The sequence below is a fragment of the Diabrotica virgifera genome, chromosome 9 (genome assembly GCF_917563875.1).
Source record: "Diabrotica virgifera virgifera chromosome 9, PGI_DIABVI_V3a".
Taxonomy (NCBI): Eukaryota; Metazoa; Arthropoda; class Insecta; order Coleoptera; family Chrysomelidae; genus Diabrotica; species Diabrotica virgifera.
In genome coordinates this window covers 176,904,730-177,048,908 of record NC_065451.1, presented here as the reverse complement: position 1 = coordinate 177,048,908, position 144,179 = coordinate 176,904,730, and the positions used below count along the sequence as shown (strand labels likewise).

Here is a 144,179-nt window from a genome sequence, read left to right as displayed (position 1 = left end):
GTTACTGAACATGACATAATACCAGACAGTGAGAGAGTAACGCCTGTGACACCCACTAAACCCTCAGACCTAAAAGTTGCTGATCATGACAAGAAACCCGACAGTGAGAAAGTCACACCTTTCGCAGATAAAAAAGGGCCAGCTTCTCCTGTTAAACATACCCCTATGAGGATTACTGATAAAGATCGCGAACTAGTTAGCCCAAAGGCAACTCCTATGAAAGATGAAGATACGCCAAAATCACCTATTGCTGATACAACTGTAGAACACAACCTTACAACTGACAAAATAGATCACAAGGAAATACCAAAAAAACCAACAAAACCCTCTGACTTAAAAGTTACTGAACATGACATAAAACCAGACAGTGAGAAAGTAACGCCTGTGACACCCACTAAACCCTCAGATCTAAAAGTTGATTATCATGACAAGAAACCCGACAGTGAGAAAGTAACACCTGTCGCAGATAAAGAAGAGCCAGCTTCTCCTGTTAAATATACCGCTATAAAGATTACTGATAAAGATCACGAACTAGTTAGCCCAAAGGCATCTCCTGTGAAAGACGAAGATACGCTAAAATCACCTATTGTTGATACAACTGTAGAACACAAACTTACAACTGACAAAATAGATCACAAGGAAATACCAAAAACACCAACAAAGCCCTCTGACGTAAAAGTTACTGAACATGACATAATACCAGACAGTGAGAAAGTAACGCCTGTGAGACCCACTAAACCCTCAGACCTAAAGGTTGCTGATCATGACAAGACACCCGACAGTGAGAAAGTAGCACCTGTCGCAGATAAAAGAGAGCCAGCTTCTCCTGCTAAACGTACCGCAATGAAGATTACTGATAAAGATCACGAACTAGTTAGCCCAAAGTCTTCTCCTGTGAAAGACGAAGATACGCCAAAATCACCTATTGTTGATACAACTGTAGAACGCAAACCTACAATGGACAAAATAGATCACAAGGACATGCCAAAAACACCAACAAAGCCCTCTGACGTAAAAGTTACTGAACATGACATAATACCAGACAGTGAGAGAGTAACGCCTGTGACACCCACTAAACCCTCAGACCTAAAAGTTGCTGATCATGACAAGAAACCCGACAGTGAGAAAGTCAAAACTGTCGCAGATAAAAAAGTGCCAGCTTCTCCTGTTAAACATACCGCTATGAAGATTACTGATAAAGATCACGAACTAGTTTGCCCAAAGACATCTCCTGTGAAAGACGAAGATACGCCAAAATCACCTATTGTTGATACAACTGTAGAACACAAACCTACAACTGACAAAATAGATCACAAGGAAATACCAAAAACACCAACAAAGCCCTCTGACGTAAAAGTTACTGAACATGACATAAGACCAGACAGTGAGAAAGTAACGCCTGTGACACCCGCTAAACCCTCAGACCTAAAAATTGCTGATCATGACAAGAAACCCGACAGTGAGAAAGCAACACCTGTCGCAGATAAAAAAGAGCCAGCTTCTCCTGTTAAACATACCGTTATGAAGATTACTGATAAAGATCACGAACTAGTTAGCCCAAAGGCTTCTCCTGTGAAAGACGAAGATACGACAAAATCACCTATTGTTGATACAACTGTAGAACACAAACCTACAATGGACAAAATAGATCACAAGGACATGCCAAGAACACCAACAAAACCCTCTGACTTAAAAGTTACTGGACATGACATAAAACCAGACAGTGAGAAAGTAACGTCTGTGACACCCACTAAACCCTCAGACCTAAAAGTTGATGATCATGACAAGAAACCCGACAGTGAGAAAGTAACACCTGTCGCAGATAAAGAAGAGCCAGCTTCTCGTGTTAAACATACCGCTATGAAGATTACTGATAAAGCTCACGATCTAGTTAGCCCAAAGGCATCTCCTGTGAAAGACGAAGTTACGCCAAAATCACCTATTGTTGATAAAACTGTAGAACACAAACCTACAATGGAAAAAATAGATCACAAGGACATGCCAAAAACACCAACAAAACCCTCTGACTTAAAAATTACTGAACATGACATAAAACCAGACAGTGAGAAAGTAACGTCTGTGACACCCACTAAACCCTCAGACCTAAAAGTTGATGATCATGACAAGAAACCCGACAGTGAGAAAGTAACACCTGTCGCAGATAAAGAAGAGCCAGCTTCTCGTGTTAAACATACCGCTATGAAGATTACTGTTAAAGATCACGAACTAGTTAGCCCAAAGGCATCTCCTGTGAAAGACGAAGATAAGCCAAAATCACCTAGTGTTGATACAACTGTAGAACACAAACTTACAACTGACAAAATAGATCACAAGAAAATACCAAAAACACCAACAAAGCCCTCTGACTTAAAAGTTACTGAACATGACATAACAACACACAGTGAGAAAGTAACGCCTGTGACACCCACTAAACCCTCAGACCTAAAAGTTGATGATCATGACAAGAAACCCGACAGTGAGAAAGTAACACCTGTCGCAGATAAAGAAGAGCCAGTTTCTCCTGTTAAATATACCGCTATAAAGATTACTGATAAAGATCACGAACTAGTTAGCCCAAAGGCATCTCCTGTGAAAGACGAAGATACGCTAAAATCACCTATTGTTGATACAACTGTAGAACACAAACTTACAACTGACAAAATAGATCACAAGGAAATAACAAAAACACCAACAAAGCCCTCTGACGTAAAAGTTACTGAACATGACATAATACCAGACAGTGAGAAAGTAACGCCTGTGACACCCACTAAACCCTCAGACCTAAAAGTTGCTGATCATGACAAGAAACCCGACAGTGAGAAAGTCACACCTGTCGCAGATAAAAAAGGGCCAGCTTCTCCTGTTAAACATACCTCTATGAGGATTACTGATAAAGATCACGAACTAGTTAGACCAAAGACATCTCCCGTGAAAGACGAAGTTACGCCAAAATCACCTATTGTTGATAAAACTGTGGAACACAAACCTGCAATGGAAAAAATAGATCACAAGGACATAACAAAAATACCAACAAAACACTCTGACTTAAAAGTAACTGAACAAGACATAAAGCCAGACAGTGACAAAATAACGCCTGTGACACCCACTAAACCCTCTGACCTAAAAGTTGCTGATCATGACAAGAAATCCGACATTGAGAAAGTAACACCTGTCGCAGATAAAGAAGAGCCAGCTTCTCCTGTTAAACATACCGCTATGAAGATTACTGATAAAGATCACGAACTAGTTAGCCCAAAGACATCTCCTGTGAAAGACGAAGATACGCCAAAATCACCTATTGTTGATACAACTGTAGAACACAAACCTACAATGGACAAAATAGATCACAAGGACATGCCAAAAACACCAACAAAACCCTCTGACGTAAAAGTTACTGAACATGACGTAATACCAGACAGTGAGAAAGTAACGCCTGTGACACCCACTAAACCTTCAGACCTAAAAGTTACTGATCATGACAAGAAACCCGACAGTGAGAAAGTCACACCTGTCGCAGATAAAAAAGAGCTAGCTTCTCCTGTTAAACATACCGCTATGAAGATTACTGATAAAGATCACGAACTAGTTAGCCCAAAGACATCTCCTGTGAAAGACGAAGATACGCCAAAATCACCTATTGGTGATACAACTGTAGAACACAACCTTACAACTGACAAAATAGATCACAAGGAAATACCAAAAACACCAACAAAGCCCTCTGACGTAAAAGTTACTGAACATGACATAATACCAGACAGTGAGAAAGTAACGCCTATGACACCCACTAAACCCTCAGATCTAAAAGTTGATTATCATGACAAGAAACCCGACAGTGAGAAAGTAACACCTGTCGCAGATAAAGAAGAGCCAGCTTCTCCTGTTAAACATACCGCTATAAAGATTACTGATAAAGATCACGAACTAGTTAGCCCAAAGGCATCTCCTGTGAAAGACGAAGATACGCTAAAATCACCTATTGTTGATACAACTGTAGAACACAAACTTACAACTGACAAAATAGATCACAAGGAAATACCAAAAACACCAACAAAGCCCTCTGACGTAAAAGTTACTGAACATGACATAATACCAGACAGTGAGAAAGTAACGCCTGTGACACCCACTAAACCCTCAGACCTAAAAGTTGCTGATCATGACAAGAAACCCGACAGTGAGAAAGTCACACCTTTCGCAGATAAAAAAGGGCCAGCTTCTCCTGTTAAACATACCTCTATGAGGATTACTGATAAAGATCACGAACTAGTTAGCCCAAAGACATCTCCTGTGAAAGACGAAGATACGCCAAAATCACCTATTGTTGATACAACTGTAGAACACAAACCTACAATGGACAAAATAGATCACAAGGACATGCCAAAGACACCAACAAAACCCTCTGACGTAAAAGTTACTGAACATGACATAATACCAGACAGTGAGAAAGTATCGCCTGTGACACCCACTAAACCCTCAGACCTAAAAGTTGCTGATCCTGACAAGAAACCCGACAGTAAGAAAGCAACACCTGTCGCAGATAAAAGAGAGCCAGCTTCTCCTGTTAAAGGTACCGCTATGAAGATTACTGATAAAGATCACGAACTAGTTAGCCCAAAGTCTTCTCCTGTGAAAGACGAAGATACGCCAAAATCACCTATTGTTGATACAACTGTAGAACACAAACCTACAATGGACAAAATAGATCACCAGGACATGCCAAAAACACCAACAAAGCCCTCTGACGTAAAAGTTACTGAACATGACATAATACCAGACAGTGAGAAAGTAACGCCTATGACACCCACTAAACCCTCAGACCTAAAAGTTGCTGATCATGACAAGAAACCCGACAGTGAGAAAGTCACACCTGTCGCAGATAAAAAAGAGCTAGCTTCTCCTGTTAAACATACCGCTATGAAGATTACTGATAAAGATCACGAACTAGTTAGCCCAAAGACATCTCCTGTGAAAGACGAAGATACGCCAAAATCACCTATTGGTGATACAACTGTAGAACACAAACTTACAACTGACAAAATAGATCACAAGGAAATACCAAAAACACCAACAAAGCCCTCTGACGTAAAAGTTACTGAACATGACATAATACCAGACAGTGAGAAAGTAACGCCTATGACACCCACTAAACCCTCAGATCTAAAAGTTGATTATCATGACAAGAAACCCGACAGTGAGAAAGTAACACCTGTCGCAGATAAAGAAGAGCCAGCTTCTCCTGTTAAACATACCGCTATAAAGATTACTGATAAAGATCACGAACTAGTTAGCCCAAAGGCATCTCCTGTGAAAGACGAAGATACGCTAAAATCACCTATTGTTGATACAACTGTAGAACACAAACTTACAACTGACAAAATAGATCACAAGGAAATACCAAAAACACCAACAAAACCCTCTGACTTAAAAGTTACTGAACATGACATAAAACCAGACAGTGAGAAAGTAACGTCTGTGACACCCACTAAACCCTCAGACCTAAAGGTTGCTGATCATGACAAGAAACCCGACAGTGAGAAAGTAACACCTGTCGCAGATAAAGAAGAGCCAGCTTCTCCTGTTAAACATACCGCTATGAAGATTACTGATAAAGATCGCGAACTAGTTAGCCCAAAGGCAACTCCTGTGAAAGACGAAGATACGCCAAAATCACCTATTGCTGATACAACTGTAGAACACAACCTTACAACTGACAAAATAGATCACAAGGAAATACCAAAAACACCAACAAAACCCTCTGACTTAAAAGTTACTGAACATGACATAAAACCAGACAGTGAGAAAGTAACGCCTGTGACACCCACTAAACCCTCAGATCTAAAAGTTGATTATCATGACAAGAAACCCGACAGTGAGAAAGTAACACCTGTCGCAGATAAAGAAGAGCCAGCTTCTCCTGTTAAATATACCGCTATAAAGATTACTGATAAAGATTACGAACTAGTTAGCCCAAAGGCATCTCCTGTGAAAGACGAAGATACGCTAAAATCACCTATTGTTGATACAACTGTAGAACACAAACTTACAACTGACAAAATAGATCACAAGGAAATACCAAAAACACCAACAAAGCCCTCTGACGTAAAAGTTACTGAACATGACATAATACCAGACAGTGAGAAAGTATCGCCTGTGACACCCACTAAACCCTCAGATGTAAAAGTTGATTATCACGACAAGAAACCCGACAGTGAGAAAGTAACACCTGTCGCAGATAAAGAAGAGCCAGCTTCTCATGTTAAATATACCGCTATAAAGATTACTGATAAAGATTACGAACTAGTTAGCCCAAAGACATCTCCTGTGAAAGACGAAGATACGCCAAAATCACCTATTGTTGATACAACTCTAGAACACAAACCTACAATTAACAAAATAGATCACAAGGACATGCCAAAGACACCAACAAAACCCTCTGACGTAAAAGTTACTGAACATGACATAATACCAGACAGTGAGAAAGTATCGCCTGTGACACCCACTAAACCCTCAGACCTAAAAGTTGCTGATCCTGACAAGAAACCCGACAGTAAGAAAGCAACACCTGTCGCAGATAAAAGAGAGCCAGCTTCTCCTGTTAAAGGTACCGCTATGAAGATTACTGATAAAGATCACGAACTAGTTAGCCCAAAGTCTTCTCCTGTGAAAGACGAAGATACGCCAAAATCACCTATTGTTGATACAACTGTAGAACACAAACCTACAATGGACAAAATAGATCACAAGAAAATACCAAAAACACCAACAAAGCCCTCTGACGTAAAAGTTACTGAACATGACATAATACCAGACAGTGAGAAAGTAACGCCTGTGACACCCACTAAACCCTCAGACCTAAAAGTTGCTGATCATGACAAGAAATCCGACATTGAGAAAGTAAAACCTGTCGCAGATAAAGAAGAACCAGCTTCTCCTGTTAAACATACCGCTATGAAGATTACTGATAAAGATCACGAATTAGTTAGCCCAAAGACATCTCCTGTGAAAGACGAAGGTACGCCAAAATCACCTATTGTTGATACAACTGTAGAACACAAACCTACAATGGACAAAATAGATCACAAGGACATGCCAAAAACACCAACAAAACCCTCTGACGTAAAAGTTACTGAACATGACGTAATACCAGACAGTGAGAAAGTAACGCCTGTGACACCCACTAAACCCTCAGAGCTAAAAGTTGCTGATCAAGACAAGAAACCCGACAGTGAGAAAGTCACATCTGTCGCAGATAAAGAAGAGCCAGCTTCTCCTGTTAAACATACCGCTATAGAGATTACTGATAAAGATCACGAACTAGTTAGCCCAAAGGCATCTCCTGTGAAAGACGAAGATACGCCAAAATCACCTATTGTTGATACAACTGTAGAACACAAACTTACAACTGACAAAATAGATCACAAGGAAATACCAAAAACACCAACAAAGCCCTCTGACTTAAAATTTACTGAACATGACATAAAGCCAGACAGTGACAAAATATCGCCTGTGACACCCACTAAACCCTCTGACCTAAAAGTTGCTGATCATGACAAGAAATCCGACATTGAGAAAGTAAAACCTGTCGCAGATAAAGAAGAACCAGCTTCTCCTGTTAAACATACCGCTATGAAGATTACTGATAAAGATCACGAATTAGTTAGCCCAAAGACATCTCCTGTGAAAGACGAAGGTACGCCAAAATCACCTATTGTTGATACAACTGTAGAACACAAACCTACAATGGACAAAATAGATCACAAGGACATGCCAAAAACACCAACAAAACCCTCTGACGTAAAAGTTACTGAACATGACGTAATACCAGACAGTGAGAAAGTAACGCCTGTGACACCCACTAAACCCTCAGAGCTAAAAGTTGCTGATCATGACAAGAAACCCGACAGTGAGAAAGTCACATCTGTCGCAGATAAAAAAGAGCCAGCTCCTCCTGTTAAACATACCGCTATGAAGATTACTGTTAAAGATCACGAACTAGTTAGCCCAAAGGCATCTCCTGTGAAAGACGAAGATACGCCAAAATCACCTATTGTTGATACAACTGCAGAACACAAACCTACAACGGACAAAATAGATCACAAGGACATGCCAAAAACACTAACAAAACCCCCTGACTTAAAAGTTCCTGAACATGACATAAAACCAGACAGTGAGAAAGTAACGTCTGTGACACCCACTAAACCCTCAGACCTAAAGGTTGCTGATCATGACAAGAAACTCGACAGTGAGAAAATAACACCTGTCGCAGATAAAGAAGAGCCAGATTCTCCTGTTAAACATACCGCTATGAAGATTACTGATAAAGATCATGAACTAGTTAGCCCAAAGGCATCGCCTGTGAAAGACGAAGATACGCCAAAATCACCTATTGTTGATACAACTGTAGAACACAAACCTACAATGGACAAAATAGATCACAAGGACATACCAAAAACACCAACAGAACACTCTGACTTAAAAGTTACTGAACATGACATAAAACCAGCCAGTGAGAAAGTAGTGTCACCCACTAAACCCTCAGACCTAAAAGTTGCTGATCATGACAAGAAACCCGACACTGAGAAGGTAATACCTGTCGCAGATAAAAAAGAGCCAGCTTCTCCTGTTAAACATACCGCTATGAAGATTACTGATAAAGATCACCAACTAGGTAGCCCAAAGGCATCTCCTGTGAAAGACGAAGATACGCCAAAATCACCTATTGTTGATACAACTGTAGAACACAAACTCACAACTGACAAAATAGATCACAAGGACATACCAGAAATACCAACAAAGCCCTCTGACTTAAAAGTTACTGAACATGACATAATACCAGACAGTGAGAAACTAACGCCTGTGACACCCACTAAACCCTCAGACCTAAAGGTTGCTGATCATGACAGGAAACCCGACAGTGAGAAAGTAACACCTGTCGCAGATAAAGAAGAGCTAGCTTCTCCTGTTAAACATACCGCTATGAAGATTATTGATAAAGATCACGATCTAGTTAGCCCAAAGGCATCGCCTGTGAAAGACGAAGATACGCCAAAATCACCTATTGTTGATACAACTGTAGAACACACACCTACAATGGACAAAATAGATCACAAGGACATACCAAAAACACCAACAAAACACTCTGACTTAAAAGTTACTGAACATGACATAATACCAGACCGTGAGATAGTAACGCCTGTGACACCCACTAAACCCTCAGACCTAAAGGTTGCTGATCATGACAAGAAACCCGACAGTGAGAAAGTAACACCTGTCGCAGATAAAGAAGAGCTAGCTTCTCCTGTTAAACATACCGCTATGAAGATTATTGATAAAGATCACGATCTAGTTAGCCCAAAGGCATCGCCTGTGAAAGACGAAGATACGCCAAAATCACCTATTGTTGATACAACTGTAGAACACACACCTACAATGGACAAAATAGATCACAAGGACATACCAAAAACACCAACAAAACCCTCTGACTTAAAAGTTACTGAAGATGACATAAAACCAGACAGTGAGAAAGTAACGCCTGTGACACCCACTAAACCCTCAGACCTAAAAGTTGATGATCATGACAAGAAACCCGACCGTGAGAAAGTAACACCTGTCGCAGATAAAGAAGAGCCAGCTTCTCCTGTTAAACATACCGCTATGAAGATTACTGATAAAGATCACGATCTAGTTAGCCCAAAGGCATCTCCTGTGAAAGACGAAGTTACGCCAAAATCACCTATTGTTGATAAAACTGTAGAACACAAACCTACAATGGAAAAAATAGATCACAAGGACATAACAAAAATACCAACAAAACACTCTGACTTAAAAGTTACTGAACATGACATAAAGCCAGACAGTGACAAAGTAACGCCTGTGACACCCACTAAACCCTCTGACCTAAAAGTTCCTGATCATGACAAGAAACCCGACATTGAGAAAGTAACACCTGTCGCAGATAAAGAAGAGCCAGCTTCTCCTGTTAAACATACCGCTATGAAGATTACTGATAGAAATCACGAAGTAGTTAGCCCAAAGACATCTCCTGTAAAAGACGAAGATACGCCAAAATCACCTATTGTTAATACAACTGTAGAACACAAACCTACAATGGACAAAATAGATCACAAGGACATGCCAAAAACACCAACAAAACCATCTGACTTAAAAGTTACCGAACATGACATAAAACCAGACAGTGAGGAAGTAACGTCTGTGACACCCACTAAACCCTCAGACCTAAAGGTTGCTGATCATGACAAGAAACCCGATAGCGAGAAAGTTACACCTGTCGCAGATAAAGAAGAGCCAGCTTCTCGTGTTAAACATTCCGCTATGAAGATTACTGATAAAGATCGCGAACTAGGTAGCCCAAAGGCATCTCCTGTGAAAGACGAAGTTACACCAAAATCACCTATTGTTGATACAACTGTACAACACAAACTTACAACTGACAAAATAGATCACAAGGACATACCAAAAATAACAACAAAGCCCTCTGACTTAAAAATTACTGAACATGACATAATACCAGACAGTGAGAAAGTAACGCCTGTGACACCCACTAAACCCTCAGACCTAAAAGTTGCTGATCATGTCAAGAAACCCGACAGTGAGAAAGTAACACCTGTCGCAGATAAAAAAGGGCCAGCTTCTCCTGTTAAACATACCGCTATGAAGATTACTGTTAAAGATCACGATCTAGTTAGCCCAAAGGCATCTCCTGTGAAAGACGAAGTTACGCCAAAATCACCTATTGTTGATAAAACTGTACAACACAAACCTACAATGGAAAAAATAGGTCACAAGGACATAACAAAAACACCAACAAAACAGTCTGACTTAAAAGTTACTGAACATGACATAACGCCAGACAGTGACAAAGTAACGCCTGTCACACCCACTAAACCCTCAGACCTAAAGGTTGCTGATCATGACAAGAAACCCGACAGTGAGAAAGTAACACCTGTCGCAGATAAAGAAGAGCCAGCTTCTCCTGTTAAACATACCGCTATGAAGATTACTGATAAGGATCACGATCTAGTTAGCCCAAAGGCATCTCCTGTGAAAGACGAAGTTACGCCAAAATCACCTATTGTTGATAAAACTGTAGAACACAAACCTACAATGGAAAAAATAGGTCACAAGGACATAACAAAAACACCAACAAAACACTCTGACTTAAAAGTTACTGAACATGACATAAAGCCAGACAGTGACAAAGTAACGCCTGTGACACCCACTAAACCCTCTGACCTAAAAGTTGCTGATCATGACAAGAAACCCGACATTGAGAAAGTAACACCTGTCGCAGATAAAGAAGAGCCAGCTTCTCCTGTTAAACATACCGCTATGAAGATTACTGATAAAGATCACGAACTAGTTAGCCCAAAGACATCTCCTGTGAAAGACGAAGATACGCCAAAATCACCTATTGTTGATACAACTGTAGAACACAAACCTACAATGGACAAAATAGATCACAAGGACATGCCAAAAACACCAACAAAACCCTCTGACTTAAAAGTTACTGAACATGACATAAAACCAGACAGTGAGAAAGTAACGTCTGTGACACCCATTAAACCCTCAGACCTAAAGGTTGCTGATCATGACAAGAAACCCGACAGTGAGAAAGTAACACCTGTCGCAGATAAAGAAGAGCCAGCTTCTCCTGTTAAACATACCGATATGAAGATTACTGATAAAGATCACGATCTAGTTAGCCCAAAGGCATCTCCTGTGAAAGACGAAGTTACGCCAAAATCACCTATTGTTGATAAAACTGTAGAACACAAACCTACAATGGAAAAAATAGATCACAAGGACATAACAAAAATTCAAGCAAACCGCTCTGACTTAAAACTTTCTGAACATGACATAAAGCCAGACAGTGACAAAGTAACGCCTGTGACACCCACTAAACCCTCTGACCTAAAAGTTGCTGATCATGACAAGAAACCCGACATTGAGAAAGTAACACCTGTCGCAGATAAAGAAGAGCCAGCATCTCCTGTTAAACATACCGCTATGAAGATTACTGATAAAGATCACGAACTAGTTAGCCCAAAGACATCTCCTGTGAAAAACGAAGATACGCCAAAATCACCTATTGTTGATACAACTGTAGAATACAAACCTACAATGGAAAAAATAGGTCACAAGGACATAACAAAAATACCAACAAAACACTCTGTCTTAAAAGTTACTGAACATGACATAAAGCCAGACAGTGACAAAGTAACGCCTGTGACACCCACTAAACCCTCTGACCTAAAAGCTGCTGATCATGACAAGAAACCTGACATTGAGAAAGTAACACCTGTCGCAGATAAAGAAGAGCCAGCTTCTCCTGTTAAACATACCGCTATGAAGATTACTGATAAAGATCACGATCTAGTTAGCCCAAAGGCATCTCTTGTGAAAGACGAAGTTACGCCAAAATCACCTATTGTTGATACAACTGTAGAACACAAACCTACAATGGACAAAATAGATCACAAAGATATACCAAAAGCACCAACAAAACCCTCTGACTTAAAAGTTACTGAACATGACAGAAAACCAGACAGTGAGAAAGTAACGTCTGTGACACCCACTAAACCCTCAGACCTAAAAGTCGCTGATCATGACAACAAACGCGACAGTGAGAAAGTAACACCTGTCGCAGATAAAGAAGAGCCAACTTCTCCTGTTACACATGCCGCTATTAAGATTACTGATAAAGATCACGATATAGTTAGCCCAAAGGCATCTCCTATGAAAGACGGAGACACGCCAAAATCACCTATATGTGATACAACTGTAGAACACAAACCTACAATGGAAAAAACAGATCACGAGGACATAACAAAAACACCAACAAAACACTCTGACTTAAAAGTTACTGAACATGACATAAAGCCAGACAGTGACAAAGTAACGCCTGTGACACCCACTAAACCCTCAGACCTAAAGGTTGCTGATCATGACAAGAAACCCGATAGTGAGAAAGTAACACCTGTCGCAGATAAAGAAGAGCCAGCTTCTCGCGTTAAAAATACCGCTATGAAGATTACTGATAAATATCACGAACTAGGTAGCCCAAAGGCATCTCCTGTGAAATACGAAGATACGCCAAAATCACCTATTGTTGATACAACTGTAGAACACAAACTTACAACTCACAAAATAGATCACAAGGACATACCAAAAATACCAACAAAGCCCTCTGACTTAAAAGTTACCGAACATGACATAATACCAGACAGTGAGAAACTAACGCCTGTGACACCCACTAAACCCTCAGACCTAAAGGTTGCTGATCATGACAGGAAACCCGACAGTGAGAAAGTAAAACCTGTCGCAGATAAAGAAGAGCCAGCTTCTCCTGTTAAACATACCGCAATGAAGATTACTGATAAAGATCACGATCTAGTTAGCCCAAAGGCATCTCCTGTGAAAGACGAAGTTACGCCAAAATCACCTATTGTTGATAAAACTGTAGACCACAAACCTACAATGGAAAAAATAGATCACAAGGACATAACAAAAATACCAACAAAACACTCTGACTTAAAAGTTACTGAACATGACATAAAGCCAGACAGTGACAAAGTAACGCCTGTGGCACCCACTAAACCCTCTGACTTAAAAGTTACTGAACATGACATAATACCAGACAGTGAGAAAGTAACGCCTGTCACACCCACTAAACCCTCAGACCTAAAGGTTGCTGATCATGACAAGAAACCCGACAGTGAGAAAGTAACACCTGTCGCAGATAAAGAAGAGCCAGTTTCTCCTGTTAAACATACCGCTATGAAGATTACTGATAAAGATCACGATCTAGTTAGCCCAAAGACATCTCCTGTGAAAGACGAAGTTACGCCAAAATCACCTGTTGTTGATAAAACTGTAGAACACAAACCTACAATGGAAAAAATAGGTCACAAGGACATAACAAAAATACCAACAAAACACTCTGTCTTAAAAGTTACTGAACATGACATAAAGCCAGACAGTGACAAAGTAACGCCTGTGACACCCACTAAACCCTCTGACCTAAAAGCTGCTGATCATGACAAGAAACCTGACATTGAGAAAGTAACACCTGTCGCAGATAAAGAAGAGCCAGCTTCTCCTGTTAAACATACCGCTATGAAGATTACTGATAAAGATCACGATCTAGTTAGCCCAAAGACATCTCCTGTGAAAGATGAAGTTACGCCAAAATCACCTGTTGTTGATAAAACTGTAGAACACAAACCTACAATGGAAAAAATAGATCACAAGGACATAACAAAAATACCAACAAAACACTCTGACTTAAAAGTTACTGAACATGACATAAAGCCAGACAGTGACAAAGTAACGCCTGTGACACCCACTAAACCCTCTGACCTAAAAGTTGATGATCATGACAAGAAAGCCGACATTGAGAAAGTAACACCTGTCGCAGATAAAGAAGAGCCACTTTCTCCTGTTAAACATACCGCTATGAAGATTACTGATAAAGATCACGAACTAGTTAGCCCAAAGACATCTCCTGTGAAAGACGAAGATACGCCAAAATCACCTATTGTTGATACAACTGTAGAAGACAAACCTACAATGGACAAAATAGATCACAAGGACATACCAAAAACACCAACAAAACACTCTGACTTAAAAGTTACAGAACATGACATAAAACCAGACAGTGAGAAAGTAACCTCTGTGACACCCACTAAACCCTCAGACCTAAAGTTTGCTGATCATGACAAGAAACCCGACAGTCAGAAAGTAACACCTGTCGCAGATAAAGAAGAGCCAGCTTCTCCTGTTAAACATACCGCTATGAAGATTACTGATAAAGATCACGACCTAGTTAGCCCAAAGGCATCGCCTGAGAAAGACGAAGATACGCCAAAATCACCTATTGTTGATACAACTGTAGAACACAAACCTACAATGGACAAAATAGATCACAAGGACATACCAAAAACACCAACAAAACACTCTGACTTAAAAGTTACTGAACATGAAATAAAACCAGACAGTGAGAAAGTAACTCCTGTGACACCCACTAAACCATCAGACCTAAAAGTTGCTGATCATGACAAGAAACCCGACACTGAGAAAGTAACACCTGTCGCAGATAAAGAAGAGCTAGCTTCTCCTGTTAAACATACCGCTATGAAGATTACTGATAAAGATCACGATCTAGTTAGCCCAAAGGCATCTCTTGTGAAAGACGAAGTTACGCCAAAATCACCTATTGTTGATACAACTGTAGAACACAAACCTACAATGGACAAAATAGATCACAAAGACATACCAAAAGCACCAACAAAACCCTCTGACTTAAAAGTTACTGAACATGACAGAAAACCAGACAGTGAGAAAGTAACGTCTGTGACACCCACTAAACCCTCAGACCTAAAAGTCGCTGATCATGACAACAAACGCGACAGTGAGAAAGTAACACCTGTCGCAGATAAAGAAGAGCCAACTTCTCCTGTTACACATGCCGCTATTAAGATTACTGATAAAGATCACGATATAGTTAGCCCAAAGGCATCTCCTATGAAAGACGGAGACACGCCAAAATCACCTATATGTGATACAACTGTAGAACACAAACCTACAATGGAAAAAACAGATCACGAGGACATAACAAAAACACCAACAAAACACTCTGACTTAAAAGTTACTGAACATGACATAAAGCCAGACAGTGACAAAGTAACGCCTGTGACACCCACTAAAGCCTCTGACCTAAAAGTTGCTGATCATGACAAGAAACCCGACAGTGAGAAAGTGACGCTTGTCGCAGTTAAAGAAGAGCCAGCTTCTCCTGTTAAACGTACCGCTATGAAGATTACTGATAAAGATCACGATCTAGTTAGCCCAAAGGCATCTCCTGTGAAAGACGAAGATACGCCAAAATCACCTATTGTTGATACAACTGTAGAACACAAACTTACAACTGAAAAAATAGATCAAAAGAATATACCAAAAACACCAACAAAACACTCTGACTTAAAAGTTACTGAACATGACATAATACCAGACAGTGAGAAAGTAACGCCTGTCACACCCACTAAACCCTCAGACCTAAAGGTTGCTGATCATGACAAGAAACCCGACAGTGAGAAAGTAACGCCTGTCGCAGATAAAGAGCCAACGTCTCCTGCTAAACATACCGCTCTTAAGATTACTGATAAAGACCACGACCTAGTTAGTCCTAAGGCATCTCCTGCGAAAGAAGAAGATACGTCAAAGTCGCCTCTTGGTGACAAGACTGTAGAACGCAAACCTACACCTGACAAAATAGATCACATGGACATTGTGAAAACACCAACAAAACCCTCTGATTTAAAAGTTACTGATCATGACAAGAAGCCAGACAGTGAGAAAGTAATCCCTGTCACACCAACTAAACCCTCTGACCTAAAAGTTACTGATCATGACAAGACACCAGACAGTGAGCAACTGACGTCTGTCGCAGATAAAGAGCTAACGTCTCCTGCTAAACATACCGCTCTTAAGATTACTGATAAAGACCACGATCTAGTTAGTCCTAAGGCATCTCCTGCAAAAGAGGAAGATACGCCAAAGTCGTCTATTGGTGACAAAACTGTAGAACACCAACCTATAACTAACAAAATAGATCAAAAGGACATTCCTAAAAGACCAACAAAACCCTCTGACTTAAAAGTTACTGATCATGACAAGAAACCAGACAGTGAGAAAGTAACGCCTGTCGCAGATAAAGAGCCGACGTCTCCTGCTAAACATACCGCTCGTAAGATTACTGATAAAGACCACGATCTAGTTAGTCCAAAGGCATCTCCTAAAAAAGAGGAAGATACGCCAAAGTTGCCCCTTGGTGAGAAAACTGTAGATCACAAACCTACAACTGACAAAATAGATCACAAGGATATTCCGAAAACACCAACAAAACCCTCTGACTTAAAAATTACTGACCATGACAAGAAGCCAGGCAGTGAGAAAGTAACCCCTTTCACACCAACTAAACCCTCTTACTTAAAAGTTACTGATCATGACAAGAAACCAGATAGTGAGAGAGTAACGTCTGTCGCAGATAAAGAGCCAACGTCTCCTGCTAAACATACCGCTCTTAAGATTACTGATAAAGACCACGATCTAGTAAGTCCAAAAGCATCTCCTGCAAAAGAGGAAGATACGCCAAAGTCGCCTATTGGTGACAAAACTGAAGAACACAAACCTACAACTGACAAATTAGATCACAAAGACATTCCGAAAACACCAACAAAACGCTCTGACTTAAAAATTACTGACCATGACAAGAAGCCAGGCAGTGAGAAAGTAACCCCTATCACACCAACTAAACCCTCTGACTTAAAAGTTACTGATCATGACAAGAAACCAGATAGTGAGCAAGTGACGCCGGTCGCAGATAAAGGGCCAACGTCTCCTGCTAAACATACCGCTCTTAAGATTACTGATAAAGGTCACGATCTAGTAAGTCCAAAAGCATCTCCTGCAAAAGAGGAAGATACGCCAAAGTCGCCTATTGGTGACAAAACTGAAGAACACAAACCTACAACTGACAAATTAGATCACAAAGACATTCCTAAAACACCAACAAAACCCTCTGACTTAAAAATTACTGACCATGACAAGAAACCAGACAGTGAGAAAGTGACGCGGGTCACAGATAAAGAGCTAACGTCTCCTACTAAGCATACCGCTGTTAGGATTACTGATAAAGATCACGATCTAGTTAGTCCAAAGGCATCTCCTGCAAAAGAGGAAGATACGCCAAAGTCGCCTATTGGTGATAAAACTGTAAGACACAAACCTACAGCTGACAAATTAGATCACAAGGATATTCCGAAAACACCAACAATACCCTCTACCTTAACAATTACTGACCATGACAAGAAGCAAGACAATGAGAAAGTATCCCCTGTAACACCAACTAAACCCTCTGACTTAAAAGTTACTGATCATGACAAAAAACCAGACAGTGAGCAAGTGACGCCTGTCGCAGATAAAGAGCCGACGTCTCCTGCTAAACATACCGCTCGTAAGATGACTGATAAAAACCACGATCTAGTTAGTCCAAAGGCATCTCCTAAAAAAGAGGAAGATACGCCAAAATCGCCCCTTGGTGACAAAACTGTAGAACACAAATCTACAACTGACAAATTAGATCACAAGGATATTCCGAAAACACCAACAAAACCCTCTTACTTAAAGACTACTGACGATGATAAGAAGCAAGACAGTGAGAAAGTAACCCCTGTCACACCAACTAAACCCTCTGACCTAAAAGTTACTGATTATGACAAGAAACCAGACAGTGAGCAAGTGACGCCGGTCGCAGATAAAGGGCCAACGTCTCCTGCTAAACATACCGCTCTTAAGATTACTAACAAAGATCACGATCTAGTTAGTCCAAAGGCATCTCCTGTAAAAGAGGAAGATACACCAAAGTCGCCTATTAGTGACAAAACTGTAGAACATAAACCTACAACTGACAAAATAGATCATAAGGATATACTACAGACACCCACAAAACCCTCTAATCTAAAAGTTACTGACCGTGGCAAGAAACCAGACAGTGAGAAAATAACTCATGTTACACCAACCAAAGTCTCTGACGTGAAGGTTACTGACGATGACAAGAAACCAGACATCGGGAAAGTAACGCCTGTCAGAGGTAAAGAAGATCCAACATCTCCGGTTAAACCTACCGTTATTAAGATCACTCATAAAGATCACGAACTGTTAAGTGAAAAGGCATCTCCGTTTAAAAAAAGAGATAAGCTAAATTCGCCTATTAGTGCCGAGGCAATAGCATTGGAAGAGCCTGAGAAAATGGAATTATTACATGAAAAAGATGTACCAGAATCAGCATCACATATAAAACCAATTGATAAATACAAATCTGCCACTGACACAATAGATCCGAAAGACGCACCAAAGACACGAACAAAACGCTCAGACCTAGAAATGACTCATCATGATGAAAAATCAGTGAGCGAAATGGTGACGGCAATCTCACATAAAGAGGAGTCAAAGTCTCGGATTGAAACTGCGGTTGGTAATATAACTGATAAAGGTCACGAACTGGTTAGTTCGAAACAATCTCCTGTTAAAGAGGAAGACAAGCCAAAATGGTCTCTTATTGCTGATGCAACAGTATTGCTTGAACCGGCTGAAGAACTTAAGGAAATTATATTATATGAAAAAGAAAAACCAGGGTTAGTGTCACAAATACATTCGACTACAGAACGCAAAGCTTTAACGGACGTAATTGACCACAAGGACATACCAACGACACCAACAAAACCGTCTGACTTAAAGGTGGTATTGCACGAAGAAGGAATAACAGAATCACCATCACATGTAATAACAATTGACGAATACAAACCTACCACTGACACAATAGATCCCAAAGACACGTCAAGGACACGAACAAAACGCTCTGACCTAGAAATTACTCATCATGATGAGAAATCAGTAAGCGAAATAGTGACGACAATCTCACAAAAAGAGAAGTCAAAGTCTCGGATTGAAACTACGGTTGTTAATATAACTGATAAAGATCACGAACTGGTTAGTTCAAAACAATCTCCTGTTAAAAAGGAAGATAAGCCAAAATCGTCTCTTATTGCTGATGCAACAGTATTGTTTGAACCGGCGGAAGAACCTAAGGAAATTATATTACAGGAAATAGAAGAACCAGAGTTACTGTCACAAATACAATCGACTACACAACACAAAGCTTTAACGGACATAATTGACCACAAGGACATACCAACGACACCAACAAAACCCTCTGACTTAAAGGTAGTACTTCACGAAGAAGATATACCAGAATCACCATCACATGTAAAAACAATTGACGAATACAAACCTGCCACTGACACAATAGATCCCAAAGACACGTCAAGTACACGAACAAAACGCTCTGACCTAGAAATTACTCATCATGATGAGAAGTCAGTAAGCGAAATAGTGACGACAATCTCACAAAAAGAGAAGTCAAAGTCTCGGATTGAAACTACGGTTGTTAATATAACTGATAAAGATCACGAACTGGTTAAATCAAAACAATCTCCTGTTAAAAAGGAAGATAAGCCAAAATCGTCTCTTATTGCTGATGCAACAGTATTGCTTGAACCGACGGAAGAGCCTAAGGAAATTATATTACATGAAAAAGAAAAACCAAAGTTACTGTCACAAATACAATCGGCAACACAACACAAAGCTTTAACGGACATAATTGACCACAAGGACGTACCAACGACACCAAAAAAACCCTCTGACTTAAAGGTAGTATTGCACGAAGAAGATATACCAGAATCACCATCACATGTAAAATCAATTGATGAATATAAACCTGCCACTAACACAATAGATCCGAAAGACACACCAAAGACACGAACAAAACGATCTGACCTAGAAATTACCCATCATGATGAGAAATCAGTAAGCGAAGTGGTGACGACAATCTCAGAAAAAGAGGAGTCAAAGTCTCGGATTGAAACAACGGTTATTAATATAACTGATAAAGATCACGAACTGATTAGTTCAAAGCAATCTCCTATTAAAGAGGAAGATAAGCCAACATTGACTGTTAGTGCTGATGCAACACTATTGCTTGAACCGGTGGAAGAACCTAAGAAAATTCTCTTACATGAAAAAGAAAAACCAGAGTTACTGTCACAAAAACAAACTACAGAACACAAACCTTTAACGGACAAAATTGACCACAAGGACATACCAACGATACCATCAAAACCCTCTGACTTAAAAGTAGTAATACACGAAGAAGATATACCAGAATCGCCATCACATGTAAAACCAATTGATGCATACAAACCTGCCACTGACACAATAGATCTGAAAGACACACCTACACGAACAAAACGCTCTTACCTAGAAATTACTCATCATGATGAGAAATCAGTGAGCGAAATGGTGACGACAATCTTACAAAAAGAGAAGTCAAAGTCTCAGATTGAAACTACCGTTGTTAATATAACTGACAAAGATCACGAACTGGTTAGTTCAAAACAATCTCCTATTAAAGAGGAAGATAAGCCATCATTGACTGTTAGTGCTGATGCAACACTATTGCTTGAACCGGCGGAAGAATCTAAGGAAATTCTCTTACATGAAAAAGAAAAACAAGAATTACTGTCACAAAAACCAACTACAGAACACAAACCTTTAACGGACAAAACTGACCACAAGGACATACCAACGATACCAACAAAACCCTCTGACTTAAAAGTAGTATTACACGAAGAAGATATACCAGAATCGCCATCACATGTAAAACCAATTGATGCATACAAACCTGCCACTGACACAATAGATCTGAAAGACACACCTACACGAACAAAACGCTCTGACCTAGAAATTACTCATCATGATGAGAAATCAGTGAGCGAAATGGTGACGACAATCTCACAAAAAGATGAGTCAAAGGCTCGGATTGAAAGAACGGATATTGATATAAGTGATAAAGATCACGAACTGGTTGTTACACAGCCTTCTCCTGATACAGACCAACATCAAAGAAGAATAGTGCTCCCTATTCGTGCTGTTCCAACAGTGTTGAATAAACCTGCCGAAAAACCTAAGGAAATAATACTGCTTAAAAAAGATATACCAGAGTCATCATCACGTGTACAAACAATTGTAGAAGACAAACCTACAACTGACAAAATAGATCATAAAGACATACCAAAGAGACCAACAGAACCCTCTGACCTAAAACTTACTGACCATGACAAGAAGCCAGACAGCGGAAAAATATCGCTTGTCGCAGATGAAGAAGGTCTAACGTCTTCGATTAAATCTACCGTTATTAAGATCACTGATAAAAATCAGGAACTGGTTACTGAAAGTCATTTGTCTGATAAAGTCGAACTAATACAAAAGTCTCCAATTAGTGCTGACCCAACAGTGTTGAGTGAACCACGGGAAGAACCTTCTCCAACTGCGGAATTAAAAGACTTGCCACTTGAGACTACAGAAAAACATTTGACCAAGCATGGAATAAAAGATTATGCAGATTCTTCAACTATAAGTGATGTCGAGCATAAATTAGTTACTGAAGGGAGCCTAATGGTTGGTAGTAAATTGAGTGTTACTTCAGTTTCCCGGGGTATCTCAGAGTTGAGTTCTCTGACCTTGGCTCAAAATCGTGCAACATATACACAAAAAATCGAACTGACTGATTCGAAATCTGAATTATTAGAAAAAGAATACCAAGTAACTGAACAAAGTACTGAGGTTGTTAAGGAAGCAAAAGTAACTCGTCCAGAGGAAGTAATATTAGATGCCTCATCAAGCATGGTTGTGAGTATCGCTAGTGAAGTAGTGAACAAAGACACAAGAGATGAAGTACTAGAGGAGATGAGTATATCTAGACAAAGTGATACTAGAAAATTTTCAGAAACTGACATAGAACCTTTATCATCTGAAACCGATTCTTGCCAGAAAGCAGATCAACAAACGGTTTCTGAAACTGAATCACACATTTCAATAATTGAAATGTCACAAAAGGTTGGTGTCAAACGTTATGACATTTTAACTTCGGATATAGTTATGACTGATGACATACTGGAAGTTACTGTAACTGACTATGACGAAAAACATATAAAAAGGAAACAGTTAACCGAAAAATCATCTCAACAAATTCGAAAAGTTGAAGAAGAGCAAGGGAAGAAGAAGAGTTATTCTAGACAAATTCCAAAACCTAAAACAGGAAGATTTAGTGCTGATGCAGATTTAAGTTCTGATGATGAAAAAGTCCATCAAACGAAGCAAAGTATAAAATCAAAGAGCGTCAAGAAAAGTTCGAAACTAAGAAGCGAATCTGTAACGACCTCACCTGCTTCTAAAACTGAAAGATCAATAAGACACGTAGCAGAAACAACAGATCACGTTACAAAAACTTCAATTCAGAGACTTTCTAGTACTGAAAGTGTCACCCATAAGGATACAACAAGGATTCGAGCTGAAAGAGTGACTAAAAAAAGAACTGATTCATCTAGTAGTTCTAAGTCAGTTAAAACTTCTTCACAAAATGTAACTAATATTGAGCATGCTTCTAAAGAACTAACAAATGTAAAACCTGACAAAGTTATAAAACAGAGAATCGATTATAGTGGAAGCCGTTCCAGAAAAAGTGTCTCATCAGCAGTTTCTAGTAGCGAAGGCAGTTTGAAACGGACAAAGGTTAAATCTGAAAAAGTAGTAGCAAAACATACGATAGAATCTAAAGCTTCTATTACTAGCATGTCAAGCACAGAGAGTATTGCATCTGTAAAGAGAGCACAAAAGTCTGATTACAAGAAAAAAATGGTTCCATACGAGATTCCTCAGCCACAACACGTTGTTAGAAAATACGACAATACAGTTCATAGATATATGATGTCCACTGTATCTAGAGATATGAAAATTGAGCGAAAAGATAAAACGAAGACCAAAGATAAACGCGAAATTGATAACTCGAACGAAAAACTTAAAAATAAGTTAAAGATGGAAGAAAGTAATAAAATTAAAACAGAAAAGAAACGAGAGTCGGAATCCAGATATTCTTACTCTAAAACTACAGTTTCAGCAGTTCAAAAATCTACACCAACAAAAACTGTTAAATTGCATGAACCACGAAAAGGTACTAAAACTCCATCAGCTTCTTCTACGCCTAAAAAGAAAGCGCAAACTAAAGTAATTGACTCAAACAAGCTGACCCAAGCTGAGAAATTCCTTCCAAAGGAAGAGATTTCTGTAAAGTCCTACAAGGCAGAAGTATTTACGAGAATAGAAAGTCCCAAACCGAGTCCATCCCCTACAAAATTGCGTCGTACCATTGTAAGCGAGCATATCAAAAAATTCACCGATAAACCGTCCTATGACAAAACCGTCCAATTTTCGGACCGTACCAGAAGCCAAAGTGTTATTCCAACCACGTACCATGAACTCATTGAAGAAGGGCGCAAAAGCGCCAGCCCTACTTCTCTACCCGGCAGTCCAATACGAGTCAGATCGGCTAATGGAAATACCAAGCTGATGACTTCCGAAGTGTTTACAAGAACGCAAAACTACACCGGCTCTATCGAGGTTATTTACAGACAACCGTACGAGAATATAAGAAGGGTAGCTTCAGCGTTAAGAAACGAAACAGAGATGTCTCTGATCGATACTACTGACTCTAGCCTTTCTGAGTCAGTAGCGCTGCCTAGTTCTCCATCGGATCATGAAGTAAGCTCTGACGTAAATGGTCGTTTCAAATCTTTATCGCCTACCTCTCCCAAACAAAAAAAATCACTCGAATCTATCTACGAATCGTCTCACCGCGTATCAGATTTAGTAAATATACAAGAGAACATGATGATACAAGAAACTGAACTACCGAGAAAGCTGGTTATGTCACAATACCACGAACTAAGGCAAGCTGAGATTTCTGCACAGAAGCCAGAAAAGGTATCTCCGGTGGTCGTATCGCCTTCGAGAAGAAAGTATCAGTACGAACATGTAGAAGGAAGTTCTTCAAAAGGTAACACTTCCTCAGTGCTACCCGAATCTAATGCGATGTCATCCTACAGCATGGCTTCTCGAATAGACACAAGTAAAGAGGTATTACCCCTTAATCGAGTAGATGTCGCTTTTTATTCAAATGTTGATGAAACCGTATCCTAAATTCAAGTGCACTGCTATCTAGTTTAAAAATCATTCAAGACTAAATAAAAAAATACCAAATACCTGACACATCTGGTGACTTTCAAGTTCTTCTTCTTTTAGTGCCTATTCGTTTCGAATATTGGCGATCATTCTGGCTATAATTATTTTATTAACTGATGCTTTAAAGATTAGTTGTTGTTGTGGAGAACCATTTCATCAGGTTCTTTAACCATGATATTCTTCTTCTCCCAATTCCTCGCTTTCCGAATACTTTACCTTGAAGGATTACCTTTAGTAATCTGTATTTAGTGCCGTTTCTCATTATGTGTCCGAGATATTCTAACTTTCTCCTTTTAATGGTATACATCACCTCTCTTTCTTTGCCCATTCTTCGTAATACGGTCTCGTTGGTTATCTTCTCCGTCCATGATGTCCTTAGGATTCGCCTGTACAGCCACATCTCGAAGGCTTCAAGTTTTTTTCTCCATTGCTTCAGTGAGTGTCTAGGATTCAACTCCATAATACAATATTGAGAAGATATAACGTCGTAGGAGCCTTATTTTTATCTCCAGGTTAAGGTTGTGGCTTTAAAGAGTTTGGCCATGTTATTGAATGCACTCCTAGCCTTCTCTATTTTCTCTACTTTCAAGTTCAAAAAGTAAAATTAATATAAGCTTTAAACGTAAAACCAAATATCGTGTTTGTAGACCGTATAGGTCCACAGCCTCATAATTTTTGCAATGTTTCTCACGTTTTGTTTTTCCATTTTTTGGATATTCTCCATCAAGTTTTGGAAATTCCTTGTAGGCTTTCTTCCACATCCAGTTTGTTCTATACGATCTTATTATTTTGTACCCAATCTTCTTCTTGCAGTTCCTTCTCCTTTTGGAGGTTGGCTATCATCACAGCTATCCGTACTTTATTGGCGGCTGCTCTGAAAAGATCTACTGAGCTGCAACTAGACCACTGTTTTAGGTTTCTTAGCCAGGAAATTCTTCTACTCTTAATTTTATATATCCCAATATACACTAACCATCAAAATTAACGCACCACCTTAAATATGGAACATATTTGATGTCTCGTATTTCCTAAACCTGTTGTCCGATTTTAGTAAAGTTTTTAATATGATATAGCATTATTCTTTAAGAATATCGGTGTAATAATGTTCTTGCTAAACAGATAAGTGTCATTGTGTACCAGGTGTAACAATGATAGTGTGTTTTTCCTCAAAGTTTGGAAAATTCTGTGGAATATTCTAGCGTATATAAAATATTGAAATTAAAACTCAGCTGTAGCCTTAGGCTTTCTTAAGATTCTGCTTTTTGATTCATTCGCTTACGTTGGATAATAAAAAAGTTAGGTACTTTAACAACTAGCAACGTTCTTCATCAATAAAGGGTGTTTCTAAATAAATGCGACAAACTTTAAAGGGTAATTCTGCATGAAAAAATAATGACCGTTTGATTTATAAACATGTGCCCGCAAATGCTTCGTTTCCGAGATACAGAATGTTGAATTTTTTCGTACAAACTGACGATTTATTTACTGCTCTAAAACCGGTTGAGATATGCATATAAAATTTGGTAGATTTTAAAAGGTAATTATTGCGCATTTTTTTGGTGTACAATTAACCCGGCACCTGCCACGTGGCTTTGCAAGGCGCCAACTGCCACGTGGGGATCTCACAGCACCCCTTAACAATTTTCTGTGATCCACTTGTTTAAAAAAACAAAATAATGTGTTGAGTAACACAAGAATATAAATAAACATGTTTTATTAACTTATTAGCCACTAATATGTTATAAAAGTTGAAAAATAAAATGAAAAAGGTGTTATAAGCAAATTAGCAAGTACCAAACCATAATAAATGAAGTCAAGTAAAATATCTAAAAAAAATTAAGATATAGTGAGTATAGAGTCTATATTAATAATTTAAATCAGTTACTTCAATACAAAATGTAAATTTGACCTGTTTATATCAAAAATACAAAAAAAATTTAAAACATAAAGTGCCAGATGATGACACCCCAATTCGACTTTAGAGCTATAAGTTCAGAATGACACTAAATAACCACTTTAAACACTAACACATTATATACTATATAATATTATAGAAAGCTACTATGACGCACAGCTCGCTTACCAAACTTGAAATACCAAATATTTGATAAAAATATGTTATGGGGTGCTGGTAGATCCCCACGTGGCAGGTGCCGGGTTAAGACATTTATATTATCACTGACGTGCATACGGGTTATAGCACCGGGTAATATGACCCGTATGCACGCCAATGATGAATATAAAATTCTTAATTGTATGTCAGAAAATTCGTAATAACTACCACTTAAAACCTACTAAATTTCATTTGCATATCTCAACCGGTTTTAGAGCAATAAATATATCGTCAGTTTGTAAGAATAAATTCAACATCCCGTATCGCGGAAACGAAGCATTTGCGGACATATGTTTATAAAGCAAACGGTCATTATTTTTTTATACAGAATTACCCCTTAAAGCTTGTCGCACTTATTTAGAAACACCCTGTATTGGTGAAGAACTTTGCTAGTTGTTAAAGTACCTAACTTTTTTATTATCCAATATTAGCGAATGAATCAAAAAGCAAAATATTAAGAAAGCCTAAGGCTACAGTTAAGTTTTAATTTCAATATTTTATATACGCTAGAATATTCCACACGGTGTTCCAAACTTTGAGGAAAAAACACACCATCATTGTTACACCCGGTATACAATGACACATCTGTTTAGCAAGAATATTGTTACATCGATGTTGCTGAAGAACAAAGCTATATCATATTAAAAAAATTACTAACATCGGACAACAGTTTTATGAAATACGAGATATCAAAAATGTTCCATTTTTAAGGTGGTGCGTTAATTTTGATGCTTAGTGTATATTGTACCTAATGATATATATGTCAAACTAATTCCAGATTCTTTGATATGAAATTTCCTCATAATTGTTAAACAAGTATTCCACCAAGTCCGGTTTCTTTTCTTTTTGCTTAATTACTTTTTTTCCGTCTACGGAACACCAACAACTTTAACTTCTGTACTTCCAATAGTTGGCCATATAGATGACCCTATCAATTGCTAAAATTAGAACTTCTTCTATGCAGGTCTCCCTCATCTGTGAGCATGGTAGTAGATGGTGACTATTCTGAACTGCCTCACAGTCGCATTGCAGCTATCCCCATTCTTTAGGTTACTAGCACAACGTGAAATGTCGGTTCGTAGTCTATTTGCATTTTTCATGTAGGATTGTGTCCAGCAGTCTTTTCCTCTGAAGGGGCAAAATGTGTTGTGGTAGCTGACGCTTCATCATCATCACGTAGCGCTAGAACCCTGGGTGGGTCCTGGCTGACTGTACAACTTTCTTCCAATTTGTTCGGTCTTCCATCAATCTAGGGTCAAATGGAATGTTCATTTTTCGGAGATCTGCTTGGATGTTATCTCTCCATCGCATTCTGGGACGTCCGAGTGGTCTTTTGCCTGTAGGAATCTCATCCCATCCCAGTCTTACAAGTCTCTCGTTATGAAGTCTGTGCACGTGGCCTGCCCATCTTAGTCGCTGTGATTTAATTTCTTGGACAATATCGGTGTTATTGTAGAGTGCTTTTAATTCGAAGTTGGTTCTGATCCTATACTGGTTTGTGTTAATGTCGTTGTGAGGTCCGAAAATTTTTCTAAGTATTTTTCGTTCAAAACGTCTGAGCTTTTCTTCGTTTGATTTGGTCATGGTCCACATTTCGCAAGTACAGGTCTGACGACGGATTTATAGATTTTGATCTTGGAACTTCTTGTAAGATTTTTTGATTTTATAAGCTTATCCAATGCAAATAGACAGCGATTTGCTGATTGGATTCTGTCTTTTATTTCTTCAGTAACATCGTTGTCAGCTGTGATTACGGCCCCCAGATACTTAAAACGTTGTACTCTTTCGAAATTGAAGGTGTTGACCGTCACATTTTGTCCTATCCTGTCTCTTCGTGTCGTTCTATTTATACACATATATTTCGTCTTCTCTTCATTAATCCTTAGCCCTACTTCGCTTGTTGCTCCTTCCACCTTGTTGAAAATGGCTTTTGTGAATAGGATGGAGTCTCCAACGAGATCAATGTCATCTGCGTATGCTAGTAATAACTTGGGACCTTGAACCGATAGCAGTTCTGTTTTTATTTCGGCCGACCTCATTGCTTTCTCTAATACAAGGTTAAAAAGTAGTGGAGATAACGCATCACCCTGTTTGAGTCCACTGTTGATTTCGAAGCTGTCAGACAGTTTATTATTTACACGTACTTTTGATATTCCACCCTCCATACAGACTTTAGTCATCCGAATGAGTTTCTTTGGTATTGAGAACTCCGCCATGGTATTCCATACTTGGCTCTTTCTACGCTGTCATATGCCTGTCGAAAGTCTATGAAGAGATTGTGTATGGGTCTGTTATACTCTCATCCCTTTTCTAGAAGCTGTCTCAGCGTGAATAGTTGATCTATTGTGGATCTGTTTGCCATAAAACCGGCTTGATATTCTCCTAGGACATTTTTAGCATAAGGGGTTAGTCTACTAAGAATGATGTTTGAGAGGATTTTATATGCCGTGCTTAAGAGTGAAATTCCTCTGTAATTCGCGCATTTTGTTTTGTCCCCTTTTTTGTGGATGGGCACTATGATGTTTTCCTTCCATCTTGCTGGTATCCTTTCTTCTAACCATATCTTTGTTATTAATTGGTGGATTTGACGATGTAGTGTTTCTCCAGCATATTTCAGAAATTCTGCTGGTATCTCGTCCGTACCCGGCGCTTTGTGATTTTTCAGCTTATTTAAGGCCTTTCTGGTTTCTTCAAAAGAGGGATTTTCGACGGGCATGTCTGCTGTTATATAGATCTCTTTTTTGTACTGTTCTTCCTGTATGATGTTTAGAAGGTCCATGAAATACCCTTTCCATTCTTCTGTTAGTTCTTTATCGTCGATTATCAATATATTGTACCCAATGATATATATGTCAAACTAATTCTAGATTCTTTGATATGAAACTTCTTCATAAGTGTTAAACAAGTATTTCACCAAGTCCGGTTTCTTTTCTTTTTGCTTAGTTACTTTTTTTCCGTGTACGGAACACCAACAACTTTAACTTCTGTACTTCCAATAGTTGACCACATAGATGGCAATTGCTAAAATTAGATCTTCTTCTATGCAGGTCTCCCTCATCTGTGAGCATGATAGTAGATGGTGACTATGGTATCCCCATTTTTTAGGTTACTAGCACAACGTGAAACGCCGGTTCGTAGTCTATTATCATTTTTCATGTAGGATACGGCAAATTGTGTCCAGCAGTCTTTTTCTCTGAAGGGGCAAAATGTGTTGTGGTAGCTGACGCTTGCCATAGGTGTATTCGTCGCATCTCTAGTGCTTTGGACATGGATCATGATCTTCTTTAGAAAACTTTTCAAAAATCTTAGTCTACTTGGATGAGTTTGCTGGTCATACAAATGGAGTCTTCGATCCCTCTCCTGCTTCTTTCGTTCTACCTCTGACGTGACCTATCTTCTGATAGGTCGTGGAGCGACTCCAACTATGAGGTAGACCTCTTCAATAGGTGTCGTTTTCAGGTAACCCGATATTATACGAACCGGTTAATTTAGAGCCACGTCGACGTTTTTAGCATGAGCAGAGTTTGCCCACACTGGTGGATCTTCATCTAAGTCTTCTTTGAAAATATATTCGGAGTAGATATTAAAAAGTAGAGGCGATAAAATACATCCTTGCCTCACTCCATGGTCGCATTTCCACTGTTTTCGTTCTGTTCTCACCAATTGGTATGTTGTCACATTGATGCCAATACAAATTTTTGATAATACGGAGGTCTTGGTCATCAATTTCCACCTGGTGCAAGACACCTATCAGTTTGTCGTGGATGACTCGGTCAACCAAATCCTCGTTAACTAGCTACTTAAAGAAGGCGCCCTCACATCCAATTAATTCAAATAGACCCAAACGGTTGTATTTTATATAATAATATTACTTTAGAAAATAGGAAATGTGATTGGATATTTCGTACACGAAAATAACAAGATTAGTGCAATAATTGCTGTGATGGCACACCAGAGACACTTTGAATTTAGGGATTCGGAACTGAGCAAACACCTATAGATGTTAGTTGGTCCAGACTAGTTATATCGCTTGCTAGCATTTACATCTTAAAATATAGTAAAACTATCACGTTATACTTTTTATTTAAATTTAACCTAACAATTATTCAAAAAACAGTTTCGCTTTCATTTCTTTTTTTTGCTATTTTATTTTATTAATTGTGAAAAGAATATTCTCAATGGAAGCAGACATTTGAAAAAATGGATCACAAACGTTAAGTAATATTTCACTGGTAAATATATGACAAGAGTTTGAAATAATAGAGAAATGTATTAGATATTTCTAAAACATCTAGGGCCACATAGCGACTCCGCCTCATAAAATGAGTACCTCTATCGGCCCAGTCACCTGGTCGTAGATCTCTCAGTCTCATTGCTTTTTGGACTCCATTAAGCTGTATTGTTTTTGGTCTTCCTCATTTTTCTGGCTTATTTGGCTGCTAATCCAATATTAACGTCAGTAGGCAATGGTCTGTCATTCTCGGTAGGTATTCCTACCAAATGAGCTGCTTTTGCTTTATTACTTCTATGATGATAGTTGTTCTATCCATGATTTGTCTTATTCTTTCATTTGCTATATGCATTATTTTGGATATAGCTGCTGATCTCCGCCAAAAATTATTTTTTAGTAGGTACTATGAGTTCTCTTAACGAATTACCAGGTTTCACATCCAAAGTACAGAGCTTTCAAAGATTTTGTTGTATAGCTATGCCTTTATCCGTTTACAGATAGTTTTTGACAGAAATATTAAACTCAGGGCGCCTATTATTTTTTCCACCAAAGTGTTGAACCATAAGTAATTGTCGGTCGTATTACTGATGTGTATAACCAACAGATTACCTTAGGTTTCAACCCCCAGGTTTTACCTACAACTCGGCTGCAGTTCCAGAATAGTCGCGTAGCTCTATTTGATATATTGTTAATATATGCGCTCTTATTGAGTTTGGAATCTAGGTTTACTCCTAGATACTTGATGTCATTAGTTCTTTCTAGTTCTTCCCCAATAGTTTCAGCCCACTCAGTCCAGTAAGCTTATTCTTATTAGTGAAGGAATTTAGTTATTAATTTAGTTTTATAACAGTTCACAAAGAGGTTCTTTTTCAGACACTAATCCTCTTAGTAATGAAGGCATGTCTCATCTGATCCACAACAGTACCGAGAAATTTTCCCCGTCACTATTACAATCTCGTCTGCGAAACTCTGGATCCAGATTCCTTGCCTGCCAAGCCCATGAAGCAGATCGGCAATGATTATATTCCATAATTTTGGTGACAATACACCATTGAGGGCACTCTATAATTTTCCTAATGATTGGGTCCTGGGAAATAGTGATAAAACGTCCTAGGAAGTGAACACCTAAAAGATGCTGTACAGCCTCCTCTATATCGTGTACTTTGCATTGGCAATTTAAATGACGGGTTTATTAATAATATCTCTTTTGAGGATTATGTTAACTATGTCACTTTCAGGTACATTTTCAGTGATTTCAACGAATTTTCTCCAGGATCTTTCCTTAGCGGATAGGATTGTCTTATTTTTATTGACTAATTTTTACTTTACTTTTGTTTTCATAGTTCTTTCTCATTTTATTGCAATATTAACTCTTGTCATATTATATCCAAGACATTTTTTAAAGAAAATTCAATTTAATAAGTGTTAGGTAGATCATTTTTATATACTTCTTATGTTGTAGTAAAATGATGTAACTAATGCTACTTGACACTTTAACTTATCGAAAAATACACAAATATAAATCTGAAATTATTATTTCATCTATAACTCAGGTAAGTAGAGATCAAAAATAAGAACTAAAGTGGAATTAGTGTGATTTTGATTCAAAACAAATTATAGAAGATATTTATTTACAAGTAGGTACTAAAACACTGTACCGCAAAATTGCAATTTTGCCTCCATTGTGGCTATACGCTGTGAGCTCGTACGTAGAGGGGATATTTACAAATTTGCAAGCGCTAGTAGTGGCAAGTCTGTAAACGTTTACCGGAAATTTGACATAAATGTCAAAGTGATTAATTTAAAATTAAAAGTAAAAACATTAATTATAAAAAATATTAGTTGGTCAAAGCTGTGTATATATTTTTACTTTAAATATACTTACGTTTTAAATGCTGAATTTAAGTTCTTTTAATGTTCCGTAGTATGTAATTATAAATTAATCTGCGCCATCTACACGATAATTGTGAAAGTATCCGAAGTAAGATATTCATATTTTATCAATAGGGCTTTTCATCGATTGTCATTTGTTTCGAGCTTCTGTCATGTGTCACATAATATTAATATATCTACGTCATATGTCTTCGGTTTGTGTCATTGGTAATACCAATAACGTACGACGTAGATATATTAATATTATGTGACACATGACAGAAGCTCGAAACAAATGACTGTGAATGAAAAGCCCTATAGAACGTCAAAATGATTAGCAAAATCTTAAAAAAATCGATTACAATTTAATTACTTTTTTGCGTTGTAAATATTAAGCGATAACAATTAAATAATAAATTTAAAAATTACCGGTGAAAGTTGAATTAGTAATCCGCCAGGAGCGACACCAGCGAAGCTCAGAGCGTATACATAAAAATATTGGTTTCTTATGTGAAAAAGTCTCTTTTTTCCTTATTCCAAAAAGAGCCCCAGATGAAGAACTTTAAGTTTTGTCTCTGTTTCAAATTTTTGTCCAAATGACCACACATGTCTATTTCACAGTATATTGGCGCTACAACTCATCCTGAGTCTTTGCCGCGTTTATTACTGCCTTCCATGTTTGTCGGTCCTGTGCCACTAATTCCCATTGTCGCACTCCCCTTTTCTCTAGATCTTCTTTGACTGCATCTTTTCACCTTTTTCTAGGCCGCCCTACAGACCTTCTTCCATCTGGCCTTTCCCAGAACACATTGTTTTTAAGACGATTATCGTTACTGCATATCACATGCTCTGCCCATCTGAGTCTATTGGCCTTTATATATCTGACTAGATTTTCTTTTCCGAATAGAATCTCTAGCTCGTTATTGTATCTGCGCCTCCATTCGTTTGTCACGCTGTCACTGCAAGGGCCATATATCATTGGAAGGATTTTACGTTCCCACACCAGCAATTTATTTACTTCTCTTTTTGTTAGCGTCCATGTTTCGCTTCCATACGCGACTGCTGGTAGTATTATGGTCTTATACAGGGTGTCCCGAACAGATTTGTCATAAATTATACCACAGATTCTGGGGTCAAAAATAGGTTGATTGAACCTTACTTACCTATATACAATAGTGCACACAAAAAAAGTTACAGCCCTTTGAAGTTACAAAATGAAAATCGATTTTTTTTTTCATATATCGAAAACTCTTAGAGATTTTTTATTGAAAATGATCATGTGGCATTCTTATGGGAGCAACATCTTAAATAAAAATTAAAGTGAAATTTGTGCACCCCACAAAAATTTTATGGGGGTTTTGTTCCCTTAAACCCCCCCAAACTTTTGTGTACATTCCAATTAAATTATTATTGTGGCACCATTAGTGAAACACAATGTTTTTAAAACTTCTTTGCCTCCTAGTACTTTTTCGATAAGCCACTGTTTATCGAGATATTTTGAATATTTGTCGAATCCACCACATATTTGTATATGGTTAAGTACGATTATAGAGACCTGTTAATAATCTGAAAATTTATTTATAATTTACATTTTTAGCTATATTTTGAAAAAGAAGCCACATCTCGATAAAAGGTGACTTATTAAAAAAAGACTAAGAGGTAAAAAAGTTTTTAAAAACACTGGGTTTAACTAATGGTACCAAAATAATAGTTTAAATTGGAACGTACACAAACATTTGGGGGGTTTAAAGGAACAAAACCCCCATACATTTTTTATGTAGACATATTAAAAAAGAAGCCGCATCTCGATAAAAACTACCTTATCGAAAAAAATACTGAGAGGCAAAAAAGTTTTAAAAATGTTGTGGTTAACTAACGGTTCCACAATAATGAATTAATTGGAACGTGCACTAAAAGTTTGGGGGGGTTTAAGGGAACAAAACCCCCATAAAATTTTTATGGTGTGGAAAAATTTCACTATAATTTTTTTTAAGATGTTCCTGCCATAAGAATGACACATGTCCGTTTTCAATAAAAAATTTCAAATAGTTTTCGACATATTGAAAAAAATCGATTTTCATTTTGTAACTTCAAAGGGCTGTAACTTTTTTTATGAGCATATTTGTACTAAGGTAAGTTAGGTTCAATCGAACTATTTTTGATCCCAGAATGTGTGGTATAATTTATGACCAATCTTTTCGGGACACCCTGTATATCTGGATTTTTACACCTCGTGAAAGAAGTTTTGACTTCATTAGATGTTGCATTGCAAAGAAAGATCTGTTTCCTGCCATTATTCTCGTTTCAACTTCTCACTCTAATTTGTTGTCATTTGTGATTTTTGCTCCTAGATATTTAAATTATTTAATCACTTCGAAGTTGTGATCGTTTATAGTAATGTTTTGCCTTATTCGCCGTCGTTCTTGTTTGTCCATTCTTATAGGACACATAATTCTTAGGATTTTCCTTTCGAATATTCTTAATTTTTCTTCATCTATATTTCTTAGGTACATTGTTTCGGTTGCGTCTGTAACTGGTGGTCTGATTGCAACTCTGTATATTTTTAGTTTTGTACTTCAACTCATTTATAACGCTTAAACTATATAATTTAGTTCTAAACTATTTTAATTTGATTTTAATCAGAATCGCACTAATAAAAACAAACACCACACACTTAGAAACGTAATTGTTCAACTTTTTATGTTAATAAACACTCGTGGGGATACATAGTGACAAAAAAACAATATCTGATCTATTAAATTTTAATGTAGGATCTTATAAACAACCAAGATGTCTACCACAATACCAGAAATCGCAGTTACCCATGACGACGAAAACGAGATAGAAAACGATAACGAAAATAACTACCTCAATTTGCAAGAAGCATTGACAGACGTAGAAGATTTATACGAAGAAGGTGACGATTTATTTGTTGCCAAACCGAAACAAAGAAAATCTAAACTAAAAATTAAGTTGGTACAAGATGAGGCTTTAACTGATCTAGAAGATTTTGAGGCTTCAGATGAAGAAGACGATAGAAGCAAGAATATCATCATGCATTCTAAACCAATAACCATCGAAGATCTTGACTTGGAGGGAGGTATCTTTGAGGAATCTTATAAAACACATGTAAGAACCCCTAAGGGTGTTAAAAAATTAAAAACTCAGTGTTCCACTACGCAAAGGAAGATGGACGATACTGAAGTAGAATATAAGATTTATGACAATTATACAGACGAAGAGATATTTGACACAGAAAATGAAGTTGCAATAGACAGTGTTCCAGAAACCAGCATAGATTTAGATACATATAATTTAGAGAATATGAATGTAGCAGACAATACAAATAGAAAAGAAACAAAACGTCTGTCAGTCTCCCCAAATAATAATCCTTCTGACACCAACGACTCTGAACACTCTTATCACAGTGGTCAATTTTTGAATGCCCTGTCAGTTTCACCCAACTTGTCAGACTTGACCGATATAGAAGTATTGCATTCTGACTCAGATGACGAAAAATCGTTTAAGAAAACGAAACCACGAAGAAGAAGATATAAGGGATCTAGAAGACACTCCGTAACTGACGTAGAAGACTTAGATATCTCAGACACTGACGACAGATTTAAAAATTACATTTCACATCCTAAAAGAAAGGTCAATTCATTCAAAGTTATCACGAAAAGCCATTCTTTAGCGTATGACTCTGACAATGAAGATAATGCTCATCTACCTTTTCCAATATGTAAAAAAATAGCAGAGAAGAAACCGAGTATTTTGAATATTCCAGAGTTTGATACTAACTTTCCAACAGATATAGAAGATTTCGAAGATGTAATAGAAACACCAGCTACACCCAATTTTGAAGGTCACGAAAAAGCGTTTGAAAAGAAATTAGAAGAAATGGCTGAGTGTTATAGCAAAATCAACGAATCGCATAGCGCTCTCAAATGTAAAAATATCATCAGGGCTTTGTCTTCAAAAAGTAATGATAATGATGGAGATAATAATACTGATAGTGATGTGTATCAATCTGAACACGGCGACTCAGAAAAAGAGGATCATGACGAAAAGATTACTTATGATATTAGATTTGTAGGTGCACCATCTACAATAATAAAGAACAAGAAAACTAGTCTATTGGTACCGATCTTAAACGAAGAACCACTTACTGACTGTGAAAATGTCAATAGTTCTGACGAAGAAACATCTAAAATTATACCTATTGCTCTGGCTAAAGAACTGCAGATACATACCGATGAAGAAGAGTTTGAGGACGATTTGGATGAACTAAACAATATACCTGAAATAGTTCTCCCTCCTCCTATTAGAAACTTGGTTATTCTGAAAGAAAATGGAACACTACCAACGGTTCAGATTCTACCACTAGTAGACTATACTCCAATACAGTCGCCTCAAGAACAGTCTATGATTGCAGACACAGACGAAGAAAGTGTTTCTGAAGCAGAAGAAGCTATGGAAATACCAATGTCGCTGTCCGTGTCGGATTTTACTTGCTTACCAGACTGTGGTGTTATAAAAGAAACTGAGAATCAACAAAAGATAAAAGTGAAAAAAACGCTTTATGTTCCATGTAATGATGATATGGACGAATTGACGGATACAGAAGAGATAGTTCTGAATACGCAAAAGAGGCGTAGAGCGCCCAAATTTAAACACATGCACGAACGATTCTTAGCTGAGAAAAATAAACTGTCTGTCAAAACACCTGAGCCCAAAGCTTTGACTGATACAGAAGATGTATTTTTGAGTGACTATAATTCTGGAGACTTTCATAGTTTGTCTCCTTTATTAAATTTACCAGTCACAGAAGGTCTTACAGATATCGAAAATCTAGCTGACAGTTCAGATGAAGAACCTAACTTTAGAGCAATGTCATGTACTCCCCAACAACTAAGAGAGTTGGGAGGAGAAGTCATAATGTCTATGGAAGGTTCTGGTCCGTTTTCCATTGAAGACCGTCTACAAATAAACAAGCCAGTTAAAGTTATCTCACAGGTGGCAATGAGCCCTGTACCAACAGATACAGAAGATGTAGCTACGTCAGCAGACGAAGACGTATTAGCTTATTCTAGAGCAGACACTTGTACCCCTAACCAAATTCATTTAGACTTGAAGCAAGAAAGTTCCACGAAAGTTTTAGATGGAACTAACAAAAAGATGGCGTCTGAAGGATGCATGTATCTTAAAGGAGGTGGCTACATTGATCTGACAGATTCAGAGTATATGTCTGCTGAGGAGGGATACTTTAACGATCTGATGAGAGGTATTAAGAAAGACTCTGGTTGTATTTCGTTGAATTTGAGGGATGGGTCAGTGGCGTTCGGACATCAGCCAGGTAATAGCTTTTTGCTTACTTTTTTTACGAAATGAGCCTTCGCTGTTTTCTTATTCCCAGCAATTTGCAATCAAACCATTTGAATGCTTCATGTTATGCATGAAATTATCCTACCCATTTTTTTAATGATTAGATTTATTTAAGATGACTATCAGCTTGAGTTGATGCTTCTTCTTTACTTGAAATAAATATGCAGATAAGCAAAATATATATTATCATCCGTTATACACAAGTAATTTCTCTGCATAATTTGGCCAAATTTGATTTTAAAAGAAACCAAAAATTATTACCATGTAAATTGAAAAATATGAAAATAAAATAAAAATTCCATTTTTATTCAGTTGCAATGCGAAGGCAAAACAATGTTATTTTTCACTTAGAATACGGAGCGCAGTCCAGCACTCTGAATCGAAGATTTTCGACTTTTATTGGAGTCTCATCGGAGAGACGTAGGCCTGCTGCTCCATTAAGTGACCAACAACGAGAGTTTATCCCCCACACCGCAACTGACGTGAATGGATTATCACCTAATCCATTCACGTCAGTTGCGGTGTGGGGGATAAACTCTCGTTGTTGGTCACTTAAAGTATGGAGCAGCAGGCCTACGTCTCTCCGATGAGACTCCAATAAAAGTCGAAAATCGTCGATTCAGAGTGCTGGACTGCGCTCCGTATTCTAAGTGAAAAATAAGATTGTTTTGCCTTCGCATTGCAACTGCATAAAAATGGAATTTTTATTTTATTTTTATATTGGTCTTTACTCCTTTGAGTAACTAGGTCCATTTTCCGTTGGAATTTACCAGCTGATCAGAAGGGGTCGTGAATTGTAAGTTTTTTGAATTCCCTCTTGTCTTCTTCGCTTCAGCATCCATCTGGATTGCAATTTTTAAAAGCCATGGAGGTATCACCAGGGAAATGGACCAATAAGTTTTCAATTTAAAAATCTTTTTGTAATATTTTTAATATTTTTCAATATTATTAATGTCGCTATTAGGATTGAAAACTTTACCTTACCTTAGAAAATGAGTTTTTAAACTGTATAGTTTTTAATAGTTTTATGGTCAATAATTGTCTTTTATATGGGTGTAACAAAAATACAGATCAAAAATTTAGTCACATATTCTGGGACCAAAAATAGTTCGATTGCACCTAACTTACCTTAGTACAAATCTGCACATAAAAAAAGTTACAACCTTTTGAAGTTACAAAATGAAAATCGATTTTTTCCAATATATAGAAAACTATTAGAGAGATTTTATTGAAAATAGACATGTGGTATTCTTATGGTAGTAGTATATTAAGAAAAAATTATAGTGAAATTTAGACACCCCATAAAAATTTTATGGGGGTTTTGTTCCTTTAAACCTCCCCAAACTTTTGTGTACGTTCCAATTTAATTACTATTGTAGTACCATTAGTTAAACACAATATTTTTAAAACTTTTTTGCCTCTTAGTACTTTTTCGAAAAGTCAGTTTTTATCGGGATATTTTGAATATTTGTCAAATCCACCACATATTTGTATATGGCTAAGTACGATTATGGAGACTTGGTAATAATATGAAAATTTATTTATGATTTACATTTTTAGGTATATTTTGAACCATATTAAAAAAGAAATAATATCTCGATAAAAAGTGCCTTCTCGAAAAAATACAAAGAGGCAAAAAAGTTTTAAAAACACTGTGTTTAACTAATGGTACCGCAGTAAAAGTTAAATTGGAACATATACAAACATTTGGGGGGTTTAAAGGAACAAAACCCCCATAAAATTTGTATGTAAACATATTAAAAAAGAAGCCGCAACTCGATAAAAACTGCCTTATCGAAAAAATACTAAGAGGCAAAAAAGTTTTAGAAATATTGAATTTAACTAAGGGTACCACAATAATAATTTAATTGGAACGTACACAAAAGTTTGGGGGGTTTAAGGAAATGAAACCCCCATAAAATTTTTATGGGGTGCACAAATTTCACTGTAATTCTTTTTTAAGATGTTCCTGCCATAATAATGCCACATGTCCATTTTCAATAAAAAATCTCTAATAGTTTTCGATATATGAAAAAAAAATCGATTTTCATTTTGTAACTTCAAAGGGCTGTAACTTTTTTTATGTGCATATTTGTACTAAGGTAAATTAGGTTCATTCGAACTATTTTTGGTCTCAGAATATGTGATTTAATTGATGACCTGTATTTTCGTTATAGCCTGTATAATTCAAATAGTATGGTTGTCTTCTTGTTAGATTTACATAAGGTTCTTGAATTCAAAGTGGAGCACAGAACTTCATTAAAAACGCGTTATCGAGTTCTATTTCACGCTAAGGTCTTCACCTCATTCCAACACTTTCCTTGACTTCTTATCTCGTTTGTGCTGGGCGACCTTTCTTTTTTAGGGGATTCCACTCTAGGGCAGTCTTTGCAATACTGGAGCTATTTTTTCGAAATATATGACTGATCCAACCCCACTTTCTGGACTTTTTTTATTTTCTACTCCCTTGGTTCGGTCCGGTAGAGCAGATCTTCTTTTCTGATGATCTTAGGCCAAAAAATACGAACAATTCTTCGTAGGCATTTTTTAACAAAGGCCTGCAGTTTGTTTGTCACTTTCCAGGTTTCACATCCGTATAATAGAACAAACATTTAACTGGAATATTAGGATCTTTGTCTTTATAGCATACTGTCCAGACATCCAAAGAGGGTTGAGCAAATGAGCAAGCTGACTTGATGAGCTACTCGTATCCTCATACGAATATCGTCTTCTGTACCTCCGCTTTCTGTTACGACATTTAAAAGATACGAAAAATTTTCTACATTTTCAATCTGCATGTTTTTGATAGGCCTATAGACATTTTTAAATGTCTATAGGATCCAGGTTGACTCAGCCTAAATAAAATGAGTATCTTGGGTAAAACCAGGGAATAATAAGCGGTTGAAGCGTAGCACTGGTCCTGTTACCTTCCTTGTATACCGTAGACCCTAGATATAGCAGACTATCCTGCTATAATCCCAAAGCCGCGTTAGCGGTATAAAACGGGAGATTATTATTATGTTGTAGATAGTAAATAGTAGGTATGTTGATTCTTGCAGCTAATTAATGAGAGAGTGAAATGAACTGTATGTAGGAAGCATCAACTCAAAATATACTGTAAATATAATAATATCAACTGTAAATACACTCAATTTACTCAAAAACCAAATTCTGTTAGGAACAAAATTATTAAAATTAATTAGAACATAGCATGTTCAAAATAAATGTATAATTGGCACAAATAATTGGCAAAAATTCTTGAGAAATTGGTAAGTTTGCAATAAAGAATGTATATATTTTGGTCTTGATTAATTGTTTAAGTGATTTCATGAAAATTATTCAATAAAATAATTGTTTATTAGTAATATACTTTATTCTAAAGTAAAAGTTAAAAATAAACATTTTCTACATTATTAAATAAGATTACAAGTGACAGTTGACAACCGGAATCACTACTGAGTGAACCAATGTTGCCAAGTACAAAATTTAAATAACAGTATAATATGTCCGTCCGCTATAACTTTTCCCATGCGGTACGATTCATTTTCAATCAAATTAAGTCAAAACAGAAAGTGAAACGTAGTGAACCAATGTTGCCAAGTACAAAATTTAAATAACAGTATATGTCCGTCCGCTATAACTTTTCCCATGCGGTACGATTCATTTTCAATCAAATTAAGTCAAAACAGAAAGTGAAACGTACGCCGATGTGTGTAGTATATAGTATACAGTATACAAAATGTATATATGTACACATCGACGTTCGTTTCAATTTATGTTTTGACTAAATTTGATTGAAAATGAATCGTGCCGCACTGGAAAAGTTATAGCGGACGGACTATATGTAAAAAATGTCAATATTCTTGTCAATACGAGATAACTCTAACGGGTCGATAGAAAATAATAGCTTACATGTAGCTATCAAAGCAAATATAAGGTAATTCCACATAATGATTTACAAAAACGAAGGAGTAAAATCAGTAGAGATGAAGTTTTCTTCTAGTGAAAGGAGGGGAAACATACAAAAATATTCTTCTTCGTACTTTAGGACTACTTCCTGTGTTTTCGTTAATGGAGTAGCAATAGCAGTTAAGAGGACGATGGCCAACTTTCGTACCATCTCGTACGCAGTAGTCCATGCTGTCTAGGTATGTTTGAGCGGTTTTCTTTAGCAATGCTTACTAACCGATCGTCTTGCATTATGTTTACATGGTCTGTCCATTCTCTTCTTCTGTTTTTTGTCCACCAAACTACGTCTTGGATGTCACATAATATCTCGTTTATGATTATTTTCATGACTTTTACGGTTGTATAGAATATGTCATATAGATTCTTGCTTTATTTCTGATACTCATATATTTATTTCTTCAAAATATGCCTGTAAGGTATTTTGATTTAGTGGCGCATCACTTGGTTTAGATTTTCTAGGTACTATGAGGGCCTTGGTATTATTTACAGATCATTGTAAGTTATCAGCATTTTCCGATATAATGACTCCGTCGTTCGCATAACATGCTAAGAAACTAAGCAAAATATGTATAAGCGTGTAATTGTCAAAACATAAAAGAGATTGGGAAGAGTTTAGAGAATAAACAAAAATGGTTATAATAAAAAAAATATTAATCTACGATGGATGATATTTCACACACTACATCCTCCTTCGTGGAATATTCTTTTCTACTGATTTTTTGGTCAGATCTTAGTTAGTTTTTCAGGTACTCATCTGTTGTTTGTGTTTTTCACATAGATTGGTAAATGTTTAAAGAAATTTCGTCAAAATTACATTTGACTTTTTCTATGTTTTATTTACCAAGGTAGAATTAAGAATTTCGTAGTTCTCCCTTGGAAAGCGAAGCATAGGAATTGTACAAACAAGTACCAAAAATATCTTTCCCTTTGGCAGGGGTCTTGAAATCACGAGTCGAACTTTCACTACATACTTCTTAGCGGAAAATGAAATTAGATCGAGGGGATACTGATTTTTATACAGAAATATTTACAATTTACTTAAATTGGTGTGTATTCAAGTATTCTTCGGGAATATTTCCAAATGGGACGTGATAGAACTGAAATTTAGCTAACTAACGGTTGTTTCGTACAGAGGATTCAGAATATTATCATAAACACATAATATTTAGGTGCATTTTCGGTAGAATCTCTAAGGGATTATAAAAGAATATACATTATTACAGTAAGCGGTATATTTTGAAAAGATTTTATTACGTGAACCTAACGATTAGTCAAAATAGATAATTGGAGAATCTTACAAAACAATCGCATGGGAAAATGTTTACTGAAATATAAAATGATGTACAGGGTGATGTAAAATGTAACGTATCGGAATTTTGACATGTTACCGCACTCGAACTTTTTTCCAACTAAAAAAAAAACAGTTATTTGTTTATATTTAACTTCTAAATAGTAATTTTAAATTTTGCAAATTTACTGAGGTCGATATATACATTCTAAAGCACAAAATATTATCAAAAGTAAAATAGTCGTGAACGAATGTGTTAGAATAAATGTTGAAACTTTATGTTTAATAATAATATATATTTACTATTAACCACTTTTTCTATCTGTAGGATGGGAAGCCTCACGACAGTCGCTTAACTTGGAGCCAACACCTCCAACACTAATCAAGGACGCAGCACAGCAAGGTAAGATCTATTTTCCAATTGGTTTTAATATTGTCATTTTAAATGTTTAACGGTATTTTAATCAATACAATATTCAAAACATGTATGCATGTAATCTTTACCCAGCTAATTCAAATTGAATTGCATAAGGCCGGCCACTCACTATCAGGTACACCTGGACGATTAGACCTGTCAGGTTTACCTGATAGTGAGTGACCGGCCTAACAGTAGTTCGATTTGATTTAGTGTAGGGGATGCTCTAAAGAATCTTTGAAAATCACTAGGATGACGTTTTACAGTTTATACACCCACTTTCCAATTGAATATGAGGATATGAGATTTGACTTTTGATGTTGAATGTGACGTTTTCCTAGTATTTTCATAGTGTGTGAGGATCTTTAGATCTTTTGACAAGATTACACTGTGTTTTATGTAGTAATTTTGGACTGATAAAAATACCCTCTTATAAATAACAGCCAACCAGTTCTTTATTTTCAAAGTCAATTTTCGATCATTGTTCACTGAAGTAAAATGCGAAGTACTTCATAGACAACGGAATTCCCACCTCTATACTGTAATGTTAAGATTACTTTTTGCATTTTTTTTTAATTAATCTATTTATTTGTTATTATGTCAAAACATCTTTCATTTCTACATGAAGAACATTCTAGGATTCTGGAACCCTGTATCAGCCTTATACAGGTCTAGTGGATGGGTAACATATGTTTTTAGAGTCAGTTGGTACTCTCCAAAAATTGTTTGTCGCCTGCAACCTAATGCCTTGCAGTCATGGAAGACATGGTTGACTGTTTCATGTTCTCTGCTACAGAGTATGCAGCTTAAGTCTCTATGGAACAGTTCCATTGTGTGAATGTGTCCATTGAATTTTTATTTAAACTTAAACTTTATTACTTTCCCATCAATTTCGATTTTACATCGTAGCGGGTATTAAGATGTTGTTATACATTTGGTTTTTTCTGCTGATATTATCATATTGTATTTCTTAGCTGTTGTATTGAATATGTGTGTTAATCTTTGGAGATCGTCTCCTCTCGGCGATTAATACGGCGTCGTCTGCATAACATAATATTTTAATTTCTTTGTTTCCCATTCTGTAACCATGACCTTTAAGTACTGCTTCTATTATTTCGTCCATTATTATATTAAAGAAAAGTGGGCTTAAGGAGTCACCTTGTCTGACTCCGCTTTGTACTGTTATAAACTGTGTTAGTTTTCCATTTATCTTTGCCTGTATTCGATTATGGAAGTAGATGTTTTCGATGGTTTGTATAATAATGTTTGGTATGTTTCTTATATAGAGTAAGTGTAAGACGTCTTCCACTTGGATGCGATCGAAAGCGTTTGTCAGTTCTATAAAACCTTTTCCAGCAATCCTTGTTAATACCTCCATTTCGTTGGTCACCAGATGTCTTTGTGTTTTGCTTGTGTCTGGTCTTGTTTCGGCCATGTAAGTCATAACTGGCCTAATAACTGACTTATATATCCTTTGTTTCCACTCTTAGGTGTTTGCTTTCCAAATTATGTTGTTTATGCATCCGGCCGTTCTACTGTCTTTAATTATTAGGTCTTCTACCTCTACTTCGATATTGTTGTCGGCTGACAGATTAATTCCCAGGTATTTGAAAGTTACTATTTGTTGTATAATTTGATTGTCTAACTCCAATTTACATCTTATTGGTTCTTTGGCTAGTACTAAGCTTTTTGTTTTTTGGACTGATATTTTAATATTCATTTCTTTTGCGTTGATGTTGAATTCGTGCAGTAATCTTTGTAGGTCGTCTTCGCACTATGCTACTAACACGGTGTCATCACCGTAACAGAGTATTTTTATCTCTCTATCGCTCATTTTGTAGGTACCCTCTTTTTTCACTTGTTTTATTATTGCATCAAACATTATGTTAAACAGTAGAGGACTTAGTGAATCTCCTTTCCTGATTCCTCTGTTTGCTTCTATGGGTTCTGTTATTATTCCATTGACTTTTATTTCTATTTTATTTCTTACATTCATGTTTTCTATCAGTTTTGTGATATACAGTGGTAAATTTTTTTCATATGGTAGGTGTATTACATCTTTTAATTGTATTCTATCAAACGCTTTAGTATTATATTAAATACTATTAGCTGGATGTATATTGTTGCATCTTAGCTTGCTGATGAGAATACTCTCAACTTTTCCATAAATGTGTTTTTAAGCAAGATTTATGATCAACTGCATATAGGTAGCGATGTTTAAATGCACAAATTATAATAGTTGTACATGTAAAAAGAATTAAAAAATTCCACAAAAAATTTTAATATACAAATTATATTGAATGTTTGAAAATAAAGAACTGGTAAAATGGTTAATGATAATATCTAATTATGAAAATAACATGCAGGTATTTGTAACTCTTTCATCTCACACTAGGAGCACCACCATCAATCGCTAACTTCATTCTCATTTTTCATTTTAATTTTCATTTTTTAACTCGTTTAATTTCTAAGCCAGAGGATGCTCTTTGTGCATTAACAACACAGTTTTTAACACACTAACTGCTTTTAAATTTATTTCCAGCATATAATAACTATGATCTAATTATTATTATCACGTAAAACTTTCTCAGTCTAAGAGCCAGAGGGGGTCAACCCTTTCACTGCTACATTTTGCTGGAAGACATCTCCAGCCCAGACGCTCAGTTTCTACTGGCAATGAAAGTGAGAATGTGCATGTGTCACGAATTTGTGCCACGCGCACTGTCTGAAAACAGCATGGCGCGGATCCGTGTCATGCACAGTGAAAGGGTTAAGTATGCAGTTTTATATCCCCTCGGGATAGTTGCAAACGCATTATTGCAGAAAATCCTATCTTATGTTATTACAATGTCATTTATATTTGAGTTGTGTCGTTAAGTTTCGACAAGTAAACATACTGAATGGCAGGTATAATAATTAAAGGTACAATAAATTAACATTTGTTACTTTCTGCCTGTGGCGGAAATGTAACGACACCACTCAAACACAAATGACTTTGTAATAAGATTAAGATGAGGTTGTTCTACAGTAATTTGTTGGCAACTATATCTTGCCGTTTTTTGGTGCGTAGATTCGATTTCTCGAGGGTATCAGGCTGAAACCTTGTTATATTTTTGTTATTAACAATGTAATTGTTTAAATGATTGTTTCTCCTAAACTAATAGAGATATTTAATTTTGCCAAAATGAAAATTGTTCCTTTTGAAAAAAAATGAACAAAATTATGTTTGATAAACGTTGATGTTTGGGGCTTTTCCGAGTATGACTCAAATTTCATACGTGCGATTAACTTTCTAAATCATCTCATCATAAAGTTAGTTGTTTCAGCTTTTAAGAAATTTTGCAAAATTACTTTATATTTATTTATTATTAAAAAAGTTATAGCAATTCAACGTTAAAAATTTCACTAAAAAGTTGAGAATTAATTTGTTTTTAAGAAATTTAATCAAAATTAGGCTATAAACTTTGAAAATCTGGCCAATGGAAATTATTAGCCAGATAATTATAACCAACTCAAAACGAACATTATAAGCTTTAGTAAATGTTTCTACACTTCTCCAATGAATAACGCACCACCTTAAAAATGGGTCATTTTTGATGTCTCGAATTTCGTAAAGCTGTTGTCCGATTTAAGTGATTTTTTTAATATGTTATAGCCTTATTTTTTAACGATATCGCTGTAATAATATTGTTGCTGGACAGGTAAATTGTTATTGTATACCGGGTGTACCAATCAAACTGTGATTTTTCTCAAAGTTCGCGTCACCCTGTGGAATATTCTAGCATTTATAAAATACTGAAATTAAAACCAAACTATAGCCTCATCTTTTCTTAACATTCTGTTTTTTTGATTCACTCGCTTATGTTGGCTAATAAAAAAGTTAAGTACTTTAATAACTAGCCTTGTTTTTGGCCAATACAGAGTGTTTTTAAATAAGTATAGCAAACTTTAAGGGATAATTTTACATGAAAAAATAATGACAGTTTGCTTCTTAAACGTATGTCCACAAATGCTTCGTTTCTGAGATAGGGGGTGTTGAAATTTTTCTTACAAACTGTCGATTTATTTATTGCTCCAAAACCGGTTGAGATATGCAAATAAAATTTGATGAATTTTAAGAAGTAGTTATTTCATTTTTTGATATGCAATTAGGAATTTAATATTCAACATTGGCGCGCATATGGGTAATATGACCCTTATGTGCGCCAATGGTGAACATAAAATTCTTAATTATATGTCAAAAAATGTACAATAACTACCTTTCAAAACCCACCAAATTTCATTTGCATGTTTTAACCTGCTTTAGAGCAATAAATAAATCATCAGTTTGTAAGAAAAATTTCAACACCCCCTATCTCGGAAAGGAAGCATTTGCGGACATAAATTTTTAAAGCAAACTGTCATTATTTTTTCATGCCGAATTACCCCTTAAAGTTTGCCATACTTATTTAAAAATACCATGTATTGATGAAAAACAAGCCTAGTTGTTAAAGTTCCGAACTTTTTTATTATCCAACATAAGCGAATAAATTAAAAAACAGAATGTTAAGAAAACATACTATAGTAAGGTTTGAATTTTAGTATTTTATAAATGCTAGAATATTTCACAGGGTGACGCGACCTTTGAGAAAAATCACAGTGTGATTGATACACCCGGTATACAATGACAATTTACCTGTCTGGCAACAATATTATTGCGATATTGTTAAAGAATAAGGCTATAACATATTAAAAAAAATCATTTAAATCGGACAACAGGTTTAGGAAGTTCGAGATATTAAAAATGACCCATTTTTAAGGTGGTGCGTTAATTTCTTGAAGAGATACACATCTTTGGTTCCAACAATTTGATTTGATCAAATTTGATGAAAGTTTACCAAACGCCATTTTGTTCATTGTTTCAAAACGAACAATTTTCATTTCGATAAAATTAAACATCTCTAACAGTTTGTGCGATACAATCATTTAAACAATTAAATTTTTAAAAACAAATTATGTGATGGTTTTTCACCCTGGTACTCTCTAAAAGTCGAATCTACACACCAAAAACATAAAAAAAAACGGTAAAGCACAGAGTGGGGGATATAAAAGTGTATACTCAACCCTCCATGGTTCCTAGACAATCTTCCGCCATTTTTTAAGAGCTTTTCAGCTTACTTCAGGCAAGTAACCCTATTTCATCAGCTTACAGCCATAACTACTCTTTATTCTGAAGGATTTAACACCAAAGGTTTGCACTACAGCATGCGCATGCGAAAACTATAGTATATTTTTTTAAATACGCGTAAAATAGTGGTTGTTTTTTGCTTGAATGATTTGCTCATTCGGGTTTAATAATGACCGTTTTATGCTAAAAAAGAAACTATTCTTTCTCTACAATTTTTGAATATAAAAACATAAGTGAATCCTGAAGGTCTATCGTCAGAAAAATATTTCCAATATCGATCCATTTTCGTTGGAGTTATTATATAACATTATACTGAAACTCTGGGAAGATGTCCCATGTGTGTTAGATTCAACCGATTCAACAAATAAACTCACCCCCTGTTTCTCCAACCGGCGAGCCTGGGACCGCTCTTACATAACATTATACTACAAGTCTGTGATATAGGGTGGCGGGAAAGTCCCTTTACAGTAATGCACTGTTTTTGTTATACTACACATGGAAAAAATAACACAATAATTTTGTTGGTGAGTTATTGTTATCAAATCTGGACTTCTTGGAGGCCAAGGCAATTATTGTACAGGGCATTTTGGAGAACCTCGTCCAATCCATCGGCCCGGGACTATTTCATTCAAGCGGTTGCGAACAGTGAGGGCAAAATGGAGCTGAGCGCCATCTTGTTAAAAATAAAGTGTCGGCAGTTCACTGAGCTGTCAGTTGCGGTTCATGCGCAGAAATGCCAACAAACATTGGCGCCGCATTGAAACATTATTTTTATAAGGGGACTTTCCGATTATCCTGTAGAATAAACCATTTCGAAAGAATTTAAAAAATACTTATTTATTATCGCTATTAAACGCTAACTAAGCTGTTTGAAAAAAATTGTCATCAATACTAGCCAGACATGGCATTAAGTTTAGTTTTTAAAAGACGTAACGCTTGTAATAAATTGATGCTGTTTCACAAAAACATAGTTAATATGAAAAGAAATATCATGGATTCCTGAATTCTCCAGCCAAATACCTCTCAAAGTATGTACCACACATTATGGTCTATTCTTTTTTTTTTAATTAAGGGTTTGTGGTACGGAAGGAAGGGAATTGGCAAATGACAGATGTCTATATCGTCTAAAGATGATCTCTTTGGAATAAAAATCGACCTGTTTCAGCATTTTCATAAAATCCAATGAATATTGTCAAATATCAGGATGGATTCTTTTGAGTCGTCAACCCTGTACATTGTTTAGTATTGTTCGTCCGCTATAACTTTTCCCATGCGATTAATTTTCAAACAAATTAAGTCAAAACATAAAGTGAAACGAACGTCGATGTGTATATACATTTTGTATACTGTATACTACACACATCGGCGTACGTTTCACTTTATGTTTTGACTTAATTTGTTTGAAAATTAATCGTGACGCATGGAAAAAGTTATAGCGGACGAACAATAAGTTTCAGTGTATTGTATTGTTCTATTTATTGCGTCAATTTTTCGTCTTACTGTTTCTCATACTGTTCCATTCGTTTTGGAATTTTAGTATATATTTTCAGTCAAAGGTATTTTTGATTGGAAACCACAAAATTTGTGGTTCATTTGTCGTTTCCATTTACCGATCTGCTTCAAAAACGCCTTTCCATATGGCATCCAAAACACCATAGAAACATTTTCTAGAATGTATGGCTTATTCCGAAAAATATATTTAAAAACATGAGTACTCTTGTATCCAGATGTTCATGTCTTAAGTATTCCCCAGAATAATTCCTTACAACGAGTCTCATTCTTAATGCCGTTTACTTCTTATTTATTACCACTATTATTTTCTACTTGCTTTCCTACCAAGTTTCAATGTCGACTTTTCAATAATTCACTAATATTGTAATGTTGTTATGTCTCAAAACACACCATTTTGTTAGTATCTGTTTTTGAGATACTTGCCTCTCATCAAACGTGCATAGGTATCTGCAAAATAAGCAAAATATGTTTCTTCTCATTTTGAGTGATAACTTTTTTGCAGTGAGTTTTTCACGCGTTATTTTTAGTTTCTAATGAAGTTTACTAATTTGTCCCATTCTAAAGATGCGGATAATATGTAGGTTCAGCATGTCGTTTTGTTTTCTTCGTCTGTCTCTAATGTACAATCAAAGTTAAAAGTTTACGTTATACAACTGTTAGCGTTTCACTATACTATACTATACAGGACACCGCACACATCTTTTGGAAAATGTAATGTCACTCAAATCAAATAGAATTTACATGAATATATTACATTAGCTGTGAATTTTGATTAATAACAGCGTAAATGGATATAAATAAATCTAAAATGAAGTGGGTATGTAAGTGAATTAGAGTGAGAAAAAAGATTTTGTGAATCGACAGATTTTAAATCTTTCTGCAGGTATTAATAAGGTCTCTTATATTGTAGATAATAAATCACAATGCTCTTCCAGTGACGCACTGCAAAATAAGTGACAGCCTCAAGCTGGGTTAAGCTGTTTTCAAGCTGACTTCAAAAATGTGATTTCCTTAATATTTAATTACAATTTACGCCGTTATTCATCAAAATTCAGAGTTGGCGCAAGAATATGAAATGATTGTGATTTCGAGACGAATCTATTTATGTAAATTTTATTTGATTTGAGCCACATTAAATTTTCCATACATTGTCCTTTGCAATGACTTAAAATATCAACCAAACAAACAATGAAGTAACGTAGGTACTGGCAAATCTTATAGGTAAAATAAAAACCGGCGTTATTTAAAAATTGTAGAGAAATAATATTCTTTTAAGATCCAACCACAGTTCAGAAAAATGTGCAATTACCGGCACAGCTTAAGCATTCCGGCGTATCAAAATTCACTTCCTAAATTCACTTTCATTCACATCTCATTGGCAAAAATAACATTTATATTGATACCAAATTAACAACTCTTACTAACGAGAATAGAATATATTATTATAATCACACTTTGGTTAATGCAAAGATATACACAAAGTATTTCCGAAGCAATTTGTTCTTATCAAGTCCAACTGTCTTTTAATTAGAATAATAAATAACTTTAATAGGTTGATAAAACGGTTAAAAAGTATGTAAAATGTGTATGTGCTTTTCACCTTTTTGGTTTTATTATTAAAATATCTTGTGTTATTGTATTTTTTGTAAATGTTGTATTGTTGTGTATAACACACGTTACATATCGAGCCGCACGTTGGGCGCCAATGTGTAAAGTACAAACCACGTTGGTTGCACCATTTTAAAATTAACGATTGACTTAAGATCGTGACGAGGTCAACCTCAGCTACCGTACCTCCTCTTCGCCACCACAAAGACAATCATGGAGATTTCTACCCTGGCCAGCAGTTCTCAGAGGTAGTTCGGCTAATCGCTAAGACAAACAAAGCATTACACAAAAACGTAAACAAACATTTTATTCATTAAGTAAGTAGACTTGTCTCTATGTTTCAGCAATTCCTGTAGAAGGTGGGTGAAGGTATCAAAAAGAAGGTCCAAACCAAATTAAGTGGCTAAAGAAAGAAAGATAAAAAGGTGACTGAAGACCTTAATCTTAAAAAAAAATATGCTCATTAAACACCTAACTGTCCATGCTGCTTTTGATGTAGGGCTGATGGAAGGAAAGTTGACGATGTTACTGCGATATTAAGTCTCTTAGTTATGTATTAGATAGTGGAGTCTACTGACTGAATTACACCAATAGTTTTATATTCAATTTCATGTGGAATGGAGTCTAGTGATTGCAGTCCATGAATATGGAATGAAGGCTGGAGGTGGATTTATTGCGGTCCATAGATTTGGAATGGAGCCTGGTGGTGGATTAATTACCAGTCCTTATACAGACCCCTTGGTCTATGAGTTTCTCCCATTTTCTGTGCTGATTTCTTAGTCAGAGCCATAGCTTATAATTATACGTGACTAGGGTAAAAGTAGTTCCTCTAGTAACAAAAATACTATCGAAGACCAACCAGAACCGAAAAAGGTTAAACGAATGAGCTTAAGTGGAGCAACGGGAAAAAATTTCATCATTACTTGATGAAACAAGATATTGACTGACATGAGGCTCGGCAGCAGACTCTGGAGCCTATCCAGAACAAAATTAGAAGGTGTGAACCCAAAGCCAAATGATCGAAGAGGGTCTAATCTGAGGAAAATCGCCTAGACGCGCAGCCTAGGAAAAAGGTATTAAAACTGAGAAACACTAACTGACGACAATAAGCCATCTAATGGACAGGCGGTAAAAATCAAAAGGGTAGAAATAATAATAATAGTCTTTCGTTTTATACCGCTAACGCGGCTTTGGAATTATAGCAGGGTAGTCTGCTATCTCTAGGGCCTATAGTATAATATATATATATATAGTATATATATAGTAAAGACGGTAACAGGGCCAGTGCTAGGCTTCAACCGCCTATTATTACCCCTGGTTTTACCCAAGGTACTCATTTTATTCGGGCTGAGTCGACCTGGAGTCTATAGACATTTTTAAAGATGTCTAGATGTCCTCGCCGGCGCTGGGAATCGAACCCTGGCCTATCTTCGCGGAGGTCAGACACCTACCGCCTGAGCTATCCGGGCCATATAAGGGTAGAAATATTGTTCCAAAACTATTTAGATATTTTCTTTTAATGAAACACTTAATAGCCATACAAGAAGTGATTTTAAGCCATGTGATTTTTGAAACTTACCAATACATTTTGCGACATTCCTGACTGCTTAATTCTACTTACCTCTGTGGTAATACTATCTTTTAATTTCTGCATATTGACAGATTTTTCTTTCATAAACGTTGGATTTTAAGAAACCCCTCAGAAAATAGTCTAAAGGAATCATGTCGGGTTATCGCAGGGACCATTCGAAAAAACCACGCCTTCCAATCCATCCTCTGGGAAACACATGTAGGCATTGCCTCACCACACGCGCATAGTGAGGTGGATCACCATCTTGTTACAGCCAAATATTGTCGTTTGGGATATTATTATTGTCTGAGTTCATTCCATACTTAAAACTCACTCTGAACACGGAAAAGCCAAGAAAATGTATCCAAATGAATTACTTATAATCCTCTTTTTTATGTTTTCTCTTTTTATGTTATATTACATAACAGCTAGATACATATTTTATAATAGCCTAACTTACCTAGATTAGATTAGACTAGATTAAGAAAAATTATTATCTTTTCCTAAAATAAAATGTTCGCAAATATCTTACGATATCGAATGAATCTTGGTATGTTTCTCATTATTAACATAAAAAGTTAAAATTGTGACCATCCGCGATCTTAATTTAAATTTAATACATTCAACACATAAAATTTTCGCCCAAAAAGACAGTTGGACAGGATAGAACATTTCTACCAAACTCGAGCAATAGTATAGCTCACTTTTTTCACCAGATATGCCTCTACCTGGCACCCAGTTCGTAACATACGAAAGCGTGCTTATGCCAAACAGCAGTGTGTCTTCTCCTTCTATTCCACTGAACCAACAACCTCTCCTACACAGAACCACCTCATACACACAAATTGACGCAATGCTTGAAAACATGTTGTTCGAAGTTCAAAAGCAGGAAAAACTGTTTGGATTAGACTTAGACGTAGTGGAACCAGACCAAGCGTGTCTTAACACACTAGAGTTATTACCAAGCACCGATGCTCTAATAGAAGTTCCAATTAAGAAGGTCATTCGAAGACCAAAAGTCTACGAAACAACTCAAGAAATTATTGTAAACCAAGATGAATCTCCTTATGACCTGATTTCATTTAGTGGACATCCAAGGGTAGATCCCATTCATGAGTATGACGATGTGGTCGTTAAAGAAAACTTCAGCAATCTCGACGAGATTTCAAAAAACATCAACGACCTTGTAATTTCTGTAGAAGACGACGAAACTAAGCTCTTAACAAATCATCCAGAGGATGAGTATTTAGAGAAACCGTACACGTACAAAATAGACTTCCAACGAGCTAACACTGCCTCCAGTGAGTCACTAAGTGATCACTACCCCGATAGCTGGAATGATCCAACTGAACACAAAGAAACTTTAATTGACGATGATTATGAACTTGTGGAATCAAAACCACCAGTTCAAGCAATGCAACTGCGTGACAATAGGACAGGAAACGAAATATGGTGGGAAGGAACGTATCGCAACTTGAGTATAGTTCCCGAAGAAGACGAAGAAAACCAAAGTTTATTAGGCAGTTATTACTCAAATAAATCATACTCAACCAAAGCATATTCTCCACTAATCGAAACAACAATCATCGAGAGAACACCAGGTCTGAGCAGTTCTCTTAAGGAGTCATCCATTGACGTCGATGATTCCAGTGATGGAAGCTCTTCTGTGACGTCAAGTAGTTCTGATGAAGGTACTTATGAAGTCACGAATAAACTAGTAAAAGCAGAAGTAAAACTAATGGTAAAAACCTTGGATAGTGGTAAGGAGGCTATTGAAATTAGGTCAGTAAGGGAATTCATGGACAATCCAGCCAAAACAGACGAAGATTCGTATGAAACAAGTACACTTCTTAAAAAAAAGAGTCAGACGTTACCAAGTAGACTTGGTGAAAAGTTAACAAACATTACACAGAAGTTTAGCGGAATGTTGGACAAAAAGAAGTCGACATCTTACTGTCCTATAGTTGAGCCGCATACAGAACAAATTGGACAAGAAGAATCTCCGAAACCTTCATTTGTTCTACAAAATTTATTCGTTATGAATTTGGATCAAGATAGTAAGTCAAATCTTTTGGCTTCTAAAGAGCTGTCTAAAAGTAAAACCGAGCTCCTTGCTACTTCGAACCAGCGCTTTCCTTTGGAATATGATCCAAATACACCTCCAAGTGCAGAAGATGACCATGATGCAGTGGATCTTTTTGCGAATATCCCGTTTTATCCCTGTTATGAGAAATATTCTCCTAACGATAAATCTCAAGCTTCCGTTTCTACTGAATTTATTTCAAATCCTTTCATTGACAATTCCAATATTCCTGAAGCATACTGCGACTGGCTACATGAAAAAGTGGATGACCTCAGAGGTAAAGTTAGTGATTTCGAATTGGCGACCTTAACTCGTAACCCAGGAAACGAAGCCGAATAAGAACTTGAAAAATCGAAAAATTACTGGCCGCTATTTTTTAATTCGAATATCTGGGGGAAGTCAATACAAAAGGCGTAACATCCCGTGGGTATCGAAAGTTTTACTAGGTCACGGTTTTTTATTAACAATTAAGCAAAAAAAGTGACTTTTTTCATTCATTTCAATATTGTGAAAAAACTACGCATTGTAGATGAAAACATTCCAGAGACGACTTTTTTGAAAATACTTACTGTTTAAAATGAGACTTTCCACATTAAAAAATGTTTATAAACAAAAAAGTTATTACAAATTAAACCCGAAAGTAAGCATATTTTCAATTGTTTATATTATTCAAATAAAACAATAAAAATATTTAAAGCACATTTCACAATGTGAGTTTTTATGTAGTTACTAAATATGCAAAAGATGGGCTCGATCGGTCGAGTAGTTTTTAAACAATTCTATTTGTTTATCCCATTTTAGAAAAATAAAGTCATTTTCAAATGACAATACCACTAGTCGGAGAGGTAGAAGCGGATTTTGTGCGTGATAAGTAATATGGAAAGAAAAACTATACGGGGATATGTTGAATTAGTTGTGTACATAACTTTCACCAACGGCCGGAAACCAGAGTGGGGGCCGAGGGTAGTTATAAGGGATCAAAGTCGCGGTTTTTATTATTTTTTTTTGTGACGCTCATGATCGAGATAGTGCACCAAAATTTGAGAATAAGTAGGTCATGACGTAACTAAGTAAAATCTCTAGGGGCGGAATGCTGCGTGGCCGACAAATGGGTGGGGGTAGGGGTGACTATAAAAAATATAAAGGGTTTTTTGCGACGTTCCTGATTGAGATCGTGGACCAAAATTTGAGAATAAGTAGACCATGGCATTACTAAGTAAAATCCCCAGAGCCGGAAACCAGAGTGGGAGACGAGGGTAGTTATAAGGGGTCAAAGTCGCCGATTTTATTATTTTTTTTGTGACGCTCATGATCAAGATAGTGCACCAAAATTTAGGAATAAGTAGGTCATGACGTAACTAAGTAAAATCTCCAGGGGTCGCACGCTGCGAGGCCGACAAAGGGGTGGGGCAGGGGTGAATACAAAAAATATAAGGGGTTTTTTGCGACGTTCGTGATTGAGAGAGTGCACCAAAATTTGGGAATAAGTAGACCATGACATAACTAAGTAAAATCCTCAGAGCCGGAAACCCGAGGTGGGGGACGAGGGTAGTTATAAGGGGTCAAAGTCGCCGTTTTTATTATTTTTTTGTGACCTGGCACAACATTTGTCCCCCACGCAGCGTTCCGCCCCTGGAGATTTTACTTAGTAATGTCATGATCTACTTATTCCCAAATTTCGGTGCACTATCTCCATCATGAACGGCAAAAAACCCCATGTATTTTTATACTCACCCCTGTCTACCACCCCTAGTTACGTCATGACCTACTTACTCCCAAATTTTGGTGCACTATCTCCATCATGAGCGCCACAAAAAAAAAACCGCGAATTTTACCCCTTATAAATACCCTCGTCCGCCACTCTAGTTTCCGCCTCTGGGGATATTACTTAGTTATGTCATGGTCTACTTATTTCCAAATTTTGGTGCCTTATCTCAATTACCAACGTCGCAAAAAACCCCTTACATTTTTTTATATTCACACCTGCCCCACCCCTTTTTCGGCCACGCAGCGTTCCACTCCTGGAGATTTTACTTAGTTACGTCATGACCTACTTATTCCCAAATTTTGTTGCACTATCTCCATCATGAGCGTCACAAAAAAAAATAAAAAACCGGACTTTGACCCCTTATAACTACCTTCCTCCCCCACTCTGGTTTCCGGCTCTGGAGATTTTACTTACTTATGTCATGGTCTACTTATACCCAAATTTTGTCGCATAAAAGCAAAATGTCGCAAAAAGCCCCTTATATTTTTTATATTCACCCCTACCCCCACCCCTTTGTCGGGCACGCAGCGTTTCGCCCCTAGAGATTTTACTTAGGTACGTCAGGACCTATTTATTCCCAAATTTTGGTGCACTATTTCAATCAGGAGCGTCATAAAAAAAATAATAATAACCGCGACTTTGCCCCTTACAACTACCCTCGGCCCCCACTCTGGTTTCCAGCCGTTGGTGAAAGTCATATACACAACTAATTCAACATATCCCCGTATAGTTTTTCCATATTACTTATCACGCACAAAATCCGCTCCCGGCTCTTAGACTATACGCCAGTGAATGGGAGCAAGAATAGGATATTACCTGCATGGATTTTAATGAAATTTTGGGCCTAGCCTCTACTGATCTCCTAATTCAAAGTCTACCGTATGCCGATGTGTGCTTTTATCTTGGGGTGGACAATTTTTTTATTAAAATTACCACAAAATTCACTAGAGAACCTAATTCTAAGCAAAAACTGTTCTATAATTTTTTTTTGAAAACAATACTTTTTTAAATATTCGTGGTTGAAAATTGGCCATTTTCATTGAAACATAATACCTTTTCGAACGGTTTTTTGCGAATACCTTAAAAACTATGCATCCAACTAAAAAAACTCTATTAAACATTTTTGTAGGTTATAAAAAACAAAGAGACACTTGCCTTCATAAATCTTCTAGTTATAATACAAAAAGAGATATGGTAGGTGAAAATAGTTTGTTTTTTGGTACATTCTCAAATTGGTGTATTCAACTTGAAATAACAGAGAAACGGTCGATTTTGGGTATATAATGCTACTAATACTTTTTGTAGTGCTTGAAAAGACCTTTAAAATGAGCTATATTAAAGGTCTTATTAAATGTATTTTAAGAAAAAATGAGAAGTAATTTTAACCCCCATCCACCAAAATGTAAATGCATCGTTTTCCTTTCACAATGCATTTTATTATAGTGTTATTTCTATGTTCACAAAGTTGGACGGGTTTAAAATGAATGGTTTTTGAAAAAAAAAAGATCAAATTATAGAGAGCATTTTTAAATTTTCTTAGAAATCTTTCTTTTTCTCCATGTAACTTAAAAATGATAAGGGATACTGTAATGAAAAATAAAAATGAAATTTTTATCTGAAAAAGCCCTACATTTTTGTGTGCTATCTTTTTTTTTTCGTATCTCGTTATCTTTTTCGAGTTACATGGAGGAAAAGGAAGGTTTTTAAGAAAATTTAAAAATGCGCTCTATAATTTGATCTTAATTTTTTCAAAAACCATTCATTTTAATCCAGTCCAACTTTTTGAACATAGAAATAACACTATAATAAAAAGTATTGCAGAAGGAAAACGATGTATTTTAATTCTGATGGATGAGGGGTAAAATATACTTCTCATTTCTTCTTAAAATACATTAGTCATCAAATTTTTTGCAGAATATCTCGCTTAGTTTGAATGTAATCGACATTTAGTACTGCTCATTTTAAGGTCTTTTCAAGCACTACAAAAGTTATTAGTATCATTATACACCTAAAATCGATAGTTTCTCTGTTATTTCAAGTTGAATACACCGATTTGAGCATGCAGCAAAAAAACAAACTTTTCTTACCTACCATATTCCTCTTTGTATTTTAACTAGAAGATTTATGAAGGAACGAATCTCTTTGTTTTTTTTATAACCTACAGAAATATTTTATATAGTTTTTTTGTTAGATGTATAGTTTTTAAAGTATTCGCAAAAATCCGTCCGAAAAGATGTCATTTTTCAATGAAAATGGCCAACTTTCAACCACGAATAACTCAAAAGGTATTGAGTTTTCAAAAAATAATTATAGAACAGTTTTTACTTAAAATTAGGTTCTCTAGCCTATTCCGTGGCTATTTATAACCAAAACATTTTTCACCCCCGAGAAGGGGTGGGAACCACCCCCCAAGATAAAAGCGCACATCAGCATAGGGTAGACTTTGTTTCTTGAGCTATTCCCTACTTACTGTAAAAATATCAAGTAAATCGATGTAGTAGGATGAAATTCGGAGCCAAATACCCTCATTAACTGCCCTATACAGGTGCTTTTTCAAAACTCTGAAGGGTATTTTTAATCACATTCTCTTCGTATGATCTCAAATTTTCATGATTTTAAAAAAGTACATTTATTTTTAATTGTTTACTTACAAATAATTGATGCCGAATGAAGTACTATTTTTCGCCTTATAAACAATTAGATCAGCTGCACCATTTTAAGCTTGACAAAATAAAAACAAAATACACCTTCTGTTATGAAAAATTATCTACAGTCTACACCAAGGTTATGAAAAAACACATCTTTTAAAAAACAACAGAAGTTTGTAAGTACGACTCATAGAACCAGAGATATTTTTTGAAGTGAATACTTCTTATCGCTTGGCATGGAATTTTAACGGGATTAAAATCGTATGTGGCGTCATTCAAAAATCGTGACGCGAGTGGTAACCTTGCTGTATACCGAAATATACATATCTATACATACACTTATTTTAAATTTCTTATTAAACTAAGTGCAGATCCCGAATGATCTATTATTTAACTGGTTTCAGGGTGATTTCAAGTATAAATCCAGAATTTTAAATTATTGGCCGGCTTCGGGGTGGTCTCAACTCTTAGGGGTGATTTGTTTAATTTTCTCAAAAAAAGTAGTGCTATACATGTTTTTATGGTAAAACTAAGAATGGATCCCGATTTTGATATTATTGCCATATTATTACCATTTTTCTACGGTAAAATTAGATATAGATTCAGAATTTTCTATTATTGACTGGTTCCGGGGTGGTTTCAACCCTATAAGTGTTAATTAAATAAAATTAAAGTACCTAAATTAAAATTAAATAAAGTTAAATAAAATAAAATGAAATAAAATAGAATTAAACAAAATTAAATAAAATTAAATTAAATTAATAAAATTAATAAAATTAGGTACATTTAAATATAATTAAATAAATTTAAATAAAATTAATTAAAAAAAATTAAATACAATTAAATGAAATTAAATAACATTGCATAAAATTCGGGTTGAACTTGCAATAACATTTAGAAAGTATCATTTTAAAGATCTAGTATTTTAAAAAAATTCATCTGTTGGACGTTTTCATCTACGATTGTAGTTTTTGTACAATATTGAAGTGAACGACAAAAAAGGTTTTTTGTTTATTTGTTAATAAAAATCCATGACGCAGGAAAAATTTCGATACCTAGAAGATGGTACGTCTTTTGTACTGACTTCCGCCAAATATTCCAGTTGAAAAACAGCGGGCAGTATTTTTTTTATTTTTAAATGCTTCGTTTCCTGGGGTATCGTGCTGACTCATACGCATGGGTTTGGATTGTAGTTAGTTGATTTTTGACTAATATTATAAAATATTATAAACGATATCGTGCATTAGCCAAGGTAAGAATATTTATAAAAATGAAATTATTGTTTTATTGATACGATTTTTACGGTTATTGGCCCAGTAAATGACCGTTTTGAAGTGTAATTCTCAGGTCCACCACTGAATTGCATGAAAATTTGTAGTTCTACTTACCTTCCAGTTCAAAGTTGGACTTGTGCCGTTGGTTACTTTTGCTTGGGGAGTGAAAGACACCCCTTCTCGGGCTGAAAAATATACGTTTAAAATAGGTCCGGAAACGGATAAATGGATTAATTATTCTAAGTACCTTTTGTTATATAGAGTTTTTAAACTAAATTAATACCTTTTTTGACTTATTTTCGGGTAAAAATGTGTATTTTTTAACAAAAAACACTTTTTTAGGCGTTTTTTCGCACATAACTATGTAACAAAAACTAAGTATTTCATCGAAAAATATATTCCTATCAAAAATATAACTTATAAAAAATCGAAAAAATGGTGTATCCATGAAGTCATGAAACATACCTAGTTCTTATTCAAAAGTGTTTAAAAAAGGTAAAAGCATGTAATATTTAATTACGATTCAGAGACCATTACCATATCTCTGTGGACCATTTCAACCTCTTGGTATCTTCAGGAGAGCCTGTAGTGGTCAGAGCCGGATTTAAGGCAGTGGGGGCCCCTGGGCAGATTTGGTGTGGGGCCCTACCACCTACCATTAAAAAAATCTACTTTTATAAATATATTTTTAAATAATAAAAAGTACAAGAGCTGTAACTTGTTACAGTAAAATATTAAAAATAATAGTAAGATGTATGGTTAAAGTCCGGGAAGTTTTCGAGGTATTTTAATTAAAAATTTCTTGATTATGTGGGACATATCTAGTTACATTAAGACATCGTGGCCAATGCTCATTATAGAGAGATGATTCAAACACTCTTGGCCCATCATAGACCGAAGTCGATTTTTAGTTAACTTAAATTTTGAGAATGATCTCTATCCACTGCAGTTAGTTAACATCAGAACTAAATATAAACAAAGTGTCACCTCAACATTTTTAAAAGCATCATTCATATTCTTTTCTTTTAGCAGTTCGTACATTTGAAGTTCTTTGCTTATATTTGATGAGCCGATTTCCTCTTTAATTGAATTGAAGAATCTTACAAACTGTACCAGATGGACACATAGGTTTTCATCTAAATGATTACTATAAATGTTGGCAAGCTTTAGTGGGTGAGCTTCAATTTCATTGAGAATTAAATTTTCAAATTTTCCAAAATTATGTAAAAATCCAAAATTGGAATGAATGGATTCGTATGTAGACAGCCTCTGAGTTAAAGAGGTAATGAAGTGATCTATTATAGCGATGAAATTTTGAGTTCTAAACTTCTCTGATGTTCTCATATTTTTCGAAATTATCACGTCTTGACTGTATAATTTATTTAAGTGATCTAAGTGCTGCCACCCCTGAATTAAGGTCAATATTTGGATCTTGAAGAATACGACTTGTGCTGTTTGTCTTCCCTAATATCCTCTCTCTTTCCAGTAAACACATTCGATTATAGGTACAAACCATTTGCAATACTACGAGTTTTAAATTATTCGTCTTCAGAAATTTTGGATAATGCTCCTTTAATCTGATTATAACCTTTAATTAGTTCTTTTGCGGCATCACCTCCATAACCATCAAGTAGTATTTGCTCTTTTAGGAACAATAATATTTTTGCCATGGTCTGCGTTGCTGTCGCTTAAAGACGCAGCTTTTAAACATTCTGTTAACAAGTTGTATATATATGTAGAGGAAGTGAAAAATACATATAATTATAACACTCAGTTGCAGCTTTTGAAACTAAATTTAGAGAGTGGGCGACACAAGGAATCCACAACTCCAAGATATTAAGGTGCGTATCCAAACGTGGGTGCTCCGTGCTCGGTGTAGCAGCTCCACATAGTAGATACGTTGGTGCTCGCCCCACGGCGCTCACCCTCTTTGATTCAACCGATTTGCGGGTTATATGTAGGGGAGCGCATGCCGTATCCATTTGAGCAGCTACAGCGAGCAGGGAGCACGCATGTATGGATAAGTACCTTTTTGTTCTATAATTTTAGCCTGAACACCATTGTAGTTTCCACTGATAACTGACGCATTAACGTAGGACGGTCTCCTGCAGTTTTTCAAATCGATATCATGTCCTTGCAAAAATGTCATTAGAGAATTAAATATATCTTCTGCTTTATGACCGCGATTTGGCAAAAATATGGTAAACCTTTCAACAGGAGTGAAACCTTCTATGTAACGAGATATCACAGTTAATTGATTGGTATGAACTGAATAATATTTTGACTTCTTAATCCTTAAAACAATTTCATTTAATACGTTTTGACCCATCGGATGTACACTTTCCTCACATATGGTTGATGAAAGATAGTTGACATGCCCGCTTCCAGGATTTGAATATTTATTAATATGGTGCTTCAAAAATTGATCATATTCAGCTAATAACTGGATTATTTCCAAATAATTTTCATTTTGTAATGAACTCGACAACTCATTTTCGCTGCGAAATGCTAAATCTCGTTCACAAATAAACTTTATAACACTAAAATTAGTCTTTCGAATATTTTCCAATAATTCTTTATTGCTTCGGCCTGTTTTGCTATTTCAGTATCAATACGCCCAATTCTTTCGTGTGCTTTAGACATTTCGTGATCCATAAGCCTACTATCTGCATGTTTCCAATCACAAAATCGTCTGTGGCTAAAATCTGTACGAACACTAGATAAGAATTTACAAACGAAGCAATACACTCACCCGGTGGAAGGTGAAAAACATGAATAATGTATTATATTATCACTCCTACGCTCCTTCATTTTATACTTGACATACATTGTCGATGTCGAGTTCCTGTATCTCCTGACAATATCTGTTTAAATGAACCTCTTATGTTTGAGGCTTTGTGGGGGCCCCCAAAATGTGGAGGCCCCGGGCAGCTGCCCAGCCTGCCCTCCCTTAAATCCGGCCCTGGTAGTGGTGCTCTGATTCGAAATTAAATATTTTCGCCCCTTGTGGCAATTACAATGAAGGAATTAACATTTAGACGCAATAGCGACCTTTATTAAAGGAAAAACGAAACCCAAGCGACTCCATCTTTAAACAAATAAATATTTAAAATAAATATTTATTAAAATAAATATTTTTGAATATTTATTTGTTTACTCAATCTTTAAACAAATAAATATTTTTGAATATTTATTTGTTTAAAGATGGAATCTCTTTGGTTTCGCCTTTCCTTTGATAGAGGTCGCTATTGCGTCTAAATGTTAATTAGGCAATCCAAACCACGTGATTTTTAATGACAGGACGTATGGCAGGCAATTAAGCGTTGCCAGAGTTGTTACAATTGTACCAATTTGATACAATTAACAACCAAACTTTTGATACTAAAGTCTCCTAAAGTAAAAACCTAAAATTTTGTGACATAAGAAATTTGCTTCAAATAATATTAAACGACGTTTTTTAAAGTTTTTGTACAAAATGTGTTGGTTTAGTACTTTGTGTCACTATTCCAGTCATTCCGGTGCATTTACAAAAATTTCTCTGGCAACACTGCACACAAGCGATTTTATTAGATACTTTATTTAAATTAAAATTTCAAATTTAAGATACAATGTGGTATTACTAGGTACCTAAAATAATAAAATATATATTACCCCGATGATTTTACCTAAAATCTATTTTAGGGATGCTGAATATTATTTATTATTAAACTTATAAAACATAAAATTTGTTAACCTAGCTTTCTTCAATCTTCCAAATTACTCATTTAAAACTTTTTAACTACTTATTAAAGTTTATTGACGTAAGCAATATTTTTTACTATGTCACAGAAGTATTTAGCAATACTTACACGGACATATAAAATACGAAAATTACTTTAAAATACTAAAATAACACTATACTATCATATGCCTTCAATGCCATCATGCCAGCCGCCAGACATATTGGAATAGTTTGACAGATCGTTGGATTCCCTAATTATTGAATATTGAATATTTATTTGTAAAAATGGTGTCGCTTGGGGTTCGCCTTTCCTTTAATAGAGGTCGCTATTACGTCTAAATGTTAATTACTTCATTGTAATTGGCATACGGGGCGAAAATATTTAACTTCGAGTCAGGGCACCACTACAGGCTCTCCTGAAGATACCAAGAGGTTGAAATGGTCCACAGAGAGATGGCATTGGTATCTGAATCGTAATTAAATATTAAATGCCTTTACCTACCTGCGTTTTTACTCACGTATTGAGTACTAGGAAACAATTTTTTTGATCTTTGCCTTGATGAACTGATGTGTTGTGGAATGCATACTATAGATTCCATAGGTATAAGAGAAAATTTGTTTCCTACTTAAGAAATCCAAAAGATTTTATTTTTGAATATTTATTTGTTTATAGAGAGACTTGCTTGGGATTCGCCTTCCCTTGTTTAAAAAAGCTTTATTTTGATTTTTTATAAAAGTTTCGAGTATCAAAACTAAGTGAGTTACGTTCAAAATAAAGTTAGTTCCCTTTTTGATAAAAAACTCGTGAAAATCTCACCCTATTTAGCACCCCAAATGAAATTAATGGTTACCACTTTACCACTTTACTGTACAATTTGACCGGTTCGAAGTACTTATTTGGAAAAAATTTGGTTTTATAGTAAAAATATACATTTTTTTGTTATTCTGGGAAAAATGCCCTCTTTTCAAAATAACTTACAAGAAAAATCTCGAACAGTAAAGAAAATATACGTTTTATGTTTATAAATGTTTTGGTTTTATTTGTTTTTCTGCAAGACAAAAATTGGTTAAGATTATGGCTGTTCAAAGTTTGCATACACTCGTCATTAGTGACTCGTTCAAGCTCTTTCAACTACAACCATTTCAAAAATAAACACTTTAAACTGGTAAAACTTACAGATCATATAAAAATATAAATAAGTGAAGTTAATGGTAAAGGGGTAACGATTATTTTCATTTGGGGTGCTAAATAGGGGTAGTCTTCCCGATTTTTTTTACCAAAACAAAAGGGACCAACTTTATTTTGAGCGTAAGTCGCTTAATTTTGATGCTAGAAACTTAAAAAAGAAACGAAAATAAACTCTTTTTATACAAAAAAATTTTAATGAGTTTTCCCCGAGAAGTGCATAGTTTTTTGGTTATTTCACGTTGGAATATTTTACTTGAAATTTGACGAATAAGAAAGTATTTTTCGTGAGATCCAACTTTGAATTTATTAGGTCTATAGACCTCAATACACCATTTTTTCTAATTTTTTATAAGCTACATTTTTGATAAGAATATTTTTTTTATAAACTACTTAGTTTTTGAGTTATTTGCGAAATACTGCCAAAAAACGCATTTTTTTGTTAAAAAATAAACATTTTTACTCGCAAATAGCTCGAAAAGTATTGATTTAGATAAATTACCCCTATACAACGAAAGTTGCGAAGAATTAGTCAGTTGATTCATTTCCAGACTTATTTTAAACTTATATTATTTCACCCCCAAAGCAAAAGCAACCAACGGCACAAGTCCAACTTTGGAATGAAGTGTAATTCTGTACCTCAGAGCAAAATTGTACTAAGACCAAAATTTAAGTTTTATACTTTTTTGGCTCACCGAGATTAAAATTGTCCGCTCTATTCACAGAGCCAAAAAAGTAGAAAACTGAACTTTTAACACAGTTTTGCTGTGAGGTACGGAATTAGAACCTAAATCCAAATTTCCATGCAATTCGGTAGCGACCCTGAAAATTACACGGTATCGCCGTATTTCACGTTCATTTACTGGGCTAAATAAGTTTTGGTAGTTTAGAGAAGCTTGTTGGAAATTGCATGTTCTTACAGGAAATCGTACCGAAGAAAAACCATTAAGCCATAGCCTTATTGGTTTTACTACCGACCGACCATTCGCTAACAAAAAAGCAGTTTACGATTTAACTAATGCTCTAATTCAGTCTGAGTCACGCGCAGAACCCTATCATACTCACACAGAGAAACATTACAAACTCGACTTGGAAAAACCCCTCACCGACGATGAGTCTGCCCCTCAGAAAGATCATAAAAAACAAAAAAGGGGAATTTTCGGTACTATCAAGAGTTTTGTCGGTAAATCGATCGAATCAGATTCCGACTCTGAAAAGTCATCACCCAAAAAAGAAAAGAAGAAGAAGGATAAAAAGAAACCACGCGATCTTCCTCCCGAACTTCCTCCTAAGTCAGCACCTACAAAGCCAAAACTGCCAACACCGCCATTAGATCCAAAATATGAAGATATTCCGTTCTTCGAAGCATCTCCAACTGATAGATCCGAGCACAAAATCGAAATTACAAAAACCTACAACGTCCCAGTAACCGATTTGGACGACCTAGAGGCTGGAGTACCACCCAACATAACCCATAAAGCCAGAGAAATAGTACAAGCCGTACTATCCGATGGAGAGCAAACGGCTCGAGATAGACGTTCCAAATCTCCAAAGAAGCAAAAAACAGTTATTATCGAAGAAAAAGTTACGAAAACATTCGCTCCATTAACGATCGAAGAAGAAGAATTTACGATAACTATAGATCCTACCAAAAAGGATTCACCAAAGAAAACGAGGGAAATATTTACCCTAAATATTGACGAAAGCGAAGCACAAATCGAGAAGGAGATTCTAGAAAAGTCTCCAATTTTGCCTGAAGAGAGTCTTATCAAACCAATTGTACACATACAGCAACCTATCAGACCAATCCGAAGCCATGTCTATGAAGACATCCTAGAACCTCAAGTTTGCTTATATCCTGATCAAAGACTAGATCCTCATCATATTAAAAAAGCCACCCATGACCTAATCCAAAACGAAATCAGTTTTACTGGATGGGCAGATGATAAGCACAACATATTTAAACCTTTAACCATACAACCAGACGACGCAGAAGTAAAAGAATCAGAAGGCAACTTAACAGATAGTCTAAAAATGAAACGTAAACATGGAAAACTGTTTGGTTTGTTCGGAAAAACTTCCAAAGACATCGATGATTCTGAAGACGAAAGCAGCCGCAAAGAAGTTATCGAAAAACAAGATAAAGAAACCTCGAAAGAAGTTTTAGCTGAATCTGACAAGCCAAAAGATTTGCCCAAATCTCCTAAAATAAAGAAAAGTAAAAGTAAAGACAAAGAAGATAAAAAATTCTTGGGAATATTTAAAATTAGTAAACAAGACACTCAGAAACCAACATTTTCGGAAATTGCAATCAAAAATATGATAGATTCTACAGCTTTTTTGAAAGAAGAAGTCGATAAATACCACGATGTACGACCAATTAAAGTAACATCGGAAGAGAAAACAACTCAAATTAAACCCAGCGTTACCTCAGTAACAACTATAATTAAAACCCAGACACCCTTAAGTCCAAAACATGAAGCTGAGCTACAGTCAACAGTGGTTAAACAAACACCTCAAGAAATTTCAGATGTATCAAAAGAAGAACATAAATCTGGTTTCTTTGATGTTTTCAAAAAGAAAGATGATGCTGAAAAACATAAACCAGAAACAGTTTTATCTGCTGATACTATAAGAGACATGAATGACTGCGAAATATTCCTAAAAGACGAAATACATCGATATCATGATGTAAAACCGATCATAAAGCAAAAAAGAGAAAATAGCCCTACTAAGATAATTACGATGGTGGAAGAAACTAAAAAAGTAACCAAAAAGGTCGAGACCACTGTTGAGACTAGTGCTGGTGCATTCACAGTTGGTAAGGAAACTACCTCCGTCATGCAAAAAGAGCCACAGGAGCAGCTTGTTACAGAAAAAACAGTTACAAAAGAAATAAAATCCCCAGAAAAATCCAAACAGACCGATGAAGAAGAACATAAAAAAGGTTTGTTTGGAGGTATGTTTAAAAAGAAAGACAAATCGCCAAGGGTTGATTCTAAAATCAAGTCTCCTGGAAAAATTATTTTATCTGATGTAACGATTAAAAACATGGAGAATAGCAATAATTTCTTAAAAGATGAAATTGAGATGTATCATGATGTGCGCCCAATAATTGAGTACACAGAAGAAATGAAACCAATTTCACAAGAAGTATCTAAAACTATATCTGATCATCAAGAACAACCTTCAACTAAAAAAATAAAAGATAAAAAAGAGAAAGATTCCAGTTTCTTTGGAGTATTCAAGAAGAAAGAATCTGTAGAAAAAGAAGTAACACCAGTTGTAAAAACTACTGTAGAAATAAAACCAGTTCTTTCTCCTGAAATCGTTGAAAAAATGGACGACAGCCACAAATTTTTAAAAGATGAAATTCAGTGGTATCATGATGTTCGTCCTATTAGTACTCATATTAGTACTCCATTGGTCATGAAACAAGAAACCGATCACCAAAAACAACCTTCAACTAAAAAAATAAAAGATAAAAAAGAAAAAGATTCTAGTTTCTTTGGAGTATTCAAGAAGAAAGAATCTGTAGAAAAAGAAGTAACACCAGTTGTAACAACTACTGTAGAGATAAAACCAGTTCTTTCTCCTGAAACCGTTGAAAAAATGGACGACAGCCACAAATTTTTAAAAGATGAAATTCAGTGGTATCATGATGTTCGTCCTATTAGTACTTCATTGGCCAAAGAAGAAAAAATTGTTGTTCATGAAACTATGGTCAGCGATGATAAAGTGTCGCCCAAGAAAGCAAAAGTTAAAGAAGCTAAAGAATCTTCTGGTGTGTTCGGAATATTTAAACGAAAAGGACAGTCAGTGGAAAGAAAAACTGACGATGTCCAAGAAAAATTTGATCTATCAGAATCTACCGTTAAAGACATGGCAGATAGTAATACCTTCTTGAAAGATGAAGTAGAAAAATATCATGATGTACATACTATTAAAGAAACTACTGCTGTTAAGGTACCCGTTCAAACTACTGATATCAAAAAACCAGAACACATTCCGAGAAAATCTAAAAGTAAAAAGGAACCCGTTGGTCCAATATTTGGAGTGGACAAAATAAAGGAATCCACAGAAACGGATCAAATAACTATTCAGAAACCAAGACCCATTTTGTCAACAGATGTTGTTAAAAATATGGTTGAAACAGACACATTTTTAAAAGACGAAATTTATCATTATCACGACGTTAAACTACTTAAAACACATGACACAACGACAGTGTCACCAACCAAAACAAAAGATGAAACAGTGAAATCCCCAAAGAAGGAGAAAGCCAAGTCACCGCAAAAGTCAAAACAAAAATCAGAAAAAGAAGGTGGAAGTCTCTTTGGAATATTTAAAAAGAAAGAAGGATCTCTTGAAAGAGAAAGTAAACTTGAACCTGTTGACAAAAGTGGAAAACCAATTTTATCTGAGACTGTTGTTAAAGATATGAAAGATAGTGACACATTCTTGAAAGATGAAGTAGATAGATATCATGATGTGAGACATATTACCACGACAACTGCTGAACCACAAGTGGTTCAAATAGAAACCACTACAGTGCAACAGACAACCGAAAAGTCACCAAAGAAATCAAAACAAAAATCAGAAAAAGAAGGTGGAAGTCTCTTTGGAATATTTAAAAAGAAAGAAGGATCTCTTGAAAGAGAAAGTAAACTTGAACCTGTTGACAAAAGTGGAAAACCAATTTTATCTGAGACTGTTGTTAAAGATATGAAAGATAGTGACACATTCTTGAAAGATGAAGTAGATAGATATCATGATGTGAGACATATTATCACGACAACTGCTGAACCACAAGTGGTTCAAATAGAAACCACTACAGTGCAACAGACAACCGATAAGTCACCAAAGAAATCAAAACAAAAACCAGAAAAGGAAGGCGGAAGTCTCTTTGGAATATTTAAAAAGAAAGAGGGATCTCTTGAAAGAGAAAGTAAACTTAAACCTGTTGACAAAAGTGGAAAACCAATTTTATCTGAGACTGTTGTTAAAGATATGAAAGATAGTGACACATTCTTGAAAGGTGAAGTAGATAGATATCATGATGTGAGACATATTATTACGACAACTGCTGAACCACAAGTGGTTCAAATAAAAACCACTACAGTGCAACGGACAACCGAAATGTCACCAAAGAAATCAAAACAAAAATCAGAAAAAGAAGGCGGAAGTCTCTTTGGAATATTTAAAAAGAAAGAGGGATCTCTTGAAAGAGAAAGTAAACTTGAACCTGTTGACGAAAGTGGAAAACCAATTTTATCTGAGACTGTTGTTAAAGATATGAAAGATAGTGACACATTCTTGAAAGATGAAGTAGAGAGATATCATGATGTGAGACATATTATCACAACTGCTGAACCACAAGTGGTTCAAATAGAAACCACTACAGTGCAACAGACAACCGATAAGTCACCAAAGAAATCAAAACAAAAATCAGAAAAGGAAGGTGGAAGTCTCTTTGGAATATTTAAAAAGAAAGACGGATCTCTTGAAAGAGAAACTAAACTTGAACCTGTTGACAAAAGTGGAAAACCAATTTTATCTGAGACTGTTGTTAAAGATATGAGAGATAGTGACACATTCTTGAAAGATGAAGTAGATAGATATCATGATGTGAGACTTATTATCACGACAACTGCTGAACCACAAGTTGTTCAAATAGAAACCACTACAGTGCAACAGACAACCGATAAGTCACCAAAGAAATCAAAAAAAAAATCAGAAAAGGAAGGTGGAAGTCTCTTTGGAATATTTAAAAAGAAAGACGGATCTCTTGAAAGAGAAAGTAAACTTAAACCTGTTGACAAAAGTGGAAAACCAATTTTATCTGAGACTGTTGTTAAAGATATGAAAGATAGTGACACATTCTTGAAAGATGAAGTAGATAGATATCATGATGTGAGACATATTATCACGACAACTGCTGAACCACAAGTGGTTCAAATAGAAACCACTACAGTGCAACAGACAACCGAAAAGTCACCAAAGAAATCAAAACAAAAATCAGAAAAAGAAGGTGGAAGTCTCTTTGGAATATTTAAAAAGAAAGAGGGATCTCTTGAAAGAGAAAGTAAACTTGAACCTGTTGACAAAAGTGGAAAACCAATTTTATCTGAGACTGTTGTTAAAGATATGAAAGATAGTGACACATTCTTGAAAGATGAAGTAGATAGATATCATGATGTGAGAGATATTATCACGACAACTGCTGAACCACAAGTGGTTCAAATAGAAACCACTACAGTGCAACAGACAACCGAAAAGTCACCAAAGAAATCAAAACAAAAATCAGAAAAGGAAGCCGGAAGTCTCTTTGGAATATTTAAAAAGAAAGAGGGATCTCTTGAAAGAGAAAGTAAACTTGAACCTGGTGACAAAAGTGGAAAACCAATTTTATCTGAGACTGTTGTTAAAGACATGAAAGATAGTGACACATTCTTGAAAGATGAAGTAGAGAGATACCATGATGTGAGACATATTATCACGACAACTGTTGAACCACAAGTGGTTCAAATAGAAACCACTACAGTGCAACAAACAACCGAAAAGTCACCAAAGAAATCAAAACAAAAATCAGAAAAGGAAGCCGGAAGTCTCTTTGGAATATTTAAAAAGAAAGAGGGATCTCTTGAAAGAGGAAGTAAACTTGAACCTGTTGACAAAGATGGAAAACCAATTTTATCTGAGACTGTTGTTAACGATATGAAGGATAGTGACACATTCTTGAAAGATGAAGTAGAGAGATACCATGATGTGAGACCTATTAAGACGATAACTGTTGAACCACAAGTAGTTCAAATAGAAACCACTACAGTGCAACAGACAACCGAAAAGTCACCAAAAAAATCAAAACAAAAATCAGAAAAAGAAGGCGGAAGTCTCTTTGGAATATTTAAGAAGAAAGAGGGATCTCTTGAAAAAGGAAGTAAACTTGAACCTGTTGACAAAGATGGAAAACAAATTTTATCTGAGACTGTTGTTAAAGATATGAAGGATAGTGACGCATTCTTGAAAGATGAAGTAGAAAGATACCATGATGTGAGACATATTATCACAACTGCTGAACCACAAGTGGTCCAAATAGAAACCAGTACAGTGCAACAGACAACCGAAAAGTCACCAAAGAAATCAAAACAAAAATCAGAAAACGAAGGTGGAAGTCTCTTTGGAATATTTAAAAAGAAAGAGGGATCTCTTGAAAGAGGAAGTAAACTTGAACCTGTTGACAGAAGTGGAAAACCAATTTTATCTGAGACTGTTGTTAAAGATATGAAAGATAGTGACACATTCTTGAAAGATGAAATAGATAGGTACCATGATGTGAGACCTATTATCACGACAACTATTGAACCACAAGTGGTTCAAATAGAAACCACTACAGTGGAACAGACAACCGAAAAGTCACCAAAGAAATCTAAACAAAAATCAGAAAAAGAAGGTGGAAGCCTCTTTGGAATATTTAAAAAGAAAGAGGGATCTCTTGAAAGAGGAAGTAAACTTGAACCTGTTGACAAAGATGGAAAACTAATTTTATCTGAGATTGTTGTTAAAAATATGAAAGATAGCGACACATTCTTGAAAGATGAAATAGAGAGATACCATGATGTGAGACCTATTATAACGACAACTGTTGAACCTCAAGTAGTTCAAATAGAAACTACTACAGTGCAACAAACAAACGAAAAGTCACCGAAGAAATCAAAACAAAAATCAGAAAAGGAAGGTGGAAGTCTCTTTGGAATATTTAAAAAGAAGGAAGGATCTCTTGAAAGAGGAAGTAAACTTAAACCTGTTGACAGAGCTGGAAAACCAATTTTATCTGAGACTGTTGTTAAAGATATGAAAGATAGTGACACATTCTTGAAAGATGAAGTAGATAGGTACCATGATGTGAGACCTATTATCACGACAACTATTGAACCTCAAGTGGTTCAAATAGACACCACTACAGTGCAACAGACAACCGAAAATGCACCAAAGAAATCAAAACAAAAATCAGAAAAAGAAGGTGGAAGTCTCTTTGGAATATTTAAAAAGAAAGAGGGATCTCTTGAAAGAGGAAGTAAACTTGAAGCTGTTGACAAAGCTGGAAAACCAATTTTATCTGAGACTGTTGTTAAAGATATGAAAGATAGTGACACATTCTTGAAAGATGAAGTAGATAGATACCATGATGTGAGACCTATTATCACGACAACTGTTGAACCACAAGTGGTTCAAATAGAAACCACTACAGTGCAACAAACAACTGAAAAGCCATCTAAGAAAACAAAACAAAAATCAGAAAAAGAAGGTGGAACTCTATTTGGAATGTTTAAAAAGAAGGAAGGATCTCTTGAAAGAGGAAGTAAACTTGAACCTGTTGACAAAGCTGGAAAACCAATTTTATCTGAGACTGTTGTTAAAGATATGGAGGATAGTAACACATTTTTGAAAGATGAAATAGAAAAATACCATGATGTGAGATCTGTCATTACGACAACTGTTGAACCACAAGTGGTTCAAGTAGACACTTCTACAGTGCAACAGACAACCGAAAAGCTATCTAAGAAAACAAAACAAAAATCAGAAAAGCAAGGTGGAGGTCTTTTTGGAATATTTAAAAAGAAAGATGGATCGCTTGAAAGAGAAAGCAAACTTGAAACTCTTGTTAAAGGTGAAAAACCAATTCTGTCTGATATTGTAGTTAAAGATATGGAAGATAGTGACACGTTTTTGAAGGACGAAATAGAAAGATACCACGATGTGCGACCCATTACCACAAGGACAATTGAACCACAAATCGCTCAAATAGAAACAGAAGCACAAAGAAGTAAAAGAGGTCCAATATTTGGTGTAGATAAGATAGAAAAGCCAGTCGATACAACTGCTTCCACTCTGGCAGCAGTAGCAATACAAGAAATGACTGACAGAGATAGATTCCTTCAAGAAGAAGTTAAAAAAGACGATAATGTTAAACCGATTATTTCCCAAAAAGTTAAAGAACTATCTGTTACATCCCAAACTGCGACAATTGCTGAAACGCCTGTTGAAATACAGTCATTAGAAATATCGCCCAAGAAATCCAAAGAAAAAGGAGTTTTAAACATATTAAAGAAAAAAGTTTCAGTTGAAAAAACTACACCAGAAAAGAAAATAGTAGCCGAAATAGTTGGAAAAGACTCTACTGACCATGCAAAACCAGATGAAAAATATTCTAAAATACTCGAAGTGCTCGAAAAAGCTGAACAACAAACACAAGAACCAGATTTTGTAAAACATATAACATTGGAACCAGAAAGAAAAATTGTTACCATTGAACGAGAAGTTACCATAGAAGTTTTTGATTTGCCAGCTAAACCAGCAGTAGAACAGCGTTCAATAGTTGATTCCAATAATTTCCTTAACAACGAAATAGAAAAATACCACGACGTACGACCGATTATTTCCAAAATTGAAGTTGCACCCTCCGAAATCAAAGAAACGTCAGCAGTTCTTGAAAAACCAAAAGATCAAGTGGACAAAGAAGAAAAAAGTAAATCTAAAAAGAAAGAAGGCAAAAGCGAATCGGGTGGTATATTTGGTATGTTTAAAAAGAAACCAAAAGAAACTGGAGCACAACCAGTATCAGAAGAAATAACTGACCAGATTCAGCAGACAAGTACCTTCCTACAAGAAGAAGTCAACAAGCATCATGACGTTCGTCCTTTGGTTGAAGAAAACATTGTTACAACCCAACCTGTTATAAACGAATCTATTGTTGTCACTACGGAAGAAAACTTAGGTAGTCCGAATGTCACCACTAAAACTGAAACAACCAAGGAAAAGTTTGTTACTACGTCAAAAGACCATACTGACACTATAAAAAAGGAAACTAAAACAGAAACTACTAAGAAGATTATTACAACACAAACAACGTCTACTACTCAGAGTGTAACAAAAACAACTTCTGCTACCATAGAATCAGATATAGCTGCTGCAACACCTGTGGTAATTGAATCAACCTTGCAACCTATTGACGGCTCCAAAGGATTTTTAAAGACGGAAGTTGAAAAATATCATGACGTGAAACCAATCATTAAGTCTTCTGATCAACTACAAGAGGAGTTGGTTAAGTCTTCTGAACCAATACTCCAAGAAGCTGTTGATGTCAAAGTAGAATCAACTCCGAAAAAACAGAAGAAAGATGGTGGACTTCTGGGAATATTTAAGAAAAAACCTCACGAAGACAAAACAAGCACAAGTCCTCCTCGTTTGTCTGAAATTGTTATTCAACAAATGAGAGATAGTGATAACTTTTTAAGAGACGAAATAGATCGGTTCCATGATGTTCGTCCAATAGTATCTGAAACTGATATAGAACCTGCAGAACATAAGGATATTCAATCAGCACAGAAGAGTACAAAGAAAGAAACTGACGCACATAAGGGTGGCCTTTTTGGTTTATTTAAAAAGAGAGAAGGTTCCACTGAGAGAGATAGAGATAGTAAAGTTAAATCGGGAGAATTTAGTGAACCTACGTCAGCTAAGAAAAAGACAGGATCTTTAGAAAAAGAACGCAAAGAAAAAGTTAGTCCTATTTTTGGTATTAAACATCAAAAACCTGTTATTTCAGAAACTGGCCTTAAAGATATGCATGAAAGTGACACGTTCTTAAAAACGGAAGTTGATAAATACCATGACGTTAAACCAATCGTTGGACAAGATCTAATCGTTACTGAAACAACTGAAATAAAAACTCCTAAGACAACTAAAGTCGAAGAAACTCCTGTAACCAAACCTGTAACATTAACTTCAGTAACTTTACCTGACACTTCACTTAGTACAAAAGAAAGAATAATACGCGAAGAAGTACATAAAACTAGTCATTCCACTAAGATTAAGGATGAAAAATTGTTTGAGAATTTAAAAGATGAGAGTCCAAAGAGAACTGTTACCACTACAATTACCAAAGAAGAAATTCCTCATGGAGAAAGAGTAACCAAAGTAAAAACAGAAGTTATAACAGGTACAATTCAGTTAGATCAAGGTATCCTAGCTGATGTAGATAAACTAGAAAAAGAAATAAATTCTGAGGTTGAAAGACTCCGAACCCAAACCAGTGCTTCTGAGGATAGGAAAGATGAGTTCACAAAAACAGTAGACGTTGTTGAAACATTTAAACCTAAGGAAACTACCCTAGTGCAAGAAGTCGTCGTTTCTTTGGAAGGAAGTAAACCACAACTATCAGACACAGTTATTAAAGATGTTCATGACACCAACACGTTTCTCGAAACTGAGGTGGACAAATATCATGATGTACGACCAGTATTACGTCCAAAAGAAGATGTTTCTGTTCCTGCTGAACCAAAAGAACCTTCCGAAGAAAAAACTAAAAAGAAAAGAGAAAAGGATAAGGATGGTAAAAGCGGATTATTTGGTATCTTTAAAAAGAAGGGAGATTCTTTAGAGAGAGGATCTAAACTTGAAACTGTTGATAAAAATGGAAGACCTATTTTGTCACCCACTGTTGTGAAATATATGTCTGACAGCAATTCGTTCTTAATGAATGAAGTAGAACAATTCCATGATGTTCGTCCTCTTGTTAAAGTACCAGTGCAAGAAGAACACGTTAAAGTTGATGTAAAATCTGTTCCAGTAGAGCAAAAACCTGAAAAATTAGGTAAAAAATCCAAGTCAAAACCAGAAAAAGAAGGCAGCAGTATTTTTGGGATGTTTAAAAAGAAAGATGGATCTCTTGAAAGAGGAAGTAAACTTGAACCTGTTGACAAAAGTGGAAAACCAATTTTATCTGAGACTGTTGTTAAAGATATGAAAGATAGTGACACATTCTTGAAAGATAAAGTAGAGAGATACCATGATGTGAGACCTATTATAACGACAACTGTTGAACCACAAGTGGTTCAAATAGAAACTACTACAGTGCAACAGACAACCCAAAAGTCACCAAAGAAATCAAAACAAAAATTAGAAAAGGAAGGTGGAAGTCTCTTTGGGGTATTTAAAAAGAAATCAGAATCTACAGAAAAAGATGTCAAGGATAAATCCAAAGAACTTACAGAAGAGATTAAAGATATCAAAATGGAAGCTGGACCATTGCACTCCATTGCATTATCCGAACCAACTATTCAAAATATTAATGACAGTAATAATTTCCTTGAATTAGAAATTGAAAAATATCATGATGTTAGACCAATAATAAAGACACCCATAAGCGAATCGATATTGGTTTCCAAACCTGAACCTACAAAAACATTAGAAAGAACAGATTTAATCGATAAAAAACATATAAAAGAAATTGAAAAGAAACCTACAGAAGAATCTAAAAAGCAAACCGACAAAGATGCAGATACGACTAAAGGTGGTGTCTTCAGCATTTTCAAAAAGAAGACAAGTTCTTTGGAACGAGGTCAAAAAGGTTTACCAACGGAAAAGTCTGAAAAAGTTAGTCCAATATTTGGAATCAAAAAAGAAAAGCAGCCATTATCGGAAAAGACCATTGAAGATATGACCAATAGTAACACCTTCCTACAAACAGAAATTGACAAGTTCCATGATGTAAGAGTGACGACACAAAAAACTGAAGAAACACCTGAACAAAGTACACCAGACGATAAAAAGGTTGATATGAAAATTTCTACAAAAGATCATGGAAAAAAAGGTGGCTTATTCGGTATATTTAAGACCAAGACTAGCTCTGTTGATAAGGACGTTCCAGAAATATCTAAAGAAATACATGCAGAAACTACAAAAGTGATTGAAGAAGCTGATTCAGCTTTAAAGACCTTGTTACCACATGAAAGCCATACGTTCCTAGCAACTGAAATTGAGAAATATCATGATGTTAAACCTCTCGTTCAAAAAGATTCAACAGCAGTTACAATATTAGCACCTGTACCAAAGCTTACTATCGAAACAGACAAAACTGAACATATTAAAGAAACAATATTAACCCAAACTAGTGACAAATTAGTCGAAAGTCCCAAAAGATCGGTTATTACAACAATTAGTAAAGAAGAAATTCCTCATGGTGAAAGAGTTACCAAAATAAAAACAGAGATATCAACTGACCTTCCAAAAGATATTGACACCAAGATAGTAAAGGAAACTCAAGAAGTATATCAGAAAGCAACAGTGGTGGATATGCCTGCTGTAAATATGGACATAGCTATTCCAAAAGAAGTCTCCAAACTTTCAGAATCAGTCACAGAGAATATTGATCATAGCAACAAATTCCTGGACACAGAAATCAATAAATATCATGATGTGCGACCTGTAATAACGACTGCAGAAACGACAATGGTTGCAGTTACTACCAAGCCAGAAGAATCTATCAAATCTGAAGATAAGTCTAAGAAAAAAGATAAAGACAAGGACGGAAAAGGTGGATTTTTTGGTATATTTAAGAAAAAGGGAGGATCATTAGAAAGAGGTGTCAAACTAGAACCCGTTGGTAAAGAAGATAAACCTACTCTCTCAGATACAGTTGTGAAAGATATGCTTGATAGCAGTTCGTTCTTAAAAGATGAAATAGACAGATATCATGATGTGAGACCCATTGTTACACAACCAGTTGAAGAAGAGCACGTTAAAGTTGATGTCAGAGCCACTCCTGAAGAAAAGAAGCCAGAAAAGGTGCCTAGAAAATCAAAAGTAAAAGGAGACAAAGAAGGCGGTGGTATTTTCGGTATCTTTAAAAAGAAATCAGAATCTATCGAAACAGATTTTAGAGATGAAACTGAAGCAATTAAGCAAGATTTGAAGAAATCTGATGAAATCGTTAAAACTAAAGTAACAACTACTATTCAAAGAGTGTCTCCCGAAGAAACTAAATCAACGTTGTCGGAAACAAAACTTAAAGAAATAGATGACAGTAGCAATTTCTTAAATTTGGAAATTGAAAAGTATCATGATGTTAAACTTCTTCCTCAAAAAGACTCATCAAAAACAATAACAATAATATCAGCACCTTTACTAGAACAAAAGGTAATAACAGAAAAAGATCAAAGTCAAACTATTAAAGAACAAATATCAACAGGTACTACTGACAAATTACTTGAAAGTCTTAAAGATGAAAGTCCCAAAAGAACAGTAACTACAACAATAACTAAAGAAGAAATACCTCATGGTGAAAGAGTTACCAAAGTAACATCAGAGGTAATAACTGGAACAATACAACTTACTTCGGACACCTTAACAGATGTAGACAAATTAGAGAAAGAAATTAATGAAAAGCTAAATGATTTGAGAAAAGAAACTTATCCTTCAAAAGACATCAGCACCGAAATAGTACAGCAACCTCAAGAAGTATATCAGAAAGTAACAGAGGTAGATGTGCCTGCTGTAAAGATGGATATAGCTATGCCAAAAGAAGTGTCCAAACTTTCAGAATCAGTCATTGAGAACATTGACAGTAGCAACAAATTCCTGGACACAGAAATCAATAAATATCATGACGTGCGACCTACAATAACGACAGAGAAACAGGAAGTTGTTACAGTTACTACCCAGCCAGAAGAATCTATCAAATCTGAAGATAAGTCTAAGAAAAAAGATAAAGATAAGGACGGAAAAGGTGGATTTTTCGGTATATTTAAGAAAAAGGGGGGATCATTAGAAAGAGGTGTCAAACTAGAACCTGTTGGTAAAGAAAATAAACCTATTCTCTCAGATACAGTTGTGAAAGATATGCTTGATAGCACTTCGTTCTTAAAAGATGAAATAGACAGATATCATGATGTCAGGCCCATTGTTAGACATCCAGTTGAAGAAGAGCACGTTAAAGTTGATGTCAGAGCCACTCCTGAAGAAAAGAAGCCAGAAAAGGTGCCTAGAAAATCAAAAGCAAAAGGAGACAAAGAAGGCGGTGGTATTTTCGGTATCTTTAAAAAGAAATCAGAATCTATCGAAACAGATTTTAAAGATGAAACTGAAGCAATTAAGCAAGATTTGAAGAAATCTGATGAAATCGTTAAAACTAAAGTAACAACTACTATTAAAAAAGTGTCTCCCGAAAAAACTAAATCAACGTTGTCGGAAACAAAACTTAAAGAAATAGATGACAGTAGCAATTTCTTAAATTTGGAAATTGAAAAGTATCATGATGTTAAACTTCTTCCTCAAAAAGACTCATCAAAAACAGCAACAGTGATAGCAGCACCTGTGCTGAAACAAAAACTGACAATAGACAAAGACCAAAGTCAAATAAAAGAAAAAATCTCAACTGATACTAGTGACAATTTACTTGAAAGCCTTAAAGACGAAAGTCCCAAAAGAACAGTAACTACAACGATTACCAAAGAAGAAATACCCCATGGTGAAAGAGTTACCAAAGTAACATCAGAGGTAATAACTGGAACAATACAACTTACTTCGGACACCTTAACAGATGTAGACAAATTAGAGAAAGAAATTAATGAAAAGCTAAATGATTTGAGAAAAGAAACTGATCCTTCAAAACACATCAGCACGGAGATAGTACAGAAACCTCAAGTGTATCAGAAAGTAACAGAGGTAGATGTGCCTGCTGTAAAGATGGATATAGCTATGCCAAAAGAAGTGTCCAAACTTTCAGAATCAGTCGTTGAGAACAGTGACAATAGTAACAAATTCCTGGGCACAGAAATCAATACATATCATGACGTTCGACCTACAATAACGACAGAGAAACAGGAAGTTGTTACAGTTACTACCAAGCCAGAAGAATCTATCAAATCTGAAGATAAGTCTAAGAAAAAAGATAAAGATAAGGACGGAAAAGGTGGATTTTTCGGTATATTTAAGAAAAAGGGAGGATCATTAGAAAGAGGTGTCAAACTAGAACCTGTTGGTAAAGAAGATAAACCTATTCTCTCAGATACAGTTGTAAAAGATATGCTTGATAGCACTGCGTTCTTAAAAGATGAAATAGACAGATATCATGATGTCAGGCCCATTATTAGGCATCCAGTTGAAGAAGAGCACGTTAAAGTTGATGTCAGAGCAACTCCTGAACAAACAAAGCCAGAAAAGGTGCCAAGAAAATCAAAAACAAAAGGAGACAAAGAAAGTGGTGGTATTTTTGGTATCTTTAAAAAGAAATCAGAATCTGTCGAAAGAGATTTTAAAGATGAAACTGAATCAATTAAGCAAGATTTAAAAGACTCAGGTGAAATAATTAAAACTAAAGTAACAACTACTATTACAAATATATCTCCTGAAGAAACTAAATCAAAGTTGTCGGAAACAACAGTTAAAGAAATAGATGACAGTAACAATTTCTTAAATTTGGAAATTGAAAAGTATCACGATGTTAAACCTCTTCCTCAAAGAGACTCATCAAAAACAGCAACAGTGATAGCAGCACCTGTGCTGAAACAAAAACTGACAATAGACAAAGACCAAAGTCAAATAAAAGAAAAAATCTCAACTGATACTAGTGACAATTTACTTGAAAGCCTTAAAGACGAAAGTCCCAAAAGAACAGTAACTACAACGATTACCAAAGAAGAAATACCCCATGGTGAAAGAGTTACCAAAGTAACATCAGAGGTAATAACTGGAACAATACAACTTACTTCGGACACCTTAACAGATGTAGACAAATTAGAGAAAGAAATTAATGAAAAGCTAAATGATTTGAGAAAAGAAACTGATCCTTCAAAACACATCAACACGGAGATAGTACAGAAACCTCAAGTGTATCAGAAAGTAACAGAGGTAGATGTGCCTGCTGTACAGATGGATATAGCTATGCCAAAAGAAGTTTCCAAACTTTCAGAGTCAGTAATTGAGAACATTGACAGTAGCAACAAATTCCTGGACACAGAAATCAATAAATATCATGACGTGCGACCTACAATAACGACAGAGAAACAGGAAGTTGTTACAGTTACTACCAAGCCAGAAGAATCTATCAAATCTGAAGATAAGTCTAAGAAAAAAGATAAAGATAAGGAGGGAAAAGGTGGATTTTTCGGTATATTTAAGAAAAAGGGAGGATCATTAGAACGAGGTGTCAAACTAGAACCTGTTGGTAAAGAAGATAAACCTATTCTCTCAGATACAGTTGTGAAAGATATGCTTGATAGCACTTCGTTCTTAAAAGATGAAATAGACAGATATCATGACGTAAGACCCATTATTATACAACCAGTTGAAGAGAAGCATCTTAAAGTTGATGTCAGAGCAACTCCTGAAAAACAACAGCCAGAAAAAGTGGCTAAAAAATCAAAAACAAAAGGAGACAAAGAAAGTGGTGGTATTTTTGGTATCTTTAAAAGAAAATCAGAATCTATCGAAAAAGACTTTAAAGATGAAACTCAACAAATTAAGCAAGATTTGAAAGAATCTGGTGAAATCGTTAAAACTAAAGTAACAACTACTATTAAAAAAATATCTCCCGAAGAAACCAAACCCAAGTTGTCGGAAACAACACTTAAAGATATTGATGACAGTGGCAATTTCTTAAATTTGGAAATTGAGAAGTATCATGATGTTAAACCCCTTTCTCAAAGAGACTCATCAAAAACAATAACAGTAGTATCAGCACCTGTAGTAGATCAAAAACTCACAATAGAAAAAGACCAAAGTCCAATTAAAGAACAAATGTCAACGGGTACCACTGACAAATTGCTTGAAAGCCTTAAAGATGAAAGTCCTAAAAGATCAGTAACTACAACAATAACTAAAGAAGAAATACCTCATGGTGAAAGAGTTACCACAGTAAAATCAGAAGTAACAACTGGTACAATACAACTTACTTCGGACGTGTTAACAGATATAGAAAAATTAGAAAAAGAAATTAATGAAAAGCTCAATGATTTGGGAAAAGAAACTGATCCTTTAAAAGATATTGGCCCCGAGATAGTGAAGGAATCTAAAGAAGAATATCAGAAAGTAACAGAGGTGAATGTGCCAGCTGTAAAGATGGATATAGCTATTCCAAAAGAAATTTCCAAACTTTCAGAATCAGTTATTGAGAACATTGATAATAGCAACAAATTCCTGGACACAGAAGTCAATAAATATCATGACGTTCGACCTACAATAACGGCAGAGAAAAAGGAAGTTGTTACAGTCACTACCAAGCCAGAAGAATCTATCAAATCTGAAGATAAGTCGAAGAAAAAAGATAAAGATAAAGAGGGAAAAGGCGGATTTTTCGGTATATTTAAGAAGAAGGGGGGATCATTAGAAAGAGGTGCCAAACTAGAACATGTTGGCAAAGAAGATAAACCTATTCTCTCAGATACAGTTGTGAAAGATATGCTTGATAGCAGTTCGTTCTTAAAAGATGAAATAGACAGATATCATGACGTGAGACCCAGTATTGGACAACCAGTTGAAGAGGAGCATATTAAAGTTGATGTCAGAGAAACTCCTGAAGCACAAAATCCAGAAAAAGTGGCTAGAAAATCAAAACCAAAAGGAGATAAAGAAAGTGGTGGTATTTTTGGTATCTTTAAAAGAAAATCAGAATCTATCGAAAAAGACTTTAAAGATGAAACTCAACAAATTAAGCAAGACTTAAAGGAATCTGGTGAAATCGTTAAAACTAAAGTAACAACTACTATTAAAAAAATATCTCCAGAAGAAACTAAACCCAAGTTGTCGGAAACGAAACTTAAAGAAATAGATGATAGTAACAATTTCCTAAATTTGGAAATTGAAAAGTATCATGATGTTAAACCTCTTCCTCAAAAAGATTCATCAAAAACAATAACAATAATATCAGCACCTTTACTAGAACAAAAGGTAATAGAAAAAGATCAAAGTCAAACTATTACAGAAGAAATATCAACCAGTACCACTGACAAATTACTTGAAAGCCTTAAAGATGAAACTCCCAAAAGAACAGTAACTACAACAATAACTAAAGAAGAAATACCTCATGGTGAAAGAGTTACCAAAGTAAAATCAGAAGTAGTAACTGGTACAATACAACTTACTTCGGATGTCTTAACGGATATAGAAAAATTAGAAAAAGAAATTAATGAAAAGCTACAAGATTTGGGAAAAGAAACTGATCCCTCAAAAGATATTAGTACCGAGATAGTAAAGGAATCTCAACAAGAATATCAGAAAGTAACAGAAGTAGATATGCCTGCTGTAAAGATGGATATAGCTATTCCCAAAGAAGCTTCCAAACTTTCAGAATCAGTCATTGAGAACATTGATAAAAGCAACAAATTCCTGGACACCGAAATCGATAAATACCACGATGTTCGACCTATTATAATGACAGTGAAAAAGGAAGTTGTTACAGTCACTGCCAAGCCAGAAGAATCTATAAAGCCTGAAGAAAACTCAAAGAAAAAAGATAAAGATAAGGACGGAAAGGGTGGCTTTTTTGGTTTATTTAAGAAGAAGGGAGGATCACTAGAAAGAGGAACCAAACTAGATCCCGTTGGTAAAGAAGATAAACCTATTCTATCAGACACAGTTGTGAAAGACATGCTTGATAGTAATTCGTTCTTAAAAGATGAAATAGACCGATATCATGACGTGAGGCCCATTATTAGACAACCAGTCAAAGATGAACATATTAAAGTTGATGTCAGAGCAGCTCCTGACGAACAAAAGCCAGAAAAATTGCCTAGAAAATCTAAAACAAAGGGAGAAAAGGAAAGTGTTACCATCTTTAAGAAAAAAGCAGATTCTTTAGAAAGCGAAGTGAAAGTTTTACAAAAAGAAAAGTCTGAAAAAGTAAGCCCAATATTTGGTATTAAAAAGAAACAGCCTAAGTTATCAGAAGAAACAATTCAGAACATAACGCAGAGTAACAACTTCTTGCAAACTGAGGTAGATAAATATCATGACGTCAGACCAATAGATGACAACGTAAAAGCTATCAAGGAGATTGTCGATAACGTAGAAGAGACTAAAGTGAAATTTAAAGAACCTATCTCCATAGATATTCCTTCTCCTAAAACAGAAATTGCAATCACCGAACGAGCTCCTGAAGCTAAACTGATTACAACAACTCACGTTACACACGAAATCTTCACCACTGAACTACCTTCAGGTGCAGAACCAACTATCGATAGCGATAAAATCTTGAAACCAGAAATCGATACTTTCCATGATGTTGCACAAACTCTTTCTACAACGACTGACGAGAAATATGTAAAAGAAACCAAGACTAAAGAAGGCAAAGGCCTGTTTGGAATCTTTAAGAAAAAGGAATCTGAAGAAAAAGAGATTAAACAAAAAACAGACACCATTAAAAAATTACCTACAAAGGAAGAAAAATCTATCAAAAAAGAACGTGAAGTTCAAAAACCAATATCTGTAGACGTTACTAAGTCTATGAATGATTCAGACAATTTCCTCAGAAGTGAAATTGAAAAGTACCATGATGTTCGTCCATTGGAACGAGTACCAAGTGCACCACCAGCAACAGAAATCGAGCCAGTTATGAAAACAACCTCCGATCCAGAAGTTAAAGCGAGTCCTTCAAAAATCAGCAAACCAGAAGGTGAAGGCAATAAACAAATTATTATTACAGAAAAACATTTTATCAAAGAAGGTGGTTATTTGAACGAAGTATTCGTGAAAGAAACAACAGAAAAGAGAGTCTATACAACTGACATGAGGACAGTAGAAGCTGAGGAATTAAAAAAACACGAGACTTCTAACTTTTTGAATACTGAATTGGACAAATACGAAGACAGCACACCAAAAAAATCTGATACTACACAACCAGAAAAAGCCAGTCAAGAATTAGAAGATTTGGTTTCTTCTGATGACTTTTTAGGGGATGAAATAAACAATTATCATGACGTAAAACTTATTGAAAGACAAGATGAACCTTTAGTAAAAGAAAAGGAAAAGAGTAAACGATTTGGAGGACTGTTTTCCAAAAAGAAGTCTTCTGACAAAGAACAGGACGGTAAACCTAGTAAGGAAGAAATAAACAAATCAAAAGACAAAAAGAAATCAAAGAAAGAGAAGGACCTGACAGCTAAACCTGAAAGCAAAGATTTCTCTAAGATAGAAACCGACCGCTTGCAGGATAGTAAAAAATCAAAAGAAGAGAGTGGTAGTTTCTTTGGTCTGTTTTCAAAGAAAACCAAACCTCAAGAAAAAGACAAAAGCATTGAAGAAGAAATTCCGCACAAGCTGTCTACCGAAGTCCTTCAAAACATGAAACAAAGTTCTGACTTCCTAGATACAGAAGTGAAGGTTTATCATGATGTACGACCAGAACTAGACAAAAGTTTTACAGATGATAATTTCAAACCAGTCACACTGTCACCCATCGATACTTCGTTTACATTAACTACAGAAACTACTAAACATGAAGACCACATTAAACATGAAAGACACATCAAAACAGAAGAAACCCAAAAATCAAGTCAGTACACCACAGATGAAGCATTTGCAGAAACTTTAGCAGATGAAAGTCCAAAAAGAACGATCACTACTACAGTTACCAAACAAGAAATACCACACGGAGAAAGAACAACGAAAGTAAAGACGGAAGTGCTAACAGGCACAATTCAGTTATCTCCCGACGTATTGAACGATATTGAAAAATTAGAAAAAGAAATTAACATGAAGTTGGAAGAACTAAGAAAACAAACAGATTCTACCGATGACCTCAGGAAGCAACCTCCTCATACTCCTCATTCTGGTGGTGTGATAATCCCAGAAGTTTCAACGGAAGTTACATCTTACACACTCGAAAAACCAATGGTCAAAACAGAGCTTACCAGTAGTCAAGAATTGTTTGGTAAAAAACTTCCTTCTGAACTTCCTGATTCTCCTCTTCCGGGTAAAATTTCAGAGTTGTCATTCGATCAACCGCCACCAAGAGACGGAAAACTGTCCAGTGAAACGCTCAAACATATGCAAGATAGCCACAGCTTTCTAGTGACTGAACTAGAAAATTATGACGATGGAAAGTTAGAAATTGTTACTGATCTTGATGAAGACCCCAAAGTTAAGTCTTCAGGATTGTTTGGAATATTTAGTAAAAAAGATAAATCTGAAAGCCCTAAAATAGCAAAAAGGAAATTAAAAAAGCCAAAAGAGAAGTCTGTAGAAGAAGAAAAAGTTGGATTTTTAGATAAATTAGGTCGAAAACTAACGGGTGCCAAATACGACGTTGAGGAAGCTGCGAAGAGTATGAATGAATCTGGTACTGAAATTTTGAGAAAAACAGATGATACATTAGACTCTACAGCCGCTGCCGTCTCTACAACAATCGATACTGTAGAAACCAAAGTAGAAAAAGAATTTAAAAAGGACAAAGAATTAGTAAAACAAAAACATGAAGCTGTATCTGAACAAGTAAGAGATACAGTTGACAGTTTATCAAAAGAAACTAACAAAATACAACAAACTGTTACAACTAAAATTCAAGAAACAGATCAGAAAATAGCAGACACTAAACAACATGCCAAAGAAGTCGTTAGTGATGCAGAAAGAAAACTTAAAGAAGAAGACAAAGTAATTAAGCAAGAAGTTTCAACAACGGTAAAACAAGCAGAAAGTAAAATTGGTGAAGTGATACAAGAAGGAAAAGACTCAGCAGAAAAATTAAGTAAAAAGACAACAGGTTTTTTTAGTAAAATGGCCGGAAAAAGTGAAGAAGATAAAAAAGTAGAAAAGGAGAAAAAAGACAAAAAGGGTAAAAGATCTCCAGGTTTCTTATCGAAATTGGGTGGTAAAAGCAAAGAGGTATCATTCGAGCAGCCAGAAGCTACAATTATAACCGAAAAACCTATTCCAGCTCAACCAGAAATAACCATAAAAGTTGATGACGTCTCAAAAACACAAAGTTTAATTGAATCAGAATCAGAAACATTTTCCCATGATTTAATGAAGAGCTTTGATGAAAAATTAGAGCATGTTAAAGAGAAACATGATGATATTGAAAAGAAGGCAAAAGATGAAATGAAAGAATTTGAAACAAGAACTGAAAATATTAAGCGAGGCGTATCAGATATTGCACACAAACAAACTGTGACAATAACTAGCACAGAAAAACAGTTAAGAGAAAAATCTGATACTTTTGAAAAGAAAATCGACGAAAAGTTCAGCGAAACCATGAAACTGTCTGAAGAACTATCAAAGAAACCTAAAGAAATTAGTAAAAAGGTAACAACAGTTTCCGAAAAAATAATTGAAACTCAGCGGAAGCAAATAGAAGCTGATGTGAGTCTTCTCGAGGACGATATAGACAAACAGACTAGAGAAGCTAAGGAAAAACTTAGCGACGATATAATCTATGTCCAAAAGGCAATCAAAATAGAAAAAAGCAAACTTGGTGATATGCCGAAAGACTTTGGCAAAAAAGTTGAAAAGAAAGTTGAAGGTGTTGAAGTAGGAATAGCTTCAACTGTTCAAAACGTAGAAGATGCTGCAAAAACGTCTAAACCTGTACCAGAATCTCCAAAAGAAATTATAAAACAAATTGATGACTCAGTTGTTATCATTAAGAAAGGTTTAGATCAGTTAGAAAAGACAGAAACTGGTGTTAGGGAAGAAACCACTAAAATAAAAGAAGTAACAGAACCAGTTTTTTCTAGCATAGAAGCCACTATAGAGCAAGCAAAAGACACCATAAACGCAAGTAAAGATTTTCCTGATAAACTAGGAAGTGACTTAGCAGGTGCAAAGGAAGAAACTGGCAGGAAATATGACATAGGATCTTTCCATCAACTATCCGATATTCAACAAAAGACTCTGAACTTTTTGGACTCTGAAAGTCAAAGACAGGATGATTCTAGAATGAGTCGAGCAGTTTCGGATTATGGTACGACGTTAAAAGCAGGTGCAGAGGAAGGCTCTAGGAAAATTTCTGAAGCTAACATCGATTTATCAAATTTATCAAGCGAAAGTGAAGAATTAATAAAAAATGAAAAAACGAGGTCATATGTGACGTCGCCAACTTTGACCAGAAGAACGTTGTCGGCGAAAATAACTAAAGGAGGAAGACCGCAAGTAGTAGAAATCACTTACGATTCTTCTTTAGACAGTAGTTCTAGTAGTAGTTCTTATATAGTAACTGAGCCAGATGACGTAAGACAAAAGAAAACTCTTTTCCACATAGAGTCTGAAGAGGGTGATTTGAGCTCTAAGACAGATAGAGAAAGAAGAGATAGTAGTAGTTCTAACGTATTAGAGACTTTAACAGAAAGTAGAATAGAAAGCTTACTGAGCGATTTAACTAAAGACTTAGATGATTCGACAAAACCTATACAGATCGTGTTGAAAAAAGAAGAACAACGACTAGAAGAGCACAAGAAGGAATCCCAAGCCGAGGTAGATATAATAGAAAAGAAATTGCGTGACTTAGACAGAGCTTTAGATTCATTAGAACAAGTAGAAATAGTAGAACAAACAGAGGAACGAGGGGATGCACGTGTAGAGAAAAAACTTCGAAGGGTAGAACGCAAATTCGAAAGAATGGCATCAGAAGTCCTCGAAACAGAATCGAAAGAAGGCAAAAAAGTGCAATTGACCAGCCCGGAGATCGAAGGTAAACGAGAGAGTGCCTACCAAACCTTGGTATCGCAGCTTAGCACAGAAGAGATCAGTGACTTCCAAAAAGAGTACAGCCACTTATGGGACGAACACACGTTCTCGAAGAGCAGTGATCGAGAATCAAAAACTCCTGACAGCCAAGCGGATGCGCAAGAACTTCCACAAGGTAGATGTTAGATGTTGCTTTACCGAATCTTTTCTTCTCACATAACCATTTTTCACGCCTAAGTAGAATGTTTATTAACACTAAGTTTAAGACCCTTCTCCAAAGTTTAAGGATCAAAGCATGCTGTCTAATCAGTTGTACCGTCCTCCCCACCAAATAGAGCTGCAAACATATCGGGACGCACCCTAAGAGCCCGTTCACATGACAGGCGTTCAACGCGCGTTTTCATAACGCGCGATTACAACTGCATACATACTACTTGAGACCGTTCACATGCTAACGTGCGTTTTGACATGTAAACGGCCTCAAATAAAATGTGTGGAGTTGTAATCGTGCGTTATCAAAACAAGCGTTATGAAAACTGTCATGTGAGCGGGTCCTTATTTTAGGATTACGTCAAATATTATTTATCACTAAAAATTTCTCCCTTTTAATTACTAACAAATGCATTGGCTTAACAGTATTCAGTCTCTGGATAAATTTGTTTCATATCTTTAAATCGTTAGAAACCAGCAAAATAAGCTATAACCTTCTTTAATAGCTCTACGGAGGCTTATAAACCACGAACAAGTAGTATAATTTTTCATAAAATGTATCAGCAAATATTTTGATGTAACGTTTCCTTTAGGTGACATTTAACATATGACGTTTGACAGATAACATGTGACGTTTGACAGTTTATTTCAATGGCATGCGGAACTTATGACGTGGCAGAATACAAATATAGAACAGTGGATGTACTAATAATTTATTGTAACTTTTTTATAAAAGGTACAATTGTCACTTTTTTATTTATTTTAAACAATATCCGTTAACGTTAAACTTGGTGTGTTTATTCAGTCCATATTTGGACAATTCACTATAAACAAACTTTTTGCAGTATTCAACTTCTAGTGAAAGCAAAATTCTTCATTTCTTACGGCTAATTCTTATGTCTTTAGAGCAGATCATGTGTTACATTTCATTTTTATAAATTTTCCTGAAACAATTTTTTCTTTCTTCTTCCTCATTTTCGTTCCACTTTCGTTGGTATAACCAGTTGCATCAACTCATATTTTTCATTTCGTAGTATGTGACAACAAAAGTCATCATCATCATCACGTAGCGCTACAACCATAGGTGGGTCCTGGCTGACTGTACAACTTTCTTCCAATTTGTTCGATCTTCCATCAACTTAGGGTCAAATGGGATGTTCATTTTTCGGAGATCTGCTTGGATGTTATCTTTCCATCGCATTCTGGGACGTCCGAGTGGTCTTTTGCCTGTAGGAATCTCCTCCCATACCAGTCTTACAAGTCTCTCGTTATGAAGTCTGTGCACGTGGCCTGCCTATCTTAGTCGCTGTTATTTAATTTCTTGGACAACATCGGTGTCATTGTAAAGTTCTTTTAATTCGAAGTTGGTTCTAATGCTGTACTGGTTTGTGTTAATGTCGTGGTGAGGTCCGAAAATTTTTCTAAGTATTTTTCGTTCAAAACGTCTGAGCTTTTCTTCGTTTGATTTGGTCATGGTCCACGTTTCGCAACCATATGTTAGTACAGATCTGACGATGGATTTATAGATTTTGATCTTGGAACTTCTTGTAAGATTTTTTGATTTTATAAGCTTATCCAGTGCGAATAGACAGCGATTTTCTGATTGGATTCTGTCTTCAGTAACATCGTTGTCAGCTGTGATTACGGCCCCCAGATACTTAAAACGTTGTACTCTTTCGAAATTGAAGGTGTTTACCGTCATATTTTGTCCTATCCTGTCTCTTCGTATTGTTTTATTTTTATTATTATATATACGGGGTGTCATATCGGCTGACGCCGCATCCCCACACCTAACCGCCATCTATTTCTATCCTGGGCATCTTCCTCTTCCAAATCTCGGTGTTCCATGGCCTTCCTTATCGTGTCATTCCAGGATAGTCTTGGTCTTCCCCTTTTCTTCCTACCTGGGGGTTTCCATTTCAGGAGTTTCTTTGGCCATCGTTGGTCGTCCATTCTAAGTAAGTGACCGAACCATTTTAGGCTTCTTCTCTCGAGCCTGTCTACCGCTGTATCGTGTGCCTGCATCCTTCTTCTTATTTCTTCGTTACGTATTCTGTCCAATCGGGAGATTCCAGCACCGTGTTCTATTTATACACATATATTTCGTCTTCTCTTCATTAATCCTCAGCCCTACTTCGCTTGTTGCTCCTTCCACCTTGTTGAAAATGGCTTTTGTGGATAGGATGGAGTCTCCAACGAGATCAATGTCATCTGCGTAAACTAGTAATAACTTGGGACCTTGAACCGATAGCAGTTCTGTTTTTATTTCTGCCGACCTCATGGCTTTCTCTAATACAAGGTTAAAAAGTAGTAGAGATAACGCATCACCCTGTTTGAGTCCACTGTTGATTTCGAAGCTGTCAGACAGTTTATTATTTACACGTACTTTTGATATTCCACCCTCCATACAGACTTTAGTCATCCGAATGAGTTTCTTTGGTATTGAGAACTCCGCCATGGCATTCCATACTTGGCTTCTTTCTACGCTGGCATATGCCTGTCGAAAGTCTATGAAGAGATTGTGTATGGGTCTGTTATACTCCCATCCCTCTTTTAGAAGCTGTCTCAGCATGAATAGTTGATCTATTGTGGATCTGTTTGCCCTAAAACCGACTTGATATTCTCCTAGGACATTTTCAGCATAAGGGGTTAGTCTACTAAGAATGATGTTTGAGAGGATTTTATATGCCGTGATTAAGAGTGAAATTCCTCTGTAATTCGCGCATTTTGTTTTGTCCCCTTTTCTATGTGACAAAAGTAGCTCATTTTGATTTCCTTCATAGTGTTATTTCTTGTCCTTTTTCTTTTCGTTTATCTTTCTTAATGTTTCCGTGTTGTGTCCATTATATTTTTCACATTCTTCGATACCACCACATCTCAAAGCTGGCAAGTCTTTTCCAGTTGCGTCCATAATTTTCCAGGCTTGAACTTCGTATAAAAGGACAGAAAATATCTAGAATTCCATTTTTTTATTTCACAATACTGCTTTCATCTTATTGAAAGCGCTTCTGGCCATCTCAGTGCGTGGTTTTATTTGGTCCCATTTTTCATTTAGCTCACATCCCAAGTAATTGTACCTGGGTACTTTCTCTAAAGCTGTTCGTTTAACGTAGATTGTTTCGTATTCAATGTTGTTCTTACTGACAATCATGATTTTTGTTCTTCTTTTGTGTTCAGTGCCATTCTATACCTCTCGCAGTACTGCATAGAGCAATCAAGCATAATTTGCAGACCCTCTTTGCTGTACGCAAGGAGTATTCTATCGTCTGCATTTCTAAGATTATTCACTACTATTTCGTTAATTGATATGCCTTCATTGATGTCTTCTAGTGCCTCTCCAAACACCTCTTCTGAACACATATTAAAAAGTAGAGGGGATAGTATACATCCTTGTCGTACTTTTCTTCTTATATTGTCGTATTATGGTTATCTGATGCCATCATCATCATCATCCAGCCTTCTGCATGCAAAGTTGAACATAGGCCTCCCCTAATTTCTTCCAGTTTTGTCGGTCTTGGGGTTCCTGCAACCAATTCCCAGCAATCCTTTTGACGTCGTCTGTTCATCGTGTAGGTGGTCTACCTCTACTTCTTTTGTCTGCTCGAGGTCTTCAGACTGTAGTTTTTTGGGTCCACCTCCCGTCCTTCATTCTGGTTATATGGCCCGCCCAATTCCACTTCAGCCATGCTACTCGCTCTATGACATCTGTAACGCCTGTCCTTCTGATTTCCTCATTTCTGACCCTGTCCTTGAGAGTCAGTCCAAGTAGTGACCGTTCCATTCTTCTTTGGGCCACTCTAAGTTTGGTTGCTGTGCCCTGGGTTAACGATAAGGTTTCGGCGCCGTAAGTCATGACTGGAAGCACACATTGGTTGAACGTCTTCTTTTTCAAATAATTTGGCATGTTGCTCTTGAAGATGTCTGATAGAGCTCCATATGCGGCCCATGCTTTCTGATATGGGTTGTAATAATTCTCACATCCTGATCATTTCTTCCTGTGTTACTTAATGTTTTCAAGCCTTCTCTGTTATCTTTTGTTGAAGGCTTTCTCAAAGTCAACTAGAATAGGAATACGTCAACGTTGACATCTCGACACATGGACAGGTATCCTGTTGTTATATCGTCTAGGTTTCTGTAGACACGTTCATATATCTCACGCAAGAAGATTTTTCTACCTCTTAGTCTATTGTCTTCATTCTTTCGATTCTCCAAATAGCTCTTTTGTGTATTCTTATTTATCAAATATTGTAGTATTTGTTATTATAAATTCTGCAGATAGCATTTTCTTGTATCAAATACTTAAGGCTGCAATAAAAAACATCAAAAACGTCTTCTTTTTCAAATAATTTTTCATGTTGCTCTTGTAGATGTCTGATAGAGCTCCATATGCGGCCCATGCTTTCTGATATGGGTTGTAATAATTCTCACATCCTGCTCATTTATTCCTGTCTTACGTAATGTTTTCAAGCCTTCTCTGTTATCTTTTGTGGAAGGCTTTCTCAAAGTCAACTAGAATAGGAATACGTCAACGTTGACATCTCGACACATGGACAGGTATCCTGTTGTTATATCGTCTAGGTTTCTGTAGACACGTTCATATATCTCACGCAAGAAGATTTTTCTACCTCTTAGTCTATTGTCTTCATTCTTTCGATTCTCCAAATAGCTCTTTTGTGTATTCTTATTTATCAAATATTGTAGTATTTGTGATTATAAATTCTGCAGATAGCATTTTCTTGTATCAAATACTTAAGGCTGCAATAAAAAACATCAAAAACGTCTTCTTTTTCAAATAATTTTTCATGTTGCTCTTGTAGATGTCTGATAGAGCTCCATATGCGGCCCATGCTTTCTGATATGGGTTGTAATAATTCTCACATCCTGCTCATTTATTCCTGTCTTACGTAATGTTTTCAAGCCTTCTCTGTTATCTTTTGTTGAAGGCTTTCTCAAAGTCAACTAGAATAGGAATACGTCAACGTTGACATCTCGACACATGGACAGGTATCCTGTTGTTATATCGTCTAGGTTTCTGTAGACACGTTCATATATCTCACGCAAGAAGATTTTTCTACCTCTTAGTCTATTGTCTTCATTCTTTCGATTCTCCAAATAGCTCTTTTGTGTATTCTTATTTATCAAATATTGTAGTATTTGTGATTATAAATTCTGCAGATAGCATTTTCTTGTATCAAATACTTAAGGCTGCAATAAAAAACATCAAAAACGTCTTCTTTTTCAAATAATTTTTCATGTTGCTCTTGTAGATGTCTGATAGTGCTCCATATGCGGCCCATGCTTTCTGATATGGGTTGTAATAATTCTCACATCCTGATCATTTATTCCTGTCTTACGTAATGTTTTCAAGCCTTCTCTGTTATCTTTTGTTGAAGGCTTTCTCAAAAGTCAACTAGAATAGGAATACGTCAACGTTGACATCTCGACACCAGTCTATAAGTGTTAGTATAGTAAGTAATACCTCTCTAGTGCCAAAGCCTTTTCTAAATCGAAATTGGTTTCCTGTTGTTCTATCGTCTAGGTTTCTGTAGACACGTTCATATATCTCTCGCAAGAAGATTTTTCTACCTCTTGGTTCTATTGTCTCCATTCTTTCGTCGTCTTCAAATAGCTCTTTTATGTAGTCTTATATCAGATATTGTAGTATTTGTGAGTATAAATTCTGCAGATTCTTGTTTCAAATACTTGATGCTGCAATAAAAAACATTATCATCATCACGTAGCGCTACAACCCTGGGTGGGTCCTAGCTGACTGTACAACTTTTTTCCAATTTGCTCGGTCTTCCATCAACCCAGGGTCAAATGGAATGTTCATTTTCCGGGGATCTGCTTGGATGTTATCTATCTATCGCGTTCTGGGATTTGCGAGTGGTCTTTTGCCTGTAGGAATCTCCTCCCAGAAGTCTCTCGTTATAAAGTCTACGCACGTGGCCTGCCCATCTTAGTCGCGGTGATTTAATTTCTTGGACAATATCGGCGCCATTGTAGAGAGAATAACGTGTGGTATCTTAATGATTATAGTTTTGTCAATCCAATGCAAGTAAATTTTTGACATAATCCTGAAATCTTCGCCATTAGTGGAATATCGTTCATCGCCAAGTCAAAATTTCATCAACCGTTTACCGATAATAATATTCCCGTAGGTGAAATAGTTTATATGGGCCCAGTCACTTTAAACAAAGATCATACGATAAACAAAGCCGGTATAGAAGTAGACGTGATCCCTATCATGCGTAGTCCCTGCCCATCCCCGAAACCCAGAAGGAAAAAAACCAAAACGACCAGAAGATCTAGATCCGCCTTGGGATACTACAGAAGCGATAAAGTACGAGAAGACGAAAGAGGTAGCTTGCCCAACCTAAAATGTTCGTCAGTTAAGGGTTCCCTCCTCGATATCGTGATGGAGATGGATCCTAAGACATTCTTAAGTACTCAGTCATTGATAAGTGGTGAAGCTAGGTCTTTGGGCAGTACAGATTATATCCCTAAAGGAACTATAATGAAGGCAGTAGTAAACTGGTTAGAAAAATCAAGTCCGTTTAGTTCTATGGATAATATCGATAAAAGAAGCGTGACAAGTATTCCCGATATGATGGACACTAGTGTTTCTTTATTTGAAGATGACTTAGAATCGACCGACGAAAGATCTGTCTCTAGGTCCGAATGTGTAGTACCAGATATTAACGTTCAGTTTGAAAATGAAGAACAAGGTAATTAGTGAGAGTGTGTGTGACACTTAGAACCGAAAGAGACAAGCCACTCTGCAGCGCTACTGAGTGGATCCGCAAAGTGGCTAAACAGGCGATTTTGTAGCCCTAATGATTTTGTAATGGACGCCACAGTGGCGAGGATCGGTGACAGTGACTGGCCTCTTGGCCGATCCTCGCTGATGTGGCGTCCATTACAAAATCATTGGGGCTACAAAATCGCCTGTTTAAGCCACTTTGTGGATCCACAGAGTCGCACTGCAGAGTAGTTCGTCTGTTTCTGCGCTTAGACGATCCGTTGCTAGGTAAAAACTTTGTTAAATAATTAGATCTTAGAACCGATAGATGACCGGGCCCGATATGTTTGGATTTGTTTTGTTTTTTTTTTTGAAGTTAGTCTAATGGCGATTAAATAATTTAAAAAAATAGTTGTGAATGCAGTGATTAGTCGAGAACATCAAAATATTTTTTATAGACATTTTGGTTCCATCGCTTTATGTTTTGTTTTTGGTATAGATTGTTCTACCTCATGCACTTAATAATTTTGCTATTTTTGCAATAGTTTTTGTTTTATAACAAATTTAAAAAAAAATAGTATATTATACACGCACCAAAAAGTTATACAGTGCTTTTCAGAGATAAAACTATCTTAAATAACTTTTGAACCACTGATTTTTAGAAAAAGCGCAAAAATACGTCAAATAATATTTGAAAGGGGAGACATTATGCCATATTTAAACTTTCTGCGAAAGGCACCCTCTCACCACCAGTATCATCCCTTAATTTTTATTTTATATTTGGATTCTCCTTTGCGTGCTGATTTCAAAAATGTATAATACAGTCGGCTTAAAGAGATTAGTTTATGAGATAGATAATTTTAACAAGATAGTATCTCTCTCACCTTAATCGACTGTAAGAAAATGTAGCATAATTGAAACTTTTTAAATATTTAGTACCTTCAAAAAGTTTTTATGGAGATCCAAGGTGGCCAACATTAATAATTGGGTAAGAAACAAAAGAATAGAATGGAATGACCACATAAGCCGAATGACAAGAAATATAGTAGTAAGGACAGCGAGAGTCGGTTCCCCAATGGGAAGACGATCAGTGGGAAGACCACGAAAACGATGGAACGACAACTTACTAGAGGCACATTGAAAAAACAGGCAGAGTCATGTCTACACAAAAAGAAGAAGAATAAAAAGAAGAAGTAGAAGAAGAAAAAGTTTTTGAGGTAGTAAAAATAGTAAGGTTAAATAATTAAAAAGTTTAAATTATGCTACAACCTATTTTGTATGCTACAACCTGAAATCAGCACAAAAAGGATAATCCAAATATAAAATAAAAAAGGGGGAAAATAATTTGAAAAAAATTAAGGGGTGATACTGGGGGTGAGAGGGTGCCTTTCCCAGCAAGCTTAAATATGGCATAATTTCTCCCCCTTCAAATATTATTTGACTTGTTTTTGCGTTTTTCCAAAAAATCAGTGGTTCAAAAGTTATTTAAGGTGGATAGTTTTATATGAAAAGTACTGTATTCAAAAATACTGTAAAAGTGCTGTTTCATTATAGTCCAGTTTATGACCATTTCCCGTATAATTTTCTGAACCAATTTTATGCAACTTTCATCTTTATATTTTTTTCTGAAAGTTTATACTTTTCGACTTTTATAAGTTTATAAATTTCAATTTTTTAACAAAAGGGAACACTTTCAAACCGTTTTTTTTTTTAATTACTGAAAAAGTATGTATTTTATCAAAAAAAAACTTTCTTAAAAGTAGCGCATAAAAAACAAAGAGAATAGTGGATTTATGCTGTCTGTAGCAATAATACAAGTGAAGAAATAGCTTATTCGCGAAATTGTTGCATTCGTAGTTCTTTAACTTCTCCTGTGTGTGGAGTGGAAATTGAAACTATGTAATCATCATTACAACCTAACTGTAGCTAATCCCATATAAACAGACCTTGAAAAGTATTGACTTTAAAAAAAATTATAGAACAAAATATGCTTAAAATTAGTTAATATATTAATTCCGGTCCAAATCAATGAAGGCTGAGAAAATTATAGTCACTCTGTATTTTACATTCGTTGACTGGACTATTTCTTTGATCGTCAGACACAAACAGAATTCGTAAATACTACACATACCTTCGTAATTATACAAAATGAACTAATAGGGCAGAGTCTGCAGAGTTTAAACCTTCCGACTATTATAATGTTTAACTGAAAAATCCAGGGTTAGTTTTGTCTTGTTATATACTATAGACAAGGCGAAAACGGCGGGTTCGTTGGGAAAAATATTTACATGAGATTTTTTTGCATAATTACATTCGTGAGACATCCCAGAATAAGGTTCAAGAAGTCGCCCACGTGAAAAGTGGGCCAGATTTTTTTTTAAATTAAAAGCCAAAAATTTTTAAAGCCAAAATTAATATTTTTGGCCCGGACAATTTTTTGTAGGTTTTTTCGACCATTCTGAATAAAAAAGGTCTCTTATAATTTTTCTCTAAAGTTGATCGTTTTTGAGTTATAAGCGACCATTTTTTTGGACCATTCTGGATAAAAAAGGTCTCTTATAATTTTTCTCTAAAGTTTATCGTTTTCGAGTTACATATAAGCACTTTAAAATTGAAAAAAACGAAAAATGGCGATTTTCAAGGCTTAATAACTCGGTTAAAAGTTATTATTATGAAAGTCAGAAAGTGACTAAATTAAAGTTTAATGCCCCCCCCCCCCCTACAAGATCCCGAAGAAATTTTTGTCATTATTTTATTACTAAGCTGTTATTTTAAGTAATAATATTGAGCGCCATGCACGTGGTAGCCGGCCGTAAATGTGAGTGTGAGAGAGATGCCACTCCGGCAGTCCAATTGTGCATCTTACTTGCACTCACATTTACGGCCGCCTACCACGTGCATGGCGCTCAATAGTATTACTTAAAAATAACAGCTTAGTAATAAAATAATGACAAAAATTTCTTCGGTATCTTGTAGGGGGGCATTAAACTTTGATTTAGTCACTTTCTGGCTTTCATAATAATAACTTTTAACCGAGTTATTAAGCCTTGAAAATCGCCATTTTTCGTTTTTTTTTTTAATTTCAAATTGCTTATAACTCGAAAACGATCAACTTTAGAGAAAAATTATAAGAGACCTTTTTTATTCAGAATGGTCGAAAAAAGCTACAAAAAATTGTCCGGGCCAAAATATTGATTTTTGCAATTTGATTAAAAAAATTGTTAAAAAAATTTTGGCCCACTTTTCACGTGGGCGACTTCTTGAACCTTATTCTGGGATGTCTCACGAATGTAATTATGCAAAAAAATCTCATGGGAATATTTTTCCCAACGAACCCGCCGTTTTCGCCTTGTCTACTAAGAAAAATAAACAAATAGGTATGTCTCATGTAATAAACTCAATATAATTATATCTTTTAAGGGTACCAAAAACAGCCAACCTAGTGGAATATTAAGGATTAAAGAGAAATATACCAAAGCGGTTGAATAAATAGTCCAGTTGGACTAAAAAAAGGTCTAACCTTGCATATCAAGCTTCGCCAAATTTTATTTTTCTAACCTTTAGAAGTCGATAGGAGTAGGTGTAAATTTAAAATCCCGACTGAATTCTACCGCCGTGTTAGCCGCCATCTTGAACTTAAAGAAAAACCGTTTTTACTCAATATCTCCGCCATTTAATATGTATTTCACATTATACATATTTTTAGATCTACGAAAAATTATAGCAATAACAGAGAAGAATATCATAAAGTATATACATAGGAAACTAACTAGTGGAAACACATAAAATCTGATTTACTTAGTTGGTAGTAAACCGCCCATATTTTATGTTAGATACCTCTATAATGAATTTATTTTGGTGTTCTGTGTCCCTCGCTACCATTCACATTATTTTTTGTTATCTGATGGAAACTATATGACTTATGTTTCGCTTTAGATTTGTTTTACTTGCATGAATTGTACACAGACTCTCATCCAAAATTACAAAGTGAGCACTTTGGCAAACTTTGGCTTGTTATATCTGTTTTGATTTGGTTTACTTTTTTTTTGTTTTGTTTTTCTGTCCTTTCATGTTCCTTTTTCAGTTCAGTAGCAATTAATTTTGATGTCTTTAATTTGTTCCCACGGTAAGTGTGGTGTGATACGAAGTTGTTACCTACCTTCTTTTAAACGAATATGCCTATACAGGGTGTTTCCGTTTGCGTGTTCATTTCACCACAGCGCGGTTTTGACATAGACACGAAAACGGCAAGACATATTTGATTAGAAACTAGTGTTGATTTGAAAGAGCTAACCCCCCAAACTACGTACAGGTTTCGATTGTACCGAAACATGCGGCGTTGAAATGCTATATATCAGTGCTAAGTAGGCATATTCTACTACGTCTGTTCGTTTCACGTGTTGTTTATTAATTTGCATTTATACAAAAAGCATTTTCAAATAAATATATTTATACTACTTCAAAATTCAAAAAATTTTACGCCATTATTTTTTATAAATCGGCTCGGTACTACCAGTAACTCCTACATACCTACCATAAAAAATTATTTTTTGTTTTCATAGATCCAACGAATGATAATTGTTTGGTTAAATATGCCATTTTGCATAAAATTGGTATATAGGTAGTATTGGTAGTAAAGATTCGATTTATAAATAAAAATTTTTGAATTTTGTAGTAGTAGAAAACACAAATACATTTATTTGACTTTTCTTACAAATGCAAATTGATAAACAACACATGAAACGAATAGACGTAGTACTACGCACTGGTATGTAGCATTCCAACGCCGCATGTTTCAGTACAACCCCGTGTGTAGTTCGGAGTTTCGGTAAAAACCTTTCAAATCAACAGTTGTTTGGAACCAAATATGTCTTGCCGTTTCCGTGTCTATTTATAAACTGCGCTGTCGTGAAGTGAACACGCAAACGGAAATACGCTGCCTGTACAGGGTGATTCATTAATAATTGGAAATATTTGAACTGTAGATTCCTGGGCTCAAAATATTAAGGTTTAACCCAAATCACTTAAATAAAATATGGCACCTTACTGAGTTATTTAAAAAAATTAAATTTATTTAACATATCCTTGTCATATTTGGCAGGAAGTGTAGGTACTGCACACCCTACGAAATTATGTTAAATAAACGTTTCTGGCTACTACCAGAGGCGTACGACAGGGAATAGTGAATGGCTGACCCTTCCCGAATTGTTCCCCACTGACGGAATTGCTATTTTAATGCAATTTTTTTATTCTCCTATACCTTCTATATAAATAATATACTCTCCATTCATAACGATAAAGTCATTATTTTTCGAGATATTTGAAATTAAAAATGCACCGACGCAGTTACTTTGGTTAATGTAGGTATTAATTATGTCATTGTTTTTGGGTCATAAGATTACATTTATTACGCAAATGAATTTTTAATCGCTAATGATATTTATAATATCGCTAACAAAAAACATAATGATATTTATTGAAATTTCTTCAAACGAATAGATGCACTCAACATTTAAAAACAAATTGTTGTCCTAAAAACAACCAATTTCTTACAATCTAAATAAAAGAACAATTTTAAAAACACTAAATCATCAAAAAACACATTTTTTGTCTGATCAACAGTTAGAATGTGTTTTTTGATATTTCCGTGTTATTAAAATTGTTCTTTTATATAGATTACAAGAAAACGGTTATTTTTAGAACCCCAATTTGTTTTTAAATCTTTAATACATATACAGTAGACTCGCGATTATCCGAGTCTCGGTCACCCGAGCCCCTCGGTTAACCGAGGCAAAAGTCATAACAGGTGAGTTACAATTTTCAACCTTGACGCAACATCGCCGCCTCAAAATCAAAAAGAGGAATAAAGCTTATGCAAAATCAAAGACTTTTTTAAACGGTAATATTGATAAGGTAAATGTTTTTATCTTTTATAGACAGTACTGTATTAATTTTGTCATTAAAATATCCACAGTTATGATTATTTACGTGTTTTTCTATCAATATAACCAATCTCAGTGTTAACCGAGTTTTTCCGTATCCGAGGTAGTCACGGTCCCAGTTACCTCGGATAATCGCGAGTCTACTGTATTTGTTTTAAGAAATTTCAATAAATACATTATGTTTTTTGTTAGTAGCGATTAAAAATTCGTTTGCGTAATAAATACAATCTTGTGGGCCAAAAACACAATTATTAATGCCTACATTAGTCTTATAGAGAGTATATTATTTACATAGAAAGTATTGGAAAATTGGAAAAGTGTACTAAAATAGCAATTCCGCCAGTGGCCAGGATTGGCAAGGATCAACCAGTAACTTTCCTCTGTTGTACGCCTCTGATAGTAGCCAGAAACGATTATTTAACAAAATTTAGTAGGGTGTACAGTATCTACACTTCCTGCCAAGTATGACAAGGATATGATAAATGATTTTAAAGTACTGGATACAAATAGTTTTTAAATTTTTAAATAAAACACTCTGTAACTTAGTAAAGAGCTACATTTTATTTTAGTTATTTGGGTTAACCCTCCATATTTTGGGACCAGGAATCTACAGTTAAAATATTTCTAATTATTAATGAAACACCTGTATGTACTATTTGGCTTAAAGGATATTAAAATCACATTTTTGTTGTACTGCTAGTGTTCCCCCTAATAGTCCAGGGGGACAGCTAGGGGTTACCGTGGCCTTTTTATTCTGATGTGTCCATCCAATTTTTTTATGTAATTTCAATCCGGGTGGTCAAAAAATTGTTAAAAACAGTTCAATTGTTTATTAAGTTTGTTTAAATAATTTATTAAGGCTCTATCTCGTAAACTAAAAGAAGAAATTTTCGAATAAAATTTGTTCCTTAAAAGACAAATAAAGAAAATGGCGTTTAATAAACTTTAATGCAATAGAATTCGAGATATTGTAAAATTAGTGGAAAATGTTTGCAAAATAAGTATTTTTCGAAGCTTTTTCGATTGTAACTCCGCTTCCACGCATGCAAATGAGCTTTACAAAGTCTAATTTTAACGCTTAATTCATAGACTTTCAAACAAATTGTTAAATTACTTTTTCTTTATTTGTATCTATTAAAATTATACCCGTTTAAAGTTGTAATTTTCTAAAAAAAAAATAAATTAATTTGTTTATAAGGGTTTTAAACAAATATTGAGCAATTAACATTTATAGTTTAATTGACAGCAATGATATAAGAATTCAAAAAGAACATGTTGAGCTACAAAAATGTTCGTAGGTTTATTTTTGTCAATGATATCGATATTTTAATAGCGCGCTCTGAGGCGCAAGATCGGCTAGCAGAGAAATAGTACGCGCGCGAACCGCTCGATACAAATTATAGTTAATTAAGAAAATTACTTCAAACGGGTATAACTTTAACACAAATAAAGATAAAGTACTTTAACAAATTTTGTTTGAAAGTCTATAAATTAAGATTTAAAACGAGACTTTGCAAAGTTTTTTTGCATGTGTCACAGCCGATTGAAAAAAGTTAAAAAAATACCTATTTTGCAACCATTTTGCACTAATTTTATAATATCTCGAATTCTAATTATTATTGTGTTAAAGTTTATTAAACGCCATTGTCTTTATTTTTATTCAAGGAATAAATTTTATTTGAAAAAATTTGTCTATCTCTTTTAGTTTACGAACTAGATCCTTATGAACAATTTGTGAACAATTAAATTGTTTATAACAATTTTTTGTCCACTCGGATCGAAATGCACCCTCAAAATACGTGATAAGCTGCCAAGAATACATTAAAAAAACTTGAGTAGACCTATCAGAATTAAAAAGGCCACGATGACCTAGCTGTCTCCCAGACTATAACATTTAACCGCATTTTTAGAAATCAGCTGCGATCCACTAACCGAAGCAGCTTCCCTACTAACACCGACCGAAACTAACCAATTACCACAACCTAAGCCACGATCTGCGACTAAACCAACGGACATTCCTCTCGAAATCGCCCAACCAACAGAAGACGATCTCAAACCAGAAAAACCAATATCTCCAGTTCGGGATGACCTTCTAGACCGAGATGACGTTCTGGAGAGCTATTCCGACAGAAAGAAGTTCTGGGAAACAGTCACCCAAGACAAAAAAATTAGTCCACAAGAAAGCTCAGTACTCGAAAAAACTGTCGTGACTAAAAAACGAGTATCGATCCATGAATTTGGAACACCACCTGTTCCTAAACCACGTACCGTCCTTCAAAGCTCGAAGAGTTTAATGGAGTCTGATGTAGACGTTACTCCAGAGCAATTACTTGAAACAGCAAAAGACGTGGATGAATACCAAACAGTTTCTGTTAAAGATAGAGCAATTTCGTTTGAATCGTCAACAAGCGAAAGCAGTGGCCAAGTTCAAACTGATCTCACCAAAATCTCAGAAAGCGATACATCTTTCCAAGAAGAAAGAATAATGACTGAGTACCAAGCATCATTCCAAGCGCCGTCCGAAAGAAAAATAAGCTTCAAAGCAATCGAACCAATTAAAACAGACTTGCAAAAAACTGACAGCATAGACTCAGACAAAGCCCAGAAAGGCAGCAGTCTAATAGACAACACCGGATATATTTCTGACAGCGAAGACGTCGAACAGTATATATCTGACTCAGAAATAGAAGATAGAGTACCTCAAATTCGAGATAGACTAATGAGCGTATTTGTCCCGTCAGTATCATCCACCCGAAAATCTTTATACGAACGATCAGCATCACTACCCACAGAAGATTTATACGAAGTATCAGCAAGAGCTATTAAAGCTCGAAAAGAATACTACGAAGAACAAATCAGAAAAGAGATGATAGAAGAACAACTTACTAGCGAAATAGAAGAAGAACCGTCTCCAGAACGTAAGAATTTATTAAGTTCTATGGATGAAGAGCACACTGATGCAGACGCTAGATCTATTGGAGAAGACGTTGAAGAAATTATTGAAGAACCTACGAAAACTGTTAGTAAATTAGCTCAAATGTTTGAATCGTCTACATCTTTAGAAAAAGCTGTAGAAGAAAAAACTACTGTAATAAAAAGTACAAAAGAAACATTGGAAGAAAAGCAGCTCATAAGAGATACCGATGAACAAGAAGAGCCTGTCAAAATGTCTGTGAAAGATCTAGCTAAAGGCTATGAAAAACAATTAGGTAATGTTATAGCAGGCCAAAAAGTAGACTACATAAGAGAAGTAGAATCAGACACTAGAAAATTTGAAGAAAAAGAAACGAGTCCTCATGATATTGTAGATTTCATCGAAATTACTGACCCAACATTGAGAGAAACGCACAAACAACCCATAGTTGATGATCAGCTGTCATTATCATCCTCACCACAAACTAAAACGCACAAAGATAATGAAACTGATTATCAGCACCCTATCACATTTGAAACTCAACAAAGTGTCTCCTCCGACAAAAGCACCGATGTATTAGAAAGTAGTCATTCTACAAAAATCGATTCTATGGAAGTCCTAGTAGATAAAAGCGAAATAGAAGACACAGAGAAGATCTCAGATCTAGATCAAGATTTAGAAGGCAAATCGTTTGATTCACTTGACCAAGAATATTCACCTAAACAGATTTTAGAAGACGACAGCATTCCTGAAATAACAGTTACTTTATCAGGAAAGCAGAGAAGAATAAGCGAGGAAAGCGACGAATACGAACCAAAACCTGAACTTGTTGAAACTTGTAGCCCCATTAAAGAAAAGCCTGAAGCTGAATCACCTATAAAAGTACCACAAGAAAGTATCCAGGATACTGTGTGGGAAGTTTCAGTTGAATCACATACAGGAGAATTCACAGAAAGTGTTAAACAATTATCAGAAAAATCTCCTGTTAAAGCTACAGAAACATTTATAGAAGAAGAAAAAGACAAAGTTCGTGAACTAACTTATCAACTCCACAGAAAGGAGTCCGATGAAAAGTCTGATGATTTGTCAGCTGATATTACTCAAAAATTTATTTTAGAGGAAATGAAAATGGCCGAGAAAATAGCTAAAGGCGAAGATGATGATTTGAGAGAAATCGAACTAGAAAAGCAACACGATGTAGAAGAATCATCAGAAGTTTTTACAGAAATGCTAGATCAACAACAAGAAATCTCTGAATTGCTTGAAGCCAAATTACAACGACAAAAAACGACCACACCTCCTGATGAATACTTTCCTGAAGATAAAGACAGCGTAAAGCTGTCTGCGGATAAAGACGATTTTAGTAGTAGTGCCAAAGATGAGTCAGAAATAGGCTCTGAGACTCAGCAAGATCACTCTGATTCTTACGAATCCGATAAAATAAAATCTGAAGCCCAAACTGACATTGAAAAGATTATTTTGGATAGCTTATATCAGCAAAAAGTTCATCCTGATGAAGCAAAGAAGATAGCAACTGCTCTAGTAGAAGAAATCGAAGCGGAAATGCAAAGACGAGATTCTTCACCTCAAGAATATGTCCAGAAAAGCATTCAGTCATCAGAGAAGGGTCAAGTAGCTGATTTTCTGAAACACCTCGCCGAAACTAAGGGTCTAGATGATAGAGAAATAGAACTAGTAGAGTCAGTCTTAGCAAGACGACAGAGAGGACTAGCTAAATTAACACGAGGTGATACTTCTACTAGTATGGAAATCACCGATGAAGATCTTAAATACAGTGGAGCTGAAACTGATTACTCGCACATACTAGAACAACAAATGGATCAACTAGAAGCTGAGAAGGTCAACGTAGTTGATTTTGATTTGGAAGATCAAAGCAAACGCTTGCATGATAAAATAAGCCATGTTGAGAAGATAGATGAAGCATACGCAGAAGGAAAACCTTCACAAGACTTCAAAATTCACGATGAGTCAAAAGTAAAGTCGATCAAAGAAAATATTTTGATAAAAACTATCGAATCATCGGAAGACGAAAAGTTAAGTTCGACAGTAGCTGATGTTACAGTCAGTCGTGACAAAGTCAAAACAGACATTTTATCAAAAGAAAAGGAGAGCGTAAAGACTCATGTAGGAACTGAAATAAAAGGAAGCGTTGAAGTCAAGTCTCACGATTTCGAACAAATAGAGCAAAATGTAGATAAAATAGATGTTCACTTGGAACATGAAGCTCAAATATTGACTAAAACAGAAATTTTATCTGCTGAAAAAATACAAATTGAATCTGAAATATCTGAAGCCACCAAAAGAGATGCATCAGTTATATCAGCTAAATATGAAGAAGATTTAAAATCTGTGGAAAAGACGGAAAAATCTATTAAAGAAACCTCGATTAAAACAACTACGGAAGCTGATGAAGTATCACTAGAAGAAGAAACCAGCACATCAGAGAAATACGAAATTAAGCAAACTGCTGATGGTATAGAAACAGAATCAAGAATTGAAATTGACAAGACCCATTTGGTTAAAACCAGTACTGTGACCCAAAAAGATCTAATACATACAGAAGTATCTGTCTCTAAAATAATTAGTAGTCCAGAAGATCTAGAAACATTGTTAACTAGTTCTGAATCAGGTCAGGTCACTACAACTCACGAAACTATAAAGAGAACTTCTAGCAGTGAATCCAAATCTAGCAGTGATGTAAAATCTCCAGTAGATGCCATTGTTAGTAAAAAAGATGAATCGGATGGTTACAAATCGTCACCTGTAATAATGAGGAAAGGAGTATCAGCTTCCGATACTAGTAGTAGTAGCTCAAACTTAAAACCTGATAGAAAATCTGGTGTTGAGTTCGAAGCCTACTCCAGCTCAGGAGAAAGTCACTATCACAGTTTCGAAATAGACAGTAGTAAAAGTAGACCATGTTCTTCCGATGTAGAAGGTCTAGTAGCTGCAGGATCTTCGGAGTACGAAAGCGCACTTACATCACAGGATTATTCTGCTAGATCACACATTACTTCAACAGAATATCAAACAGCAGTCAGCAGTATGAGTTCTAAGGAAAGTATGAAAAGCTTAGACAGTGAAAGCTCAGGTAACTTAGCAAGTGTTGAAGCTTCGGAACATTCAGAAACATTGGTACCATCAACAAGCGATTTAGACGATATATTAGACTCTGTTGACCAACAACTTCTTGATGATATAGAGCAAAGTCCAGCCTGGACGACACATCCACCAACAATGAGGCAGAGTACTGAAGTGAGTGATTCAGAAATTCTCTCTTACACTGGCGTTGGCGAATCTGTTGATATTTCTGAAGAAGAAGAAATAAAAGCTCCTGATACTCAATCAAAAATGAAAAGATCACATGAAATGACTTTCCAACCGGAACCTAGAGTACTGGTTCCTGACTCTCCTCAAGGTGAAGGTGAAGAAAGACTGGGAACCAGTATTGACGAAGGTAGTTTACTGAGTGTAAGCGTTTCTAGCACATCAAGTACTGGGGCACAAAGAACTGTTATAGAACTTTCTAGAGCTGATTCCGAAAGAGGAAGCTTAACTGTCTCCGGAACTTCCGAACACCTGAGTCTAGACGATGTAGAAAATTTTACGAAAGGGAGTAGAGAGAGTTTAATCACAACTCCAACCTCCCATCCAGTAGAACTAAGCACATCTGCAACCCAATTCCAATCAGATTTACCAACAGAACTTGAAAGTGGTATAAAAGCAATCCCCGCACAAGTATCTTCAGAAACGCATTCACCTATTGAAGAAGTGGCACCGATTAAACCAGAAGAACCTAAGAAGAAAGGACATAGACGAAATGAGAGCTCGTTTGTCAGTTCTATGATAAGCGCCTCCACTAGAGCTGAAGTTGAACGCAAGATTCAGTCAGATCTTGCAGAAAGTGACAAGTATACTTCAAAATTAAGCTTTAAAGAAACAAGCAATGATGAGAAAAAAGATATTGATGAAAGCGAACGCGACGAATGCTACGAAACGGAAGCAGATCAAGGTTTCCATAGAGATTTGCGAGAAGGGCGTTATTGTGAAACTGAATCAGATAATGAGCAAGACAATTTAGACATTTCACGACCACAATCTCATCTGAGTAAGTCCGATTCTGAACGCCCTACATCTACAGGATTCAGTGACAGTAGACCTGATTCAGAGTTAGCAGATTTAGTCAAATCTTCCGATATTACAGAAAGCACCGATCCTATTGAAAGACCTGCTTCTCCAGAACCATTCGATGAACATAAAGATGATACTCCAGAATTCAGTTCGGAGGCACAGGCTAGCGTAGGAGAGCTAGAACAAGAATATTCTTCAGCTATGTTTAGGTCACATGAGGCACATTTAGAAACAAGGAGATCAATCTCTGATATTTGTCCTCCAAAAGATCAGTTAGAAAAACGAGATTCTCATGGAAAATCAAGCACCACTTCCAGTGAAAAGTCCAGTTTTGAGGAAGCTGAAGCCGAAGCTGCTTTTAGTATGGTAGCTCATATTTCTCCAGCTCATAAAATTAAACAGATATGTCCCATTCTCGAGGATGAAGATGCTGAAAAGCATGAAATAGAAACTAGAGAAAGAGCTCAAAAAGAATTAGAAGAAAGAAGAGATAAAATGCTCAAAGATGCTAGCCCTGGTTTTGTTCCAGATATTAAAATAACTCAACATATGGCTCCATTAGTTGATAATAGCTTCTGTTATCCAGATTTAGAACTAGAAGCAAAAGAAAAACAAGAGGAAGAAGAAGAATCGCCAGTGGGAGCGGGTACACCTCAGACACCTGCTTCAGTATCAAGTAAGAGTTCAGAAGAGACTGATCAAGGTAGAGAATATGTTTTGGACCAAACAATTTCAACTATTTCAGAAGAACCAGAAAGCAAAATTATTTCCAGAAGCGAGGGAGCTACAGCTATTGAAACCACGACAAAAGAAGGTTCCGAAAAAGGAACTGATTCTCCTAACAGTGATTCATTCGAAATGTTGGAGAAACCAGATTTAATTGACGATTTTGTAGTAATTGAAGAAGTCGGAAAAGAAGCACACGAATTTGATTCTGAAGGTAAAAGCGTAATAATAGGAAAAACAGCTGGTAAAGAAAAACACGATGTAGAAGTAGAACAATATTTGGCGCACTCAGCTCCTACTCCTTTGACAAGAATGACCGACATTAAATTCTATCCTGACGGTGGTACATCCTCAAGCGAAGAACTAGCATTCGACTTCGAAGAAAGTCCACCCCAAGATCAAAGTAGTTCTAGCAAATCAGGAACTGTTGATTATGGTGTAGAATACGACAAAGAACTAGAAGCTAACAGAAAATGGATTGAACAACAATTTCAAGGAGATCAAGCAGCTATGAGGGCAGCAGGTTACGGATACGAGATGGAATTTGAACGAGGTCCTCTAGAAGATATAAAAGAAGAAGACATAAACGATTTAGCCGCCTCCAGTTATGGCTCTCAAAGAGATTCAGGTGGAAGTCTAAAAGAGTCTTTCTCGAGCACGCCAGAATACGATGTACTGGCTGGCAAAAAATACTTTTCACGATCTGGTGAACATGACGATATCTCAATGTCAAGTTTACAAGAGTTTGAAAATTTAGAACAAGCAATGTCATTAGAAATGCGAAAAATGCATCAAGGGTCGCAGGATTCTTCAAGTAATGGTAGCTTTAAGTCTAGATATTTGGCCAGTAAGAGCGGACAAGGCGACGATATATCAGTAAGTTCACTAAAAGAATTCGAAGGTCTAGAAAAGGCCTGCATTGCTGCGCATAAAATTGAACTGAAAGTTAAAGAAGAAGAAGCTATGTTGGCTCAAATAGAGGAAGGTCAAGAAAGTATTACGTCAGAATCGGAGAGTTGCGAAACTATTTCGGGTACTGAAAAGAAAGTTGTAGATACCGACGACGATGAAGACTACGAGAAACGCATGTTCGAAATTGACGAAATTATACGACAAGCGCAAAGTAATGTTGAGAGATTTATCGATCTTAAAGAACCTGAGAAGACCGAATCACTGGGTCGAGGAGATTCTATAGAAGAAGTTTCCAGAGTACCGGAACTAGATTTAGATGCTCCTCTAGTTAAATCTACCGTGAAGGTACAGTGGAAAGAAGGAGATGACGTTATGGTAACTTCAACAGATTCACTTGATTTAAAACCCGACAAGCCTAGCCATCATGACAGCACAGATAGCTTAGATCAAAAAACTGGTGGAGACGTAATGACGGCTAGTACTGACTCTATCGAATTCCAAGCACAAAAGTCCGCAAAGGACAACATTATGACGGATAGTATAGAAATTAAACCAGAGGACAAAAGTTATATGGTTTCCAGCGATTCTCTTGAGTTGGCTGCTGCAACAAGCTCGGGAAACAACCTACTTATGACAGATTCTATAGATGAGGATGGATCAAGGATTGGTGGTGTGGGAGATCATAGTAGTTCGAGTACAGGAAAAGATTTTAGTTCATCTGGTAAAGAGGATGACATTATACAAGACAAAGATGATATGACAGGAAGCATTAGCGTGACGAGTTCTACTGCTACACACGCTACTTATCAATACGACACTGATTCGGTTTATTCCGGTAGCTTGACTAGTGGTGGTTCCAACACAATGGTATCCTCAACTAACTCTATTGATCAAGCTAGACAGTCAACTTCCGTAGATGTGGCTGCTGCTGTACGAAAAGTCTGGTTTGATGAAGATCTCAGCGGTAGAAGAACTACTGAGTACGTAGATGATTCCAGACCTTATGTAACGGAACTAATTGAACCAATTGATGATGAGTCATTCTCACATATTGTTCATAGACGAATAGACTTACCACCGGAAGTAAAAAGAGTTACTTTTACCGGTACAAGTGCAGAAACCGGAGATCAAATGAGACAATTCATCCAGAATTTCAACGAAGGAGAGCAAGTATATGAAACAGAAGAAGTCGATGAAGCTGGTAACGTACACGTTAAAAGAGTTGTCCAAAAGAAGTTTATAGTAAGAGACGACGGTTCTGACCAACCTTTATCAGGACCAGAAATAGAAGAGTACTTCCGAAGACTGAATCAACCCGAATTTATCCAAGGTCAGGGTGTTGTCACCAGGACAACAGAAGCTAGAGGAGGAGTTATCACGAAAACTTTCTCAGATGGACTTGGAAGAACGACTACGCCGCAACACTACGACACGGCTTCTTCTTCTTCTTCCCAACTAACATCACTAACAAGAACAGGTTTGTTGATGCTAATCCTCCGAACCGAAGTAGATCAGTTTTTTTTGGTTTATTTCAGCTTATTATTTCGACTTTTTATTTAGGTTTATGTTATACTTGCCCTCTTTCATTTTTTTGGTAAGTTATTTTTATTTTGCATGAGGTTCATTTATCTTTCTGCATGTTTTGGTGAGTACTTTCACACCTTTTTAATGTCTTCTGTGCTTTATATTAATAGTTTTGTATTCCTTTAGGTGGCGATAGTACTTCAACCTCACCTTCCACTAGAGATACTGCAACAACATCTTCTTCTAGACGTAAGTAAATTAGTTAATTGTTACTAATAATTATTGATATGTTAAAGAATGTTAAGATATTATTTGTTTCAATGGAATTATAGACAAAAGGCTTATCTTTCATATTTTTTAGAGTGAGAATCTTCTCTTGTGTGAGGATTTTCGAATGAATATAATGAAGTGAACAGTCTACCGTTGCTCTGCTTTATAGACCACTCATCAGCGGTAAAAAACTGTAAAACCTTGGAATTTTGAGAATCAACACCGATTTTAATGAAAACTAGAGTGACCAACTCTGAGTAAATTTTGTTCTATAAATTTTTTTGCAAAATTGATACTTTCCAAGTTATTTGCGATTGAAACTATGCATTTTTCATTGAAAAAACTCACGATTTATAACCGATTTTCATGAATAGTGAAATCCGAATAGTACCGAAATCATTAAGAACCGAATAGTACCGAAATCATTAAGAACAAATGTGTGGCTAATAAAAAAACAAAGAGAGTCGCGTCAGAAAGACCTAGGTAAACCCAATAAAGACTGAGTTACTGATGGTTATTTTCGAAGAACCTCAAAATGGAGAACCTTCAATCTCAAATAACTCGAATGTGGTGCAATTTTTTGGGAAAACTTAAGAGACATCTTTTCAAGTTCATTAAGAAGTCTTTCAAATAAACTCCGACAAAAGTTTTTTGCATAAAAACTGACTGACTTATGACGAAAATAAAGTCGCTCTCTGCTTTTTTCTGTTTGAAGTGTAAAAATTAAACCATCGTCGTTACAATCCTAATGGAGATGAATAGCTTCCCACTTGAAATTAACTTTAAGAAGGTATAATTGATACGATCCATGTGATTCGACCGGTATGGAATGCTTAGTTTAGAAAAAAATAGTTGATTAAATCGAAAATGGCATTATTATAATTTAAAAGAAAAGTGCATTTTTCTTAAATAAACCTAAAAGTGTTCATGGTGTAACAGATTTAAAAGTGCTGAAGGGGTAATTTAATTTGTTGTTGAAGTGTTATTGAGCTGGCTAGCTGGAAATTCAAGAGACTTATAAGTGGACCCAGGAGAGGATTAGGCCAATTAACAAGCCCGAAGTAAGACGGTACCTAATGAAGTATTTGAATGTTAAAGAAAATAAATTAAAATAATAAGGAATGAAAAGAACGAGAACTACTAACCGAGATGATATTCAGAAGAACGGATGAGGGCGCCAGGGAAGTTTTAAAAGAAGACTTCGCCGAGTGACTGATATTGCTGCACCTAACTAATACCTATTACAGTTACAAGTAAGGGTATGATAATAAAACATATATGTATTTACAACCAAATTTAATGAAAAAAATACCTATAAACCCTATATACAATTTTATACACTACCTAACTACCCAACGTACTAGACTAGTACACTCCTGTCGATAACGCAGGTTTTACCGTAAGAAAGAAAAATAAGTAGTGAATTTATTATATCAATCCAGTTGATTGATCCAAATAGGTATGTATACTTAACAAAATTTATTATTAATGAGGATTACAATATTGGATGACAATCTCGTATTTGTTCGGAGGTGACAAACCTGAGTATAATACCTGACACATGAAATAAATGTTTTAAATAAGTGAACAAACTTCAGATAATGTGCACAGTACCTTCCCAGATAGTTTATGATCCCCAGACTATTGTAAATGAATGATATAAAGGTGAAATATAAAATTTGTTGAAAAATATTGAATATTATATGTTAATTATGTTTTAAGGAAAAAATGAAGATATATTATTATTAGAATTATTTAAATGTTATTGACAGAAAAAAACAAAATAGAAAATTGAAAAAAATATTATTAGAACAAATTGAAAGGCAAATTTATTTATAAAAACCTGTTGCTTCTTCACTAGTGACGGTGTGATTCGTTTTCAACCTCCTACGAGGGTGACGATTGGAGACCCAAGTACGGTATCTTCCGGGTTTCCCAACCTTAGGGGTGGAATGTACTTGTCTCGACGAGGAGATCCTTAATAGTACCAGAAACTTAACATAAACTCCATACCCATATCCAACAAAAAAATGGACCCAAAAATTCCAATTACTTTTCCATTTACCAAAAAAAATTAAAGACAAATTGGACTCATCTTCTTCTTCTCCAATGACTAAAAGAATACAAAAAAAACCTTTGGTCAGATGGTTTACTTTTTTTTAGTAGGTACACATGGAAAGGGCATATAAGAAAAAGGTATAAAACCTTGTCATAAGAAATGATATAAAAAGGTAAAGTCTAGTGACAATCAATGAATTATATGGTTGACCTTCTATAACCTTTGACTTGAAATCGGCTTTTGAGCAACATGTGAGGAAATATTTGGAACAAATAGACATGGATATTATAATATAGGATTACTTTATAGAATTAGACAAATGAGATAATGAAAATGTCATGGGTTTTAAACTTATTTGGAGTGAAAATGTAATTCTCAGAATTTTTCTATCTGTAGAACTTAGATTAGACGTACGGAAGCATTGAAAATCGACTTGTTGAAGTATAACATTTATTTTATTATGATATAAATCTAGTATTAGGAACAGACAAAGGTGGTGTTTTCCCCAGAAAGAGGAAGAAAAAAATATTTCTACATACCCGGAGCTCCTGTAAAAAACAACGAAACTCCTCTCCTAAATCTCACCAAAACTAAGACACAACTTCTAACTTAACTAATTCTTCTCAAAAACCAATTTCCAACATAAATTATATTCTAAAAAGCACCGGCCATTGGAAAGTACAGCTTTACCGAAGGCTTCGAAGGGAGTGCCAAGTGAAAGTCTTTGACATTGTCAAATGAGTTCCGCGGACATTCCTTGACAGATTGCCAACTTACCAATTTCAATGTTACCAGATATTCATTCAAGTCGTATCCAAAATCAACACAACACCTCAAACAACTAGCGGCATGGTTGGTTGCATACCTAGTTCCTATCGGAATAAATATTTTAGTAACGATGGTAATAACTAATCGTTACAATGGTACAAAAACAAAAAAAAGATCAAAATTTTCAGTGAAAGAAATTCTTTAATAAAATTTTTTCATATTATGAATACTTTTAGATTTATTTTTACTTTTAGAACAATTTTTAAAATGTCATTTTCAATTTGATCAACTATTTTTTCTAAATTAAGCATTCCAAATCGGTCAAATCACATGGATCGTATCAATTATACCTAAATAAAGTAAATTCAAGTGGAAAGCTACGCGTTGCTATTAGGATTGTAACGGCAAGGGTTTAATTTTTACATTTCAAAAAGAAAAAAGCATAGAGCGACTTTATTTTCGTCATAAGTCAGTCAGTTCTTATGCAAAAAACTTTTGTCAGAGTTTATTTGAAAGGCATTCTAATGAGCTTTAAAAAATGTTTTTTAAGTTTTCCCAAAAAAATGCACCACATTCGAGTTATTTGAGATTAAAGGTTCTCCATTTCGATGTTCTTCGAAAATAACCATCCTTTAAAGAGCAATAACTCAGTCGTTATTGGGTTTACATACGTCTTTCAGACGCAAATCTCTTTGTTTTTTATTAGCTACAGTTTTGTTCTTAATGATTTTTTCTATAAAATTAATTTTATTAAGTTATTCATGAAAAACGGTTATAAAACGTGAGTTTTTCAATGAAAAATGCATAGTTTCAATCGCAAATAACTTGGAGTCAATTTTGCAAAAAAAAAATTTATAGAACAAAATTTAATTAGAATTAGTCACTCTATCGATTTCCATAGTTATTTTGATTCAAAAATTTTCATCCCCTAGATGGGGTTGCTTTCGCCCCCAGGGCAAAAGCGCAGTTCGGCATAGGGTAGATTTTGACAAAGGTTATAATTACTACCTAAATTCAAATTTTCAAGGAAATCGACCTTGTTTCTCAAAATTCCACGAAAAAATGGCTGTTATTGGACTATTAATATTTATTCCAGCAGTTCCAAAATTTTCAGCCTTTGGGGATCCCCAAAGAAATTTAGGATGTTCTATCCAAAGAAACTTCTCGAAAGCATCGATGCTACATTTGTAACTTCAACATGTGACAAGACTTGAATACATTTATGAAATCTGTTGATACATTAAGAAATGTCTTATTGATCTGATAGTGTCTATGGTTATTTCTTGTTTTTTTTTCAAATTCTTGGTCAATTTAGCTGCCTCATTTTTGTCTAATTTCTTCAGTATACTCGCAGCATTTGCTATCTTGCAGCGCAGGTGCCAAGATAGACTTAAAATGTACGGTAGGATTTTTTTCTCTTTGTTTGGATCTTGTTAATCCTCTCTATTACCACAATTTCCCTGTTTTCAGAGTTAAAATATTGTTATGTTTTCTATTCTCTTCAAATTAGACCAGACGGTATCTATTTTGGGTTGTCTAAATCGTATATATGATCCTATTTTTTTTTATTTAATCGCTTTGAAATATTATTAGCAATGAAAATTTCACTATACGGACACTTTAATAGGTGGGCTAATTTTTTTATTAAGCAATTTGTAAAAAAATTAGAAAAATTCAATTTTTTTCTCCTTTTCGTTGGTATATATCTCGTAAGCTATGCACTTACTGTAAAATTTTTGTACAGACAAAAATGTTTTGAAATTAAATTTCCTATAAGGTAGAACTGATTTTAAATTGAAACAATAATTATTATTGCAAAATTACCAAAAACCATTAAAAACGGACAAAAATAAACGTTTTTCAATAATCTTTTTCAGGAATTTAAAAGTCACATAGAACCTTCAACATTTACCCAGAATATCTTTAATATAAAAAACTTTTTGTGTTGGCTTTGCGTAATTTTAAAAATTAAAAACTTTTTTTCAAAATTTTAGATTGCAATATTATTTTACGAAAACTTGATCGATTATGCTGAAATTTTGTGTAATGTTTTGTTTTTATATTAAAAAGATCTTCTGGATAAATTCGAAATATTCTATGTGGCTTTTAAATACATACCTGAAAAAGATTGTTGAAAAAACATTTATTCTTTGCCCTTAATGGTTTTTGCTGATTTTGCCAGAATAATAAATACTTCTTCAATTTGGAATTAATTCTATCTTGTAGGAATCTAATTGCAAAACTTTTCTGTCTTCACAATTTTTTTCTAACCTGAATAGCTATCGAGATATAGCAACGGAAGAGAGAAAAAAATTGAATTTTTTAAATATTTAAAAAAAAATTAATAAAAAATTTTGCCCACCTTTAAAAGTGTTCACATAATGAAATTATCATTTCTAATAATAGTTTGAAGCGATTTAAAAAAAATAGATTAACTAATTAGTTATTGGGATAATTATATGATTTTGTATGAAAAATATTTCTTGAAGGATAGCCTTTCGTCGATCGTTCTTTTATTAACAAAGAACCCTTAATTTTGTAATAATACCTAATTACGAATTGTTTACTAGAACCCAATATAAATATTAATAATAATAATATATTTGTTATGTAATCATATCACGTTGTTTCCAGTGGCGTGTCCAAATGAATTAATTTGGGATACAATTATAACGACTAACAATTTTAATGTTCCTTTCTCTCGTATACTTGGTACGCCACTGTATACATATTAAATGTACATTATTTGTATATCTTTTTATTTGAACGAACCAATAAAAGAAGTGTCATGATGTTCATGGTGTGTCATTTAAAATTGAAATCTATCATAAATACGTTAAATGATGTGTTGTTTGCAAATTTGAGTCCGTTTTAAAAGGGTAAACATATGATATAAAAAATCAAACACTCACTTCATTTTCCTTGTTAGATTAGGGAACTTGCATACAATTTTAAATTCGAAAAAAAAATGTTATAAAAAACAACAAAACATAATTTAAGATATATATCAAAGAAAAAAAGTTGCTTTTTGCCTTTCGTTTGTCCCCTAAAGATGATTAAAATCGAGAGAAAATTCAACTTAAAGCAGACAGCCCAAAACGCGCCCTCATTGGTCGTGACGTCATATCATTATAATGTTTGAGGTCCGCGCCATTAATTCATTACGTTTGATATTCATTTACTTGTTGTAATCATTTTATGGTGTATCTCAGTTTTATAAATCTTTGGATAGTTGCTGTGAACTATATATTTCATAATATTTGAGTGTTTTTGTTAAGACAATTTTTTTAAAATGACCGAAGAGGGTTTTTCTGAAGGGCAGTCTGATAACTGACCCATTGTAAATATGTTTATGGTGGCCACATATTTTCAAAAGGGTGAAAATTTTTCGCAGAATTGATATTATATATTAAATTATTATTTCTATCTTTTACATCTATATACATTGTGTATTCAAAAGCTCTATTTTCTTTTTGTTCAAAATACATTCGATTTATTTAAAAAAACTATTAAGTAGACAACAGATATTAAATACTTACATTAAAATGATTTTCATATACATGAAGACCTTGAGAATGAACTAAAATGTCTTTAGTGTCCTTTCAACATACATGTAACCACTACTGCGTTTCTTATCTGCTGGTAATCTAATAAATATTTTAATGGAGGTTTTAATGGTTGTACTTTAACACAATGGTACTAAACAACACTTATAGTATTTACTTTTATTTTCCATAGTGAACACACACACAATTCAATATTACCTCTTCAAAAACTTTATCAAACTCCAAAGTAAACAAAATTGTATAGACTTTTATATGAGACAGGAGAAATATCGTTACAAAATATTACGATATGACGTCACAAGTCTTCGCGCACTTTTTCGATCGTTTGAAATGATTCAAATACACAGAAGATTTTAAATTTTCTTAAGTAATGAGTTTTTGAGGCGTGAAATTTTGGAAATCTCATTTTTAAACAGAACTGAACAGTATTATATAATAAAACAAAAACGTACAAGTTTCCTATTGGTTTGTTCAAATAAAAGGTGCCGTATCGTTCAAGTAGATTTTGATGGTTCTGTTTGGTGTAGCCCAAGTAACCCGTAGAAGACCTCTTCGTTATGAGATCAGTGTCGAAGACCAAACAGAGGTGGATCCTAGAGAACACGATTGGCGGTTTAATTTACCCAAACATGGTAGATAGGCTACTGTTCTATATATTTGTTACACCTTTCAAATCTACCGAGCTCTAGAATAGATTAACCAGTAATATATCGATCGTGTCATTTCAATTATTTTCAGTATTATTCATATAACTGTAAAAAAAATTGTTTTGAAAATTAATAGTTTAAAGATTACTTACGTTCTCCGTGGTTTTTTGAGGCTAAGCTTCCATACTGGCGTTCTTTTTCTCTATAGTAAAGCGCTGAGAAGACCGTCACGGAATTAGCGTCACGAAATAGTTGGAAAGTCCATTTACGCGACGAAGGGAGTCCGTTATACAACACGTAAACTTTTCAGTTTTATTAAAATCTATAACAAAGATATTGACTAACAGTGGTTTTGTGTACTTTCAAATGTACAAAAAATTGTTAAAATAAATAAATAACCTTATCACTTACGGTCGGTTTCACAAAGTAAAGTTAACTTGTGGTTAAGAGATAACCAGAGGTTACCCCAAGATATGCGTTTTAGTTTCAGGTCAACGGCGAAGTATGGTTAACTCAGAGAATTTTTAACCAGAGGTTGGAGTGGGTTACCCTTATGGGTATACCCAGAAGGGTAACAATTATGAAACTGAAACGCATATTTTGGGGTAATTTTGAGGTTATCTCTTAACCACAAGTTAACTTTACTTTGTGAAACCGGCCGTTACAGTGCAACACTGCTATGTTCCGCCAGTCTGTCGAGTTCGTGTCGGTATTCCCACACTGGCCATCCATAGGGCTTATGAGTATATGTGTATATATTGATCCATTTCAGTTCGAAAATACTGAAATTAATTTCTCTTGCATACTGCAGGATTACAATAATCTCTTCTAGTAGAATAAAAATGTTAAATTTATACCATTACCGAATATTCCTGCACCTGACCCTACTGCAAATCTAGACCCTTCCGTATACCAGGTATAACCCTGCAGTATGGGCCTAGAGTTCCCTCTACCCCACCCCCTCTCGTGGGCAAATGCCGTCTTGGAAAGATACTTCTGGCTTTATCAAGGTGCCATATATAAATCATCTATTCAGCATCCCTAGTTTCATTTATTATGTTACTATCAGTTACCATGTCCTAATCTAACCGGTAAATTGCACAGATTTGCTCGCGTGTATTTACCTCGCTTCCCCTCTTTTTAATTATATTATGTATGTAAATAATGGAGATCCAGTAGATCCTTCATAACTACAGTAGGTGTATCCTTTATAGTCTCTGTGATTCCGAGGCAAGCAAGTCTTTTCACCTTGCTTAATTTGAGAATGACACTTTTTGACTGCACTTTTGGCTACCATACCATTGATGCATATATAATTGTGGATTTTACCACCATGTTTTAAATCCAATATAACATGTTTGATCTTTAACTCCACATTTTCCATGAGTGCGTCGGTTACCATTAACGTAGTTACTGCTGTCTTGGTTATTCGTTCTATCTGCTGGTTCCAATTAAGACTTAAGTCTAATATTACATTAACTCTTGCACCAACCAGATTACTTCACTTACCAGATTTAAATATGCACCATCTAGGCTTAGAGGTCCCAGTTCCTCTTGGATTTCATGATTTTTGACTTCAGATGGCTTATGTTAAGTTGTATATTTGAAGTCAATTATGTTACTACATTCAGAGCTTGTTGCATTCTCTCTCTGGCTGTGCCATTAAATTTGCTGCGGGCTAAGATGAATAAGTCATCCGAATAGGCCAAGACATGATGTATGTCGTTGCTAAGTCTACCTATCAGCCCATCCATGACCGGATTCTATAAGAGACGAGATAAAACTACCCCCTGGGAGCAACCTGTGTTGACACTGTATCCTACAGCAACATTGCGTATATCACACAGCTCAGCATGTAGTTTGTCCATCTGCAGCTTGCTTCGTCTGTTCCTTTTAGACGAATCGCCCTTGTGATTGCTTCGTAGCAGGTGTTGTCGAATGATCCCTCTATATCTAGAAATGCACCAACAGCACCTCTTGGTTTTCAAGAACAGACTGCACCCTCTGCACTAGATTTCTGTAGAGACTCCTCGATACGCATACTGTCTCTGATGGATTGGACTTTCATCCAATAAACCATCCCTAAGGGCGCTCGCAAACACAGCCACTTTTGGTCGCTACCGACTTCAAGTAGCGAGAGCGAGAACCGGCCAACGCCACAGCTTCCCGCTCGAAGTGACTACCGGGAACGCAGTGTGTGCGCCGGATCCATGCGTGTAGCAGCCACCACCGGTGCCAACCACAAGTGGCTGTATTTGCGATCGCCCTAATGTGACAATCGAGCAGTTTTTTTAGAGTCTTCAGTACGAACGATATCAGACTTATCGGCCGTAGGAACTTACCTTTTTCCTGTTCGATTTTGCCAGGTTCGGGTATAATAAAAGCCACCCTTATCAGTCGCCATGCTTTTTGTATGTACCCCAACGGAATAATTATGTTGTAGTTTGAAAGTTATATGCATAATACTGATTTTTATTTGGAGTTAAGAGACATTAATAACGATAATATTTGGAAATAATGGAAAACGAAATCAGTGTATTGTAATAACAATTCTTATATCACTGGTTGGTGTTTTTGGATATTTGGTATTTTTGAAATTATACATACATGTATGTTCAGCACACAGTTTCCCCTTTATTTCGTGATTCTGATGTTGTGTTTGTTGAATATGTTTAAATGTTTTTATAGTCATGAGATTTTTGCAGATTAATAGTATTTTGAACGTCATTCAATAGTTAAAAAACAATATATGTAATAGTCCAGTCGTAAAAGATTTGATACTAAAAACGAGACAAACAAGCTGAATTTTGCTGAAAATGTCAATAATTTTGGGACTCCAAAAAGTTGCGAAAAAGTTTGTCACTCCTACTTCTGAGCTTCCCCCTAAAACCTCCCTCGTAAGGGAGGAAAACGGAAAACATCGATTTACATAGAAACTGTACGCCCTATAGTCTAAGAGCTAGTGAGCCCTCCGACTAACGGTCTTCCTGTAAGGCTAGAAATTTGTATAGTGATAATTCATAGCACACCAAGGCTAAAAACCATGACCTGGCAGGCATCAGCCCTGCACGTGTATCTACCAGGTGAATCGAACAGTGCATAGTTTAGGGGTAAAAAACTTTCTCCTGTAAGGATTAAATTTAGGTATGTGTTTGATTAAGTCATTTAGATGAAATGTGTACAATGACAGGCGATAATGAACAGCATAAGACCTTGCCAGGCGAAGGGAAAGATTAAGGGTTTTTCCTAAAAATATTTTTTTTGCATCGAACAAAGTTTTTTTAGATTTTTTAAATCATTCCAAACAGAAAAGGTCTTTAGTGACTTTTCTCTTAGGTTAATAGTTTGTGCTATATACAAGCGATTAAAAATTTAAAAAATTGCGAAATCAGCCATTTTTAACCCTGAATCGGATATTTAACTGAAAATTTTAATGTTGCCAAGGTAGGTAGATATTCTTTAAACATCGATTGATGAAATCCCGAAGAGTTTTTTGCAATACAATATCGAAAACCCCTTTGTTTTTTTAATTGCTAATCAAGCGGGCGCGACACTGTAGTATAAGTGAGGACGTTTGAGTTTGCATAAATTCAATATCTCGAGAATGGGCAAATTTGAAGCGAGGTCGATTTTTATTTTTAAATTGGGACTTTTTGGCATATATATAATACTAGTGACGTCATCCATCTGAGCGTGATGACGTAATCGATGATTTTTTTTTAAATGAGAGTAGGGGTTGTATGATAGCTAATTTGAAAAGTTATTTAATTCTCTATTTAGTAATATAAACATTAACTTAATTATTTATGCAGGGTGTACAAAAAAAATTTTTTTATTAAATTAATTTACACAATAAGAAAAGTAATTTTTTGCACACCATGTATAAATAATTATGTTAACGTTTATATTACTGAATAGAGAATTAAATAACCTTTCAAATTAGCTATCACACAACCCCTACTCTCATTTAAAAAATCATCGATTACGTCATCACGCCCAGATGAATGACGTCACTAGCAGTGGCGGCCGGTCAGGGTCGGCAGGGTCGGCAGTGCCGACCCACACATTTATATAGATTTTTTAAATATTTGTATCTCTGAAATAAAAAAAAATCTATCAGATAATACAGACTAAATTTTATTCATGGTTTTTAAAAGAATTTGATCAATCCGAGCGTTAAGTGATCCCTGCGCATAACAGACTTCTCAAAAAACCAATGATCCGAGCCATTTATCTGACTTTTCGGCTAGCCGTCCCTAACATCCGTAGCTTGACAATTTACACGTAAAACTCAACGACGACGTAACAAGTCGATGAGCAAGCGAACATTACTTTTCTCCGTGGGCAATAGAAGATACGGCATGGCAGGTTACGCGCCAAGTACGGCACATTTCGATCTGCCGGTCGGTGTTTCATTTGGAAGCATGCATCGGTAGAAATTGTCAAAAATAATCACGCCGTTTTACGTCGTTTAATTGATATTGTAATTTTTTAAGTTGTCAGGAATTATCATTTAGTGGACATGATGGATCGAAGCATTTGTTAAAAATCAAAGTAATTATAGAGAATTAATAAAATTGTTTTAGAAATACCTATTTACTTTCTGATTCGAAGTGTATTCGTAATACAGAATGAACTACATAATACATATTATAATCAAATAGTTAAATTTTGAATAACGTTGTTGAATCTGAGATTTAGAAAACCATTTGCTTTTCACTGAAAGTAGATGAAACTTCTGATTATCATGTCATTCACAATTATTATCAATTATTTTGTTCGATACGCGTTACGTGGTAATATTTATGAGAGGTTTTAGGTTTTAGAGATGTGAGTAAAAGCAATAAGGCAGAATATATTTTTGGTGTTTTAAAGAACAGATTCAAATTTTTTTATACCAAAAATAAATTGGTAGGGCAAACTGGGGCAATCTTATGACGGCGTTGCTGTGATGAGTGGTGAATTGAATAGTCTCCAGGCAAAAGTTAAAACTATTGCATTACAAGCTTTATTTACTCACTATTATGCGCATATAATGAATTTAGTTTTACATGATACGTGTAAAAAAATAAAGAATATCGACTTTTCTTGCCAGTTTAGCTCACCTAAACGGATTACTGCTTTAGAACAAATTTGTTTCGAAAAAAAAAGCGAACAGTTTGTCAGACGCGATGAAATTTTAAATCTCGGTTAGTTTTATCTAAGCAGATTATCTCTTATAGTTTTAGTATCTGTAGCAGATTTTCGTGAACAGCTTTTGGAAGTTTTTGATTTTATTATCGAAGGCGATGATTTTGAAAGTGGCGATACCTCGATCCGTGAAGCAATCGGTTTGAGAACTTTATTAAATACTAATGACTCTTTCAATATTTTTTTAAATATTTTTAAGACAGAGTTTGCCCAAGATATTCCTTGTTGTTCAAAATCAGTCAACTGACATTATTTATTCTAAAAATAGAATACGAAAGCTGGTGCAAAATCTCAGAGATTTTCGTAATGATAGTAGTTTCCAATATATACGCAGTGACGTTTTGGATTCGCTTGATATTTCCGAACCACCCCAAAAAAGACAACGACATGATACATATCTCGAAAAACGAGTAAGTATATCTTGAAATTTTGGATACCTACTATTATATGCAAATAGATACTCGTTTTTCGAATTTTGAAGATTTGCAAATTTTTGACCTCTTTGACGATTTAAAATTTAAAAGTTACGTTCGCCAAAGAATTTCCAAGATATTTATTATTACAAGTTAGGTACTTAAACATTATGCTGGTCCAAATATTTTCAGAAAGTGGGATAAGTTGCACAATATGTATGTATAATTCTATGTAGTAAGTACTGCAATTCATTACAACAAACTGTTTATCAATTTTCTTATTACCACCAATTTCTGCCTAAAAAAAAACGGGATTTACCTTGTCTCAAAAGAATCAACACGTATTGTCGAAACACCATGAAACAAGAGAGAATGTCAAGTACATCAAATAAAAAAAAGCAAAAAACAACAAAATCTCCTATGATGAATTAAGCCTTTTAGTTTGATGGTATACCTATATGAGGAGACAAAAAAACCTTGCCGACCCTGTCTCCAAGGCCACGAGCCGCCACTGGTCACTAGTATTATATATATGCCAAAAAATTCTAATTTAAAAATAAAAATCGACCTGTCTGATTTCTCTTCAAATTTGCCCATTCTCGAGATAATGAATTTATGCAAACTCAAACGTCCTCACTTATACTATAGTGTTGCGCAATTTTATTTTTGTCGATAGGATACTCTGATCAAAAGATTTCGAATTTTTACTGTCATGTCAAGTTGACACAAATGTTATTTGAAAAATTGATTTCGCGCGCATAACTGACATTCAAAATCGCCGGTCGCTTCAAGCGTTCTTTCTGATAGAATGGTCTGTTCTATACAGTGATGAGCGCGCTAATAACCAGCGAATAAATAGCACAAAAGATGGAAAACATATTAAGTTGTGAGATAAAATGAAGTGAAACTAGTCGAGCTGGGACATTTAGCGATATTAACCTATAAATTTACATTATATATTGACTGTTTCCCACCTTTACACGTATCAGAGGAGTATGTCAAATAAAACTGTCACTGTGACAGTGGTAGTTTCTAAACTCGTGCGATACGTCTAAAGGTGGGAAACAATCCATATAATGTAAATGTTTGGGTTCACATCGCTAAATTTCCCAGCTCGACTAGTTTCATTTCTTTTTGTCTCACAACTTAATACGTTTTCCATCTTTTGTGCTATTTTGCCGGTTATTAGCGCTCTCATCACTGTATAGAGAATGCTAATATCATTTTTGTTCAAAATGATCTCAGTTTCATTTCTTCATTGAAAACATTTTTTTTCTACGGCGTACAGATTCTAGGCAAATTGATGTTTTCCTTTCTTACCCCATTACGAGGGGAATTTTTAAGGGAAAGCGAGAAGGAAGGAGTGGCAAACTTTTTTGCAGCTTTTTTGTGGTTCCAAAATTAACATTCTCAGCAAAACTCAGCTTGATCGTATGATGATTTTTGCAGAATCAATGGTATTTTTATCTCTAGCAGCTGGACTATAAGTACTCAGCTTATTTGAGTTCATAGTAGAAAACGTTCAAAATATATACCTAGTTTTTTTTGTTTAATATTTCACTTTGTATATACATTAGATAGTTCCTTATTCCAATCTACTTTAAGTCCGTTTTCTTTGAATGTTTACTTAAGTTCTATATATCTCAATAAAAATTAAACCCTATTATTAAAATTATTAAATCGGGATAATAGAGTTTTGATAGGTTTATATTTTAATTGTAAATAGTTGCAAACAATATTAGGTTGTATAAATTTAACGTAAAAAAATCTTTAGTAGTGTCTAAAAGAACACAATCACCTACTGTCCTCACTTTCGTAACTTTTACATTATTTGTACTATTTTTATTATTAAATATGAGTTAGATTGGGTTAAGTTCAATATTTTTTCCCTTCTGTAAGCAGTCCATGCAAGCACCCCGGTCGCACTGTAGCCTTTTGGCTTATTGTGCTTTCCCAATTGTGACCTATTGTGACACCCAATCCAATATAGTAGTACCTATAATTCACTAACCTATAAAGGTCCATTAGATTAGTGCCATATGCTTTCGGACTTGGTCTTCAGTATCCATATATTGCTTGTCTCTTGCGATCCAGTGTCTCGCAGTCACACAATATATGGCTGACTGTATCGGTCTCTCCATTGCATAGTCTGCAACTGAGATCTCCATTATATAGTCCTACTGTATTTAGGTGTCCATTTACTGAAAAATGTCCAGTTAGGAAACCTGTAGTGATTTTGAGCTGATTCCTGTTCATTTTGCGCAATTATTTAGCTATTTTCGCGCATGTCTGAGGTATAAATCTCTTCCTACGCCTTTGTGTGGGAATTTTTTCCCAGTAGGTATTCGATTGTCTTCGTATCCAGCCTCTTAATCAGTCTCTGATTGTGCTTTTGGGCACGCCCAGTGCCGGTTCTGGACCGAAGCATCTTGTTGCTGATCGCAAGTTCGTTAGCTTTCTAATTTCTCAGCAATCCCTTGATATCTAGGCACCCATACGAGTTTTACCTCGTTATTTTCCGCCATGGTGTCAAGTGTCAAGTTCTTCGCGTCATTGGAACCGTTATAGCCCATATCTTCACTATATACTCCTGATACCGACCCATCTGTATACCAGGTGTGGCCCTCATACTTCAGCTGTCTGACAGGATCTCCCCATACCTCATTAGAGTATATTTTCACCTGGAACGGTATTCCCATTTTATATTTGAAGACTGAATGGTCTGTTATCATCACACATATTAGATCCCCGCATATATCCTTGATGATTCAGTGTCCTTTGCCCACTGCAATTTTTTAGGTTCAATTTTAGTGGGCACCACCCTCCCACTCCACCTAACAGGTCTATTGTGGCTTATCCCTAGGTTAAAGTTATCACTTTAGCGCAGCCTTTTTAACAAAGTCTATTATGACCTTAGGTGACACTTCTACAAAGTCGTAGGACTCGAGTTGATATGCTCAAATGTATTAAGCCTTATCCTATACAAATCAGGCTGGCGTGTTATGCTCCATATGTATATGTAATGGAGGGAGATCAAACATGACCTCCACGGAGGCGGTCGGAGTATTCGACATTGCTCCTGTTATGATTGATCATGCTTGTACTTGAAGCGTATTTAGCTTATCTTTGGTGGTCAATACACAGAGTGTTGTATTTAAAAAACCAAAGTGACTAATGCCATATTTACTATCCGAAAAATAGTAAATATTGCAAAATTATTACAAGCATCAAATTTGAAATCTCCATATTGAAGATTAGGCATATACAGGTGTTTGTATTATCGAATTGTACAATTGTACAATTCGGATTATCCATTTAAGATATAATTAAGCGGTTCCAAACTTTTGGTCCACTCTGTATACGTATAAATCGAGCTTTTGCGAAAAGACACTGCAGAAAAAATTGAGTTTCATTTATGTTATATTTTTACTCCACACTTTTGTTTAATTTATCCTTGTTTTTACGTCACCTGAAATCATGTTACCAAATATCTTATATTTATTGTAGGATGGAGTAAAACTCAAAATACAAAATGAAAAAATATATAGATATAGATTAATGGAAGAACTATAACATTTTCTAATCTTAAATTATTAGAAAAACTACCTATTGATTGTATAGGTGACTGGTTATGATATAGTATTATGCTGTCTAATTTTGTCAAAATTCTTGAATAATTCCGTAAATCTTCAAACCAAACGAAAAAGAATAGTTCTAGTAGGCAAACCTCTTCGTGGAAAAAAAGGATTGTTTCTCGAATTATTTTTAAAATTAATAATAATCAGAACTTCTTAAAAAATATGACCTTACATTAAGGCATACTTGGAATCGGCCCCAAAAAACTGCACTTATGTAACAAAAATTATATTTGGCAACCCTGACGTAGGACGTGTCAACGGCTGTCACTAAGAATTCGACATTCGTCCCTCAGCCATGAGCGTGCTAGTTAGAATATAGTTTATTGTATTGTTCTTTTTCGCTTAATTACATAATATACAGCTCACAGTAATGTGCTTACTTTATTATATGTCAAACTAGAGTTGCATTTCATTTACAGTTTAGTTGAAGTATGAAATACAGAAATAATCCCGTATCAACGTATACTCCCACACCCTAACATCCCTTATAATTTGGCGCCCAACGTGGGGCTTGTCGTGCTGAGGCAGTTCACAGATCAGCTTGAAGCAATTATAGAAGCCATTGAACAGACAGTTGATGACGCAACTGATGCAAAATATGGAGCTGAAGATAAAGGGATACGACATCAAATAAAATCTTTCGATTTTATTATGTGTTTGGAAATAATGCTAAAATTCTGCAAATGGTTGTTATAGTTAGCAAAATACTTCAAACACCAGACATAGATATTTGTGAAGCTATAGAAGAAGTTTCAAACTTAGCTCATGTTTTATCAAGTAAATTTTATTTTAAAGTAAGTTTATTTGTCGTTTCGATCTCCACTTCGGAAATCGGTCTCAAAATAAAAAACATTGATAAATTAAGCGGATTTTGTTGTTGTTACTTGGTAAAAAATCTTCTAATAATTTAGAAAATTATCAATAAAGGTTTTATAATTTCAATTCTTAGTATCAAAGCTATAATATGATATGGATCTTTTATAATATGATTTAAGATTAGAAATTGTATTGGAATTGTAAATATAAACATCACTTGTATATACTCATTTGAATCTTTCTATTAAGTAGTATGAGTTTGTCGTGAATGTCTTTTTTTAACTATAATCTATGTTTTCACACACACTCTCTTTACCATTGTTAACTTTGTATACGTACAACTTTACCCTTTACCCCCACTCTTCATACACGTACATTGTTTTCCTAGGATTACCTTTTAGTTGTTTTTTTCGACTTTTCAGATTTGGATCATGCAGTGCACTTTTTCATAGTATTTTTTATCATTTAGCATGTAGAATCGACTTATTTTGAAATACTATCTAATTGTTTGTATTTTGTTTTACAGCCGAAGGAGAAGAGGGAGCAGAAAAAGATGAATCTGAATATGACAGGTTGGTATTGAGGTCCAGATGTTAACTAATTTGAAATCCGGCTCGAAGGACCAAAGTATAATTGTATTAACTAACTATAAGTTACGTCCATCATAATATTTATCTTTAAAACTGGGTCTTCTTCTTTAAGTGCCATCTCGGAGGTCGACAATCATCATAGCTATTCGGACTTTAGAGACGACTGCTCTGAAACGTTCGTTTGATGTACATCCTTACCATTCTCTCAGGTTACGCAGCCACAATATTCTGCGTCTCCCTATGCTTCTTTTTCCTTGAATCTTTCCCTGCATAATCACTTGAAGCAAGTTGTATCTCTCTCCACGTGTAATATGTCCTACGTATTCTAATTTTCTTGTTTTGATGGTATTTAAGATTTCCATTACTTTATTCATCTTTCTCAGAACCTGTTGGTTTGTGACGTGTTCTGTCCACGATATTTTCAAAATTATTCTGTACATCCACAGCTCAAAATGATTCTAGTTTTTTCATTGATGCAGCATTCAAGGTCCAAGCTTCCATTCCATAAAATAAAGTCGAGAAAACGTAGCACCTAGCCAACGTAACTCTTAGCTCCAACTTTAAATCTCTTGCGCAGAGCACTTTTCTCATTTTGTTAAAATTTACTCTAGCCTTTTCTATTCGGATTTTGATTTCCTGGAAGTAATCACCTGTGGAGTTGATCAATGTTCAAAGTTATGGATATTGGTCGACTCGTTTGACATTGGATCCGTTTATGAAGATATTCTCGTTATTTCTTTGAGTTTTTAATATTCTCATATACTTTGTCTTCTTGACGTTCATTGTTAGACCGTATTCTTGTCCAAACTCCGCTAGTCTGGTCACCAGCCTCTGAAGATCCTCAATATTTTCGGCTATGATGACAGTATCATTCGCATATCTGATGTTGTTAATGGGAACTTCATTTACCATTATTCCAGCTGTTTCATCTTCAAGAGCTTTTTTCAAGATCTCTTTCGAGTAGGCATTAAAAAGAATTGGCAAAAATACGCATCCCTGTCTCGCCCCACGTCTGATTTCAGTATCCTCTGATAGCTGATCTTTAACACGTACTTTTGGTCGTTGCTTATATCAGGGGTCGCCAAATGGCGGACCGCGGTCCGCATCCGGACCGTGGGCTAGTTTTGTGCGGACCACCATTAAATTCAGAATTATAGTGTTTGGCAATTTTAAAAGTCCTTGAAATGAAATTGTGTACCATATTGGGCTCCACTTACGTGTGCGATGCCGTGTTTTCAAGAATTAACTTTATTAAAAATCGGTACAGATTTCAACGAACAGATGAAAATATCTCAACCCCCTAATGAGTTGTAATAAACTCACTCCAGACTTCACACAGGTTGTACAAAATAAAAAATGTCATTTTTTTCAGTGATAATTTAATTTTGTAGAGTTTTTCCCTTATTGTTATGTAAAATTTTCAAAGGCTTTTTTATATTCATTTCCGCTCAATATGTTAAGTGTACTTTTCAGCTATAAATTTAATTAAAATAGTTTTCAGATTTATAAAGTTTTCAAACATCTTGCATTGAAACTAACGTAGAAAAGATAACAATGTAAATTACCATTTTGTGCTATGATTATTTATTTTAAATATCTGTTTCAAAAACTGGTTTTAAAAAAGCTAATAACTATAGGTATACAAAAACTGAAGATGTCTAAAAATTTGAGAAAGACGTCATTAACATTCAAAATATAAATTTCTAACTTTTAAAATATTCTCAGTAATAATTATTTACAATGAAGCTGCGTTCAAAATATACTGATATACTGATACTAATATACTGATACTAAAAAAAAATTAGAAACAGGTAGCATTAAATCAGGACCCCGGAAATGTCATAGGTTATCGAAACGGACCCTCAGGGAATATAATTGGTGACACCTGGCTTATAGCATAAATTCGATATACTCCTTAAGTCATTGTAGTCTATTTTCTTTGGTTTCAGGGAATGCATTAATTGTTCGTGTTGTACTTTGTCGAATGCTTTATTACAGTCAATAAAACACGCATATATATCTTGATTGACGTTCAGGCACCTTTGTATTAATATATTACGTGAAAAAAGAGCTTCACGAGTTCTTAGGCCTTTGCAAAACCCAAATTGCGTATCAGTGATGTCTATATAACGAGTATACCAAAGAAATCAGATTTAGAATAGAAAAGGCTAGAAGTGCATTCACTAATATGAAACAAATACCTCAGCCTAAATCTTAGAAAGCGAGTACTAAAATGTTATGTATTTTCTGTTCTTTTGTATGGTGTGGAGACATGGACTCTTAATAAACAATGCCCGCCATTTTTGTAAAAGGCAAAATCTGAGATGGCCTCATATCTAAATTTGAACCTTTATATGTGTAGTATATGTGGTCCAAATTATATGCTTCTATCATTAAATGCACAATTCTTATAATATTTGCACGAATCTGCCGCACTAATGGATTTATTACGAGTAGTGCCATTTATGTGTCAGCCTACGAACTTTTCATCCCACCGTATAGTCAATTATGGATTTCTCATTTCGACTTTTCGTTTCTCTAGTATACAGGTAGATTTCTTTATGTTTAAAAAATGTACCTATTAGTTGTTGTTTACAATAATAAGAACAAAAATATTAGAAAAACGAAAACTTCGTAAAAAATGGCAACAAACTCGTTCACTTCAAGACAAAACAGAATTAAACAGAATGTGTAGAGAAATAAAAGAACTACTAAAACAACATAATAACGCCAATTTCCAATATTACCTAGAAAATTTGACACCTAATTCAGACAGCGATTACTCACTATGGAAGGCCACAAATAAGCTAAAGCGGCCACAAAACCAAATTCCACATATCAGAACAGAAGATTTAAAATGGTTAAAGACAGATCAGGAAAAATCAGAGGATTTCGCAAAACATCTAGAAAAGGTATTTCAGCCACTAAGAAACAGAGCCAATGAAGATGACGACATCTATGAATATTTAGATAGTCCTAATCAAATGAATCTACCACCCAAATGGACAACTCCTAATGAACTAAAAGGTCTAATAAAAAACCTCAATAAAAAGAATTCGCTTGGACATGATCTGATAACGGCCAACATATTAAATAACCTACCTAGAAAAGGAATAGTAAGTTTAACAAAGATCATTAACTCCATACTAAGAACAGGCTACTTTCCTGCACAATGGAAGTTAGCAGAAATCATAACGATTCCAAAACCAGGAAAACCTCCACATGAGATTACATCCTACCGACCCATTAGCTTATTACCAATTATGTCCAAAGTTGCAGAGAAAATCATTGCAAGTAGACTACTTATTGATATACAGACAAACAATATTATACCAAATCATCAGTTCGGTTTTCGCCAAAACCACGGCACAACTGAACAAGTGCATAGGGTGGTAGAAAAGATACAATCAGCCTTTCAGGAAAAGAGCTATTGCAATGCCATTTTCCTGGATGTAAGTCAAGCATTCGACAAGGTCTGGCATCCAGGATCGTTATTCAAACTGAAGAAAGAAATCTCTCAGCCGCTATATACAATACTAAGATCATATCTCGAAGAAAGGCTATTTTACACAAGATACGAAGAAAGTGTGTCTGAAATTCACAACATAAATGCTGGGGTCCAGCAAGGCAGCGTCTTGGGACCAATTCTCTACACAATCTTTACAGCTGATTTCCCAACTGGAGAAGAATCTACAATCGCAACATTCGCAGATGACACTGCAATTCTGATAAAAAACCCAGATCCCATACAGGCAGCTGAAATATTGCAACAAAACATACATCTAGTTGAAATATGGGCTAAGAAATGGAAGATAAAGATCAACGAAGCAAAATCAGTTAACGTAGTATTCGCTAAATGTCACAAAGAAACACCGAATATCCTAATGCATAACAAGAATATTCCTAAAAATGATACTGTAAAATATCTCGGATTACACCTTGACAAGGGGCTAACATGGAGAACACACATCTGGACGAAGAGGAAGCAATTAGAAATAAAATACAAAAAACACTACCGGTTACTCGGCCGAAAATCCACCTTATCTCTATGTATCAAAATATTAGTGTACAAAGCAATCATTCGGCCCATCTGGACATACGGGATTGAACTGTGGGGAACTGCAGCAGACAGCAACCTAGCAATACTGGAGCGGTTTCAATCCAAGGTTCTTCGTGCTATCACAAATGCACCGTGGTTCATTCCAAATGCAGATATTTACAGGGACTTGAAGATCGAGACAGTGAAGCAGACGATCATCAAATGCAGTGATAAATATTTCAAACGACTGGAAAAGCACCCCAACGAATTAGCAGTGAATTTATTGGACAACTCTACACAAATAAATAGAATGAAAATTAGAACTCCTCTTAAGTTGCCATTTAGAACATAAGTGTTTTAACGTGTTTTAAGGTTTCAAGTAAAAATAAGTGACTTAATGTAGTTATTAGTAACAAACTTACTAGGAGTTGATAGTCATTGGACTAAAACTCCTCTCACATTTGTTCGTTCAACAAAAATGCTTAGTGTTACTTTTTTTGTGGTGTAACAGATTGTATTTAAAAACAAATAAAAAAAATTAGTTGTTGTCCACGGATGGAACATTGTTTACCTATTTGAAATTTGCTCACTGAATAACTGTGTTAAATGACGAATTCTTCTTATTACGCCGTCCTATCGAAGGTTGGCGATCGAAATGGCAATTGTAATTTTGGAAACTGCCGCACGAAACATTTCTGCGAATGAGCAGTCAAACCATCTTCTCAGGTCTTTCAGCCACGAATTGTGGCATCTTCCTACTAATATCCTGCCCCGTACTTTATCTTCTACACGAATACCACAATTTATTTTAATTAGATTAATACGATGTTAACGATTGTTTCTTTTTCAGGCGGGTGGCAGACCAGCACCAGTTATCCGAAGAGATGAAAGAACTACTCAAAGAACTAGAGAAAGAAAGCAAGCAATAAACAAGCCAAATCAAATATGAAACTTAATAATATTGACATATCCCTAAATCCTCGAAATAATTCCAAATGTGACAAATAAGTGTTAAACTTATCTTAATATTCGACAAAACTAAACCTTGCAATTTGACTTATGCTTCTAAGCTTTTGCTTATTTGATTTGCAAAACGACGCGACGTCTAAAAAAATTTGGTCCGTTCAGCACTTTCCTTTTTAGGAAAAAATTGCCATTTTTCAGACAAGATTAATATTACTACAATTCGTAACTAGCATTAACTCAAATTCAATGTTATATATTTTTAAAGCAATGTATATTTTTAATTTTTATTTATGTATTTATTTATAAGTTATTTTTGGAGGAATTCTTCAAAATTGGAAAATGTTATAGTCAAATATTTTTGCTTGCTAGGTTTTACAACTCAAAGCTTTAAATACGAACAATTTTGAAGGATTTTACAGAGTTTCGATCAAGAGCGACTGTTGTTAGAAAAAGGGCACGATTTCTCTTTTAGTTTTCAGGATGTAATAAAAAAAAAGTTGCTAAAGGGGGGGGCTGTCTCCGGAAACGTGCCATCTAGCGCCGCTCTTGAACACGACGTACTTATAGAAAGATAATGTTAAGTTAGTAACGCTAACTTACAATAATTTTGAGAGTATTTATGCTGATAATTATTTGTTTTTGTTATAGCTGTTATTTTTATATATATGTATATGCTTTATTGTAAGTTAAGGTTACATGTTTGTATAAAATGAACGAAAGCAAGAATGACGATTTTTTAGATTTAAATAATGTTATTTAGCTTCTATGGATAACGTTTTTTTTTGTAGAATTACTTCCCTTCAGTTTGTTTTTGGTATTTGCAAAAAATCAGGTTAGTGGTTTTTCCTGTTGCTCGTATTTTAGTAAAATAAGTTGAATGGAAGTAATTCATTTCATATTATTTATTCTCAATCAATGTGAAATACCTGAATATTTAACCTGTGTATCAGAAATATTACAGATAATAAAGCTTTCAATATATACTTTTGTCTTTTATTTGTTTTTTTTTGTCAGTAGAATATCCCAACCTACTGTGAGAAACGTAAGAAAGAAACAGCTATTTGTATAACAAGGGAGGAAAGTGCTACTTTTCCTCCCAAGAATGAAGTTTACTGCCCGACGTGTAGCGGAGGGCAGTAATCATTCAAGGGAGGAAAAGGCACTTTACTCCCATGTTATACATATGGTTTTTCCACCTTACTCAAATAACAAGTAATTTTTTGATTTTTACTTAATTTATTTATGTAACTAACCAACAAAATTTATTAGAACTAAAACTAACAAATAGGTACAATATAACTATCAACTGTCAAATATAAGTCAAATTATTAATGTAAACATTGTTAAATCAGAATAACAATTTACTGTTTTTTACCATTCTGCAAAATACAGTGTTTCTGAATAAACGTTAAAATGTATAAATACTTACGTAATAGAAAATAGATATTCTACAGGGCGTCAATAAGTTATATTTCATGAATGAAATACCATGACGTCACTTTTACTTTTCCTCCCTAGGGAGGAAAAGTACAACTTTGCTCCCTACAATCAGGTCCGGAAAAGTATACTTTCGGTAGAGGTAGGTGGAAAAAGATATTAAACAACAAAAAATGAAATAAGGAAAAGAACAGCTCTTCAAAAAGGAAAGGGTCTCAGAAAAATAGAGAAAGTAAAATTCACTATATCAAACATATAAAATACAGTATAGCCCAAAATAAACAGTACTGAACTTGTGATTATTTTAGTGTTTTAAAAAATACATATTAACACTTTATTACATGTTATAAAAATTTGCTCCTCCTCGCTCAAGACAGACTTCATACCGATGTTCCAAGTTTCATCGCAAATGTTATGACAGTTGAGTATCAGTGTTCGGTGTAGAAAGAGTACCGTTTATAATTTTACATCTTTTGTGTTTATTAGATTGGAGCGGCGTTATTGATGAGTAATATTATTTGATTTCAGTGATTTGTACTTTGTTTCCTAAGGAATAAAATGACCATTCAGAGTTTTAAGACAGTTTTGCTTATCTTCGAAAAACAAATTACAAACAATTTATGCGCATGTCAATAATATCGCCAAGTCCAATGGATAGTAATAACGCCTTGGCGTTATTGGAGAAGGTTGCCTTGGCAAGAAGAAGGATATAAAGTTAAGTGAGATGGAAACATCAGATGAAGAAAAACATGACACTTCATTTTCAGATATGCTAACCACTCCAGATATGATACAAAAGTCTACACGAGCAAAAAGTAAAGCCGCTGTCAATAGTATAGCGCAAGTTCTGACAAAAGATCTGTTCGACACCGATAAAACCAATATCAAAAAATATAAACCAATATAAACCCGTAAGAAACCCAATTTACCTAATGTATCCAAGAAAGGTGGTATACGTAGACTTACAAAAAGCATATGACAGTGTGCCCCTCGGCAAATTATGGGCAACCCTACATCAAACCAACATTAAACATGGTCTTATCAAAGCAGTCCTAAGTCTGTATAATGGAACGGCTTCAAAAATTAAAACTGGATCAAGGATGTCTGAGGGATTTAAGGTCACGAAAGGATTGAAGCAGGGTTGTTGTATTTCGCCTACCCTTTTTAAAATTTATCTGGAACAAGCACTCAAGCTGTGGAAAAGAAAATGTAATGGCATGGGAATCCCTCTCAATGACGACACAACACTATACACTTTATGTTTCGCTGATGACCAAATTCTGATTGCTCAAGATCATGACGACTTAAGTTACATGACGTGGAAGCTAACAGAAGAATATAACAAATGGGGTCTCGAAGTCAACATTAAGAAAACTGAAGCCATGTGTATTGGAGGAACAAAGCAGTCCATTACATTAGACGATGGGGTAGAAATTAAACACTGCGATGAATACAAATACCTGGGCATGAAGATAACTCAAGATGGAACAATCGATGCTGCTATAAAAGACAGAAACATACAGGGTAGAAAAGCCATATCCATGATGAACGGCATTATGTGGGACCAGACAATATCTAAAGCGAACAAACAGCTTATATACAATAGCATACTTAAAAGTATAATCACATATGGCTCTTTGTTTGGCCACTGAAACAAAGAGCGCAGAAAATGTTACTAGTAACAGAAATGGACTTCTGGAGAAGAGCAGCAAGCAAATCAAGAAGAGATCGGATACCGAACGAGAGGATACCGAGAAATGATGGGAGTAACACATACAATAATTGATGGCATAAAAACAAAACAACTGGTATGGTACGACCATGTACAGAGAATGCATGGACACCACAAGGGAGAAGAAAAAGAGGAAGGCCGAGAAGAAGCTGGAGGGAGGGAATTGAAAAAGAACTAGAGGAAAGAGAAATCCCTCCAGGTCTATGGTTAAACAGAGAAGAATGGCGGTTAGGAGTCGGAAGGCGTCGGAGAACGCTGTAAACCGATAGTAGTAGTAGTATCCAAGAAAGGTTCTTCGAGTACCAAGGAAAACTGGTACTGGTTTTGGATATGAGATTATGTAGCGTTTGTTTGTGTTACTTACATGAGGACTGCCTTGGACTAACAAAAGAAGACACTGTTCAATTATTATATATTTTGTCCTTATTGTTCTTACAATACAATACTTACTTATTGTTATATTTCAGCAAATCGTTCAGCAAATATATCATTTTGAAGTATAACGTCTGATTGTTAGACCGTATTGCATTCAAAATAATAAGTTGGCGATATTGCCAACAAGGGTTGGAAATATCGCCAAAGATGATTTTTTTTTTTTAAACTGTCCAGTAAAGTGTAAAAATACCCAAGTTTATTATTTTAGTGGATTCTACGTAATTTCAAGTAGTTCATTGAATAGCTCAAGTAGTGACAACTTTTTTAATATGACCCACTATCCAACAAAAAAATTCTAAACCTTAGCTTGGCGATATTACCTTCAGATACCTTAGAATAAGGGTTGTCTCAGGTCCACTAAGAGGGCCTGACGACACAAAAACGGCAGTTTTAGACATGCCCCAAATGTATGCGTCTGGAGATATGAGGTCTAGAGAATGTGAAGGATAAGGCAAGTTAGTAAATGGTGAATTGAATCTGCTTGGAAAATGTCCCTGAAGAAATTGACGAATTGTTCAAAAGTATGGCAAGTTGTCTTTTCCTGCAATATTTGAAATTATCGGCTGATTCCGTATGAGCGAAAATATTGCTCCACCAGAAACACTTTCTTCTCTGTATTCAACACCATTTTTAACAATTAGGCCTTACTACTCAAGTGTTCAAGGATTTTTTCACAGGTTATACTAATTAATTTGGGTATGACAGCGCGCTCAAAGAGACACCTATGTTTTAGTTTCAGTACAGTTTATTTCGGGCTATACTGTATTAAATATCACAGAATTGACATTATAAAATATCCAAGTAAAATATTTAAATAAGTTAAATAAAATTTTGTACTAAACATATCATATTATATTGATAAAGTTATTATCATAACACATGCAAACTATGACTGCGTTCACCAGATGCAAACACGTTCACAAATGTTTGCGCTTTGATTCTAAACTTGTTGACAGCGAGCTGAACGGTTGGTTGTTTAGGTTAAAATTTGACATTTTGCTTGCTTCGTTTGAACGTAACCTAAAATAAATTTTCTCAATAAATACATTTTTGAATTTATTTTTTTTATTAAAGGAAAAAAGAAAATTTATTTAATAGATAATAACGTAGCAGAATGTCTTTAGTAGCCTTTATTTTATATATAAAACCCTTATCAATATATTCTACAATATATACAATTTAAATTCCCGCCATATTTTTTCAATATTTAACACGTTTGCAAAGTTCAACGTAAGGGGGGGGGGTATGGTTTGAAATCAACATATCAAGCACTTTTTTGCGAATTTTCTTCGAAGCTATGGTAGAATTATTTTATTTTTAAATTAAATAAACATATTAAGTATAATTCAAAGAATATTTAAGAAAAAATTCAATTCAAAATATTGAAAAATACGCCATTGGCGACAAATTTTGGCAGGCGGCTCAAAAAAAATTGATTTTGCGGTGGACATCAGAACTCATCACTGGATCATACGAAATAAAAAATTCAAAATGATTTAATTAGCTTATGAGTTTGGCGAGGTAACAACGTCGAGTTTTTTTATTTTTAATTATTTTTGAATTTTTGGTATCACTCAGAAGTCAAAAATTCGAAATTTTTGATAAAATTTTTGTGAAAACCAACAGATTTAATATTGTTGAACAAAAAATAGGCACAAAACAAAAAATATCTCGACGTTGTTACCTCACGAAATGTCTAAAGAAAATCTATGCAAAATTTCAGGTAGATCGGTCAAGTAGTTTGCGGTCCACCGCATTTGAAAAAGCAGTTTTGAGAAAAATGCGTTTAAAGTTTTGACAACTGCATCTTTATCTTCTTATTTGTCTGCCAAATCGTAAAATGATGAACATTGGAATATGTTTTTTGAATTGCGGAGTAATCTACAAAAGAGAAGGCGAACAGTTGTTTAACGTTTCTCACTACGCTCAAGCGTGCTGGCGCGAAGCCTCGGCAACGCGAGTCGAAGGTAGGGATATTCAACACCCTGTATCTCTGGTAATTTTACTCCGATTATTTTGAAATTTTCAGAGAGTATTCTTGAAAGTATGCACTTTTATTTGAAATAATAAAAAAAAATTAAATATTTCAAACCATACCCCCTCCTTAAATATCTTATGTTTGCAAAAATGGCGACCGCTTTCCAAACATGTTTGACGTTAGCAAGTCGTTCAGAACCATAAAGCCAAACTGATTGCCAACGTTTGCATCTGGTGAACGCGCCCTATGTCATTGTCGTTATTTTTTCATACAGAACTACCCCCTAAAGTTTGTCGCACTTATTTAGAAACACCCTGTATAGATGAACATGGCTAGTTGTTAAAGTACCTAACTTTTTATTAAACAACATAAGCGAATAAATAAAAAAACAGAATGTCAAGAAAACCTGAGGCTATAATTGGGTTTTAATTTCAGTATTTTATAAACGCTAGAATATTCCACAGGGTATGGTAAATTTTGAGAAAAAAAACAGTTTGATTGGTACACCCGGTACACAATGACAATTTATCTGTCTAGCAACAATATTATTACAGTCAAATTGTTAAAGAATAAGGCTATAACGTATTAAAAAAATCATTTAAATCGGACAACAGGTTTAGAAAATTCGAGACATCAAAAATTACCCATTTTGTGGGTGGCCCGTTTTCTCTGAGGCGCAGGTGGCCCCAATAATGATAAGTGCAAAAATAGAAGAAAATTACAAATCCTATTATTTCTAAATTGTAGTGGTATTTACTGATAAAATAATAACAATAACAATCAAAATTTTTCTAAATAAGAAAATAAAAACATATTACCTTACAGTGTAATCAAGAATTAGGTCCATACTCCTAATCACTATCGTCGGTATCTTCATTTGGATTGTAAATAGCTACGTTTGGTTAATAGCTACGTTTTTGACACATATTTTCTCAAATTGCAGGAGGATCGGTATTCAATGCTTCTAGTCATGTTTCCAAAGCTGTTGCGTCACTGTAACCGTTACGTCCAATATAGTATTATCGTAGTAATTTTTACATAGTCCCCAAATATGTTCAATTGGATTGATTTCACAATGGTAAGAGAAGAGGCTTATGAGCCACACTTTGAAAATATTTCTACGTATCATCATCATCCACAGTAGAATCAGAGATAAATGTGAAGATGACCAGGATGAAACACAATTTGGCTTCAGAAATGGACTAGGAACACGGGACGCCTCTTTGCACTAAGTGTATTATTGCAGAAATGCAGAGATCAAAGTAAAGACGACTTTGCTGTATTTATTGACTATGAAAAGGCCTTTGATCGTGTAGAGTAGGGGTCACCAATTAGCGGACCGCATCCGGACCGTGGACTAGTTTTGTGCGAACCTTTAATAAATTCAGAATATACCTAGTGTTTGGCAATTTTGAAAATGTTTGGCCATGAAATTGTGTACTATGTTTGGCTTAACTTATGTGTGCGAAGCCGCTTTATCAAGAATGAACTTTATTAAAAATCGGTAGAGATCTCACTAAACAGATGAATATC

At 35.3% G+C, this 144,179-nt stretch overlaps 1 protein-coding gene across 1 annotated transcript; it reads left to right on the top strand.

Moving 5' to 3' along the window:
• Nucleotides 1-35,717: 35,717 nt before the first annotated feature.
• On the top strand, nt 35,718-132,066 carry LOC114333145 (titin). Its single transcript, XM_050660763.1, has 10 exons — nt 35,718-36,219; nt 36,265-38,283; nt 43,898-43,972; nt 54,558-56,201; nt 67,444-87,396; nt 87,445-91,155; nt 97,352-97,918; nt 105,785-114,055; nt 114,289-114,351; nt 131,996-132,066. Exons 1-10 carry the CDS (start codon nt 35,718-35,720, stop codon nt 132,064-132,066), a joined length of 36,876 nt encoding a protein of 12,291 aa, XP_050516720.1.
• Nucleotides 132,067-144,179: the final 12,113 nt, after the last annotated feature.

Bases quoted from the DNA above. Each gene is read 5' to 3' on its own strand.
- LOC114333145 (XM_050660763.1), top strand. From the start codon at position 35,718: ATGTCTACCACAATACCAGAAATCGCAGTTACCCATGACGACGAAAAC. The intron at 36,220-36,264 runs GCATAGATTTAG...TGAATGTAGCAG, and splicing joins AGACAGTGTTCCAGAAACCA to ACAATACAAATAGAAAAGAA. The intron at 87,397-87,444 runs GTAAGGAAGAAA...AATCAAAGAAAG, and splicing joins AGAACAGGACGGTAAACCTA to AGAAGGACCTGACAGCTAAA.